Source organism: Plectropomus leopardus, chromosome 13, assembly GCF_008729295.1.
Source record: "Plectropomus leopardus isolate mb chromosome 13, YSFRI_Pleo_2.0, whole genome shotgun sequence".
Taxonomy (NCBI): Eukaryota; Metazoa; Chordata; class Actinopteri; order Perciformes; family Serranidae; genus Plectropomus; species Plectropomus leopardus.
In genome coordinates this window covers 27,287,925-27,398,140 of record NC_056475.1, presented here as the reverse complement: position 1 = coordinate 27,398,140, position 110,216 = coordinate 27,287,925, and the positions used below count along the sequence as shown (strand labels likewise).

The following is a 110,216-nucleotide window of genomic DNA, read 5'->3' as shown; positions in this document are numbered from 1 at the left end:
CATTTTAATGTTTCATATATATCATTTCTGAGTTTCTAAAATCATGTAGTATATAGGTTAAAGGGTTACCGGATGGTGTGAAACTTAGACGAGACGTCTGCTACTGCAGACCCCCTGTTTGAGACAAACAAGCAACAAAATTGGTAATTCTCTAGTGAGTCATCCCTGCATTACCAGTGGCTTTTTGATTACAAAATCACTGTGTTTCTACTGGAAATAGTGCCACACAAAGTGAGTATATTTTATCAAATCATTGTCGCATTTCATGTTGCAATAAGGCAACAGAAAGCATTTGTTTTACTGTAGAGCGTTGTTTTTTTGTTGTTGTTTCTTTTTTACCAAGACATATGCATTTTCATCTGGGATAGTGGCATGAAAAGTGTTGTTTTTTACCATGACAGCGCTATGTTTCCAGAGAGTTTTGCACCACCAAAAGCAGGTGTTTTAAGCAAAGACATGATCTTTTCCAAACCATAATTAAGTGGTTTAAATCTGCAGTTCTCTGTTCTATGCACTTTTTTACATTTTTTTTCACACTACGTTTGTAATTTCATGTTGCAGCCTTTATGTCCAAAATCAGTTTTCCAGGAGACAAATAAAGGGGATAAACACTAAATCTTGAATGTAACCGCAGTGTTGCTGAAACATCAAGAAACATTTTAACATATCTGCCAGAGACTAATACAGTACAAATACAACTTACCTGTGGTCTTGTGATATGTACAATACAACATTTATTCTTGTAATTAGACTGAATTGGTCAAAGGAGACAAATAAACAGGCAGAAACATTTATGCCATTGATAGTAAGGGCAGCTTTAAATGAAAGTAAGTGAAACAAATGAATGAGGTAATATCTGTTGCATATAAGTAATTAAAAATGTATACCTAAATATTTCAATCCAAAGTAGTTACTAGCAAAGAGATGCAGAAATTAAATCCTTTCACACTATATTTCCATCAAAAACAAATGGCCTGTAGTGCATAAAAATGTACTTATCCATTGTTTGACTTTAGGCTGCGCTCTTGATTGGAGAGATCAGCAGTGAAACAGCCCCACCAAACTGTCCCACGGTGAGCTCTGTCACATTGAATTCTTCCTCTGCACTTTAACAGCAAACAAAAGTAGGGTCTGAAAATAACATTCAGGACTAATTAACGCAACGTCAGTGAAAGTCGTGTCAAACTTAAAGATCAAAAGCCTTATTTTTTACCCTCTTATTTTGAAATCCCCCACAAAGCCTCTGAATGACAGCTATACGTGGCAGTTTGTGGATTTATTGAATCCACTTATGCATCAGCATTATCGCCTATGTTTGAGTTTAATTAGAGTAACCTTTCTGCTGCAGATTAAAGGGACTATTTAAAGTCTGTTCAGAATGGAAATCTGGCTGTTAAAGAGAAATTTACAAGTACATAGAGAAGGGCATAGACAAAAGTTTCACTTTATAGACCCATTTAAAGTAGTTACTGTCAGTTATATCAGCCCTTGTTCACCTTTTATTGGGGGATGTTCGGACTACATCACTTCGCTACTGATTATTTCACTGAAACACTCGCATTACCTTTTTTTTTTAATTTTAAAATTACGTCTCCTATTTTTTAGCTGCAGACAGTAACCAGACTGCAGGGAGATCTGGTTTATTGCAGACTAATGGACAATCTAAATGTTTATAGCATTTCCACATCATTTGTTATAAGAGCAGAGCTTCTCAAATAGCAAGTATTTTACAAAATGTGACAGTGGTTATCAGTAATTAATAAAATGTACTGTATCTGCGTCGGGTTCCTGAGTGTGCTGAGTTAAGTCGATTGCACTCATATTCCATCACTGCAGCCCTGGGGAACACCAGGCTGACTTTGTGAATAGGAAATTTGTTCTACAGCCTCGAGGTGATTGCACAATATTGTATCAGTGAAATGTCTACTGTGCGTGATAACAAGGCACAGCAGTCTTACTGTCACTGTAAGAGTTTTTTTTTTTTTTTTTGCATTTATTCATCCTAATAGTTTGTTCTTCTGAAGAGAAGTGTATAAATATTAGTCATCTTCTTTGTCTGACCCATGTCCATGAGGACTGGTGATATGTACTGTAGTAACAGTCGTGTTATACAGGCTGATCATGAGTGGATTTAGTCCAGGTGAGGCTAAGAACACCAGATCATTACAGGTGAATTAAAGGCCACCAGGAAATTGTTGCAGTTTTAATTAACCACGAACAAAAGAACACTTTGCACACCTATCAGATGAGACAGGCGCGTAGGAGAGGACAGATTGACCCCGAAAAGCTTCAAAAGGACTCCTGCATACTGTCTAACTTGCAATATCACTTTATTTGCAAACTTTTCGGTGCTAGAAGGCTAAGACTAGACCTTCATTTTGCCTGATGAAGGTCTATTACCACAATGTTGCAGAGAATTTAATAATCAACCAAAAGGACTATAATAATAATAATAATAATAATAATAATAATAATAATTATTAATTATTATTATTATTATTATTATTATTATTATTAGTAGTAGTAGTAGTAGTAGTAGTAGTAGTAGTAGTAGTAGTAATATTATACAAAATAATAAAAATAATTAATAATAATTTAAGCCTTAAAATTCTGAAAATTAATGAGGACTCAACACAAGTGCTTACACAAGCGACACAAGTGTGTATGTGTAAGCAGGCCCTAAGGGTTAAATATGCTCCATGTTAAATCTCTTAACTACAATGACTTTTGTCAAAGCGTAATGTTTGCAAGATAACATCTGGTTTACAAGACATAATCACACAAGACCTGCTTGTGGTAAATGTCCCCACAACAGCAAGTGAGACATTTAGCATGACGGAATTTACTGAAAAGGACATTTTTACATGAATTCAGACAGTTTCACTGTTTTAGCAGTTTACATGTTTGCAGTGTTGCTGGTGCAATGAAAAAAACATGCTAGAAATGTCCCAAAGCATTTCATACAACTATAATATGGGATGTAAGAGTGTAACGACCCCTGGGGTGAAATCTCTGTCCTGTGGATTCACCTGTCTGTGTTCTCTTGCAGGCAGGTGCTCGTTAGTTCAACTGGGAACACCTGAGGGTGCTCAGGTTATGTAAGTCCATGTGCAGCTGGTAATTCAGTCTCACGCTGAACCTCCTCTCTGATGCTGCATCTCTCCGCTCTTCTTTGGTTTTGTTATGTTTGTTAGTGTTTTATTTTGCTTTTTGACCGTTAAGCATATCCTGCACATATTTTCTACTCATGCATCACACTATCCTACACTCCAAACTGCAAATGTTTAGTTAATTTCAAATTTAGTCTAATTTGGTCAGATTTGGTTTAATACTTTGAAACCTGCAGGGACATCTGCTTTCACGAGGGTATTTTCACAAGTATTTAAAAACACGAGGGGAAAAGACAATGAGCATCTTAGTAAGAAATGTTTCAAAAATTGCAAGAAATTAGAAGAGTTAGAAAATTATTTTTAAAAAGTCTAGGGGAAAACTATATTTATAGCTTATTGTTATAATTCAATATTTAAAATTGTCACAGAATTATAATTTTAAGCACCTTTTCCAGTACATTTCTTTAAAAAAAAAAAAAATTAAAATTAAAATCAAATTTAAAATCGAAATCAGACCAAATTAAAGATGAACCAAATTTCAAATAACTGGAGCAATCTTTCAATCTGTCTGCAAGAGAACACACAGACAGGCGAAACAACAGCACAGAGGTGACACTCTATAGGGGTCGTCACAAATAACTTTATTAAATGTAACGGATTCTCCATTAATTTAAAGCTGCATTTTAAATATACTACCACTAGAGGGCATATGAACCTCAAACAGATAGCAAACAAAGCCTTGGGTTGTATAGTTGTATATTTGCAATGTGTTTATTTGATGCACTTTTTTATTCATGCATTTGATTTTCATAACTTGCCACAAAAAATGTTGTATTAGCCTATGAAAGAAAGCATAAATGGTGAAGAAAGTAAAGAACAAAATAATGCTGATGATAAACGTTTTCTGTGCCAGAGTCATTGGAATCCACGTGCAATAACAATAAAAACTGTGAATTTGTGACTTTGCTTCATGCAAACTTAGAAACTTAGAAGAAAATATTTTTTTTTCTGCGTAATATTCAGTGTATTACTGTCAACCATTATTATTTCTTCACGCACACACACACACACACACACACACACACACACAAAAGAATGTTATAGAATCTGAACAATGTGGGTCAGTTGCAGTCTCAGCTGCCACCACTAGGTGTCAGTGTTGCTGGAGAGATGGACCCTTTGAGCAGACAGAAATGTGTGAATGAATAGTTTCTTTAGTCTACAGACAGATGGAGCTTGTGGCACAGACGCCAACAGAGCCCTTCTTCCTAGACAACATTAGAGAATGAGAACTCTTTGTTCCAATGGGGGAAAAGATTAAGTTCCTATGTTAGCCAGTGCCCTTGAATCCCTGCCAGCTGTAAATGTGCTGGCATGTTGTTGACCCCGTCACACTGCGCTCAGCAGAGAATTCCGAGCATAAAATGTTTCATGAGCCAGATTTTTGTTTCGTTTATCTACTCCATTGATTTACTCAGTCATAGGTCAGCTGCTTGGAAGATGATCCCTTTCCCTGCATGTGTTTTCCATCAAGTTTATCTCACTGTTTTTCATTTAGTAATTGAACAGATTTGTAAATGTGTCTCAAGAGTGTTTGGTCCTGCCAATAAACACAAATTTTTATGACTTGGCTGGGCTGAAGCGGTTACGAGGGGTGATTGAGTAACACTGTCAGTGTGACTGAGTTGTTTTTCAAATTGCTCAACAGTAGAAGGACAAAATGTTTCAGCTCATGGCCAGAGAGTTCCAGGAACACATTTATAAATGTATTATTGTCTGATGGGAAAGATTCAAAAACTGAACAGCTACCAGAGTTATTACAATGCACATTCTCATCTCATCAAATACCGATGCATTCTCATGATTGTGATACCAACAGCAAATGCACCCTTTGTAAAAAAGTTTGGCTGAGAAGTGCTACTTCATGTAGGTTTCAAAAACAGGTGCTCTTTGGATTCAAGGACAAAAATGACAAAAAAAAGAGGAAGAGTCTAGACTTATTTCTTTATCAAACTGACATTTTTTGGATCTCAGACCAACTGTTTTTTTGCCTAAACCTAACAAGTAGTAGACTGTAACTAAGTGTATTTACTCAAGTACTGTACTAAAGTATGAATTTGAAGTACACGTCTCTTTATACTTATACACCTGTACATTTTAGAAGAAAATATTGTACTCTTAATTTCGCTACATTTATCTGAAAGCTTAAGGTTCTAGTTACTTTAAAAATAAAGGTTTTTTTGCATAAAAAGTTATTATTATAAACTTAAAAAAATATGTTTTGTAGTAAATCAAACTACCTGACAGTTTATACAAGAACAACTAAAAAAACAATTAGCCATTAACAGAAAATTAATCATTTTTAACACATTTAAGTAATTTTTATGACTTATTTTGAACTATTTGTTTTACAGTTTTTATTGGTTTGTTTTTGTTTTTAGATTTGTCTGCACTGGAATCTTTTACTTTTAAAACTTTAAGTACTTGTTCCCTATTATACTTACTCACAAGTAACATTGTCAGTGCAGGACTTTTATATTATATTTTCACAGTGTGGTATTAGTACTTTTATTTAAGTATATATTAACTTTACCTTTCAACATTGTTGGAGTTTTGATGTATCCACTACATGTACTGCTCAAATGTAATGTATCAGTGGTTTGCAGAAATGTACAATGCTAACATCTTTTCCTGCAATTGGGTTATCGCATCAGTTTTAACACCAGTGAGTTGAAATCAAGTCCAAACACAGCTTAGGTATTAAGATATTTAAGAAAAACTTTATTTGTGACTTATTAACAAAACACATTACCAGATTGATGAAATCATAAGAATCACTATTATCACCTTTACAATGATAAGCAGGTGTACAAAAAAAGTTATTAACAGATCTGCACTGTCACAGTCGACTGGTGCGCACCACTCACTGCCACACCCAGTGACTGAGGAACATTCACTATACACAAGCAGAGAATACATCGACTTGATTTTTTTGAATAGCATTTTCTGTATTTTGATTTTTTTTCTTCTTTTTCTGCATTTTTTTCAAGGGATACATATGGAGGGTGAGTAAATGATTCGATTTCACAATAGTGTTTGTTTGATCATCGTTTCAAAGCTTAACACAACTTTTTAAGGATCTTTAAGGTTTTCTTATCTATGAAAAATCATATGGGTAAAAACAGAAAAAAAAGCATTTCATAGCATAACACAATAGCATTATGTATATCTAGAAGATTAAATTTTTCAACAGGATAAAAAATGTGATTCTTTTAGGTTTTTCCACAAATTACTGTTTGCAATAGCGTATATGTATGTATGTATATGAGCGTGTGGATGAGTGTGGGTCTTTCCATATGTGTGTATTGTCTTTGAGAATGTGTATCAGAGGTATATGTATTCCAATACGCATTTCCCAGTGGAAAAACATATCTATGTATATATAGTATCTATATAGTATCTGTTTCCTTTGCTTATAACATGCAAACAGCCACTTGGTGATCTGACAGCACAGAAGTACACCTGAAGGACGGGGCAGGGGGTAAAGACACATGTGCATGGGAGGGATTCAGCCTGATAGCAGCACCTATATACCCCTACTGTGACTGGTAAGACGATGTTCTAGAAAAAAAAGGAACACTGAGGTGAGATTTTATGACACTTTTCATCATGTTGATGCTGTTCCGATATCTACTGCACTTTTTCTACCATGCTACACCCGGGTTTCGAATCAAGCTGATCACATAAATCACACTTGGGTCACTGCAACTTGAACCTTTTTTTTATGTACAACAAGATTATTTCCTAAGTTTGTGCAGCCCTTAAGCCAAAAATGAAATTTTAAAGGTCCCATATTATACTCATTTTCAGGTTCATACTTGTATTTGGGTCTCAACTAGAACACGTTTACATGGTTTAAAGATGAAAAAACACATTATTTTTCTCATACTGTCTGCCTGCATATACCTGTTTTCACACTCTGTCTGAAACGCTCCGTTTTCAGCCTCTTTAAGCCCACCTCCTGAGAAAGCCCAGTCTGCTCTGATTGGTCAGTGTTTCTGGGTCATCCGCGTCTGAAACGTCTCTGCACTGTTATTGCAGTCACGGAAATTACTGTAGCGGCATTTTCTATCCTTATTGATTGAGCTAACTTTTTACTTGAACTGCATAGCTAGGCGACAGCTTGAGTCCATGTTTACAGCTGATTTCATTCATACACACTGCAAAACATTCCAACCAGAAATATAACGGGACCCATCTAAAATGTTTGTTACAAGTTTAGAACAGTCTATATTGTTAATTGTGACATAACAAATTCACAGAAGTCCTAATGGCTTGTTAAAGCCAGTTCAGACCAAAGATTTGCAATGAGACGAGACCAAACAAAAAGTTACAGCAGTGAAAAGTCTGAGCTCAACTCAAGCCGGATGATAGTGTCCGTGCAACTCAGCTTGCCAAATCACCGACGGCTAGTTTTAGAACGTAGAGGGCGTTACCTGTTTTAACAGCCAATTGGCTTGTAGTTGAGTCTACTGCTCAAGTCAAAATGACCCCAGACAGTGTGTTTGCTTGCTGAGGCAGGAGTCCTGTCCCCGCAAATATTGCGTTTCTGCCCACCCGTTGTGCTGGTGTTGGTTGGTGGGTTGCTGTTGCTGCCACAAACACAAAAGTTGTTATTTACTGATTAACTGATGTTGCATATTTATATTATTGTGGCATATTTATTACAAATACTGTCTATCTGATGCTCATTTTGTTTACTTTTTTCGCCGTTTCATCATTACTTCAAATGCAGCAGTAGCCAGTATCTCATGATCAACGTCCTCATTCATATTTCAAGAACCTACAAATTAGATTTAGTCACAAAGCCTGAAAAGCTTGTATTTGGAATGGAAGCACAGAGAGTCATTGCTATAGAGATGGTCCACTGTCTCATCTGTTTGCAATAGTGTGACCAGGCAGGTTTTTAGAACATTGCAGATCGACACATTGCAAGCATTTTTCAACTCATCTCATCGCAAATGTTAATTCTGAACTGGGCTTTAAAAGCATAGTTTCTGAATTCAGACTGTGTGCATTTATCTGTTAATCTATCCAGGTATAGATATAGCATCTATATCTGCCTTAAATTTTAAAAAGTAATGGATATGTGACTTTTTATAATATGGGACCTGTAAGATCTTTCCAGCTGTGAGGATTGACTTGTGTTGATCTTTGCTTGCTGGTATCATTGCCTCTCTCCAGCGCAACGTAAACACTGTCGACCATGTGCTTCCCCTCCATTAATCCTTAAGTGGATTTCCCCCACTTCCAAATCAACCACAAGTCAACCTCTTTCCACTGCTGCTGCTGCTGCTGCACTTATTGTGTAAGTGGCTTGAGTCGACCCGGGTTGATCAGCTGTCACTAATGGCGGACGCAGGAATAACTGCAGTACCTCTGCTCGTGCGAATAAGGAATGACCTGCCCAATTAACTCTGCTGTGGTTTCTTTCCCCTCTACACTGAGAGCTACTACGATGACTCTTCTTTTCCATCTTGTCTCATCGTATCCAATACAGCGTAATCTCCAATTCCGCTAACTTGTCAGAGGTCCTTACAATGCAATATGTGCGAGATGACAGAGCTGTCAACAACGAACAGTCCGAGCTCAGTTAACAAAGGATGTGTGTGTGTGTCGTATATATGTGTGTGTGTAAATATGCACAAATGTCACTGTGTCGTGGTTGCACAGTTCATTGAAGGAGAGTGACTTGAGAGATGTCATCCAACCATGTTGATTCGAAGAAACAGGAGTAGAGGAAGGAAACAGGCAGCGGGCAAGCAAATCCTACAAGCACTGAAGCAGTCGAGGCAGTGGTGCAGGGCTTGAAGAACAACTACTTAACATTCAAAGACAGAATCAGAGGGATCAGGCTAGAACAGAAATGAAGCAACAAGCAACGTTCCTGCTTCCCAGCCATATATTACACTCCCATATTAAGGATGCCGTCGGCCTTCAGTCTTAGAGTTTCCAGAAAGGGGTGTGTTTTTATTATTATATTAGTATATCTTTGTCACCTGTATGTACTGTATGTGTAAGAGAGCGTGTGTGTGTGTATGCTATGTGTGAGTAAGAGACAGAGAGAGTCAGTGTTTGTGTACAATAATGTGTGTGTCAGACTAGGTGTGCTGATACACAGTGGGAATAAGACCCCGTTGACCTGTGCCGTATCCCGAGAGGAGAGGAAAGGTCAGGGGCCGGTTGCATCAGCTGCACGTAGGTTCCCTAGTTATATCCGAAGTAGCCACAAAATCCCGATTCACGCATTGCTAAAACACAAGCGGTAGCGCCACAAAAATCTGTTACAACATAACCTTAAGTAACAACTAAATAGTTAAGCAAGCAGTAAAGCAGGTGCAAATGATACAAAGTCACACAATTGTACTCACTAACAGTAATGCAGGATTTTTTTTTCTTTTTTTTGCACACAGCTTTTTTTTTTTTCTTCGTTATTAATTCCATGCCATTTTGAAACTTGAAGGATGATAACAGTGATTTTGGTCATTTTTGCCCATTTTCTACAAATGAAACACTACTGCATTATTCATGGCTATTTTCCAATTTGTATTTTCCAGTTCCATTTTTTTGCCTTTCATCAGGCAGAATCTAGTTCTGATTCATTTCCATACAACATGAATATCAACATGCTTAGACTCACTTTACAAACATGATCCATCACGTATGTTTAATTTTCGCCCCATAATTGCGATAACATGGGGCAGTTTTCAAATGAATCTGCACTTGTGACCAAAATGCTGTCTGCACTTTGATGGATTTCTTAAAGCTGGGGTAGGCAGTTTTCTGGAAAAGCCAAAAAATGCCAGAATTTTAACAAGCATGGGCATATATACATGCCTCATACAGTAACCAGCACAAGTATGAGTCATTCATTTCAATCATCCTGATCCCTATGCCATTTTATAGGCCTAGTGGACATTCTATCAGAATCACCGTCCTTCTTTCTTTGCAAATCTGTGGCCTGTAAACCCTTTGAGACTACACTCAGTGATTCGATTAAGTGATTCCATTAAGCTAACATAAGCTACATAAACGTGAATTTGAAGCTGCAGCTGTAAGCCTTTGGCTCAAGTTATTAGAAAGCTAAACCAGCAACATTTTCTCTCCATATCTGAAACACTTTGCTGATATTGCCGAGTGTTTGGTTGAATTTATTGTTCAAGTCTGTCTAATTTTTGGGGGGGTGACTAGCCAAGGAATGTCTGCCACTGAATCAGGCTCCCACAATCTCCAGGGCTGGAGACCTGGATACAGCATTGAAGGCGGGACCCCATTCATTCCTATGAAAGTTGCTCAGTGGCACATGAAGCCAAAAAAGATCCATTTCTGCAGTATGAAATCACCTGGATGACTGGTGCTGCTACCACATCACTGGGCCCAAAGAGCAGGCGCACTAGAGAATTACGGCCGCCAAGCACAGCTGAACTCTCTTCCAGTATTTCCAAATGTTATCTGACCAAATATATCAAATACTTATAGGGAAACGAGTCATTTTGTGCTTTGTGATGTTCAGAAAATGTATGCTGATTTACAGACATCTACAGATGTGATTTAAAGAAGTCTTTTTGTGCCAAATGGCATCATGTATTGCAGTACCACTGTTCGGCCACTATGAAAATTGGCTTCAAAGCCTGCTGCACTTCTCAGGGCATGATGTACACATTTGAAGAACAGCCAATAGGAACGCCTTTCTCTGAAATGACCTGTGATTGGCTAAAGTCTCCTGTCAAAAGCTAGATTGTTTTAATTCCTGTTTACAAAGCAAAGAGGAGGTGCAGACGACTGGTCTAATTTAGTTCTAGTCTTCTTCTCTCAGTCCAATTGAATTACAATATGCTCAAAGGTTGGTATGAGATTTTTTCACAGTGAGCCCCTTCAAAAAACTCACCTACTGCAGCTTTGAAACAAAAAAATTGCACATCTCATCTGTTCGTTTTTTTGTTGGTTTTTTTTGCTTATGAATAAAAGCAATGGCTAGCTGAAAGATTGGAAAATACTTTTTCCCCAAATACAAAATATCAGCAGGATACAAGATTTGTAGAGAATGGACTAAAACATGCAAAAACTATTATTGTCCTTTAAGAGTCAAATTTGGTTTCTATTTACCAATCGTAATTTTTATGCCAATCTAGTCAACTGCAAGTCCGTGTGGCAGCGAGGTAATGCAAGCACTGATTGGCTACTCATCTGAGATCTTAATGTTATAACTAGTTAGAGCCATAGAGTCCCCCCCTTACTACCCATGGTACAATCGAATTGAGTAACTTGCTAATTGCAAATTAACCAGCAGTCATGAAGCCACTACTTGCCACCCTAACCTGGGAACAAACTTGCGCATAGTTGGTGCAACCCAGTCCAGGTCCTCAGCCTCAGCAATGTGCTATGTTACACTGAAACAGAGCTCGAGCGTGGTCCTGCTTGTCTCAGCCACCTCATTCTCTTCAAGGTGCTAATCTCATGGTACATATACTGTATGTTGTTACTTTTTCATTTTTCTTTTTTTTATACAAAAGACCACATTTTCTGAATTCCTACAAGGCCTCCATAATACTGAAGACAAAAGCCTCTGTTTCTTGTTTTTTTAGTTTGGCTTCCACTTCACCTCCAACTAGGTGAGCCAAAAAGGAAGGGGGCTGCATAAAGACAGAGTTGCCAACACGGGCAGCCTCAGCTGACAATGGTCAGATACAAATAGTACACCTTTTCAGGTGTTTTTGTTTTTATTATACAAACTGGGGGGCAGGGGCAGCAAATCACAGAAAGACTAATCCAATAGAAGTCTTTCTGCTTGAATTTGGTCCAACCTTTAGATGAAGTCTGTCTACTGAGAACATTTGTTTACCATAAACTTTAGACTTTTTTAGGCCAAAGTTATGGGGCTAAATGAGCCAAGAAAAGAGAGAAACATTTGTTTAGCGAGTTCACATGGTGTGGGGAGCCAGGCCTTGTCTAATGAGGGTCTGGCCACTGTACAATGTCTATGCAAATATGGTGCAAGGAGGCTCCCTCGGTTCTACAATATGCATTTGGCTTTTTTATTCTGGCTCTGTAATTGGGATTTGTTGGTAGCTCTGTTTTCAAGTCACCCCTTCTCCCCTAATCATCCCCCCCGTCATCCTTCCCTTTCTCCTTCTTGTCCTTCTTGTCCTTCTTCTTCTTTTTCTTCTTCTTGGCCTCCTCCTTCTTGCCAAAGCTTATGAAGTCACCTTTGTCATCCACAGGGCCGGCGTCATGGCGGATAGAAATGATGGCTGGGGATCCGGGGATGATGAAGGCCTCGGGAGGAATCTCTCCAGGCTTCAGGGGCTGAGGAGGGCCATAGCCCTGACCGGCACCATACCTGAAGTGCCAGCTGTTGCTGTTGACTCCAGCACCCACTGGGGGTGACAGTTCACCACCATCTCCATCTACAAGGGTATGACAAAAAAGAAATTGTGGTAAGTCTTTCTACTCATTAGCTTTATTCAATCATCACTGTAACCACACTGCTTCATTAAGGAATATTTAAGAAATAATTGGAATAGTGCTGGGCCTAGCACAGTTGGCACAAAACACTTAGGTAACAAACAATAATAATAAATAATAAACAATGAAATAATATGGTATGTGCAAATTAACCAATTTCTTCTTGTACTGCACCCCAGATAGCTTTTCCTTTTCCTTTTTTTTTTAACTTTCATGCTCTGCACATGCACTGTACGTCACCGTTTCAAATCCCTTGCAAAGGGAAGCTAAGCTAGCTCCAGCTACATATTTACCATACAGAGAGGATGGGTGGCGGATGGGTCCAACAAACCCTGGACTTCCACCCAGGAGCCCGGTGTTTGCTTCCTATGTTAAAGTTGAGCCAAACTATGAGGTTTCTTTCTAAACTTAACCACCCACTTTTATTTCCTAAGCCTAATCATGTCCGTTTGTTGCCTAAACCCAACCACAGGCTTGTTCTGCACAAGGAAATAAACATAAATACAGGGTGTTTTGAGTTTATTTTAAAAAAAGACTGTATGCATCTAATGAGCAAAACTGTATGTTAATTCATTTAGTGCATTTTGTCACACAGGAAGATACCTAGTGTAAATGGCACTGACCAAGTGCAGATACTTGACAAGTTTGGATGAGAAAGTGTTGGCTTAACATATGCTCATACAATGGTTTGCATGATATCTTATTAACTAGTGCCATACCAAGTTAAAATTAGTAATCGTGGTGAGGACATAAACCTATATGCTTAATGTAATGTGATAGTGTGAAGTTGTGATGATGTACCGTAAAACAACTCAAAGTTCACATGGTTTCACATGGGTCACAAACACCAGTCTCCTGGGGTAAAGTCATGTGTTTGTTTGACCAATTCACCACCCCAACCTTCCTCCTTAAGCATACTTTCACTCTCTACATTTCTTCTTTCCCTACACCCGTTAGAGAATTGGTCACATGATTGCGGTCTTCATATTTATGTGGTTTATATATGAATTCTGGTGCATTACTTCCTGTAGGTATATGCATAACAATGCATGAGAACAGCCTGTCCTGCTTGTCTTGCGTTGTTCCTTACTTGGATTTAACTATCTGGTCTTTCAGATGTTCATAAAATCTGACATGTGAGGAATTACCAAAATCAAGCAAAAAGCATGCAGAGCAATAGCCTGACAATGGAGCAATAGCCACGGGGAGGGGATATTTTCAGGACAGCGATTCAGCCGAGACCACAGGAGGGAACACTGGCGGGGGCTAACCTTTAAACCACAGGGATGTTTAGCCTGGCAGTGTGATTTGTATTTGTATTTGGATGATGGCAGCAGCTTAATCTTACTCTCATGGGAAGCCAGAGACAGGGATTCAACCTTTAGTGCTCAGGCATGGATGTGACAAAGATAGGAGCAAAGAGAGCCATTTGTTAAAACGATACTAAAAAAATGTCTATATATAGAACAATTATTATGTAAAGTCAAAAAAACGACATAGCTATTAAGGTCAAAAGGTTAAAGACGGCAGAATGGAAAGAAGAGAGGACGTGAGATGAGATAAGGAGAGAGAGGCAGAGAGAGAGAGAGACAGAGAGAGAGAGAGAGAGAGAGAGAGGCAGTAAGGAAGATGGGGGTGGGCGGGTTTTGCAGACACAGTGCTCTCAGGCCCACACCAGTTCCCTCTGCGCTGACCTACTTTCAGTCTGGATTTTATTTAGATCAAACACAGGCCCTTGCAAAAAAGATTCTATTTGATTTTTCTTTGTAGGCTATTTATGACATTGCTGGAGCGCTGAAATGGTCTCAAACTGCTGTCCCATTGGGAGGTACACTATTCTGAAAATGCACAGTCCGTACACACAGTACCAATGAGTACCTACAAATGAGCTCATCAAATATGAGAATGTATCCAGATTATGGTACAAGGAGATGTAATGGACATTATCACGCTGCTCGATATTTTAGCCCTGCATTACTGCCCTGTTTAACTACGATATGTTTTTGAGCCATGACTGACTGAAAATTGATCATATTAACTCTGACTGATGTTTGGAATACAGTATGTCAGCTTTTAGTAACAAAGCATTGTGCCAGATGTAGACACACATAAATAATTTGTTTTCTACTTGCAAAAATAGAAGTATTCATTTTTAAGTGACATTAAAAAATGAGTATGTGACAAATAAACCATGTCAAGCCATGACAGCTGAGGAAAGCACACATTTAACTTTCTTTTCGTAATCTTGTCACATGTTACACAATTTCTAAATACAGCCAACAGCTGCTAATTGACCTGTGTAATTGGGCTTGTTTAACGATGAGTCAGATGTTATCATCTTATCTTACCATTAGCAGAGTTAGTGCGTTAATACTGTTATGCCAGTCTGTTTCTGAGGATTATGACATTTGATGGTATGGTCTGTCTGTGTGTATTTAATCTGGGTATTAATCCCAGGATATATTTTAAATAAGTCCTGTTCAATTGCTCTCAGCGGTTAGGTAAGGAAAATGGCTTCCTGTGTGGAGGAGGACAACATGCTTAAAATAAACTGAAAAGGCAGCCATGAATTAGAGGAGATGTGCAAAAATACGGTTTTGCAAAATGTGGATGAGCTTATTGAGGCATTAATGCAGTGAATGTCATTACTGTACACAATAAACCTCCATTTCATCTTATTAACTGACTCACCATTTCCTGTTACCTGATGCTGCTATTTAAAGGAGGCTGAGTTTGGTAATACATTATGTAGACAGTCTTGTATTGACAGACAAATTAAAATCTACAAAAGCTCTGTCTTTGCAAATTATTCATATTTATTTATTATTCAATTTTATGAATTAATGAATCTTCATTTAGAACATGTAAAAACATAAAACACAAATAAAAGCAAACAGGCCTTGTGCAACTTGTCATAAAATCTGTAAATTACAGTGTTAGTGCACTGTCACCAAAACAACCACCATATCCTGCATGCAAATATGCATTTCCTTGGACTGCAAAGGTATGACCTACCTTACTCTACCTCTGATTGGCTAGTTCTCATTGCCTTTATTGGTTGGGTTGGTTGGTTTTAGGCAAGAGAAGTGGGATTAGTTAGGATTTGGGTAAGAATGTCAGCCAATTGGAGTAAGACGAGTGAGGTGGGTCATACCTTCCCTATCCTGGGAAACTTGTGTACACTTGTGATCAGATCTCCTAATATGCATATTAATTCCAGCTATAAACAGACTATCTGAGTCCAGCTGAAAGTAAATACATTAAGTAGCACCCTGGAAAATGTAACTCCATAAGGATCTATGATTTTGGTCAAATTTACTGTAATTTTCCCTTTCAATAAAAAGTGGATTTGCCCTTTGGAGTATTGATGTGTCCAGTTTATGTTTTGGGGAAAATAGGTTAATTAATGCCCAAAATTGAAAGGATTCATCCTCTGGGAACTAAGAATGTGCTCAGCAAATTTCATTTGATAAACACTGGTGAAGGTGCCAGAGGAGATGTTAAGGGTTCACTTCAACATCTGGATCCCTCCTCTGTGGCAAATTAATATGAATTTGAGATTTTAAAGCAAATTGGGCCAAACATTTTTGAGATCTCTTGATTTCATCATGTGTGCAGACAGTTTGTGTTAAACTGTAATGGGTCATCTAACATTTTTCGGCTGACTAAATTGTATCAGACAATTTATCATGTAAGAATAGAAAAACCTAAGATATAATTAAACGTGTGGAAGATTACTGGACTGGTTTAAACGCTTCAAACTGCACTGTAATTACTGTGTTCCTGCTGTGAAGAGAACTGCACTTTACCACAGCAGTGCAGTGTTTGACTTATGTACCCCTGATGGGGCTGGAGCAGTTCATGTCCCTACACATGACCAACTGAGCTAAAATGTCAAGTGTCTGTGTAGCGTCTAATCAAGTGAATATTGTCTCTGCAACTTGGGACATCCCAGAGCTCTCTGCACTGGCTGTGACAAATCCAAACGCCTGCCATTGTTAATAAGAATCTTAGCCCAGGTATTAATGTGCAATGTTCCTGTGTGCATGTGAAAAAATTAATTCAGAACGAGCATGTCACATCAGAGGAGTCTGAACAAGTACCAAGAGTTTTTTTCCTCCTTGTGCTACTGTTTCACTAACATGGAGGATTATTTGTAACTCTGCCATGGCTTCATATTAGCCTATATTTCACAGCAATGGATCGGATTATGGTGTAACTACTGGTAAGCAGGTCAGTACAGCTCCTTGTGAGGAGGTTGCCATGACACCTGATGGAGATGTGTGGGTGTTTAAAGCCTCATTTCGTCTAACCTGATGTCCTACATTTAAAATAGGCTATGTTATTTCCTGTCTAGTCCAAGATCCATCTAAAATGAATCCCTCTGGTGGTTTGCAGCACATGCACAAATCAGACAGTCGTGTAGTGCTCGTGCAAATATGTGTGGCACGTACTCTGCATCTACATAAACCATTCTTTTCTGCATTATTTTCCCTAAATGACTGCATGCCCTCTTTTTCCTCTTAATACCTGCCCTTGCAGAGTCCCCTTCCCTCTCCCATTCCCTACTCCTTCCCTTTTTTTCCTGTCTCTAAATCTTCCATTCAGAGATATGACCGGTTGCCATGGAAACTGCCTTCGCCCACTCCCTGCTGATGGAGGGTGCGGCTGCTGCAGCAATCTCTCAGTTAGACAGTGTTGCCAGGCAACAGGTCACATGGCGTTCCCTAGCAACAACACTACTGCAGGAACCTGCCAATCCTCTTAACCTTTCTCTTTCTCCATCCCCCCACACCTCGCTTTTTTTTTCTCCATCCCCCTGAACGTCTCCTCTGCTCTTCCTCTCCAAAATTGCTTTTAATGTTACCGGATTTCTCTTTTTTCATTATTACTGATAATAGCTCCTCTCCCCCTCTGGCAGTAGACAAATGTCTCCTCATCTGCGCCATGGGTCACTTACATAAACACAGTTTTGAGGGTGCTGCATTTGGATGCATCACAGCATATCAGACGACTTCATCATGATAACAATTCACTGCAGGAAAATAAATATCACTTGATGCATAGTAAAGAGGATCAACCTGCAATCCTCTGAATGCCTATGCCTTTGCACTGAGCCACTCCTGACAAATTATTTTTAATACACCCCTTATAGGTTTGCAGTATGCTGTGCACGCTGCTTAAGGACAATATTTGAGTCCTTTTGTGACCAGACAGACAGTTTTCAATATGCTCTTGCAAAAAGACACATTTCTTTGCAAGAAACTCAGAGATGCTGGGGACTGGTACAGCTTGCATTTTGAGCAATTGCTCTCTTTTAAAGCTGACAGAAGGTAAGACATATTCTGTCACTGACTCACCAAGTGATTGACTGTGATGTTACTCTTTACCCTCTACTCTCTACCAATGTTCTAATTCCTGCAGTTAGACAGGAAATCAATGAATAGCAGCTTCGGCTGAAGAAAGAAAGGAGCGGATCACAATGTTCCAAAAGCTGTTTAGTAATCTAAGTTTCAAAAGTTTTCCTGTCAACAGACAAAAGCTATTAGTTAGCTCTGAGGCAGTGTTTCTGGGAAGTGCAGGTCATTTTCGAGGCCAGTTCTATTTGCCACTATGTTGTGTTTGTACATATTGTCAGTGTTGCTGCCCACTCAGGACATCTCATTTTTTATTAAAAAGAAGTGGCCATTTTTTTCAGTCTGCAGCTCTTCATGCTGCCAGCTGCTTTGATGGGAGGATACAGTTGTTTATCTGTGGTTCTGCATAAGGTCCCCAGGCTTCTGGCACCTCAGCTAAACTCTGAACAAACAGCACACAGGAATTATAGATCATGTAGATATTCAAAGCACAGTTCTGTCAAATCCCCAGTTTTACCATGTTGTCTGAAACGCTGCACACTTCATATACCCCAGTGAAATTTCAGAAAGGCAAGCTATGAAATATTACAAACTGCCCAAGCCTACTAGTTGTATACCCCTTCTTTCAGTCCTAAATTTAGCAAACTGTCTTGACTCCAGCTTCATGAAGCATAAAGACATATGAGCTGAAAAAAAAAATTTCTCTTCATTCAAGGTTTAAGATTTGTCTCAAATAATCTTGTTGACAAAACATACATACTTAACTAACTCATTATTCCGATTGTTTAGTTATAGACTGTAAGTTGACTGAAATAATAGTTTTAAGTTTGCCATAGTGGTATACTGGGTTTTATTCTCAAGGTGTGTACAAAAGGCTTCCACAGCCGGGTGCCTGCCAGCAGTTAGCTTCATCAGGAGGGAGTACATAAGTCACAAGTGCAGAGACAAGGACAAGAACACTTGCTGGCTTCCCACCCGTTTTTTGGCAGAAATAATCAAGGTTACCAGAGGTTCATATCCCTGGTGTCTGCTTTAACAAGCCTTTCAACAAATAGCTTGGAGTTGTACACATTACTCAAAGACATTTCAGTACACCATTCATACAGTTCTACTTTTTAGACATTTTTAATCAAGATCAATGTAATTTTGCTCAGTTTCCTTTTTTTTCAAATGACCTTTTTTTTTACTCTATCCTGATTGCCAGACTTGTGCTCACCTGCAGCGCTGGACACAGTGGGCCAGTTCTGGACCAGCATCCCCTGGGCTCCCTGCATCACAGAGGACTCCTCCATGTGGACAGAACTGAAATGCATAAGACATTGAGCAAACTCAGTGAGAAACAGCAAAACAAATGTTAATTTGACCTTTAATTTAATTTTGGCCTAGTATTTCTTGTGGTCTTGTTTCATATTTTAGTAAAAGAAGTATCTTAACCTTAATTTAGAATCCTTTGCCTTAAAAGAATTCTACAGAAGTCCTTTAAACCTTACACCTAAATAGAAATTAGCCAACATTTAATTTATTTACACCTGTGCTTTTCCAACACTTTCTCATCACAACTCTTCACATGATGGTGCTCTGTCAGTGACCTTCTGCCTCTACTTGTGACGTTTTAGGTATCACTCTGCATCAGCTGTTTATGCTCAGGGATGCTGTTACTGTGATGTCAACAAATGTACATGGTGGGATGACGCTGCAGAGTCCTTATGTTTATACAACAGCCCATGGCAACGTGGACCGTCACGATGGTCAGGATTAGGTAACAACATCACGGATGGTTAGGTTTAGGCAAAGAGGCACATGGCAAGGTGCAGAAAAAAACTCTCATCATGACATCTCAAAATGTCTTACATGAAAAACGCCCATGTAGAACTTCCCAATAAAGTTGCATGACATCTGCAAGTCATTTCTAAACAGGTAACTACAAAAGACAAATATGACAAGTTTTGTGAACTGTCAATCAAATGCTGAAGACTGGTTGCCTGGCAACAATCAGTAACAGGCCTAAGTTTCTGTCAATCCTTTTGAAAAAAAAAACAAACAAAAAAAAAACAACTAATAAAGCATAAGAAAATTTAGCTTAAATGAGAGACCCAGTAACATAACAGAAATATGCACATTGACTGAGGCAAGAGTTCATGCAGTCCTCTTCAAACTTCCAGTTATGTCATAGCTTCCAAGGAACATAGGACTCGGTGTTGTTTAGAGTTTTCTGTCCCGTCTTTATCCCAGACAAAGCAATTAATAGTACCAAATACCTGTCTGTGTTGTGCAGTTACAAGTGTTGTTCTTTGAATTCTGACTGCAGTTGCTTCACAGTAAAAGCCTTCTACAAACACTGTTTTTATATAAACATAGACATATATTTTATGTCAACATACTTTCCATGACATTTATTTACATATTCAATAAGGATACATAACATATTTAATGTATTTAAGTACTTCCAGCAGATCTTGTTACATATTCATATTTTAATAATTTTGTGTATTAAAAAGTAGGACACTCCTACCACACTCAAATGAAAAATATTAAATATTCACACTACAAGCACAACATAGAGTCACAGGATGGCCCCAAAGTGGTGTTCTCAAAAATTTCAGATGTTTTTCAGAAGTTTTTTCATTAGTTTAAAAACCCAGAGGGTGTACTTTTCTGAGCTCTATGTTTCATTTGACTAAGCAGGTAGGCAAACAGCTCACACAACTCCTGCTTCCACTGTTAACATTCTCTGTGACAATGTATTGAATCTTACAAAATACATATATATATATATTTATTGAAATATGGCCTGTCTTTATTTTCCCTTTGTCTGATTATTAAGATGATTGTGTTTTATGGTTTTTGGATTTCAGTTTACTGTGTTTTCCTCTCCTGTGTTGCAGTGCTGCATTTCCCTCATTTATCATCTACACACCTGTCCTGCATCTGCTACATTAGTCCTTCCTGCTCCTCAGTTTATCCCAGCCAATCAGCTCCCTGCATGTTCTCCTGTCTCATCACCATATTCCCCTTAACTGAGCTTCTCCACCCTTTTTCTCCACCTGCACTTCATCCTCTCATTAGTCTAGTTTCTATTTAAGTCCTGGTTTTCAGTTCAGTCTTTGTTGGATCCTTGATTTAATTGTGTAATGTTCTGTTGCTGTATCCCTGGAAAAAAAGAGTGATCTTTTGTGTTCCTGCTGCCTGCATTCTTCTACATTTGGGTCCACCTGCTCCATTTTTTCCTGTCATTTAGGCCCTGTTTATATCTGGTATTACCATGAGTTTTTGGTGATCCTATCAGAAGGAACAGCACTTATTACAAGTGAAAACATCCACAAGGCACATTGTGATGCGATCATTTAAACCACACGGTGAGGTCCTTTGGAATGCATGACCACATTTCTTTGTAAACTAGAGTAAATGTCCTGATGCATCCTTAAAGGGATACTTAAATGATTTTCAACCAGCTTTGTATTAAAACAGTGTTATTAGTATGTGTAGATGGACTGTGGTAAACTTTCTTTCATCCAACCAGAGCCTGGATATCCCTCCTTAACTCCTGGTAAAACACCACCAAATGGCATAATTTACATTATTTGGTGGAGTTTCGCTGGCTCTTAAAGCTCAATTACATTTTTGTATTGCCTGCCAACCACCGCAAACCCTGCCACGGCCACTCAAAGTGTATATAACTGATCAAGAGACACATCCGCCCCTCTCTCTGTCTCTAAAACTCTGACAAAAACACTAAAACAAGGCAGTGCTGATCGAATATAAACCAAGATTATGTTACTGCACTGCCTATTTCTCGGCTAAAATATTTTCAGAAATGTAATTTAATGCCCCATTCGCTGTACTCGCTGTAGAGTTTGTGAACAGGAAGTGGGTGCCACTGCTCAGTGAAAACAGTGGCCAAAAAAACAGAGATCAAACCGTAAAACTAAGCACTGACGATCAAAAATAAACCCAGATTCTGCCACTGAGTTGCATATTTCTCAGCTAAAATGTTTTCAGAAACATGTTTTAGCTTATTGTTTAACTTTAATATAAGATCTGTCCGGCCCCTATTGTTTCACATGGACCATTCTACAATATGTCAGGCGCACTGCATCCTGGTAGCTGTAGGTTTTCTACCTATTAAGTAAAAGCATCTTTTTTTTGTTTTCTCTGGTCACATAGCACCAATTTCAAAAGTATTGGTGTCTTTCCACTGCATAGTTGGCCTACTTTTATGTGAGGGCCTTCTTTGTATCTGTATCATATTGTAATGCTCAATAATTTGCCAATTTTTCAATAAGTTTGACAAAGTGTCAAACCGTCCATTGTTTTGCTGTATGAAAGGAGTTGTTGAATTCTGCTGATAGTGATATCTCCAGCTGTAACGACACAACCTCCTACATGATTAGCGAACAGTTAGCAAGGTTGTGGATGTAACAAATTTACATTAGAGTACGTGACATCGTCAGTAACTAAATCTGAATTACAGGTGATCAGCTGGAGATGCATGACAGGCGCAGGTGTGAACGGCGATGTGTCTCAGCTGTCCACTAGTGTTCACATCTTCAAAACACATGTCAATACCAGGTGTAACCAAGCGCTTAGTAACCAGCAATGGGCCTTTTTCACAACAGACATTTTCGACTTGTCATAGCAGGAAAAGCACAGGTGCTGAAAATAACACTAAAGATGGCTGCACTCTATTCAAGTGCTCCAGTGAGAGTGACAGTGAGAAATCAAAGTAACTAAATGGAATTCAGTCATCATTAGTTTTATTATTTAACCCCTTAAAACCTAGCTCGACATTATTTTTGTTGCACTGCATTCAGACACCTTTCACAAGTATTAAAACCTTTGAAATGGGGTTTCTTTGAAAAACATGGAATAAAGGCAATCAGCAATATTGTATGAAATGTCCTGCAAATTGCAAATAAATAAAATATATAACATAAAATAAAAGTGAAAAAAATACCTAAAACTTAGTTTAAAACAATAGAACATTATCAAATGACAAGGGATAAAAATATCACTTAAATCAAAATTTATAATTATCATAAGTATACATTTGATATTAGAATAAATTTTGTGCACCTTTTTACAAATTTCTTAATAATTTTGGGGTCATTTTTTACATTTCTCATTGCCTTCATAATAATAATAATGAAAAAATGACCACACAGAATCACTAAAATTTAACTTTAAATTTAGAAACTATTCTAATGCTGTAATAACCATACAAAGCCAAGCGCATGCAATATTTAACCTGAGATATTTCCTCCTATACATTTATAATGACTATAGATCTCAGTGTATGGGAGGACCTACCCTGACTGCGGCCTCTGCAATGCAGCACCTCCAGCTTCATTCTCAAACTGCAGCTGGCTTATGTGTTACGGGATTTGTCATTGATTTAAAATGACCGTGTACATTCTCATTTTCAAGCTTTTTCCACAATCAAAGGTGCTGATTAAATGTGTAAGACTTTGACACAGTTAACTGGTGTTCTCTACACCAACTGCCTTATACCAGGAATGTGGGTCAGTGATGTGGGTGCTACACGCCGTGTGTGGTGTGATGCGCTACAGCACGCATGTGTCGGGGTTAAGTGTTATTATGAGTCTCTCGGTGTCTGTGCGCGTTACAGGCACTGCCATTTTCGAGATGGCAGCGGCAAATTGCAATGATGATTTATGTTAATGCATGTCATGTTACAGTGACTTGATGACATGATGCACATTATGATAGCCTCCACGCCGTAGAAATTAACACTAATATCCAATTAAATCAAACTTAGACGGAGCAGAAGAGTGCACAAGTGAGCACGGCACATTGTTGGCACGGAATTATGAAAACAGAGTACAAATTAGACATGTGGAGGTAAAACTCATTAGTCCATGACGTTCCAGCTGTCTTCGTATCAAATTAACAACTTTTGTGACCTGATTATTACAGAATTAAAGTGACAAATGAAGATCCAAAAAATGTTGTTCCTAATTGTTGTCGGATCCTCTTAATATCAGTCTTCTTTCATTTGCAGTACGTAGCTAATGATATCTTTAGATCAATCTATAATATCATATCTGAGTGCGTGCCACTGAATTAACAAGTATGACCAGAGTCCAAAATGTCCTCTGCCGTCTGTGTTCACAACTTCTCCTTTCATCTCTGGACAAAAAATGTATAAAAACACACAGAAACTCACACATGTGCGTTGTACATGCAGACAATGATGCATGTGTGCATCTGATGATCTGAGAAAGGTCATAGTCGGCTCATTTGTCCTTCATGCTTCCTGCTTAAAGACTGTAACTGCGGGGGGAGCGATGCTCAGAATGTAGATGACCTATATAGTATTACACTGCAGAGGAGGAGTGCTATTCATTCACTGATGGGAGCTGCAGATGGCTTTTCCCAATGGAGGAGGACAGAGTTGGGGTTCAGACTGATGCTGAGGGGCCACTAAAGGCTATTTCTGATACTGATCTACACCATTGTGTTGCAGTGTCGTATTCAAAATCGTTTTTATAGAAGTGATTTCAATGTGCAGGTGTCTAAATGTTGAATTCAGAGATATTATGCACTGTAGCTGTGGTAAAGTTGAGAGCATTATTAAGGGTCACTTTATAGACGATGTGAGGAAGATGAACAACTTTTATCTAGATGATCAAAAGTTGCAAAAGAGTTAAAGATGGAAAGTGCTTACCTCTGCACCCCTGCCCTCAAAGATGCAGAATATCGCCAGTCAGCATTCGGGGCTTTCGGCTGAGCGAGCAATAGGTAGAGAGAGAGAAAAAAGAGAGAGAGAGAGGAGAGGTGAAAAAAAGAGAAGAGAGAGAGAGAGAGAGAGAGAGTTTAGTTTGATCTCATACAGTGCAAAGCCAGGCTGGGCCATGGTCTCATCAATTAATCATGATACATGTCCCAGCTCTGGACGTGAGAGGAACACTGCAGTCGTGTCCCCCTTTGCAAGCGCTCACACACACACACACACACACACACACACACACACACATGCATACATATTGATATCCTCACATAGACACAGAAGGACTCTAAAAAGGGCAGTGACTGAGAGCCATATTGATGAGTTTTTGGACAGTCTCTCACTCCCTGGCTCTATAAATGTGAGAGCTGGGGGAGTTATGGCCTTCCCTGAGTGCCGGGGTGTTTGCACAGACTGATGTGTACATGTTTGTGTGTAAGTGGAGTATGCGTCTGCTCTTCATGAACCTAGCCTGAGTGCTTGCAACTCCCAGCAGTCCTCTGGTGAATTATTGCCTTTAAAAACCAATAAGTTGTCATCGCGAAGGCAACCACATCCTACATCGCTGGTCTGTATTAACCCAGTGTGAAATAACCATGACCTCCTAGCAACACATTTTGTGGTGGCGGCACACACTTTGTTGAAATTATGTGTGTGCATGGTTGGATTTAGCTGCCAAAACTACTTGGTTAAGGTGTAGATTACGACTGCATTTTCAGGTAAAATAAGTACCTCAGTCACATGTGAAACATAAGTACAATGTAAAGTGATGTACTGTAAGTAAGTAAATGACATGTTAGGTTAAAAAAAGTCCATGTTGATTTTTTGTACACGAACCGCAGCCCTCCAGGTAAAAGTCTGGTGTTTTAACCCATCCAGCACTCCCACCTTCTCCCCATGAAGGCTGTCTTTTTACAATATATTACCTATGGGGTCGTTAAATTAACAACTGCTCATTAATTAAGGTTGTTGAACCAGGGAATTTATGTGTAGCATACTTTTTTTGCCACCACCAAATGCAGTCTTAAGAGGTCTGGATCATTTCACATATTTCTGTACGGTAGGTTTGGAGGGTAATCAAATACAAATATGGTATCACAAATGTGTAGGATTTTAGTGTGTGGGACAAATCATCAAAAATATTTTACAAATTATAACTTTTATTATGTACTGACTGATTTCATCTTCTTCCATTTTTCTTGCTTCGGAGATTTACTTGATTGTGATGATTTCAATCTCTATGATAACTCTACTGTCGTTGCATTGGAACTATTGTATAGACAGCTTTGTGGTACTATATGTTTGCACTGAGATAAAGATAAACAAAATGTTATCTAGATGTGTCTCAGTTTATTGAACAATTTAAGAGGTATTAATAAAATTTAAATACTAAAGCTTTTTGGGCTTAATACTTACATGTTAAATGCTAAATAACTGAAATAGTTTCAATTTTGTTGATGTTTTGGACTGTTGGAGTCCCCATGTTAAAGGGGAAAACCAACAAGTCCTCCATTCCAAACAACCACATAATTCACATGTTCATATAGGCAATATATAGGCTATGCAATATGGTGAACATCAAATTTCACACAACACAACATCCACAAAATTTTTGATCAAACACCTAGATAGCATCAGTGTAATGATATTTTAAGGTTGACTGATGGTGCTTTGCAGAACAGTTGCATAATGAAATTTTTTGATAAATAAGCTAGAAAAGTCTTACTCCAGAAAATTACATCACTTTACTGTAAAGCAGTCTTTGGTGCCAAAAGACTATTGTCTATCCCTATATTCACACCTCTGAATATGACCCATTGGAGCATTTCCTGAGTTTGCACCCCTACTGGTGGACAATGGACGAGCTTATATAACTGTGATTGGTCACAATTTTAAATGTGTGTGGAATATAATGAAATGGTCACAATTGCACCAAAACTGCATGCAAGAAAACTTGACTAGGTTTAGAAAAAACATTATAAAATAAAATAAAATAAGAATGTTTGTTACAAAGGTAACTTCAAGTATCTTATGGGACATACGTCAGAATACCCATGTTTTGTTGTCAGATTAACTATATGATTTTTGATTTCACACGGGACAAAAACACCTGTCTCCTTGATAAAAGTCCTCCTCTTGTTTGATCCTACCACCCTAAATGGACTTACTCCATCTTTTGACTTTGCTTCAATAATAACTACTTCAGCCATTAGAGGTCACCACCTGACAAAAAAATGTAGTACTGGTCGTAATTTTTGCTTCTAAAAATGCCCTATTTGGTACTATATCACTGATTTGACATTTCACACTCTAGCTTTTGGATTTGAGAAAGAGTTTTAATGTTTACTAATATTTTTGGACTGTCTTAGACCATAGGAATAGCATGTATGAGTTTTAAAAATGGGAATAGGTACCCTTTAAGGTTGCCAGGACTCCTGTTCAATTCCTTTTGATGATAGCCAAATTTTGGTGATGATTATGTCTTTAAATTTGAAAAAACATATGAATCTCATAGGAGGGAGAAGTCATATTTTAATGAGCTAATCTCTTATGGCCATTAATTATGCCTGATTATGCTTACTCATTACTTTCCTCATGAGTAGGCACTGTGCACATGCACTGTATGAAATGACTGTGAACATCTGCATTACAGCTAATGCTAAAATCAGTCAGCATCATGTGGCTCATAGTCTCGGACCTCAAGAACACTGAATAAGAAACACTGCGTTTTAAGACACAAACCTGCTCAGGCAGTAGCAAGTGTCCCAGATAAAGATGGCACATTATGTTCTTTAGTTCAATTCAGAGGGGAGTATTTTCTGCTGGTAGACCCAGCCTCTTTGAGTAAATCTAATTTGCAGGGCTGAGGAACAGAGGCTGGGGGATAATTTAATTTACACTGCTACACTTGTCTTGGTCAGAGATTTTCTCATAACTAATGTACCAGTGGCTGGCACCTGATAATTAGGATGATGCAACCCAGAGAGAACATCTTAACCTTTGGAAACTTTGCAGCAACAATCTGACAATAAATATTATATTAATCCAATAATTTATCCAAGAATCTCATCAGCTCAAAGGTAAACAAATCTACCCAGAAATCGTTTGATTCTACAACTAATACACATAAAGATTTAGACAAATGGTGCATGTATGGCTAGACAGTACAAGATTTCTTGATAAAGATCCTTTCAGTTAGCATGTGAAGGCATTAACAGTATCACTCAATTAGAAAAGTTCGCAATCAATGAAGTGTAAAATAGTCTTTAAGCTCAGAAAATAAAATAACAGTAGGCAAATATAAATCTTTTCCACAGTCAGAGGCAACAGCAACTAGTCTGCAGGGCCTTTGATCACGTCAATTAACCCCAACTGCTCCAGTGTAACAGTTTTTCCTTCGCTCGCACTTACAGGTCAAACCCAGTTGCACAGAGTATGAGCCAGTAGTGCAGACTGCATGACCTGTTCTAAGCGTAGATGTGATGACAACCTCAAACCGAAACACAAATCTCTGAATCATCAGAAATAACACGGGACCCTGAAAAGCATCAGGCCTGACACTAATGCAGTGTGAGTGCTGAGCTGGGCTGGGCTGAGCGACAGCACAGTACAAGTGGGAACTGAACAAAAGAGAATAAGGAATGCAAGGACTCAATTCATTGTAGTGGGGGATCAAATCTGACATACTAGAATATCATCACCCTGCAGGAACAAGATAACACACAAAAATGATGCATACTGTACCACTAACCTCAATGAAGAGGGTCCTACATTGTTTGGAGCTAACTAAAATTTAATTGCAGACACTAACATGAAAACACAATGATTCATGACTTTCAGTTATGCATGCAAAGGTAAAACATTAAAAGAGAATGACACACCTCTGGGCAGAGTTGCAGCGAGGCATCAGGCATACTCAGTCTTCGTACAAATCCACTATTACTCGTGAAGAAGCGGTCGGCACCGCTGCCCCAGGTGCCACTGATGGGGCGTCCTGTGTTGTAGAACATGAAAGTGTCACTGCCAGAGGTGGCTGTCAGACAGGTCTTGTAGCAGTAAGTCTTTGTTAGGGAGCCATTTCCACGCACTTCGATGTAGTGAGGCTCCACTTTAAGGTCTCTCCGAAGCACCACGTTATTATTAGGCTGTGCACCGGCTGCACCGCCAGCTGCCCCGCCAGCACTTACACTGCCACTCCCGCCATCTGGAGGGGGCTTCTGTGACACACAGCAAGGGGAACAGGACCCAGGCTGGGTGCAGTAGGCATGGCAGCGGACAATGGCCAGCACCACCACAGTGACCAGGAACACAAAGGTGGTGGCACTCAAAGCCACGATCAAGTAGAGGGTCACATTGGAGAGGAGCAGTGGGCTGTGAGGTCGGATGATCCTCTTAGGGTCAGGGGCCACTTTGGGGGGCACCTCCATGACTGCCACGTTGATGGTGGCAGTGGAGGAGAGGGCAGGCTGCCCATGGTCCTTCACTAAAACGGTTAGAGCAAAGGAGGTGGAGTTGTCCTCTAGGATCCTCCGAGTGGTCCTGATCTCACCGGTGTGTTCATGCACCTTGAACAAGTCCAGGTCAGTGGCTGTCTCCAGTACATACACCAGCCAGGCGTTTGGACCAGCGTCTGCATCGTACGCTACCACTTTGGTCACCAAGGCACCAGGCTCTGCATTCTTTTGTACTGTTTCCAATGAGCGCGTGCCGTTGCCGGGAGGGTTGACTATCAGTGGTGCGTGGTCATTCTGATCCATTATGTAGATGTAGACAGTGGCAACGCGGCTCAGCGGAGGAATGCCCCCATCTTGGGCTTTGACCTGGAAGTGAAACTCTCTTAGTGACTCATAGTCAAAGGCTCGCAGGGCATAAGCCTCCCCAGTATCGGCCTTCACAGACACATACGAGGTGACGGGGATGCCATGGTTGTTGTCATTGAGCACTGTGTAGGTAATGCGTGCGTTCTCTTTGATGTCTGCGTCTTGAGCTTTCACAGTACACAAAGACGCCCCAGGGGCATTGTTCTCAGCCACATAGACGGTATATGAAGTCTGTTCAAATCGCGGTGGGTTGTCATTAACATCGGCCACATCCACCTGTATGGTCTTCTGGGAGGAAAGCGGAGGGTTTCCTCCATCCGTGGCACTCAGAGTGACATTGTAGGCATCGGTGGTCTCGCGGTCCAAGAAGGCTGAGGTAACCAGAGTGTAGTAATTTCTGAATGACTTGATTTTGAAAGGAAGGCCTGCTGGGATCTCCAAGCTCACCTGCTTGTTGGCGCCGGAGTCTCTATCGGTAACGCTAATGAGGGCCACGACCGTGTCTGCACGAGCGTCCTCCCTCACAGGGCTTGACAGAGATGACAGCACTATCTGAGGGACGTTGTCATTCACGTCAACCACCTCCACCACCACCTTACAGTGTGCTGCCACGGCCCCAGGGCCTTTGTCCATCGCCTGGATGTACATCTCATAGGAGTTGGTCTCTTCATAGTCAACGTTGCTCCTCACTCTTATGTCTCCTGTATGAGTGTCCATGCTGAACATCTGCCTCACTCTCTCAGGAGTGTAGCTGCTGAAAGAGTAATAAACCTCTCCATTTGTGCCCTCATCCAGATCAGTAGCATTCAGTTTAATAACCAGGGTGTCTTTGGGCGAATTTTCCAGCAGTTTCACCTTGTACACTGAGCTGTCGAACATGGGGACATTGTCATTTGAGTCCAGGACCCTGACATTGATTGTAGCCGTGCCTGTCTTCTCAGGCGTCCCACCATCCACAGCACTTAAAATTAATTGGTGATAAGGCGTTTGTTCGCGATCAACGGGCTTTTTGAGCACAAGCTCGATGTGCTTTGTGTTTAGGGAGGGTTTGTTAGATACCAGCGCGAAATGGTCGTTTGTGCTGAGCTGATACATGCGGACTGAATTGGACCCAATGTCTGGATCTTGAGCGTTTTCAATCGGGTAACGAGACCCCGGCAGAGCAGATTCTGTGATTTCCAGTTGATACTCGTCTCTGGGGAACTGCGGCGCATTGTCATTGGCATCCACAATCACCACCTCGACGTGGTGCACCTCAGTGGGGTTTTCGACCAGCACCTCCAGATTAATAAGACAGGTGTTGGATAAATCGCACAGTGCCTCCCTGTCGATCCTCTCGTTGACGAGTAATTTCCCGTTTTTGGGGTTGACAATCACGTAGCGTTTCCCGCTGTTGGAGGTTACCTTAATTTTTCGGGTGGCGAGCTTTCGAATATCCAGCCCCAAGTCATGCGCCAGATCACCGACCAGTGCCCCATTTTCCAGTTCTTCTGTAATCGAATATTGTAATTGTCCAAACGAAAGGCCACAAAATAAGGAAAATATCACAAAATAAAAAGGCACATTATTCCCTATCCGGTTGCATATCCCCGCCACAGCCATTGCAAGCTCACAGGATCCGCAGACGGATTAAACGCAGCCTTCCGCCTTTTTAGCTTGCAGTATCTTGCATCCCAGCACCTCATTAAGGTGGGCTAATTGGTCTCCCGGTAAATGAAACACAAGCGGCTCATCCATTGTGTTACCCGGCTGAGGTGGATCCTCTCCAGCGCACCCATGTTTCCTTTGTCCGTGATGCGCTTTTTTGTCTCCAGTGCGCGCTGCTGACGGGTGTGTTTCCCTGCTGCTGGAGCTGTGACATCTGTCAAGCTCGTCGAAATAAGTCGCAATTAAACCGGAAACGAGATTTTTTTGCTTTCAAAATAAAATAAGTGTCACCTTTTCTCCACTAAATTAAGGTAGCTCTACTGGAGGAGATCAAGTAATACACGCACACAGGAAGCCTCATATTATCAGTTAAGTGCTAAAATAAAGAAAAAGAGCTGGGAGTCGTTGTTTTAGAGGGTTGTCATCAGTTCCTGACTCATAATTTCCAGCTTTTAACTACAATTATACAATATTAATAAATGGTTTCTCTTTCTATATAAATTCCTCTATTTAGTTTAGTTTATATTCCCATTAAAAATGTGTCACGATGTATTGTGGTTGCGTTTTATTGGAAATGTAGCCACACAGTATTTATGTTTATTCACAAAATATTTATTTTGAAAACAATAACCGGAAATTATGTCATTTAGTGTCGCTGCCTTGACCTTGGATGGACGTGCATCCCACCCTAGCGCGCTCTCAGACTCAAGCTCTCTCCTCTCCACTGTGGCGCAACTCCCCTCCTCCTTCCCCACCCATTTCTCTCCTCTCATCCCTCCATTGCGATGTCGGTGTAGGGTCGGGGAGCTCAGAGACGACCAACACATTAAAGCACCTCCAGAATTAAGAATGGCGGCCACACAAAACAGCCACAGAAATGCATGCGCATTCAGCGACACCGGGCATTTATCGCGTAAATCTGAATTTCTGTGCAGCACGTGGCTGAAAAATCTATGGAAATGGAAAACATAACCCGAAAATGTGGTTGTCGCATTTAATTTGCCGGTGTTAAATTGATCTGGACTCACTTTTGCTCATAATAGCAAGAATCTGATAGATAGAGATAGCAACAATCTGCAGAATAATCAATTAAACCACCTCCTCCAAAATGAGAGATTTTAGCAAAAATTGTGGCTTCATACTGTACATGCACTCGTTTGGGGACTGGCTCATGTCTTCCTTTGTCTGTACGCTGGAGTCGTAAGGATGGTTAATTTGCCGGTAGCGATTCTGCGGCGCAGCCTCCCGCATGGCGAGCGTTTGGGCAAGGCGCAGAAGAAAGAAAGCATCGCAATGACAATCACAACCTTCCCTCCACATGGATCACTGTCAGTGGTAGACCTCAGACTGTCAGGTCACATAATCGTATTTAAGATGCCCGTGGTGGACCCCATAAAGCACAAGTCTCATTTCCTCTCTATAGAGTGTATCCTGAGGAGAAACATGATACAGTATATGGTTATATATGGGCATGGACACCAGGAGGCTGAGAGTGGGCTGAATGCAGCCACATATAAAATAAATGTATACTGAGGTTGTGTTAATTAACACACAAGATATTGGACTGGGCTATTTTTTCACAAGAAGACCCAGTCAACAAATTACAAGTGTCACTCTTCAAGAAATGCAAAAATTCCACATTTTCAAATTCGGCTGAATTTCTAGGAACTCCAAACCTACAGCTGTTGGTTAAGGAAATATATGACTAGACGAAAGACACAAGCATTGTTGTGTAATTTGTTCCTTTTGTCCTTGCAGTTCAAGAAGCTTGTGTGTGTATATTTACCATCTACCCTGTGTCTGCTCAAGCAGGGGCTTAGTTTGATTAGATTAGTGCCTAAATAGATTTTTCCCTATTTAATCTGTTATGATCTTTTAGTCTTTAGTATAAAAGCTGTATCAATGTGTAAACTATTTCATATCAGCATATATTGGTGTTGACGCATGGTGAATTAAACCTCAGTGGGGAGCGATAGAGATAGATGAAACAGACATGCAACATTCTGATGACTCTAGTAGTCCAGGGTAGCATTTTATTGCATGGTTAATGTCCAGTTAACCCCGCAGAGAGGAAGTAAAAAAAACACTCAATACAAAGCAGTTCTGAGGCATTATTGGCTGTATCTTTTGCTAATGGGAGTGGAGTTCTCAAAGATGTTGTCTAAGTGCACTAACTGGTTCGATGGACATAAAAATCTAAAGCATACACCCGTGCTGTCCACCCACCCCAACCTCAATTAGGGCAGACCAATAAATAGTTTCTGCGTTTTGGCTTTGTTGTTTCGATGGCAACTGTCTATGCTTATGTCTATGCTTATGAAACTGAGCTGCCATAAAGTGAATTGAAATGATCTGTTTCACAATATTTGTCAACTGTTAAGTACTGATACTTAAACAAAGCTGGGGTGTTTGGCAAAGCAGAAGAAGCATTAAGTAAAGAATGATTTCAGCACCACGGACAGCTCATCAGGCCCAGGCTGGCTAAGGTGACAGAATGAAGGTATTATAAGCCTGGATAAAACACTTTGCTTCTGGATAGAAGTGAGCACAGTTGTATAATATGTATGCATTTATGCAATATATATGCATCTGACCTGGTTTAGATCTTTGGGTGTAAAATAATAATCCAGTTTAACTCATGTTCTAATTAACATAGATCTAATGAAGATGTAAGGCTTACTCCAATATGAATTATGATAATCTGTTATTTACTTATATTAAAGCCAGAAGCTGTGGTAATTTGGATTACAATCCTATTTACTTAAATTAAAATGTAATAGGTAGATGAAGAACATTTTATTTTGGTGGAGTAACGCATGCACCACCCAGTCCTGGAGAAGAAAATGTTGGCATTGTACATTTATACAAACCCAGAATGCTTTACATGTCCATGTTTCATATGAATCATTTCAAAGTTTCTAAGTTGATGTAATATATGGGCTGACAGGTGGTGGAGGGGGATGGTGGATGTTGTTTTAAATAACCATAGGTCACTGCAGAACACCGAGACAAATAAACAACAAAATTGGTTGTTTTTTTAGTGAGTCAATACTGCATTCCCAACGTTTTTTTTCCTGTCACTATTTGGTCCCAAATGTGGTTGTTTTCAGTGATCCATGGCTGTTTTCCCAGCAAACCTTAAGCACTAAACACAGGCATTTGTAGGAACCTGTCACTGTTAAATTAGCAGATTTTCAGCGCCCCACACATGGTTGTTTCTTTACCAACCCATCACTGTGTTTCATGTGCCTTTTCAGCCCCCAAATGTGGGTGTTTTCTTTTGGGTTTTTTGTCATCTCTGTTGCTGTTTTTCCATGGGTGTTTTTTAGTAACCCATTGCTGTATTTCCAGTGGGGATAGTAGCATGAAAAGCAACTGCTTTTGCAGAGACATGGCAGCTTTTCCTGCAGGGATGCTGCCCAGAAGCGGGTATTTTAAGCCGAAACATGATCTTGTCATAGTCATATCAAGTGTTTTTCAACCACAAATTAACCAGTGTTAATTAGACAACCAGTGTTGTCTAAATGGAAAGTTTCAATTTATCTGCTACATAATAATTTGCACACGTAATATAACAAAACAGCTTTTTTTATGTGGTGACTGAGTTGGTTCACACATAGCAAATAATATGACGGGACCACCCACAATTAGGTGTAAAGGAAATCTACATAGAATTAGTCTGGCTTTTACTTTATGTTATTTTATTTTATTTTTTATGTGTCTGTATATACCACGTTAGAGTTGTTCTATACTGTCTTTCTAATCCTGCCTCTGGTGTGACTGTAAATCATTTTTGATAGCGTTTTCTCAGTTCCTGTTTTTATTTTTTATTGACAGCTTCAAGTCATTTATTGCTTTGTCTGTGGATAGGGGAGGAGGTGCTGCAATGTCTGAAGCATGATGTGTTACTTTTTACTTTTATAAAAAGTGCTACACAAATACAGTTTGGTTGATTGCTTGAAAGATGTGTGAATGCACTAGAATAACCTTGTTTAATTTGAAGTTTTTACCATTTAATATACATTGGTTTTGATAATATCTGTTTATTATATGTAATCTCTTAAATAAGGATTGTTATGGAAACACATTGAAGGAGTAAGTGAGTCATAAAAAAGGAGACTAAACAGGGATTGCTAGGTCAGTAATCATGGCTCTCTTGTGTAAAATTTGGGGTAGAGCGATAAAGAGAGCGATAGAGAGATAACAACAATCACACAAAAGCTGAATTAGCAGCCTTTGCTTCACGCACTAAAAAAAAGCTAAATGGAAGAATACCACTGAACATGGAACACACAGCATTTTAGTTGACTAACAAGGAACAGTAGCTGTGAACTGTGCCACTGTGTATAAGCAACAAAACTACTTAAGACAAAAAAATATTTCCACCATTTTGCTTTGAGAATGAAGCCACGTTATTTTTGGCCGACGCTAAGGGAGTCTGGGAAATCCGTCCAACACAGACAAGCAAAGTCGGTCACAACAGCTGGCAGGGCAAGGCTGTCCTGATAGCCTTGAGCAGAATAGATCACTGGGCGAACACATCTAATGGAGGAGAGCCATCACAGCTTCTTAAAATAATCTATGCAGAGTGGGCTGGACCACATTAAAGATGGTGTTAATCATGAAAATAATTAGTTTTATAAAATCTTTTCATTGAAAACACACTTTAATACATACGTAAAAAAGCCCAGCAAGCATCTATAATATCAGCAAAACAAGAAGATTTTAATGTGGGCTAAAATATAGAAAAGCATATATAAGTAGTTTGAAGAGAAACATGCAGTCTTAATGTTTACTACCACTCACACAGTCACCCCCACACTGACGGCACAACAGAGATGCAAAGATGATCTGTTACATTCAAAGAATTTAAATTGACTGAATCTGCATTCCCATTCAAACATGTACTGCTGATTGTTCACCTGCCTGCTTATAGGAACCATTTTGGATTTGTTGCATAAGACTCAGAAAATTGTGTTTCCATAGCAACAGCAATTTGATGAGTGTTTCTGTGCCAGCTGTGATCATCATTTTAAATTGAACGTATTGTCACCACACAAAACCACGCTTATTTACATGCCAACATAAAGAAACGTCTGTGGAAGCCATGATTGGCATTCCAAAAAAACAGAACATGTTGCTATACAATTTACATTATTTTCTAAAATGTGGATTTTAATAAGAGTTATTGGGAAGCAAGATGGAGCAAACTGTTTGTCCATCTGTCCATCACATGTGATACTGATTGTCTAAAAGATAAAAGTTTACAAATTGCTCTTGCAGTTTTGAAAATTATTATTATTACAGACTTTTTTTTAAATAAAATATAAAGTATCTGTGCTGTATTCCAGCTGACACACAGTCAGTTAAAACTACCAACACATAATGGCCAATAAAAACTAGTGCAGCAGTGACCCTTTGGCAAGGGCAGCCACACATAAAAAATAATAAAATAAAAAAAACCTGCCACAGGCATCACTCAAGATGGAGCCTAAATTTCACTGCACTTAACTCCATCATAGTACTCCATCAGCCTGGCCACTAGATCAGCAGAGACTACAACAGTCACTGGTTCCCCCGTGAGCCTGTTCCTTATTCATGTATACACTTCCATATATAAATATTACAATAATGTAAGACATAAATTCTCTGTAATCTTACAGCAGCATCTGCCTCATCAAAACAAAATCTCATATGGTGTAACATAAAAGCAACAAGGCAGATGTTGTCTGTGGAGATCTGGTGCATAAAATCACAAACTTTGCAGATGCAGTAATAGATTTGTATTCCTGTCTCGTCTGGCGTGCGTTTTTAAATCAGAGCGACAACCTGTTCATATCCATTTCGCCAGCAATGCAATAACTGCTTTATCTTTTCACACAGCCCAGTCACAAAACAAAACATGTGACACATCAGTCCTCCCTCTGACTTCCGCTCCAGCAGCACAGTGTTGGACACTTGCTTAAGTCCTCTTCACTTTATCCTTCCAGCTGTGGGGGAGACCAAGGCTCTAGGTGTTATAAGACTCATGACCCCATTGTGCATGGGCCCCAGCCAGGGTATCTTGTCTGCTTAGCTGACTCACTCATACAAATGGGTCAAGCACCCACTGCCTGTCTCACACTTTTTTCTGACATAGTCATAACTCTACTTTCAACTTGGATTTACAAACAACAGTCATTGGTTGGTTGGTGTGAAGATGTATTGATTCAGTAGCACAGGCTCTTTTTATCCTAAAAATGTAAATATATATATATGACAAGCTAAAATATTATGAGTATATAGTGTAGTGAAAACCATACATTTGTCATTGCCAAATTTAAGAGAAACCAACACTAATAAACAACTTAGCAAACAAACAGCAGTAGTAAATAGCAATGAAAGAATACTGTATGTGCAAATTTGTATATTTTGTTCCCTTCTGTTTCTTTTTTTCGTATGGTTTCGATGGTAGTGATGCTCGGGGTCAGGTTTTTTTTAAAAAACGCACCAAACTGGCCCAATATGAGAGCCAGTCTGCCCCAACCCGCAAACATATGTGTTTATCAATAACCTGCACCTGACCAGTAAACCCGCAAACCGGAGCAGTTTATTGTAATGACCTACCCATTGTTGGCAATATTATATTATTAGTCATTTCTAATAAATATCACAATATAAAATGTGTTTTCTGTTTTAAAAAGTAAATGTAGAAATGTAGAAATAGAGCAGGTAGTTAGCCATCTTTAAAGTGTACGTCTGAAGCATATGATCTTCGCACAGCTGATACATGGTGACACAGCAGCTTTCTGTGTGAGAGAAACAGAGAGGAAAAGAGAAGGTGGAAGGTGGACTATTGCACAATGTTTCTAAAAATAAAAAAAAAAAATCATTAAAAGTTATTTGTAACATACTCAGAATGCTGCTTTGTCACTTTATGACCCACCTGCCAGTGATATTTTCTTATAATCTTACCCAAATGGCAAGACTTGCAGGCTGTGGCTGAACCCACACATCACTACTGGATGGTTTTTGCCTCTTCCATTTTCTCACATTCATCTGCTTTCCACATACACATCACTCCAACCTACCCATTCATGTTCTAGAATGTTCTGACTGTGATGATCACTCTCTGATGAGCACCTCAAGTTGAACTGCATTGCCAGGACTACAAAGACCAATCGTTAGCATTAAATCTTTGTGTTTGTTTATTTTGTTACACTGGTGGGTATAGGGGTTTATAGTGAGCTGCCCCAGTTTGTGTATAGGAAGATCTGCCACTGCTCATTTTATTCTGTAACTGCAGAAGTTTTGAGAGTTAAATGACGTGCATTTGTACTGCATTTCACTGTTAAACTCCTCTAGTTGGCAAAGTTGCTCTGACATGTTCTAATTAGGTCAGAGCTTTAGAATCTATCACATTAAAAATGGTCAGTGTAGTAATAGCTATATTTAGTTTGCACTGATTATGATTGTATCCAAATCCTTTTTTCAAATCTCTTTCCTCACATCCTCCACATCCTCCAGGCCTGAAAACACAGACAGAGGGCACCAGAGAACACTGTCTGCCTGAATGCCACTTCATGCCAAAGCTAGAATTGACTGTTGCCATCTGCGGACTTAAGCAGGGAATTGGCCTCAAAATACTACTACTATTAAGGACTGAGCCCAAATTACATAAATCTATATAAAAGGAGACATTTAAGATTTGCTAAAGTCTGTTAATGCAAATACACACACTGAAACTGAAAATTGGCTTTTATAGTGACTGGATCTAGACAGGATTGAGTAAATCAACAGAATCTGGTTCAATGTGCTTAAGCAGCTTTCAGCCATCTCCGAAAATCTCCATTTTTAATATTCTAATCCAGTACTCAATATTGAAACAGATAGAACTCGATAGTGAACACGCTTACTGGATCGATACACTGCTCTCGGCTGATCTGGCTCTACACAAACAAAAGCAGTTCTCTGATTATGAAGGAGGCAGATTTTAAAGTGATTTATGATGAAGCCTAAGACTAGAAATAAGAGCACTGCACAAAGAAATCCTAATGATGTTTAATGGGTTTGCGTAATTGCATAACTTTGCAAGACCACAAGTCATCTTCTGATAAAGCTTGTACTACTACTTTGCTGTGGAGAGGGGAAAGTTTTCCAGCGCGGTTGCTTTTTAGTGATTGATATACAGTGTCGTATAAGTGCACAGTGGAAACACTGAAAGGCTACATTAGCTGCTGCTCCCACTCTACAAAAAAAAGAGTCAGTGGTTGGTAAACTCCAAATCCCTCGCCCTCTAAAATGTAAGACAATATTACTAATGTGAACAATCTTTTCATTGATTTTCTAGATTGGCCTGTTCAGGGTCATGTCAGGACTAGATTCTAGCCTTTGATAGGTCACCATCAAATCACAAGGCCATCACATGAATTTTTCAGCATCTGACCTTATCTGTAATCAAACTGAATTGCCATTTAATATTGTACACTATTATTACTTGAATTTATGAACAAATCAGAGATGTGGATGGCTTTTGATTTCACCTTCTATTTATTTTTATGGCATATTATGGTTATTTCTCATGGACGTTTATGCTTTTACTGTTTTGACTCTTGCTGTTTTAAATTTCCCTGATATTGATATTTCTTTTATTTGTTTTCCACCTCTGGCCTGGCTGCAACTTGTTTCCAGAGTTATGGTATCCAGTGCTGTATTTTATTTTATTTTATTTTATTTTATTGATTGTAAAGCACTTTAAGCTGCATTTTCTGGATGAAAGGTGCTATATAAATAAATATTGTTACGATTATTATTATTATTATTATTAATGTTATTTATTGACAGCTATATACTGTTCTTTTTTAAGATATTGTGTAGAGAGATGACTATGTATAATAATGCGTTGTGTTGACAAATATTGCAGGGCCACCCACAGTCAGTTGTTTAACAGAAACATTGTCCAATTTTACCTTCAAGTAAACAGTGTAATAAAAAGAAGCCTTTTGCTCCTCAGTGTCCTGGTTTATAGCAGCTGTGTTGCACAACAGTTTCAGCACCACGGACAGCACCAGCTCTGAAAATGCAGCCCAATGGGAGGAGGACTGATGGTAAGTATTACAGCGATACTCAGCACACATGAATGTAGCCACAGGTGCACCGCTTTATTTCTTCTGACCTACTTCCAATTCTTTTAAAACACAAATAACCAGTAGACCTTAAGGCCTTTGACATAGTTGTGCCAGTGTTGCAAGTGCTGCTGAGATGAGTGGTATTCAGCCACCCAACCCATGATATTACTATTTTGAATTTAATTTTCCAAATGTAACTGATTACCACTTTTTTTCTGGAATGTTGTGGTGTGCAGAATGCAGAATGCACAAAGTCTGATGCACATTTACTGGACCTTGTAGCCCTAGAGGACATACTGCATTTATCAAAATATCTTGCATGTGTGCAACTGCACTTGCAGGGTGTCTACAGGTATCAAACACTGAAGTTCATTGTTTTTTAAGACTTTTTCAACATATTCTCCAACCAAGTTGAAGATATTGAAAGCATTAGAAGATGCATTGCAAGAGAGGAGGGTTTTAGGAATATGGTTATTAGAGTGAGTTAAGTTAATCTTCAATGGCTTAAAGAACTGTAACATCAGAAAGGCAGACTTTCATGCAGAATTGAGCTTAACTCATTTTGACAAAAAAATAAATAAAAGCTGGATAAATTACTTAAGATGTTTGTGGCAATGGGAATCACTTCAGATCAGGACAAATTCATGGGGCCCTCACACATCAGTCTCCTGCAGGACTGCAGACTGAAAGCCCTGTGTGGTCACAGTGTGGACCAGACTGTGCAATTTGGCTCCAGGCTTTTACTAATCCTGACAAAGCTATTATTTGTCTGCTTCTGCGATTTGAACTGCAGGCACATCTCCTTTATTTAGTTTTCAATTTCCAAGAATTAGTACAGAGCGTTATACAGAGAAAGTGGGTCAAAATGTGTGTATGCAAGGGAATTTGAGAGGGAGAGAGAGAGTGTGTGAGAGCGAGAGAGCAAGTGTGTCACACTCCAGCAGTCACTTCCGATAACTGTGTTTCATTTTTCATCACAAACACAACAGAAAGACAGATTAAAAAGCTTTATTCAAACTAGCATGATCAGGCAGAACACTGAAGCCAAATAAGCAACATCAAAATTCTTTGACAATTAACTAGACTTGAAAAAAATAAATAAATCATAGACCATTCTCTCCCATACTGTCTTTGATCCACTAAGTGGGATGGGACCAGATTAGGTTTGATGCCACTCTCGAAGCATACTGTACAATCTGACTGGCAAAGTTAGCAAAGAGGAAAAAACGGCGTACACAAATGAGAAAGAACACACTTTTACTATACCGAGCACAAGCGCCTCCTGTGCCATTTGATCACAGTGAAGACAGAAGATATCAAAAAAGTCTACTGTATAAAAAACACAAAGTATAAAGCAATTTGATTTACAGTAAATGCATTTACCAGTTCTTTAGAGAACGCCTGCTCTGAAACCAAAAGGCTTAGCCCCTGTCCAACAATGCCTTAGCAATTCATGGTAGTTTGTCATTGGGGTACTGTGACTGTAATTTGGAATACTGTATGATTTTATTCATCGACTATATCTTTTACAATGCAGAAGGCACGCAAGGAGCTCATCATATGTGCAATTCAACAATTCTTTAAATACTGTTGGAATCAACTGCTTCAGACACTGTGCACATAACATGTTCTCCACAGCAAGAGATGTCTCATTAAGTGACATCTTCAGGCTGACAGATAACTGTGTTGATGTCTAGGAGGCCCCGGTGCACCACCCAAAGCAGGCAACAGTGGGAGAGGATGAGAGAGGTTAGATTTCACTGACTCAGGATATTCAGCTCGATACATCTCAAAATATTCTGTCCCAGCTGCATTAGTGAGTGAGTGCTGCGATCACATTTAGATCTGCTGCACATTTCAAAGCAGCTGCTTAATATTTCTTATGCACCGTCTATGTGTTCAGCTATTTTTTTGTCTTGCCGAGTCAGCACCAGAATACTGCAACTATAATTAACACCATGTCCTCCCGTCTCTTTACCTCACCCAATTATATTTGATCGTTTAGCACCCTAATAAGCTGTCCTAATGAGCTCCTTGTTTCTGAGTAATGAAAGTCCTGGGCTTCACAGCAGTGCTACGGCACTGTTTCTGAGGTCAAGAAAAGTACTCTAGTTTCCGTAACTTATGTACACTATCAAAACAACATCATATGCACTAAACTACAAATATGCAACACAAAATGCCCTTGAAGAAGCTCACAAAAGCAGCATTAAAAGTTAATACATAAAATATCTATAAAAACAGGAATATTCATAAAACAAGACCTTGCCTGGACCTTATATTCCCTTTTACCTATGGCAGAGATTAATACATTTTAATATCCTCACTTTTATCAATAAACAGAGTATTTATCATTATAAAATATTTTTTTAATTGCACTGTGATTGTATTTTTTTTTATATTTATTACTATGACTTGCAATCTGCAATTAATAAATGCATGTAATATTTGAATTTCCAGCTTTGTCAGTGAGAATTAGGAATGATATTTGGTTGTTATACACAAAATCTTGTTACAAAGATATTTGAATTGATATTTGACTCTGTTCTGAAAAATGTGGTTCCTGTTTTGCATGCTGCCAATTCTAGCTCCGCCCAAATCTGCAATGTCAGAGTGCCTCTGATTGAAAATTTGATGTGAGAACACCTCCCCTCATGCACCCAATAGCTCACTCACCTCAACAAGAGGAGACAGGTTGAACCAGCTAGAGTCTGAACATGATCATAGTTGAGAAAATTCAATATTGCAGTGAAATACACAACCCAATCACCAGAAAAAAAAATGATGGCATTGTATGGATCTGCTGAGTGGCAACCTCAACTGAAATACAAGTGTCAAGTGCCAAAAACTGCAGGTCCTTTAATGGCTACAAAACATCCTCATAGACTCTACTGTAAAAATGCCCAACTTTAAAGGCAGAAGAACATGATTACAGCCTGCTACAAAAATAATTTTGGTCTCTAGAGCTATTTTTCCTGTTCTTGCCAACAGGTAATTAAATTTTATATAACTCACCTGTTCACATTTTTTTATGGGCTTAAAGTTATGAATACTTATAGGTGGGCTGCTTAGAGTGACAGGCTGTCTGCCGATAGTGTTCTCAGCTTCTCAGTCAGATCCACCAATCACTTTTTCACAGCACCAGCCTCTCGTCCAAATATGGTCACTTCTGACTCCAACAAACCAAGATAGCAGCAGCCGTAATGCTGAACTTGCGACTTCAAAACAGTCCACACTCATGGCTACTGTGACGTCCCAATGGTTGAAGCTACGTCCTTTATTTTCACGTCTACGGTTTCTTCAGACCTTGGATCTGTAACATAATACATTACATTATTTTGTAGTAGTTATGTTGAAACTTTATGTTTCAACAGCACTGTGGTTAACATGTGGTTAGGTTTAGGCACAAAAACTACTTGGTTATGGTAAGGAAAAGATCATATCCTGGCTTAAAATACCAAGTTTGGGGGCACAATCCCTGCTAGAAAAGCAGCAATGTTTCAGTGTTAAACAACGGCTTTCCGTGGCGCTATTTTTATGTAAAAACAGTAACAAGTCATTAAAAAACAACAGGTTTTGTTGTTGCAGCTTGGCAGGCGTCTTGCCTAGGTATCCCACCATCATCCTCCACCCCCTCCATCTCAGGATGATAAAGTTAGCTTATATACCACTTCACTTTAGAAGCGCTGTTTTTATACTTACGACATGTACAAATGTTACATACTCATGGTGTGCAGAAAGGTACAATGCCAACATTTTCACCTGGTGACTGGGCTGGTAATACAGAAAGATAACTGTATGCCCCATCAGATACTTTATAACAGCACAGATGTCTGTAAGGTATGCATTGTACACCTGATGTTAGTGAGGGTCATTTTGCTTCTCTGACCTCATTATAATTTCTATAGCACTACAGTATCTACAATCAAATAAAAAAAAGGAACATTGTATCTCCTATGTGGATTTTTTTGTTTTGTTTTACAGTCTTCTTTCATTCTTTTTTTTTGTCATTTTCACACATTCATCACTGTTGAGTACAACAAACATTGTAAAAAAAAATCTAAAATCAGATCATTATTTTATCATTAAGTTGCTAGTTGACAGAGTGACCCTTGCTGAACAGCAAGACTCATTATACAGTAAAAATTATTATTCCAAAAACATAAACATCAAGTGCAAAGCCTGAATCAATGATGTAACCAGCTACAGTTCAGTATTACTTACGGAAGAATCATAATCACCCTGATTCGTATGCGTATTTGTGAATAGGCGTGTTTGGAACTCTTGCTTAAAAAAGGTCAATGGCAGCTTACATATATGGTGATGGTTTGTAGAACTACAGCACACGGCGTAAACCCTGGAGAGAAGGCAAATATGTCCACTGAGGAGTTTCAAAGCGTTAAGAATGGGGGATGATTTCACTACATGAGGCAACTCTAGAGATGTCCAAATATCCTGCAATAAATGATTTCAAATCTAAGTCCAAATATTTTGAACATGTTGTAGAACCATGCAGATCCATGCTTTAAGAGAGAAAAGTAGGTATAAAGCTGAGGTGGTCAGTGGTCGATGATTGTACGCAGGACTGGAGGAGCTAGAGAGAAAGAAGGAGTTGGAGCAGAGGGACTGAGGGAGAACAGATGTTTTGCATCTTCTTTGTGAGTCACAGGGAAGAATTCCAGCCAGAGACTGCCATGAGGAGATGATTATATCATGGCAGTTCTCTTCTGGGTTCCTGCTAAGAGACAGAACACAGAATTAGCCGACGCAGGAAGTCAAACCCGATATAAACCTGTAGAAAGTCCTCACTCATGCAACAGTGGATCGTGACTGGTTACTGCCACCATCATTGACATGGCGCTGGATTTCAGGGACATTTGAATTCAAGGTAAAGGTGACTCATATATATATACATACTATATTTTGTTTCAGATAAGAGTTGTTGAGAATTCAGAATTTTCACCAAATCATCCATAGAAATCAGACAGCTAAAAGAAAATATGACAGGGTCATTGACTATAGTAGGGAAGCAAAGCGTGGAATTAAAGCATGCACAAGCAGGCATCACAGGGTGCTATTTGGTATTTCATGGGTCGATATTACATCTATAGAGGGATAAAATACTGAACAAAAATCTAAACACAACACTTTGGTTTAAACCCCCATTTTCACAAGTTTAAGCTAAAGATGTAAGACATTTTTATGCACTCAATAGATTTATTTCTCTCAAATTTTGGTAGGAAATTTGTTTCCATCTGAATTAGTGAGCACTTCTCTATTTCCAAGATTATTAATCTACCTGAAATATCAGCATATCGGGATGATGGTTAAATAGCATCATTACTACACAGGTTTGGCTTGAGATAGTCACAATAAAAGGCCGCTCTAAAACGTGCAGTTTGATAACACAACACAATGCCACAGATGTTACTAGTTTAGAGGGAGCGTACCGTTGACATGCTGACTGCAGGAATGTCAACCAGAGCTGTTGCACAAGAAGTGACGGGGCGTTTACATGGCAACATTCACTTAAAACTTATGTAGAATTTTATTGTTTTGTTTTTTTTAACCAGCATCTTGATATGTGGATGGATTATCTTGAGAAAGTGCAAGTACTAAATAATGCAGATTTTTAAAAATGTGTGATCAAAATCTGCAGGAAATATATCTACTGAGTGCATTAAAAAAGTCTTAGATCATTAACCTGTTAAAAAAATGGGAGCATTCCCAAGTGTCACATTAATATAGAATAGGGTCCATATGATTATAGGGCATTGCCAATAAATGTGAAACATGCTCTAGGATGTGGAGATACTTTGATACAGTCTGTGCTCTCAGGTAAGTTACACTCTGAGAACCAATTTGGGACAATTCATAACCTGATTCCCCCTTTTTTTTCTATCTGTGCCATCACAAATTTGCCCTGAATCTCCGCCAAGCGAGCCAGATGTGCACAACGCAGGTCTGACCGGCAGCCAATTTTATTCTAATCTCAGCTCTCAGTAAGCTGATAGGTTTTCGCACTTGAGAGACCGGCCAATTTAAATTGCTCTGCTCACAGTGGCATAGCAGTGGAACAGAGTGCCGTATTTGTAGAGGGTCATAGCCTGACCGGGGACAAATGGAAAATATTCGATTCTGCTCTATTTAATCAGGACAGTATGTCGACCGAGGGATTACACCAAATATTGGGAGCTATGACAGTTTATCAAACCAGGACTTTTGAGCCAAACCAAGAATATATACCAAATAGGAAAAAGGAGAGAAAATGTCTACACAATTCTAGTGGCTCTACAGAATGTAGTTAGCAACCAGCATACCTCCAGTTGTAGAATGGACTTCCTTTCATTTTGAGTACTTAAGAACAGAAAAAAGAGACAAGTTCAGTGAATCTCAGACACTCACACTTACAATGCAAACACATCACACACAAATCTCTCTCTCTCTCTCTCTCTGCATGCACCTGTGCATATTCATGTTGTTTAATCTTTCATTGCATCACTTGTTTCAGTTTAGTCTGCAGGTCCAGCTGTACAAAAGCAAACAACATCTGGATGGGTTTCTGCCGTTCTACTCTAATTTACAGTCTACTGTCTGTGTGCAGGAGCGCCGCTGGTGACTCCGCAGACCCCCTGCATGATGCATCTGAGTACAGCCACATCTCTTGTCCTTGAAGAGAACCCCTGCATGTCTGGGCTTCTTTGAAGTGCTTCCCCCACGCTCACACCCACTACTTATGCTCCGATTGTGTGTTATGCATCTGCAATAAATGACCTACATACTACATAAGACATCCAACAGTGGCACATTTTGAGTTTTGTGGGGGTATTTGTTTGGCCTAATTATGCAGTGATAGTTTGTGGTAGAAATACACTGATAATGAATATCAGCATGACTATATACTTAGTTGTTATTTATAATTTCTCAGATTTTTTTTTCTGTTGCATTTTGGAATAACAGCCACATTATATATATATATATATATATAAATTATTTATTTTTTATTATCTTTATGTTTGTGTTTATAGATTTATATATCAGTATATCGGTGTAAGTTGAATAGAATGTCAAGGACAAATTCTGGACTTAATGAATGCAGTATTTCTACTTTCTACTTTCATTGAGCTTAGAGTAATATCAGCTAGCACAGTGGTTCTCAATCTTTTCATGTCAAGGACCCCTAGGGATTTTCCTTCAGTTTCCATCTGAAAAAATCTTAGTTGGTAAATATCATTAAGATCAGAATTCTATAGTTGTCGACTAAAGTTGAGGAGATAAGCGTGGAAAAAGTGAAGCTTGTGATCAGAGTCGTCACTGTTACAAACTTTTGGCTCACTTTTAAAGACAATTCAAATGTTGAGTTAAGCTGACTCTTTTTTGTATTACTTTATTACATTATTACTGTTATGGGTGAAAGGTGGGTGTGTTCTTTTTTGTGCCTGTTTCCTGTTTGTTTTTGTGTGCGTGACTGAAGAAGCCAGATGTTGAGGCCAGAGGGTCAGCATGGCAGCGTGGGTGCAATGTGTCAGATTGCAGACACCAAGTGCAACAGAATCGTTGATCTTTACTCCCTGGATGTTAACATTTTGGTTGAGTTGTTCATATTTAAATTTAGTTTTAAAAAGATTTTTTGAAGACTGTTTGTTTATACACTCTATTGCCTTTTTTTGTCTCTATTTTTTTTTAATAATTACAACTTTTCTAAATGAACATATTTCTGCTTGCCTTTTTTCCTGTTTCCTCAGTTTCATTTTTATTGTTATTCCCTTTATCCACTGTGCATGACTGGGGAACGTAACATTTCCTATATTTACTATCATATACATGTAGTATTATATATTGCTTGTATAATTATTTATATTACTTTTTTTTCTCCTTATAGTTATTTGTTCTGCCCCTCTTCTCTCTCCTCTTATCAGCTATAAATATGCACTCATACACATGCAAAAACATGCCATTATTAACATCCTATAATACTGTAAAACAACTGGTCTGCATGTCTGTAATAGCAAGAATATTAATTATCTTTTGCATGTTTCTTGTTTGTCTTTTTTGTTGTTTTTGTTGTTGTTGGGTTTTGTTTTTTTTTTTTTTTTTTAATTAGTTTTGTTTATATTTCCGTCTCCATTTAACCCCATGCATGCATTGTTTGTCTTTACCTTGATTTTCTTCACTTTTTTGGCACTATCTTCTCCAGGAATTAATGAAAAATAAATAAATGAATAGTAAATTAAATTGAGAAACTAAACTATTCCCCTATTTTCTGGGGATCCCCTGGAACTCCCCCAACCACCAGGACTCCTGGTTGGGAACCACTGAGCTAATTGATATCCCATACTAATAATAATAATGATAACTGTTGTTGTTGTTATTGTTATTATTATCATTATTATTATTATTACTAATAAGTAAAACCCTACATCCAAAACCCTACTTTAGAAAAATATACAATCTTTTGTAGCAAAAACCATACTTTGAAATATAAAAATAAAGTTCTTGCTCCAAAGAAAAAACTGCCCACAGTTACTGATACATGAGACTACTACATAGTCTTCTTCATATAACAGACTGAGTATAAAGAGCTTTATACAGTTGGGTGGTTTAGTCCTGTGAGTTCCAATTTTGGATCCTTTAAATAATAAATCATAAGATGATTTACCTCTTCAAGCCTCTAACAATTATTTGAACAAGTGTCTGGGGGAAAATGTTGCAACTCATACACATCTGAAACATGACAGGAGGCCCCAAATGCACACTGTTGTTTTGCAAAGGGTCACAAGCCAAAAAATTTGGGAAGCACTTGTGTAACATTGCATTGCATTTAGAAATCAGATTGGACCCTTGTGTTTTTGTGTAGAATTTACCACTAGTGAGCTTAAACTCTGAACAATGTGATATCTGAAGACCTTCAATTTGAAGAAAATCTCTTTTCAAGTGGTGGCCCCAAAGTGTCTCTGAAACAGCTAAAATAACCAGAAACTAAGATTGATACCTGACACTTAGAAAATTGGCTTTGCAATTTTGCAAATTTTCAGATGTGTTCAGTCCTACAAGGTGATGCTATTGTAAGAATCACACAGTTGTAGAGGCACTACTTTGAATCTGCAGACATTATCACCAACTTACATCTACAGTTAATAGAACATGACATTATTTGGCCTTCCAGGAAATTTAGCATGACACTTAAGAACTTTTCAGACCGCAGTAATACCCTGAACACCACCACTTAACCGTCTCGCCAGTATGTTCTGGTTGCCCCCGTGTTGTCTGTAAGCACCCATCTACTGTTTAATTCATACATACCTCCAGTGTAGATGCTCTGGAGTCTGTGGTCTCACTCGGCCCTATGCTCCTGGGTATACTGGAAACAAAATACCCAGCTCCTTTGGGGATTATCGGCTGTCTCACGACTACTTTGCCCTTCCTGGTCTCTGCGAGGAACAAACTGTACCAGTAGGCATCGCTGGAGATCAGGGTGGAATCTGCAATGGTGGAGCTCCTCTGGCTGATCACGCTGTTCCTGCTGATCACGCTGTTTCGGTTAGCCGGGGGGATCTTGATGGCCTTCGGCTTTGGTTTTTGACACTTCAGCACAATAATAACCAAGATGGTTATCAGGAGCAGAAAGGACACGGCCCCTAAACCGATGACTAAGTACAGGTTCAGGTCTGTGAAGACGTCATACTCTAGTGGCAGGTCTGTGGTCTCTGAAAAGGACATGACGTGCTCCACCGTTGATATCTTGATGGTGACAGTAGCAGACAGAGCTGGCTCGCCGTTGTCTTTTGCGACAATTACCAGCCGCTGTTGTCTTGGGTCTCTGTAACTGAACATCCTCGTCGTCCGGATTTCCCCGTTGTACTGATCCAGACTGAAGAGGCTTGCATCGCTGATCTGCAGGAGCTGATACGTGACCCGGGCGTTCTGCTCTGAATCTGCATCAATGGCGATCACTTTGGCGATCAAGTGCCCCTTATCCGTGGACCTCGGTATCACCTCCTCTACGACAGAGCCTTGCGCCCTCCAAGGTGACACTATTAGAGGAGTGTTGTCATTTTGGTCCAGGATGATGATGTGAACTGTCACGTTGCTGCTCAGCGGGGGAACGCCAGAGTCTCTCGCCTCGATGTGGAAGAGGAAATCCCTCTCTCGCTCATAGTCAAAGGTCTTCAGGGCATAAAGATCGCCATTCTCAGGGTTGATGGAGAACAACATTGACATTGATGTGTTAACAATCTCCTTCTCCATTATGAAATAAACTAAATACTGGTTCTCGTTGAGATCTGGATCAAATGCACTAAGAGAAGTCAATAATGCCCCTGGTAGATTATTCTCCACAACGTGGATTGTGTAGAAGGACTGGGGGAACGTGGGTGCATTGTCATTGACATCCAGAATCTCTAAGGTGATGGTTTCATTCTCAGATAATGGCGGCGAACCTTTGTCTGTCACTCTAAGTGTGATGTCATATTTGCTTATGATCTCTCTGTCTAGTGGCTTTGACACCAGGAGCTCAAAGTAACCCTCTGAGGATTTGTTCAGGAGGAATGGTAAAGACTCTTGGCGATTCAAAGTGAGTTCTACTTGCCCGTTAACCCCAGAGTCTCTGTCACTGACGCTGACCACCGCAATCAGTGTCCCTACAGCAACGTCCTCAGTGAGTGAACTTTTCACAGACTTGATGGTCACCTCAGGGTAGTTATCATTCAGATCTGTGACGAATACTGTCACTTTACAGTGTCCAGACTTTGGATTCGCACCTCTGTCCTGAGCCTGTATGTGCATCTCAAAGCTCTGGCTCTCCTCATAGTCGATCACCCCCTTCACCTTGATCTCACCTGAGTTTGGATCAAGCGAGAAGAGCTCTTGAGTCTTCTCTGAGGTGTACAGAGTGTATGAATATATCAGCTCGGCATTCGTGCCTTCATCCAAGTCTGTTGCGTTTAAGGTCATGACCACTGTCCCTGCAGCTGAGTTCTCTGATACATTGACTGCATACACAGGCTGACTGAACAGGGGGGCGTTGTCATTGATATCCAAGACATTAATAACGATGCTGGCTGTGCCGGAGCGGGGAGGCACCCCTCCATCCACAGCTGTTAAAATCAAATTATGAATTGAATGCTCCTCCCGGTTCAACTGGCCGTTCAGCACTAAATCGACATATTTGGAGCCATCGCTGCCAGTTTGTATATCAATGTTGAAGTATTTGCTTTCGCTAAGATAGTAGGTCTTGATTGAGTTCGCCCCCACATCCGCATCCACAGCATTTGTCAATGAAAATCTCTCACCGGGAGGGGTTGCCTCGGATATGTCCAATTGCATTGTCTTTCTGCGGAACACGGGCGCGTTATCGTTGATGTCCATGATTTCTAACTCGATGTTAAATATACGAATGGGGTTTTCAAGTATGACATCCATTTTCAGAAAGCACGAGGTTGTTTTAGTCATGCATATACTCTCCCGGTCTATCTTCTCGCGGATTACGAGCTCCCCCGTTTCTTTGTTGATGTCAAGGTAATTTTTGCTGTGAATGACATCGAGCTTGGCTCTGCGCTCCACCAAACTGCGAACATCCAGACCCAAATCTGTAGCCAGATTGGCAACAAAGGAGCCCTCTTCCATCTCCTCCGGTATAGAGTACCGAGTGATGGAGAGCGCACATCCCCATAGTGCAATGAATGTGAATGCAGCCGCGACAAAGCGTGTCCGTAAAGGTGCAATGATAAGCGCCATCATTGTGGTATTTCTGAATCTAGAAATGAAATAAATCCTTACGATCAGGTTGTCTTCATGCAGGGGAGCGCCGGTGTCATTCTTGCCTCCACCAGTTAAAGCTGGAGCTGCAGTAGGCCATGCACGGTGCAGTACCGCTGGAGGAGCGGGGCTCTCACAGCTATGCTCCGCAGGGGCGTACAAAGCATCTGTGTGGGCTGCACGGGGGGGGCTCACTGAGATTAAGGGGTGCCCAAAACCTGATACTCAAAAAAATGAATGCAGATTGTTTTATGTTGTTGTTTTATCTTGCATGTTAATTAAGCAGCTCAAGCTCAAATTTTATATTTTTAAGGAAATTTCTAACTATACAACTCATGATTACAAAGTTGTAAATATAGTTTCAGATGCAGTTTTAATTTTTCTCACCTCTGAAATGACAAATATATTGATGCGGTTCAAAAACATGTATTTGTTAATCATAAATAAATGACATTCTATGAACAGTCTCAAGATGTTTTATAGACCAATGCTGAAATTAACTTTTTTTTTGTTTGTTTTTTTAATGTAGTACATTTTACATGACTGTATTTACTGTTATTTTGCTTAATTGCTTGCTTCACACGTGACCTGTACTGTTTAAAGAAAATTTATTTTGGGGGAAATTGACTCTAGCTGTTTATAACATTGATCTAAAGCAAGCACATCTGCCATGAAATTAAAGGACTGAACAAACGATGAACAAATTTTGTGGTTTCTTCTCACAAGGAGCCCTCTTTTGGAAAATATGAATTATGATAGATTTGTGGAAACATTTCTCATACAAAAACTAGATAAAAACAGATATTTCTAGAAATTACAATGGAAATATCACCAAATAGGGAATATAATAAGGAAACATTAGCGTGATATCATGTTTCTTTTTTTTTTTTTTTTGTGCTTTTTTTATGTTCTGTCATTCATATCATTTCCTTGCTCTTCAATCACTGCTAATATTTTTATGTAGTATATCATACTGCAAGATGCTCTTGTTATTTGACTGATGGTGAGAATACTTTCTGAAATAATATCACTCTATTTAAAATATGGTCTTTGTCAAAATGTTTAAGTATGAAGTTGTGTTGTGGCTAATCCTCACTCAGTCTGACCTCACCAAACAAACAGATAATATGCTTCAAAGCTGTGTCCACAGTAATGATGAGAAACGTATTCCTACTTTAAAAAACAACAACAAAAACTTAACAATGGGAATAGTGACCACTGTCCGTTGTCCTCAGATGTATTTGTATGAATAAGGGGATTGCATAGTGATATAATGGGCAGTGAGATGGGGTGGTCCTCAACATTCCTCTCCTATAGCGCCATCCTGTGTCAGTTTATAGAATTACAGGAGAATCTTGACTTGACCTACGCACACTCTCACACACACACACACACACACACACACACACACAAACACCTACACACACACACACATACACACACAGATGCACTCACTATATCATCTGTTACTTTAATGCATTAAATAGTTAATTTTATTTAATTATCTTACCTGTTCACACAGTATTCACTCGCCATCTGTTTCATGTCTGTAATCAAAAGGAAATATCTGTGTCACACTAACTGTACATATGTCAGTGGTATGTTGTCTTTACAGTATAAGGTGTCAGAACATTGACATTGTCTGCTCTATCAATATTTTGTTTTTACTACATATACAAATGTGTTGACATGATGTCAGGCATCATCAGTTTACTTGTGCTGTATTCAGACACCTTTTACAAGCATTAAAACCTCTGCAACCTGAAAAAAATACTGGTGTCTTTAAAAGAAAAACTTGAAAATGACCTGAAAGTCTGTTGTTTGTTTGTTTGTTTTTCAAAGGAGAGATTGATTTATTAGAGGTGTATTTAAAAGTGTGTGTGTGTGGGGGGGGGGGGGGGGCTCATTGCCTTCTCCCCCCTTTTTTATACCAATTTGCTAAGGTTTTAAGGATTAATTCTAATATGGAAATCAAAGGGTGAATTTCAGGTTAATTTCCTTCAAATAGCTATCTGTGAGGTAAAGGCACCCCCTAGTGGAGAAAAAGGGGAGAAACCAGAGTTGCTGAAACTGTGGATTGCTGGGAGAGATAAAAGGGATCTGCAGAGAAATAAAGCAACACAGACTGGGCTCTAAACAGATTCTACATGGCACAGAAGCAAGACATACGCTATGTGTCTCTACTTATTGCACATGGGACATATTGTGACTGCTAGGCCTGGCTGTTTTTGGTATCGGTTGTGATACAGTCAGTCATAAGTCTTGGCTTGATTATCTGTAATTATTGGCAGGATATGGTCCTATCTGGATTTGTATCTTAAATTCCTAGTCTCAACATGACGGGGATATACAGTATATCCATTATTTGCCTCAGAGGTTTTATCCTGCTGGCTTGATCTTCAGGGTTCAGAATGAATGTGAAACTGGCCCTTAGCCCTTGGATTTTTGAACATGAAGCAGTTCAATGCAGCAGCCAGGCCCCAGATTAACCCTTTGCTCTGCTACAGCTCAGTTAGAGGTGACGGATCTTGCAGATTATCTCCAGAATGGTAGGTGAACTGCTGGGTTTTCTGACCAGAGTGTCAAGAGGAAATGACACAGAGTCACCCAAGTCACAACAGCTTCTTCTTCTTTAGGCATCATGTGAGCAGAAGTTCATGTCGTAAAGAGAGAATCCTCCTGACTCAGCTTAAGGCTTTCACCTTATCATTGAGCTTTAGCAGGGCTGGCTGAAATAACTAGGTCTGATTGCATTTCAGCAGGGGAGTAAAGGGTTCAAATTGTGCAGTGGCGTTGATAGTGGGTGTCCCAAAAAATGGGACTCCATTGTTCATATGTCTGACCCCTCTGGAGACAAATCTCAATGTCAGCTTCTTGGCACAAAATGAGTGAATTTGTAAAGAGCTCTTTTATAGTGAGGTCAGAGCAGGCCAGATGAGCAGCAGCTTTGCCAGCTTTGCCCCCAGCTTGTTTGAGGGTGGCACTTTTGAAGCCAGCTCGCTAATCATGCTCCTGACACATTTTTATTCCATGCTCTCAATGCCAAGGGACTGCATTTGATCTTATCAATCTGCACAGAATGGCTAAAACTGCACTTAGTATTGTAATTGACACTGTTTGTGTTCTGATATGAAAAGAAAACCTCAATGTCAGCTTTTGATGGTGTTAAAAAAACCTTCACATTCACAAGTTTAGGTTTACTGCTTTCCTGCCTTTGTTGTTGTTGTATTTATTCATCAGCCTGGTCACCTGAGGAAAATCTTGTAGGTTTATAAGTATTGTAGGCTTCTGAAAACAACTAGTAAGTTACATATGCATACACTCATACTATCAACATTTCTAAAGTGAGTGACCATCAGTGCTGAGACCAACAAGTAACAAAACGAACTGTGTTTACACACACACACACACACACACACACACACACACACACACATATATATAACTTCATAAGACGTAATAATGATAAACTACCCAAACTATTAATATATGCAGATTGTATAGCTTTGTTATTGAACTAATCTAATTAGGTAAATTCCTGTGCATGTTCATACTTATCTCTATTTTAATTTAATTTTATTTTATTTTATTTATTTTTGTCCTTCTGGTTTTCACCTACTTCTGCCATTGTTTTCATATGTTTGGATTGACCACTGAACGTATTGATTTCATAACTGTTAATAACTGATTTTATAAACCAGAAAAACCTCTCTCCGTTGTTTAAGATCTCCACTTCCTGCCCTTAAGTGTTTCCTGCTTCTGTGATTGTCTGCCCCACTCTAATGTGTTTCACCTGTGCCTTACCATCCCCACCTCCCCTGTGTGTTTAGTGTGTGTGCTGCCTGTGCCTGTTTGTCTTCGTACCTCATGTCTGGCATTCCAACATTCCTCTTTGTGTAAGTTTTTCTAATTGTTGAAATCCCTGCTTATGTTTTTTTTACCTCACCTTTTGTCTAACCTCTTTTGCATTGTTTGCCTGTCTGACCGCTTGTGTGCCAAACATTTTGGAGCAAATGCAACATAGCCATGGTATGCAGAAACACACAATGCCAACATTTCTCTGATGATTTGGTTGTTATTTATTCATGGTGAAATGATTGCTTTATTATCCTAGAAATAATTTCAGGGCCACATAATCACATTGGTCCAGCATATCATCCACCAACAAAAAAAATAAAAGCATGTCTGTTTTGTCAAAAAGCAGCAACTACATAGTTTAAGACAGATTTATTGATTTTAATATATACTGTACGTCGCCTATATACAGAGTGTTCAGTCTTACTAAGCAACTGAGTAAACATCTGTACATACACAAAACACACTCGATGATAAAAACAACTCTATAACCAGAATTCTGTCAGCAGTCAAACAATATGAGTGATCTGAGATGTGTGTGTGTTATTTGCAGTGACATTACACCTGTGGTGCTGCTCCTTCTCTGTGCCAAATGTTCGATGTGATGTGTCAGTGTAATGGTCTGCTGCACAGGCCAAATGAGTAAATCCACAGCTGTGATGCTGTTTCTTGTTAAACCTTGTAACCTCAATAAACTCCTGGTTTATAGACACATTGGAGGTTACACTCATCATTTCAATGTCATATCTCTGAAATCAGATGTACTTGCCATTGGGACCTTTTTCTATTGCATTACCTCTGTCAACTGTTTGCATTGCTTGTGCATTGCACTTGGACTGTACTCAGATAAACAACAAATGAACAAATGACATGTCATTAAATACTATTTAGTCAGCTGTTATTGTAGTAAATCCTGTACATAAATCTGTGTCGGGTAAAATCATATTCACAGAGGTTGTTGTTGAGTATAGCACTTATGCTTTTTTAAAAATCCGTATCTTAAATATGTGAACTTTAGGTAGAAACCTCTACTTTGAAGGCTATAAAGCATAAAGTTTCCTGCTAGTACAGTGAATCGGTTCACAACTTTGACACACAGCATGAGTCTCTATATAACAGAAAGGTGTTACTTACATAAAAGTAACTTGGACAACTCTTGTGCAATAGACTGTAAGCTGCTGAAATCGTGAACCTTTTTTTGAAGTTAGACATTCGCCATGACCTCAGTGAGAACCAGCAGCTTCCAAAAAGATCAAATCGCATTTACCTGAGCTCACTGCTGCTGGAAAAGCAAAGTCTTCTCTCTAGTGGTTTACTCCCCTTAAACTACAACTTCATGGTGGGAAAGTCAGCCCTTCATCCCACCGTGACTCGAAATAGACTTTATCTATATTTTATTTCAGTATTTACAAAAAATAAATAAAAAATACTTGTGGGGTGGAGTGTTTTAAATTCCACTGGAAAAAAAAGAAAAAACCTTAGCCTGTTTTGTGGTTATAAATGGAACTAGATAATGCTCTATGTGCATGTCATACACAGAATATACAGAACAGTTGGAGTATCATTTGAAAATCTCATTACTTATGAGACTGTCATCGTTGTCATAAGCTTGTTCATAGTTTGAGATGAATTTTTTCTTCTTTCCAAAAGTAGAGAAGGTGTTGTACATATCCAGCTCTCCTCTGGGTGCCAGCTTCAGAGTGCTGTAGTCAGACGTGGTGCCAGGTATGTACACATTGTGCTGGTAGTCTGGGGCTTCAGAGCTCGGCTGCGTGTACTTTGGAGTCCACGAGTAGTGAGGAACTGCTCCCTCTTGGAGAGCCATCTTGCAGTCTGCAAAAAATGTGCATAAATTACAGTTTGTATCGGAAGATTATTTCTGCAAAGAGCTTGTATTTACATACAGTATACTTGATCTGAATAAGGTGGCTTTAAAGGCATCTTCTTAATTTCAGCTTAAAAAAAAAAAGCCAAACACATCTTGCAGGGACTTAAGTAATCCTCATATTGATGCATTCAAATCCTCCCCCCACCCCCAGTTTTGGGGCCTGGTATTATCTGCTTTTCAGTTTACCATTTTATATTTCAGAATAAATCCGTAGGCACAGACACAGAGAAACCCCCCCCCCCAACCCCAACCCACCACTCACTTTCATGTGAACAATTATGGGCCCAAATTGCACAGTTGCCACCTACCATTCATATGGTTTCCCCAGGTCCAGTACTGTGGAGCCACAGAGCAGGAAAACCCATGGGCGTCATTTTTTTGTTGACGAGTGAGAGTGCCCTCCATATTAGCTGCACTATACCTGAGGAGATAAAGTATTTAAGTTTAGGCTTGTGCTTTTATGTGTGTTTGTGTGTTTGTGTGTGTGTGTGTGTGTGTGTGTGTGTGTGTGTGTTTGTGTGTGTGTATGTGTGTGTGTGTGTGTGTATTGTAACTGGCTCAACTAAAGTATTCCTACCTCTTGTATGCTGAGTTTCGTTGGTTCTTGGTCCAAGTCCAGTCCTTGTTTGAATACCTCAGCTGAACACATAAAACATAAAAAAAACACTTACACAATTTCACTGCATTTATGTCTGGATGCAGTCATGTGTAATGGCAAGTCCAAGGGCATCATGGGTGACACTGTCAGTGTTGGGGAGTAGTGAACAACATGTAATAAAACTAGGAGTATAACTACATTTTGCAGTAACTTGCTGATAGCACAACATTCATATTTTCATAATGGCTCAAGTAAATAAATTAATTTGTGCATTATTTTGTGTGATTAATGACTGAAAGTTCAAAAAAATGTGGGCCATAAAGGAAAGGAATGATTGTTTTTTTATTATTATTATTGTTATTTCATTTTTTCTCTTCAGTAATTGACCTCCTTTAGACCAGCTGTCCATAGGTATTTTTTTCTCAACAAATGTTCAGAGAAGTTGTAGCATTTTAGTTTAGAAGTTGCAGTCACTGTCATAACAAATTAAATACTGGGTTGGAAAATAAGTAATTGCATGAATAATAAAGCAGTTCAGTATGTAATCAACATAGTAAAATCCTAAAATCTTAACAACCAATAAATGTTTATCAAAGTGCCTTGTAGAAAATTAAATACAGAATGTGACATATAATTAAGATAGTCTGCATAAATAACAATAAAAGTTCCTTTTATAAAGCAGCAGCAGTTTTGATTTAAAAAAAAAAGGCAATTGTATGCAAAACTTAAGCTGACATTCTTCTACTTCCCCATGAATAGTGAGAATTTTTATTTATTTATTTGTTTTTTTAGGTTTATGACCTGTGAACAAGTGAACACTTTTTGCAATAAACTCACTTGCGAAGCATTTTTTGCTGGCATGTGACTTTTTGTATTCTATGTTGGCATTATTTTGTATCACATGTGCATTGCCAATTTGATCGTTTTTTACAAAGTAGTTTGTATTCCTTTTTCAAAGTACATTAAATAACCAAACTAGATTTCTTTCTCTGGGTAGGTTTGCTGTAGTTCAGCTTCCTTCACACTTCCACAGTGAGGTTATTGGTAGCTTCTGAAGCTGTGCTTTCAAATCAGCCTCCCCAGCACTGAATACTGTATAGTCAAAGTCAATGTGACTGACATGCGTTCATGTCAGATGTTCATGCTGAAAGCCAGCAGTCAAGTTCTACAGACATTAAGTCCTATACAGCTCTAATACTTTTCTCACATTGAGAAATTTACAAAAAAAAGGCTCCCTAATGCAACATCACAGTGATGGAGAGAAGATGTCACTTCTCTTAAAAATTGCAGAGTTACTAACAAATCTGCTTATGTGACTATTGTGCAGCTTAATATTGATGGTTATACAAATGATGCTGTTGACTATAGAGCACAAATACAGCAGCAGTGTAAAGAGCTTTCTGTGATTAAGATGTGGGTTTTTTTTTGTATCCCTGTCGTACTTTTTATGCCTGCCATTATCCTTAACAAACTGTAGTAATTTGCCATATTACATATTATCAAGGGTGTCATAGTTGAAGAAGTGGGGCTGATTACCGAGGGGATGAGTAGTGCTCAAAAAGCCTGAAATTGAAAGTTTGGTGTATTTTCAATATTTTATTGCCCAATGGCAAGTTATATTTTATATTAATTAGTAAGTGACATAATTAGATTAAAATTGGCTGAAAAAATCAAATGAATGACTGAGATTGTAGAAAAAATAGTGGAAATTCTTAAAGGCTTCTTTTGCCCTTTAAAGATGGAAAATGGTTTAAAGGGTTTTGTTTGCCCATGCACAAGGATTTGTCTCTGAACATAGCTAAAGCAAAAATGAGTAAACAGCCATGTGAAAAACATGGTTCCAAAAAAAGAAAAGGAAAGAAAAGAAAGAAAGAAAGAAAGAAAGAAAGAAAGAAAGAAAGACAAAGAAAGAAAAATAAATAAATAAAAAAATAAAAACGTTTGTGAGACAGGCATAGATCAAGACGGGAAGGATGGGGGGCCACAGACTACTTCAGCATAGGGCCCATAGTTTTGTGCTATGCCCCTGCAGTTATTAATGTCAAAATATGTGGGATGGTTGAGGCTATGTTTTCCAATGTCGCATACATTATATTAATGGGATAATTTTCCACATATTAAATGATGATAGTATTAAAATAAATAAATAAGAGTAGCCTACATGGATCGCGTTAGAGCGTCCCCTAGTGCGTAAAAACGCATGGAGACTTCTGCCCCTGAGCCAAACTGTCTCATATTAATTGAAGTGGAACAGCGGGACGACAGAGACATGGCTGGGTTGAGATAGTTTTGGGAAAGGTGAGGAATTATAACAGAAATAACCCCATCTATTATTTTTATTTGTATGCTTCATTTTATTACCTCGTTCGGGGTCGCAGCTCTGTTGTTGGCCAGGTCATTCCGGTCCAGCGCGCTCCAACCAGAGGTGAGGTAATCTGTACTCTTAGCGTTATTCTGCTGCACTGACATTACCGGGCTGCAGGGCTTCAGGAACATAAAGTCACTTTTGGACGACTCCGGCGTCAGACACATTTTGTAGCAATACACCTGAGGAAGCGCCCCGTTGCTGCTGGTCTCCGCGCAGCCGGACGCACCGGAGGACATCCGGACGTTTAAGTTGGACTTTTTGAACACCTCTGTGGTGGTGGATGTGTCTGAGCGCGAGCAGCAGCAGCAACACCCGCCTATGGAGGGGAAGTTGGACTCTCTGCTGGACGCTCTGCCCTTCAGCCTCCGCACTGCAACCAGGACGATAATAGCCACCAGGAATGTGAAGGAGATTGCGCCCAGAGACACGATTAAGTACAGGGTGAAGTTGGAGCTGTGATGTGGGCTTAGTGACAGGTCACCCAAATCGGGCTTCGAATCTGGCAGGCTGTCAACCACTGACAGGATGATGGAAACAGTGGCCGAGAGGGGCGGCTGACCATTGTCCTTCACAAGAATGACCAATCTGTGCCTCGTGGGGTCTTTCTCCACCAGCTGGCGTATCGTCCTGATCTCGCCTGTGTACAGAGCGATGCTGAACAAGCTCGGGTCTGTTGCTTGGAGCAGCTGGTAAAAAAGACGCGAGTTTTGACCAGCGTCTGCGTCCACGGCGCTGATTTTGGCGACGAGGTAGCCCGCATCAACTGATTTAGGCACTGCTTCGCTGGGTGCGGTGCCGTTTTGCGCAACCGGGGACACAATGACAGGTGCATTGTCATTCTGGTCCAAAATAAATATAGTCACTGAGACGTTGCTGATAAGTGGTGGGAACCCTGCGTCTTGAGCTTGAACTGTGATCTGAAAGTTTTTAAGTTGCTCGTGGTCGAAGGATCGCAGTGCGTAAATGTTGCCGTTGTCAGAGTTTATGGAAACATATGTGGACACAGGCATTCCCTGTATGTCTCCGTCCAGGATAGAATATGAAAGGTATGCGTTTTGGCCAGAATCTGGATCCTGAGCTGTCACGGAGCAAATGGATGCTCCCGGCGCATTGTTCTCAGTCAAATACACAGTATATGAAGGCTGTTTAAAGCGAGGCGCGTTATCATTCACGTCAGACACTTGAACTAAAATAGTTTTCCTTGTGAATAAAGGTGGGGAGCCCATATCTCGCGCGGTAAGGGTGATATTATACTCTGCCACTGCCTCTCTGTCCAGAAAATCACAAGTTACTAATGTGTAATAGTTCTTAAAAGATGAATGGAGCTGAAATGGGACATGGTGGGGGATCTCACAGTCCACATTTCCATTTTCACCCGAGTCTTTGTCCATTACGCTGATTACAGCTATCACAGTTCCTGGGGGCGCGTCCTCCTGCACAGGTGTGGACACTGATGTCAAAATCACCTCTGGGAGGTTGTCATTTTTATCCAAAACGTTCACAAGAACTTTGCAGTGAACTGCCACAGCAGAGGGACCTTTATCTTTAGCCTGGACATAAATTTCATGCATCCTGGACTTTTCATAATCGATCACACCTTTGACTTTGATTTCCCCCGTGCGCGAGTCCACGCTGAAAAGCTGGCGCACTTTGATGGGCGCGTGGCCACTGAACGAATAGGTGATGTCAGCGTTGGGACCTTCATCTAAATCGGACGCGTTGAGTTTTATGACAACTGTGCCTTTGGGTGCGTTTTCTGCCAGCCTCACTCTGTAAAAGGACTGATCAAACACAGGCGCGTTATCGTTCGCATCCAAAACGGTGATATCAATTTGCGCAGTGCCGGATCTCTCTGGCGCGCCTCCATCCACCGCTGTTAGGACCATTTGATGCGCGCTCTGCTGCTCTCTGTCCAGTGGATTTTGGAGGACCAGCTCTGCAAATTTACTGCCATCACTGCGCGTCTGTATATCCAAAAGGAAGTGTTCATTTACACTCAGCAAATATGTGCGCAGGGAGTTGGATCCGACGTCCAAGTCCTGTGCGCTCTCAAGTGGGAAACGTGAACCTGGCGCAGCTGACTCCGATATATCCAGATTAAACTCGGTCCATGGGAAACTCGGGGAGTTATCATTCACGTCCAAAATTTCCATCTCCACCCTGTACAGCTCCAGAGGGTTTTCTATAACAACTTGCAAGTGAAAAGAACAAGACAAACTCTGTTCGCATAGTTCTTCCCGATCGATTCTTTCATTGACAAACAAAACTCCGTTCTCTAAATTTACCTCCACATATTGCTTCTTGGCACCGGAGACTATCCGGAACCTGCGCGCAGAGAGCTTTCCCAAATCCAAGCCCAGGTCCTCTGCAATATTGCCAACAAAAGCTCCATGCTCCAGTTCCTCGGGGATGGAGTAGCGAATCTGTCCCCGGACTGCGTCCAAGAAACAAATGAACAACGCAAAACGGCAAACTATGTGCCATTTCCCACAGAATAGTCTTTTCTTCTCCCCTTGTGTGTCCATCTGGAGGCTGAAGCAGTGCCGTAACTCACACCCAGGACCCTGGTGCGCTCATAGAATTTAAGGCAGAATTGTGCAAAATACAGTCTGTAAAAAAACTTGACATTGGTGGAACAGCGACTGTCGGCTGACGGAGAGAAAAGAGAGGAGAGAGAAAGGGATGTGCAAGGGCTACTAGGCTGTCTCAGATTAGCGTGTGCTCTGTGTGTCTGTGTGTGTGCGTGTGTTTATTATTGGCCCTACTGTTCCAATAGGAGTGAAACGACATCTGCTCTGATAATCTTTCCTGCCTACTAGCCCGATCAAATTCATGTCATAGTCTCGAGGCTTTGCCCGCAGGTCAGACGCACTTGATTCAATTTCTTATGGTAGTGTTTTTTCATCATTTTGAACGGATAGAGTTCAGCATAATCGGATAGAAACAAACCCTCCTGCAGCATATTTACTCTAATTCACTAAACCAATCAAAAGTTTCGGTTTAGACTTTTCTTAATTAAGCTATTTTTATTTATTTATTTCAAAATACTTTGCTTAATGAGGGATTATTTTTGATAGCACAGGGGAGTAAAAAATGTCATTCTAGAGTTTTGGAATGACATTGTTCTCTTAAAAGCGTTTCAATAAATTAATCTTCATACCAAACTGGGAGGAAATCATTGTGAAAATATCTGAATTTTTGTTTTTGTTATTAGCCAAGGTGAAAATTTCACTTGCACCTTTATGAAAAAAAGACAAAGAGAGGAGAGGAAGCTCAAATATAAAACTAGCTTTAAAGACATTAACAAATGAAAAAAAAAAACAATGATAGCAATAATTTATTATGAATAATGAAATACATAATAGAAATAGTTGTTTTAAAGGAGCAGTGTGTAAGATTTAGGGCTATTTAGTGGCATCTAGCGGTGAGGATTACAGATTACAACCATCTGAAACTTTTCCTGCTTAGAATACCTTCAGTGTTGGTCGTTCAGAAGGTTTTAACCAGAAGCTGAATTATCTGCAGAGGTCTCTTCCTCTCCAAAACAAACTGAACAAGTGACTAAAAGTGGGGAAAAACACAGAATAAAGCAGTTTAATGTTAACACACATCAGTGTTTCTCCAATGCCGTTTCTTGTCACAGAGGGGCTGTGAACTATGGTGGCCGACATGAAAACATGAAAACGTGACTGGCCCTATCTGGTGCCAGTGTCTGGTTTGTCTGTTCTAGGCTATTGTAGAAATATGGTAGTGAACCATTGCGATATTTGCACACGAAGACCTGCTCCCTATGCAGACATTTACAACTAGTTTTAACCCCTTAGGGCCTGCTCTAATATCACATACACTTGTATTGCTCTGCACACAAAATTTCAAAATCAAGCTTTAAAAAATCTCATACATTAGTATTATTTCTACTTGAGTTAAAATTTAACCAACATTCGTCCCAATCATAGATATCAAAGATCAATTAATTTTAGGAATTTTAACTCTTTAAATGCCAGGTTTTTGTCATGATGCCACAATGTTTTTAGATGAAAAAAAAACAACTCAAAAACGAATTGTTTTCAATATACAACATGCAAAGTAGATTTTTTGTTATTATCACAGGCCGGGATATTTCAATGTTTTGCAGCAACATTTATTGTGACAGTGCATTTAGTGTAAATAGCATGTGTGTTTTCCCAATGCCAAATATGAAAGGAAATATGAAGGAAAATAGTAAAAATGACAAATTCCAAGGCAATGACACTTAGAAATAAAACAATGCATTTTTATACTTTGATGGATGTGGGATCAAAAATTGCAGCAAGAATGGGTTTCAAGGGCATATTTAACAGTATGAATGTAGCAATTTTGTTTCCACGGTGTATTTTAGACTTATTGCTGGAAATTCCAAGATTAAACAAAAGTACGCAATCTTGCCAAAATTTCTGCCATATGCATGACCAAAAGCCACAATTATCAAAAATGAAGAATGAAAAGTGCATAAAATGTGCCAGTCCCGAATGGTTAAGGTAACAATTACACGATTCTTATTTTCAGGTGATTATACATTAAAGAAAACATACTTATTATAATATATTCCATATCTGCCAATATATCCTCCTATAGATCCTGCACACTGGACCTTCTAAGTCTCTTAAGCAGAATGTAAAGTGACTCTATGAACAGTATGCAACATCTGTAAGTTGTGAAATTGTCCTCAGGAAGCAACGCCAATTCCCAGCCATCATTACAGTATACTCTGCCAAGGGTTGCTCTTGTTTAATAAAACAGAGTTTTCAGCATATAGTTGAGCATATTAATACTCAAACAGAGCAGTTGTATCTGTTTACCATCCACCTCGGTTTATGCTCCACCCGTTTGCTCTGAAAAACCCAGTTCCCCTGGTTAAAAGCTGAAAACACAATCTGTCTGCAGGAATGAAACTGCAGCAGATGGTGAGGTTTTCCATGGGCTCATGCTCTTTTTAATTAATGGAATGGAGATTAGAGGGCATTTTCCCTGGATCATTAGTGAACAGAGGAATTAAGACATTTTGTGAGGAATAATCCCAAGGCTATCCATGTGATGCACATGTGGTTTTCTCTCAGTGGTCATACTGACCTGCTTTTCACAGCCTAAGTGCATGGCATCACTTACGCACTGCAGAGACTAAGTGGCCGGGATAAGGGGACACAACCACCACATTTAGGGATCAAAATACAAAAGAGATTATCTCTCTGTCACTCCCTCTCTCTCTTGCACACACACACACACATAGGCAATCTCTCCCACTCACCCTCCCTCTCTCTCCCTCCCTCTTTCTCTCACTCAAGGGCAAAAGTAGAATATCAATCCCTTTGTCTTTAACTACTTTCCAGTTTTAAAATTGCAGGATTAGAACAGGTTAGCCTATATTCTGCAGCTTTTAACACTTAAGCGGTTTGGGTTGGAAATAGTGTAGTGCATTCTGTTCTAATGGTCGATTGTCTGTCACGAAACATGTTTCTAAGTGTACCTAATTATTTTTTTTGGTTTTATTTAACCTCTTGTGAGACATTACAGATGCTCTGCACCACCTGGTATGAAGAGCCAGCAGCAAAACTGACAGCAATGACTTCTCACATGATTGACTGCTGTGGTAATGAGGGAAATTATTACAGATATTCTCCTGTTTGTCCTGCCGCCTGGTAGACACATACAACTCTTATATTCCTGTTATATAGATGATTGACATGCAATGGGAACACGGTGCTGAATAGAAATATAAAATATCATAGAAGTTGTTAATCTGATTATGCAATTTGGATAAGCAATTCAAACACCAGAAAAAACGTGGACATTGTATGTTTTGGCAAACCAGATATGTTACATTTTTATAGCAGACACATTGAAAATTTAAGTTACATGCTGTGGTTAATGTATGGTTAGGTTAAGACACAAAAAAACACTTGGTTATGGTTAAGAAAAGATTGTGTTTTGCCTTAAGATATCTGGTTTTTGGGGGCACTATCCTCGTTGGCAATGCAGCAATTTCTCATAAAAAAAAAAAGAAACTTTTCATGGCGCTATTTCAACAGGAAATGTTGCCAAATGTTGCCAAATAACAACTTTTGATGGCACTATCTTGTCAGGACAACCATTATATGTGGCACTATCTCTACAGGAAATGAGGCAATATCTCGGCAAAGAACAGCCGGTTTTTGTGGCACTATCTTGACAGGAAACACAGTAATGTCTCGGCAAAAAACAACCTCTTTTTGTGGCACTATATCGACAGTAAATGCTGCAATGTCTCAATGAAAATCAAATACTTTTTGTGGCACTATCTGGTCAGGAAACACAGCAATGAAACAGCAAAAAACAATCATTATACGTGGTACTATCTCTACAGGAAATGTAGCAATGTCTTTGCAAAAATCAGTCACTTTTTGCGCCAGTATTGACAGGAAATGCAGCAGTTTCCTGTTGAGATAGTAACACAAAAAACAATTGTTTTTTTGTGTTACTATCTCAACAGGAAACACAGTAATGTCTTGGCAAAATAAAACCTTTGGTGGCACTATCATGGCAGAATATGCAGTGATGTCTTGACGGAAAAAAATAGCTTTTTGTGGCACTCGCATCAGAAAACACAGCAAAGTTGCAGCAAAAAAAAACCCCAAAAACATGACTGGAAATGCCCCAATGTTGCGGGAAAAAAACCCCATTATATATGATACTATCATAGCAAGAAATGCAGCAATGTATTGGTGACAAACAACAACTACATGTGGCGTTATCTTGACAGGAAATGCATCAATGTCTCGATAAAAAACAACCTCTTTTGATGACACTACCACAGCAGGAAACACAGTGATGTCTTGGTAGAAAGAAAGAATTTATTGATCATGGCACATTTCCCGCTTGAATAACAGGAATTGGTCACTAAAAAACACCCATGTTTGTTGCCTAAAAAGCTGCTAGAAAGCGATGATGCTTAAAGACAAGCAGTTTTGTTGTTTGTAGGTTTTGATCAGTGGTCTACAGCTTGGCAGGGGTCTCACCAACCACTATTCCTTCCACCTTGTGAGGATAGTCAGCTCAAATGTGACATCACTCTAGAAACACTGACGTGATATGTATAAAATGTGCAGATGTAACATATTATTGGTTTGCAGAAATAGGCCATGCCAACATTTTCCTCTGGCTGCTTGGCTGAAATAAGATCCTGTCCTAGAGTAAGGCATATGCAAACATTCACATGGGAGTTGTTAAAAAGAAAATGCTGGTTTTAGTTTATCACATGCAGTCAATTAGAACAAATAATAATAGCAGAAGAAAAGCATTTTGGCTCCAATTTGGGTATTCCATCTGTAAACATAGATTTTCATTAATAAATTAAGCAATTCAATAGTCTGCAAAAAATCAATTTGGATATTACCTCATGCGTATGGCTGATTGTGTTTATTATTGCAATCTTTGTTGCACCACAAAAATGTTGTTTTCTTTTCCCTCAGAGTGCAGAAAAAAAGGAAAGTGGTTGAAAGGAATTAGAGGAGGTGAGATGTAAAATCTTTTGTCCTCATTTGATTTTTACAGAAATTGTTATGGAGCCAGTATTTTGATATTAATTATAATATCAGTATCATGTTTACAAGTATTATCACCATCATTAACTGTCTGAAACCTGGACTGACATCAGTTTCCTCGTACTTCGTTCAGATGCTTTTCACAAGAATTTAAGACCTGTGACAGCTGAACAAATTGGCTTGATTTCTTTTCTTTTTAAAAAGAGAGATTATTACAAGAAAATAAACCCAAAAATAAACAACAATAAAAATGTCCAGAAAACATTTATTTATTTATATATTCATTCATTCATTCATTTTTTTCCAGGTCATTGCTTTTGTGTTGTTTTAAATCATTTATTTTTTTAATTTTAATCAATTAATTTTATTTATTTATTTATTTATTTTACATTTTATGTGCTAATTTCAAGAAAAGTCCTTACAACCTTTACTAATTTCATGCTATTTTTTTGGTCAGGGGGCTTTTCTTATAAAGCTGCTCAATCCCTTTTTTATGTTTTTGAAATAAATCAGGCCAATTTGAAAAGGTTTCAAAGGGTTAAGCTGTGTCTATACTGTTTGAAAAGGAAACCTGGGAGGCTCAGTTTTGTGTGAACCTCTCCTTCTCTGTGCCCCTTATAAATGTATCAGAAGAGGGTCATCACCTGGGTTATTAAACTAGGGTCAGTGTGTTTGTTGAAACTTGACATGGATGTCAGAGGAACAGAGGGACAGCTGAGAGCACAGTTGTTATTGCAGTCGCCACATGGGAACCTCTTGACACTGATAGTTGCTCGGAAAGCCTTAGGATTCATCACTGAAGTCTTGTCTGGGCCACAGCCACAGAGAAGTGAAAGGCAGACCATAAAGCAACCTGCTCCTCTCTCTCTGTTTTCACTTACAAATTGGATGTGTGCATGAGACAACCACCCCAGCAAACAGTGACAATATGACACACTAATGCCATGGCATTAACTGTAAACAGACACGTCTGCAGAGGCTGGCAGTAACATATGGAATATAATGTTGTATCTTAGCATTTCAGGGAGCCCAGATCCAAAACTGAAAGAGTAGGCCCTCTAAAAGTCATCCTTTACCACTTAATTAATATTTTAAACTACGCAATAGATGATTCCTTAGGGGTTTCTCACTTTCTAAAAGTCATGTTTGCAGTCCCGCACTGCTTTCTCCCATTCTGACCTTATCTGTTCAAAATTCTAGAAATTTCTCCAGTGTTCCTCTATATTAACCCTTTGAAACCTGAGCAAATTGCCCTCATTTCTTAAAAAAAAAAAAAAAACATGGGGAGAAGGTGATGAGCTACCTAACAAGAAATGGCCCAAAAATTAGCGAAACAGTTACAAGAAAATTGCCTGACAATGAGAAGAAAAAAAAAGAAAAAGAAAAAAAGAGAGAAACTGACCCAGGAAGGGCTTGATTTTTTTTCTCTAGCATAATATCAAATTTATAATTCTTAGAATAATGAATGTAGTTTTCTGGACATTTCCCCATTTTGTTATACCTAATAATCTCTCCACAGCTAATTTTTAATTCATTTTCTTGTCACCTTTTACAGATTTAATATAATATACTATATTGCTAAAGACGGTTATTGTTTCCCTACAATAAAACAAATTCAAAACTACTTTTTGTACATTCCCTACCTTCTTAGACTGCATAAGTGATATATCTGCTAAAAATATGTTTACATCTTCGCAGTACCTTTAGAAATAATAATAATAATAATAGACCTCTACTCTGGTAAAGAAAACAATTATGAAAGGTGTGTTGTTAAAAAAAACCAGTAGATTCCTCTGACTAAATGCAGTCTTTCTGCACTGTGAAGAGGGAAAACCTTGATATTCACAATATTTGTAATGAATGACAGGTCACGTCTTTATGCAAAATAGATTTGGGGTTTAAAATTCAATCAAGCTTCTTTATTTTAGGGGTTTAGTGAAGGCGGGTCACTTTTGACCTGCAGGAAGTTAAGACAACACAAGGGCTAACTGCAAATTAACATTTAATAATATGGTTCCCTCTAAGTGCTTACACAGGTCTTATAATTTAAAAGAAACATGCATATGATGCTATTATATACATAATAATAATAATTATCCCCTAAGAACTTATAAGGCTCTTATCACCGATGAATTAACACCTATTACATTATTGTTTATCCTCATAGACTGTCAAAGAAATGCCTACATTTACACATAAACAGCAGGACAGTTTTGCATATGAGGAAGAAAGTGGCTCTTAAAATGCAGACTCAGAGATTACAGAGCAATTCAGGTCATCGGCGGATATGGAAAGACTAAACAATTACCCCACCAACAAGCAGATGTCTCTGCGCTGCTACACAGCAACACCACGCATCAATGGAGAGACTGTTCAGTCTGTGTAGCATGGTCTTCTTTCCCCAAGAGGACAGACTGTTAGACAGCCAATTTGAGAAGCTTCTCCTCTGTTGCTATGATCATTACTTCTCCGAGAAGGGAGAGGCGGACTGCAGACAGCAGCGGCTTTTTTCGTCTGAGTTTGACCTGCCGTGCTGACCCATCATAAAGGCTTGGTATTTATATTTTAAGGCTTTCAGATATCATTTTCGCTGGTCTAATCAACAAAATGTCATTTTTTATCATTTTCCATTTTTTTTGACATTATAAGACATGGGAGTTTTCAAAAAATAAAATGACACAAAGTCTGTGATAAAAAAAAGAGAAGAGAGAGCATAAAATGGCTAGATTAGTAAATAGAACAAGTCAGTCTTGTGTCCAAATTCTGTATTACCATGTGCTCACTTCTGGGATGTAATAGTCGAGCCTTTAAATCTGAGCTGATGACATAAATCTCTTTGTATGCTACCTATTCAGGCCTCCAAATGAAACTTTAATTTAATCTTTGGACAGCTTGCAAAGAGCATCGGACACTTTAGTCATTTGGATTAAGCTTGGGCTGCAAGTACTAATTATTTTCATAATGGCTTGATATGTTAATTTTTTTTTTGATTACTTGATTAGTCATTCAGCATATTAAATGTCAAAAAGTAGTGAAAATAACATTTTCTCATAGACCAAGGTGACATTTTATACCTGTGTTGTTCAACTGCCAGTCCAAAACCCAAGGATGTTGACTTTTTAATAACATAAAACAGTTCATTGTCTCATTTTCAAAGTTGAAACTAACTAAGTTTGGGACTTTTTGCTTGACAAATGACTTACTCGCTTTTTGAAATCGTTTGGCATTAATTTTCTGTCACTCGACTAATTGTTTCAGACCTAGATTCACTAATGGTCCAGGAAGTATCCTGACTCTTTACTTAAAGGCTCTGCACACCCATCGCAAACCCACGCAGGGGATTTTAATTGTTTGGGCTGATTAGACAATTTATCAGGACTGTGCTTGTACAGACAGTGCTTGATTCATGTCCCCCTCACTTGTTAGTAATGCTGCATCTGTTTGTGCGGGACAAATTACACCTTCACTACTCTTAATAAGCCTACACAAACGTCTCCTTTGACCTCAAGTAATTCCACCCACATTCAGTCAGAGCAGAGTTATTAAAAATACTTGTGTTAAAGTAAAAGTAGCAATAGACCATTTTAACAGAATACATTTCGACATGTTGGGAAAGAAAAATATAATTAATAATGGCTGAATTCCACTTCACATTGACTGCCTCAGTTTCAGGTTTGTGTTTTTATGTGCATTATGGCTCTCTGTCACCTGTCTGCTTTCCAGAGGGCCTATACAACAATGTAGCAGAACTCCATTGAAAAATTTAAGTCCTGCATTCACAAATATGTAAGTATTTATATAAAAATGAACTTAACCCCTTTGAAAGCGACATCACTTTTCTTCTGCTGCTGTCCGATTCCTTTCACAAATATTTAAATCTTTGAGCCCTGAACAAATTGTTGCATTTTTTTAATACATAGAGAAAAAGGCAAAGAGCAACTTAAAATTATGTTACGCAGTTATTATAATTTTTAAGCACTTTTTCTGGGTCTTGTTTGCCTTGTTTTTTCTTTTTTTCTTTATTTTCTTGTTCTTTTTGCTAATTTCTTGCGCATTTCTGGTCATTTCTTTGTTTGTTGCCCATTCCCTTCTTCCCATGCTTTTAAAAGAAATCTAACTGCTTGGGTTTCAAAGGGTTAAAATGTCAAATGCAAAGGACTGATTGTGCAGAAAATATAAACACTATATTATCAAATATATCATATCAAATTCCAAGTGTTGGGGAGTAGTGAACTAATTAAACTAGTAGTTAAACTTAATTTTGCAGTACCTTGCTGGTAGCTCAGCTGCATTCATATTTACATAGCGATTCAAGAAAGCAAGCAAAAATGTATTTATTTTGGGGGTCCCTGGTAGCTCAGTGGATAGAGTGGTGCCCCATATACAGAGGTTGCATCCTTGCTGCAGCGGCCACAGGTTCAATTCCAGCCTCAGCCCTTTGCTGCATATTGCCCCCCCCTCTCTCTCCCCCTTTCATGCTTAAAACTGCCCTGTCCATTAAAGGCAATAAAAGCCCAAAAAGAAGTAATCCTTAAAAAACTTTATTTATTTTGCACATTTCATTGCAGGTGGAAGTGTGAAGTAGAAGTTGCAGGCACAAAACAAAGCCAGCAACTGACAATTAAAGTGAATCAAATCCAATAAAACTAAGAATAAAATCCCCTCAAATAATGATTAAGATGAAGAATAACCCAATAAAAGATGAAAGGACATGTGAGTCAGAACTGATAAAAAAATATTAACATTTAAAACTAAAAATATCTTAAAAGAAGAGAGAGCATAATACATGAATTAAATCAAGTCAATTAACTCAAAACAGAAAGGAAAGTAGGCTTCAGTTAAATTGCTTTTTGTGTTGACAACTGCTTAAACTACAAACAGTTCTTAGCCATAAAAAAATATGACTTATTTTAAAGAAAAAAAAAGTTACCATTGCTTTTCTACTGTAATTTAACCCCCCTTTTCCCTCCCTTTTTCTTTCATCCAGGCTGCTCTGAAGGCATGACCGGGCAATGCATTCATCAGGCAGGATTTATAAAACCAAACTTGAATAGAACCATATCACACGTCAGTTATTCATAAGTATTGATTGTTGCTTTTAGTTTTTCACAAATGTTCAGAGAAGTTGTTACATGCTGTTTTAGAAGTGACCGTGCTCACTGAGTAATCCGGCTTGGTACAATACCCCCACCTGGACTCTCATTTCTGAAAGGCATGTGTCTGACTGATGCACATCATATACAAAACCAAAGCTGACCTTTCTTGCACCTTTCTGTGAATTGTATGTTTGTTTTTTCCTTCCTTTTTTCCACTTGGTTTATGTAGGCCTATGACCTAACGTGGCCGCTTTTTGCAAGAAACTCAGGTAAGTGACTTGAAGGTTATACATGCTTTTATCTCAACCCGTCTGGATGACTGCAAAGCTCTTTATTTTGGTGTTAGCCAGGCCTCCCTCTCACTCTTGCAGTTGGTCCACAATGCTTCAGCTCTTCTTTTAACAGGAACACACAGGAGGGAGAATATTTCCCCCATATTGGCCTCCCTTCACTGGCTCCCTGTGGATTTTAGGATTGATTTTAGGATTTTATTGTTTACTTACAAAGCATTAAACAGGCTAACCTATCTCTCCAGCCTTTTAAAATTGTATGTTCCCCCCCAAAGTTATTGAGGTTGGCTGACCAGTTGCTCCTTGTCGTCCCAAGATCAAGGTTAACACAGAGGAGACTGTGCTTTTTCGGAATAGCTCTCAGACTGTGGAAAGAGTTGCCTGATTTTAAATCCTTAAAGTCTGAAGTTCTCTGGATTTTAACTCACTGAGTGTTGCCTTTATATATTATTGTCCTTTTGCCTTTTAAACTGGTCTTTGTGTTTCTACAGCGTGTGGTTTCTTCTGAATCGTTTTTATGGTCTCTATTTTTTCCCCAGTGATTGATGATTATTATCATTCTTCTATCACCTGTGGTCTCCTGTATTGTTTTTATAGTTTTTGTTATTTTTTGGATTGTACAGCACTTTGGTCAGCCGTTGTTGCTTCATAAATACATTTGGATGGGACGGGATTTTATGTTGCCATGTGCCTTTTTATTCTATATTTTGTAATAATTTACATTTCACATGTCCATCCTTTTTTTCTTTTAGTTTTAACTACATTTTATAACTAGCTCAGCTTTAGTTATCCAAAGTAGGGTTTTTCAGTGTGAAGTTAGTTTTTGCTGGAAAAGTTATGCTTTCAAAGTAGCTCCTCCAACACTTTATATTTACTGTTGCATGTATGTGTGTTATTTCATCGGCTAACTGGCCAAGGAGGCTAAAATTAATCTAAACCACTTCATGCATACATACATGACAAAATATTACTACATCTACTACATTAGACAACCAGGCGCTGCCATCTGAAATAATAATTTTCATATGTAATCATAATCATTCATAAATTAAACAAACTTACATTATTATCACTTTTGTTTCTAGTATGATAGTAAAAGCAGCGCTGTGCGTGGTTTGTCCTGGTGTTGTTGCCGTACCCCTGCAGAAGCTTTGGATAAAAGCGTCTGCTAAAAATGAAATTGTAGAAGCTGTTGCTCGATTGCTGTTAGTAAGGTAGGTACCCCTAGCGCCCCAGTGCTGACTCCATAGCTATGGCCATGCAATGATAATCCAGATAAACTGAAATTACATTAAAAATGCAATTTTGTAGAAGTATTAAGTTTCACAAATTGATTCAGAAAAATTAGTACAAATCAAGTGGCCTACAGTGTTTCTGTAAATCTATTAGTCTGTAATGCTGTAGACTTGCCCTGTGTTCCAATACCCATACTACCATACTATTTAGTATGAAAGAAAAAGATTTAGTATGTCACAATACAAAGTATGTTAAATGCAGTATGCCAAAAATACCAGGATGTCCTACTACATGTGCCAGTTCATTGAGAGATGACAGCTGGTTTGACGGAATAACAGACACCACAATGACAGATGACAGCACATTCAAGTGTACATACTAATAATGTTTTGCGACTTGTGTGTACAATTAATATCTTAAAATACTAGCGCTGCACGAAGCGAAAAGGATAAATGAGTGAAAAAAATGTCAACCAATATTTGAATGAATGTTACCTTAGAATGGCTTGGTATGTCCCAATTGTATGCATACTGCATGCAACAGTATGTACTTTGTAAGTGCGTGCAGTACCTACTAAAAGTAAAAATAAAAAGTATGCGATTGGGAACGCAGCACTGATGTGTTATTTCGCTCTGGCTGCGCACTGCACCGCACGTGCACCCTGTGTTTAGGTGACTCGTTGAAACCACGCCTCTTTCTGCGCGTGCGTGTCAGAGACGCCCCAGTAATGCGTCACCGCACAGCGCGTAAAACTTACTTTGCAAATATCACATTATTTGAACAAATAGTTTATTTTTGGACAGAAGTTTATAGCAGCCTCACGGAGACGAGATGCAGCAGCGTCTGAGGAAGTCGGGACGGAGGCAAAGGTGAGTAAAACCAGCCGAGTTTAGAGTTTAACAATGTCGGCAGAGTTAACACCCCTAAGCCTGGGCTAGCATTAACCAGTCAGGCTACATCGGTTAACCCCTCTGCTACGCCCCCACAGGCTGCTTCTGCTGCTCTGTCCTGCTGCAACCGACGACCCTGACTTATTATAGAGTTGATAAACCAAGCCATGTATTATACAGTGCTGACACGAATGTAATTTTTTGACCGGAGGACGGAAAATGTCTAAGGTAGGTCCTGCACAGCTGTCCCTGTCACTATTTTAACGTTGCTCTGACAGCAGCAGCTGTAGTAGCAGATAGCCTTCACGTCTAGTTTTACTTTAAATCATGTTTGAATCTCTATTTTCGACTCTGTGGATAAACTGAACTGAACTGAACTGAAGTTTATTTTTTCATACTTTCCTCCATGTTTTTACTAAACATAGGTGAGTCATACTGCATGAGAGGTCCATTTTGTGCTGCAGAGCCTTACCCCAGGTGCACCAAAGACTGGAGGGACAATGAAATGTTATCCTGAGACTGTCCACAGCCACACTTCAGTTATTTAAATGGTGAGTTAAGTGTTTTTTTCTTAATATTATGGCTTGTTGCTCTTCTTCTGATTTTCAGCCCTCAACATTGTCCATGGTGTTGAAACAGGCATGTAATAAGTCAGCCAAAGACTTTTTTCATGTAGACATTTCATCATAGTCAGAAAAGCACAGGTGTATATATATTAAGATGAATGATGGCTGCATTCTACCATTAGTCTAATATGATAGGAAATAAAGCATATGCCATATCATACTATACTAGTCTAAACTATACTATACTATACTATACTATGCTTTGCTGTGCTGTGCTGTGCTGTGCACTACTATACTATACTGTACTATACTATACTATACTGTACTATTCAACACAGAGAGGTATTTAATTTAAAGGGGTTGGCCAGATAATTGAAAACACTTCACAGTATAACACAATACCATTCGACAGCATCATGAATAGTTTGAGCAAGAACTGAATGTTATAACGTATGAAGTTCAGACTTATTTCTGGGTCATTGTATTGTGGACTCATCATAATATCCATGTCCACATGTATGTCTGTGTCTCCTTGAGTCCTTGTGATGTAAATATTGTCATCCACTAATGTCCGCGAGAATCCTATGCGGACGTCTGGTTGTGGCCCATTTTTTTGGCTGCGCAGACTGTTGTGAAGAGAAGCGAGGATATCTGCCTCTATCCAAATTTGCACAACCCCTGTTTAAAAGAATACGGACAGTCAGATGGCTTTAACTCCTGGCAAGAATAAGCAAGAACTCTCGCAAGAGATGATGTTGTGTGCCACCAAAAGTGGAGATATCTGTGAGATAGATGTGTAAAGACCAAGTGAAAGGCAGCAGTGGCGATGTGGGTGGGAGTGCCCACATACTGTTGGTTATTTCAACAATGGATTGCATTAGTTTAAAGGTGCAACTAATAAACTCGCCAATAAGTGGAAATCTGCTGCCTGTCCATCTCACATTTGGTTTGGCTCAGACTGTGTGAAAGGCACTACTAACTGGTTGTAGTATCTTTAATCCTTAGGCCCATTATATTTGAAATATGTATATTCTCTCTGCGTTTTTATGACTTTTAATATAATAATGTCTGTATTTTATCCCATTAGTGCAGCTTTTCATATGGGCTCTGCTTTGCTGCATTAGTCTCCTGGTTCTTCTTACATGCAGATTTGTTCTCAGCATGTACAAATTTTACTTGCATTTAAAGTTTTCACTCAGATTCCAATAGAGCAGCTTGCTTTTTTTTTCATTGTCGGCTCCCTAAATCTCTCCTCTTGTTCTCCATCAACCCAAACCTATTATTATGTCAGCCCTCGGCAGAGTGCACTCCTCTTACGTCAGACAATCAATAACTGGCAATTATTAACCAAGTATACCGAAGTAAAGTCTTTTTTTTTCACCCCATGGTGTTGAGCGCTATCATCCCCTCAGTGACATAGCTTTCATGTCTCTGAAGTGCGACTTGCCACTTTGACTCGTTCGTGTCAGTGCTTCAAAGTAAACAAACTAAGACCTTGATACTCGACACAGCGCAAGGTTAGCTCTGACTGCTAACACACACAGACGTCTGTGTGCACCTTTATGACACAAATCATTTTCCTGGGCACTGAACAAGTACTGTAACAGCTTTCATGAAGTGTATGTAATTGGCACAAGGATTACTTTCCAGCTGTTGGTTATAGATACTAACAGTGCTTTTTGTCTGGATTTAATTCAGGCATTCAACAATTAATACATTTTTCTCACTAAATAACTTAAGCTGTACTAGTGAATACACAACCGTTCCGCTATTATTTGAGTGGCAGCACTATACTCTTATGTCTCAGCTAGATCTTCACAATATACATTATGCTGCTATCATGTATCAAGGGAACTTTGAGGACCTAATGCACTCTGCCTAAAACTAATAAACTGTATGGAACAAACATACAGATAAATCCCTGTGTTTTCTTCTGTGCTGGTCTTGTATAGTAAGCAAGGTCTTAGAAAACAATCTACAATACATAACAGAACAATGTACTTTTGACCCTTGCTTTCATCAATGAATCACTCAGCACTTGTGATAAGAAAAAAAAAAGAAAGCACACATATCTGTAGGCTCTGCAGAAAATTGCATTCTGTAAGATGCCTTGGCCGTGATAAAAATGCTATATTCATATACGACACAACAGCAAGCTGATAAAGCCTGATACAGTCTTAAAACATTACAAGAACAACAGGTTATGTTCAAGTTTGCAGACAAGCTTTCTTTTAAAAGTGCACAATGCACTTTAAATACTGTGCACAGTAAAAACAGAAACATAGTGAATCATATGAACAAAAAAAATTAATTTATAACACAGCAACACAAATGAACAAATTAGAAATATAGTTATAATATATAGACCAATATAAGTACCCCCCCATAATAGCTTTTTATTATACTGATCCCCAATCTCCTGCCTGCATTCTCTCTTTTTCCCTAAATCTTAACTTTGGCAGAGTGTGTAGCCAACTTTAATGCTAGGCTTGTTAGAATGGTGCATATACTGCAAAAACTGTCAAAACATTGAACAAGCCTTTTTTTAGGTGGCCAAAATGTTAAAATTAACTTTCATGAACTGAAAACACTGAACTAGCCTTGGCAACACATATACTCAGTGAATCTGTGGTTATGCCAAAGTCACATTTCCTGACCAACATTGTCGTTTCGGTGGCTACTTGTCAACGGAGTGCCTTAATCAGCTGTAGCCTTTATTATGCATAACTTTTTTTTTTTTGAGGGGGGGGGGGGGTTAATGGATAGGACACAGAGTACGTGTGAAAGGGGGAGAGGGGATGACATGCAGCAAAGGGCCAAGGCCGCAATCGAACCCGCGACCGCTGCGGTGAGGACCCAGCCTCTGTACATGGGGCGCCTGCTCTATCCACTGAGCCACTGACGTCCCACATTATGCATAACTTTGAGCCATAAAATGCCATTAAATGGGTGTCATATACAATTTACTCCCTGTACAGTTGTCATGAATGTTGAAAGGATAGAGATTTATCTGGATGTATATGTTTATTTCTGCTGTGAAGTTGGGAATTTTATTATGGGGGGATTTACTCGCTTTTGGAGCCAGCCACAAGTGTCCATTTGAGGAACTCCAGTTTTTGGCACTTTTCTCATAGACATGACTCATTGACTTCATTTTCAGCCCCGGAATATGTCGCTTGTGCATATCTCACTGTGTGGAATTAATTGGTGTAAATAAGGTATCATGAGGCCAGAGCTGCATTGGCTCTAAAAACTATGGGCTCTATTTTCATGGCAGTGTCATGAACCTCGAAAGCAGTGCTCTGATCATTTGGTATTTTGCTGATCTTGAATCTTTTTGTGTGGTATTTTGTTGCCAAGCTCAAAGTGCAAAGTGCATAGTTTGAGATGAGGTGCAGAAAGGTGGAGGCCCAAGCAGCACAAAGAGAGTTGTTAGTAATTTGGGTCTTAGACTTTGTGCTCTATTTAAACATTCTTAAGTTCATTAAATAGCTGCAGCCACCTGAAGGCAGCAGGACACATATGTCGATAAACCTGCAGCCCCGTATTCGAGAAGTGCTGTGCCAGAGTTTAGTGACATTTTGCATGGCCATCCACTGCGTTTACCTTAAATTAGATGCAAATGAAAATGGGCTTCTACAAAGTAACCACACACACACACACACACACCTCTATAAACATCAGATGAGTCTGTTATAACTCAGTATCCAGCCTGTTTATGTGGGAGACATTGGATTAGTGAGGCACATTAATCCTGTGTATCACAGCCTCCTTTTTAATTTTAGATACAGAACAAAAAAAAACAGTTGTAGTATGAAACAAATGCTGCTCTGTTACATTTTGAGATATGATGTAACCATTTACAGCAAGAATCATGACTGGAATAGTGCTAGATTAATGCAATCATATGAATAGCTTTGCTAAACAATTTTGTTACATAATTGTGCAAATTAAATAAAACCCACTTTATCTGCCTTTGGGCGCAGAGGTGGTGTATGTGTTCACAGTGTCCAGACAACAGTATGATTTCCTGAAAAGGTACTCTTACATTTGTTGAGCAGTTATTGTCATGTGCCACTGACTGGCACAACTGTTGAAACCAGTGATGTGACTGGCTGAGAGCATGTTTATTAATCACCACAGCCTCCAGTCTACATTCTGCTTCACTTAGTCCTTTTGCACTTTGCGCTGTTGCAAAACAGCAGGTTTGCTTGGAGACGCCCACACAGTCTGGGTGTTCAGTACCTACCACCCTAAGCTTGTTGTCACCCTTGTATGATTAAAAGGGAAGGAAAGTAGCTGATGAACACTGAATTTCATAACAGTGTTGAAGAAAATCTGTAATTAATTATGGATCAGTCACGTCTGGTCGACACCCGATATGGTTCAGTGGATCAAATCAGTGCATTCCTTCTTATTTTGCCTTTGCCTTGTGCATAAATACATTATATTTTAATGCTGCTAAGGATTACATTAGAACAATACATTTCTCTGTTATCAAAAATGTCACCCAAAGTAGTGTTGTTTTACTGAAGTTTCACTTTCTGTTCAATGCACTCTCATTTCTTAAATTATGAGCATATAATGTATTAATAAATAATGTGTCTCTAGAACATCAGAGATATATTAATGATGGTTATAGTGAATTTACCATCACTGCTGCTTTTGATCATGTTTTTGAAAATATAATAACCTAAAAGTGATTGTCCGTGCATTTTAGCAGTCTTTCAGTGTAGCAGTCGTCTCATTATCTCTTCATAACTCATTCATATTGTATCAGACATCGTTCATGTCGGTGAATTTTGAGAAGGATCATAGATGAGAGATGTGATATATGTGCGTCTTGGGATGTCGGGGATATTACAGCACATATTTTTATAATGGGCGATCCTCTGATGCCACCTTTGGATGTCCCCTCGATTTATTGTCTTATTTCACATCGTGCTGGGAAATGTGTGACCATTTTTTTTTATAAAGGCCGGTGTGACAGGTCGGTCATTTCTGTGAACTGGCCTGGGACCCATCTGTCCTCCGATATGAGGTCTCACATTCTTAAGTTGCTCTCCTTTAAAATTAAACTTGGTGAGTGGTAGTGCAAAGGCTAAAGCTCTAATACACATCATGTCAGAAAGTTTCACTTTCAGTACATTTTGATTTGGGTTATGTAAGCAGAGGAAACTGGAGATGCTGGGGAAACTTTTTGAAATGGCTTATTTTGGTCTCTTCACTTTTTAAAAACATATAATGGGATGGGTGACTGTGGTTCAGAGGTAGAGCAGGTGGTCCACTAATTATAAGGAAGGTGGTGTGATCCCCAGCTCCTCCAGGCAACATGTCAAAGCATCCTGGGGCAAAATACTAAAACCCAAATTGCTCCTGATGGCTTTTCCATCAGTGTGTGAGTGTTTCAATACTGAGTAGCACTTGTGTAAGAATGTGTGTGCGAATGGATGAATGAGACTTGCAGCGTGAAAGCACTTTGAGTGGTCAAAGGAGTAGAAAAGTGCTATAGAAATGCAGTCCATTTTAAATTCGCCATCCATAATTTGTTAAAAAATCCTGTGAAAAGTAGCTTGCACTAAGAAATGTTAACTAAGACATGAAAACACTTTGAGAAAAAGGTTTATTTGCACAAAAGAGAACATACAATTTAATGCTAATCAAGAAAAAACAAATGTGAATTGTCCAAAAATGTAACGGAAGCTAAAAAAAAGAAAAAGAAAAAAAAGATTTTTCTTGTCCAAGTTTTCTATTCACTCTCTGTGAACATGACAGCACATATGAGCTGATAAAGTCCAGCGAATGAATGTGTCAATGATGTGAATAGGTGCCACATTTAAAGAAGTTACATCCCGAAACGAAAGAGGACAGAAAATCAAATCATACATGTGTGTTGAATCAGCAGGGGTTACATTAAGTAAGAAAAGCTGATATACAGGAGAATACATATTTGGGAGTGAGATAGAATGCCTGAGAGCCTTACTGCAATATTTCATTTTGTTATTTGGAATTGCAACCTGTTGCTTGAATTCTGTGTTCTCCTTTATATAACAAATGACATTTTCACCATAAATTGGTGCATAAAGATTTGTCAGAATGAAAGAAAATTTGATGCTGAAAATTTTGCGGGGCAGGATGCCCAGACCCTGCACTTAAGATGCCCACTCTCCCATGGTGAAATGAAAATTACAGCTCTAGTAGTTGCAAAGCTATGCCCTTTTTATGTGGTGCTTTTTCCCAACCTGCTGTAATTATCTACCCTTGCGTAAATTCACATATGTTAATGACAGCTTAAAAATGTGTTTTCATCTGATTCCTTATGTCTTCACCACTTTCCAACGTGCAGTAATGCCCCTCTACATAAACACTGTTTTATGTTAATTCTTGTAGTACTGGTAGTACTGCAAGAATGGTCACAGCCAGTTTTGCCCTGCAAGATTCCATCGACTTAGAGTAGACTACAGATAAAACCCAAACTGCTCCTGTGGACCCTATTTGTAGAGTGGTGGCTCGGCAGTAGTGCAAAAGTACAAGAAAACTTTATCTGCTTTCCCCGAATAAATAAGGTTTAGAAATCAGTGCAGTGAAACATCATTATCTACTCCTCAGTTGACCAGTGAGCAGCAAGTTGCAGGCTGAGAGGACCTTGTGAATGAGACCCCTGTGTCTGCCTTTAGCTCATGTGCCAGTCACCATTAATGCTTGTTGCACCAGCATGGCTTTTCCCTCTGCCTGACACTCACTTGTACTCAGTCTACCCTCAATTGCTGTCACTTGTGTCCTAAAGGCTGTCATCTCCACTTTGTGCTCCATTGCCACCATGTCTTCTCCACTGCTCTATTTTTCCCAGTTCAGTCAGGCTTGTGGCTGTTTGTCAGTAGAGGCTGATAGCCCAGTTATTTGGTTTAGCTGTCTGCCCCCCTGTTGGTCTGCCACTATATTTTGGCTCCAGTGAGACATTTCATTATCTATCAGCGCCTCAGCAAGACTGCATACAGTGCCACATGCTCATCGTTTTGCTCAATTTAATAAACTAATGTCATCCAATTTTGAAACAGCTATACAGAACTTACAGGCATGCATGCCTACAAACATTGCTTGGTAAGATGAACTTGTTTGTGAGTTGGAAATGATGGCAGTTTATTTCAGTTGTCCGTTTTGATAAAAGCCCCTTAATGTGCTCAGTAATTTGAAGTGATATCTGTCAAGAATGCAAGGCAGAATCATACCTGTAGAGGTCAGCATCTGTCTAATCTTTTTCTAATGGAATATGGATATTATGAGCAGAGTTTTTATCAGCCTTCCTCTTCAATAGCTGGAACAGTATTTTCGCTGGAACATTTCTTGCACATCACCATAAATATGGCACATACAGAAATAACAAATTGTCTAAAATAACTGATGATTCCCTCTTATGTGGTTACTAGATTGCAACATATTGTTCATTTCTCTCATAGCTATATAGTTGATTCCACTTGCAGTGTATGATTTTTTTAAATGATTGGGTGAGATGATATAGATTTCAACTAAACTATCCATTAAGGTTGTTATACTCTACTGCTTTCTCAGAGGAACTAGATATATAATACTCAGTTCAGGAAACAATGCTGTTGCAGCATATCAAACAGTTTTGCTTAGGATTCAGCAGTCTTGTTTTGAGTTTTTTTTAGAGCAAATGATAATTGTTTTTTGGCACAAAAATGACAGTGTTGACCTATGAGTATTTTTATTTCATTAACATACTTTGCAGGATCATAAACAAATAGATCACACAGCAAATGATGGATTTCTTAACATAGGTAATTTAAACACCAATTGGACAGGTCGACAGCATGAGAAAACATAAATCTTCAAAATAAGTGAGAATACAGGTTTTTTTTTGCAGCTGTGTGCCAAAATATTTAATATTTATGTGTCACTTCTTGTTAGTGGCCATGTCATACCGTTGCCATTTTCCAACACAGTGATTCAAAGGCTTGACAATTATGTGGCAGAACTCGTCAAATCTAAAATGCCCCCTGGCAATTGGCATTTCTCAGTATAACGTTCCTGATTAGTCATTAAAATGTGTGTCATTCATATATTTGGAATAGTGTGTATGTACAAGGTGTACCATTCCATGGAACTTGCTTCTCCCAAAGCTTCCCCTTTTCTTTTCCGTATTTGGAGCAGTTATAGGAGTACTTCATCTAGCCAATTATAATTAGCTGAATATATCAATGTCATAACATGCCAAACTGGATTAATATCTAAATTTGTAAATGTTCAATGCTTCAGGTAAAGCCTGTAACATATAAATTAATTACCACTCTTTGCAATTTAATTGGCAAATTAATTTGCACTAAAGAAGTGGCAAATTTTCATGGCTGATTGCCAAACCAGTATATTTTTCAGTTTGTAGGCCCAGATGAACATTACATCGGCTAATCTACCCTGAGTAATCGGAACATCCCTTGTAGATACATACACAAATAGCCCCTTTGACACGTGTTTAATTGGAAAGTCAGAGAGCATGGTTGCCTCCACTGCTGAGCTGCTCGAGCAGTTTGGGCTTGCCATGTTCAAAGGGGCTCCATAGTGGTTCTGTGTAATGTAGATGCAATATCAATCACTTTCCACTCTCCAGCACGCTGTACACCTACAGGTTGCTGCTACCAGAAATCAAAACAGCAACCTTTCAGTCATCAGACAGCACCCCTACCCTAACCTACTGCCCCAGGAGAGTTTCCATTGCCAGTTGTCAGCAGGACATGGGTTTTTGAAGTGTTGGCGAATAAAATGATAAACTCCTCTACCACTGTGTTATAAAGTGCATAGGTACCGCATGAACTTCCAGTGAAAGCTGACACATGGGTTTTTTTTTTTATGAATAATATAGCCTGGTGCAAACAACTACATGAGACTCTCACATACTCTGCTGAGCTAGAATGTTCATTTTTATGAAAGGGCTGATTCACATTGATGTATAGTATTTACACTGAGGAGGCACGAGTTAAACAACAGTGTCTCACTATAGGAGACTATGGAGCTTCCCTCCATATTTCCTGTCCACAACCCCACTGCTCACTATTGTATTTAGGTTTCACTATTATGAGGATTTAAAAAAATAAGTGAATAATTTGGTAAATTACAGCAACATTGACATTATTCCTCTTGCCCACTTAGCATCTTCATAGAGCATATCAGTATGTATTTTCCCAGATACCAATGATTAGCTGACTATTGATGACATGTCTTCCACTAATGTTAGTTAACAAACAACTAGAAATCCCCCTTTAAAGAGGAATTAATAGATGGATCAATACCAGCACCACACGCTGCAAGCTGCTGTTGAGAGAAAATCCAAGTTGCTAGCAAGCAGAGAAGTCTAAATAGACAGCTAAAATTTACAGATAGGCCTAAATAGTTGAAGCGTCTTGCTTCTGACTCTGTTAGTGCAGCACTTCAAATTACTGAACCTTCTGAAAACAGACAATTCCAGGATTACTATGTCCTGGATTTTTTGAATTGGGGTTGTATGGGGTACCTGTCCATAGTCAGTGTATTACCTACATTTGATGTCGATGAGCACGCCCCCAGTTTGGAGAAGCTGCAGGAGTACTGACACAGAAGCTTAGTAATGCACTGCTGCAGAAAAGAGGCCGCAGCAACAACATATTTTAGCCACCTAAAAAAAGTACCACCAAAAAAAAGCAAATAATCCAAGTATGCACTATAATAAGAGTAATTTCACTGCTTTACCTTTCCATCTAACAGCCCATTCCGACAGGGAGTACATTAACCGTGTTAGTTCCCCCATCTCTTCAAAGCAAACTCTCCACTGACAAAAACAGTAACTTTGGCTCTCTGAACACATCAGCTGCTGGTGTACCACTGTTTTGAACAGTTTGTTAGTTTATTATTGACTGACTATGGTGAATCCAAACTAACTTTTTTAAATGTCAGAGTCACACAATAACACAAATAAAATAAGTGATTGTGGCGGTGGTAGACCAGTAGCTCTGTGCTCAGCTGTGTTAAATTTGTGTTTTTCTCAACAGAGTTCAGCTTTAAAGAGAGCGATATAACCGCTTCAGTTTGTTGTCAGAAATTGCTGTCTGATGGTAAGGTAAAGCTCTGAAGAAATTCTAACCATAGTGCGCACTTAAAGTGGTATATATTTTTAGATGGGAGTTTTTTTAGGTGGCTAAATTACATATTGTCTCTGAGCCCTCCACTGCTTTACATTGCTTAGCTTCTGTGCCCCCTTCTTGAAACTGGGGGCTGAAATCTGCACTATGTAACACACTGACAATGGATAAGTACCTCATATAACCCCACTTTAAAAGATACAAGATACCAGACTATCCCTTTAATGGTGTTAAATAACATCCAGTTTTAAATAGATTCAGATGAACACATTAGGACATAATGGGTGGTGTCAGTGAAGGGGCACTTGAGCTCAACTGACAGGGCTGTGGGAGTATCAGACAAAAAAGGTTTGGATCCACTGGAATGGATGACACAGGACCACAAAAAAATAAATGTGTGAGACAGACAGTCTTAAGACTTCTGACTTTAGATAAGAATAATTAAATGGAGTAAAGTAGATTGGATCCTTAATCTCACTGAAGTTGTAAACCACCGGCAGAGAAGCTTTTCTTTCTGGAAAGGTGACAGTCCTGTAAAGCAAAACGTGGCAATACAGCTAGTTCAGGTGGGTAAACAGAAAAGATCATTCAGCATATAGGGTTTATACTGAGGCAGTCAGTTGAGGGATGTAGTTCAGGTTGGAGGGTGAGCTGAGTAGGCGGACAGGTATTGGGAAGAGGCTGCAGTAGCGGCAGGCAGAGCCAGTGGAGATGGACTAATTCCACCTCCCACAAATCCTCCAACAGTTGATTGCCTGGGTGGGCAGTGTCGGAGGCAATCCTCCCTGCCCTCCTCTTTGCTCTGGCATTAGGCGACTGCTCAGTGGAGAGCAACTGGCAAGCAATGACCCTCTCAGCTGGATGATACACTGCTGTTTTTTCCCCTGGAGCCAGAAGAAATGGAGCTGTGGCAGACCACAGAGGATATCAGGACAGTCTTGATTGTCGATCTTTATCCCCAGACAGGATATGTCCTGATATGTTTATCCTCCTTATTTGTCACAGAGAAAAACATATGTGCCACTCTTTTTTTTTAAGAGGGTTGAAAAGCTTTTTTATTCGAGCAAGCTGGAGATGATGTCAGAGGGAAGCATTTAAGGCTTTTCACTGAAGATAATATGGCTTCATGTGGGCAAAAGTCAGGCATTGTTTCTGCTGTTTGATGTGCTGACCGTAAATGTGTTTTTATTACACAATGATGCCAGTTAGTGTTACTAATGCTAATTAGTATTCAGAATATAAGCTTTGTCCCGTCATGAGGGATTTTAGGTGAGGTTGCATGTTTTAATATTGTATCCTGCTTACTGATTGCAATCTTGCATAAAATGCCAGAATATGAACATCAGTATCTCCATATTAGAAAGGTCATGTTTTTCACATTAAGGATTTGGGCTCATTACAGTTACTGAAAACCCAATATGTTATTTACAATACCTTTTACAGACCTTTTATGTGCATGTACAGACACTGGCTGTGCCATCTGTTGTTGCATATATATCCAGATACAGTATATGTGCTTCTATTGATAAATTTAAGTAGGGCTTGGCAATATGGAGAAAATCATATATCACAGCATTTTGGATGACACGTCTAGATATGGATATTGATATTTGGATGATATTGTAGGGCTTACTATTGGTGCTTTCACAAAATATTTACACAAGAGGATATTTTTATAAACAGCCATTACTAATGTGGATATCATGGGTAAAGGGAAATTATAGAACAGCTAGAACAGTCTAGTAATATCACTTTACTGTAATGCAGCCTTAAAAACCAGGAAAAGAAAACACTTAGATATTATGATATCTTAAGTTTCTACATGCATGCAATGCACAATGACTCTCGTTGCAGACAGCAGCACTGACAGTTACTGAATAATGTCAGAGCTGCCGCAACCTGTTATCAAAAGTTGTAATTCATCCCCATGAATGCTGCACATGGTTGGACAGCTACTGTGTTAAGCTAAGTGCTAGCCAATCTATATTAATCACAGAGTTGTTAAGTAGCTCAAAAGTGTAGCACAGCAAAGCTAGTACCAACCATTACATGTAAGCAGAAGGAAGATGCTACTGGGGTAGTTAACAGTAAGCTCAAAAGTTTCATATAGAAACGCTAATGCTAATCATTCCATATTAGTGAATGGAAGATGCTAAAACAACTGGAAATTATCAGTGGAGTTTGGTGTTCTTACCTGGTTTGCTATTCAGTCTAGTTAGCTTTCTTACCAGGTAGGGTCCATTTGATAGATTTGGTTGTTTAATCCATGGCTGCAAAATGTTTTAATGCTAGTGCTTAAAAGCAAAATGAAATGATACCGTTACTTGAGCTGAAAGGGCGCTGTCAGTTAAGCGCAATCTGATCATGGCCCAACAATCCTAAGAAGTGGTTCAAGCAGCCAAATGAACACTTTTAAACTAGATTTTCAAACAGTTCTGAACTTTTATTTTCACTCTGATGTTTGTGGATGCTTAATGAGACACTCGTCTTTGATTTTATATATGCATTATTAATATTTCAATTCAGGTTTCCAGTAGCTTTAGAGAAAATGTTACAGATATGTTTGCTTATGCTGTCAATGATAGCTCATAGAAAGAAAAGAAATCAGTATCCTCAGGTCAGACTTTTATATTATATCTATCTATTATCAATAAATTGCCCAACCCTACATTTTAGTAATATATTATTTTATATGGCATGACAATATGTTTGCAGACATGAAGCTACTATTCTGCTACTCTGAAGTTTGCACTAAAACCTTTATTAAACTTTTTTCAGTATAATGACAAAAAATGAGCTACTGTGATTTGACAGAAGCTCAAAAATCCAGGGCCTTCGATTTTTCATGAACTGACGTATAGAGGATTATCTACAGGCTCTTGATGTGATTATAATTCAACTTCTTCGTAACCGTCCTTATTCAGAATTACTCACTCTTATTTCCTTTCGTTTTTTACATGTAGGGACTTAATACTAAATATCAGAGACGGATGAGTACAACTCATAAATCTCATACATCAAGCGCACATCGAAATGCCACGGTTTGAGAGACTAAGGCAATCTCTAGTGCTTTTTCTCGCACACAGACACACAGTCTCACACACACACACACACACACACACACACACACACACACACACACACACACACACACACACACACATGAACATAAACACAATCTGATCCAGGAGCAACCTGTATCAACAAGCAAAAAACAAATGGTAGTTATCAAGATGAAGCATACTGATAATAGGTTCACCTTCTCTGTTGACCTAATGGAGGAAATCAAAAGCAGGGCTGAAACGGACTGCTGAATCGATATAAAGCACTTACCCTGATTGGGCACCACTATAGGGACAACAGTGTTAAAGCTGGTGAGGTGGTCAGCTCACTTTCATACGCCGCCTCTGTTGTCTCTTCAAACAAAGAGTGATCCCTGTTAAAGAAATGCATGCATGCACTCTCAAACAATGTTACGCACACTAAAGCTAATTTTTTAAAAGGGTCTTGAACATGCATTAGTATGTGATTCTGCAGTATTCATCATATAATACAACACAACACACATCACTCAGTAATGAACAACATGTGCTAACTCTAAATTAGCATTGGTGCAGCTGTCAGGTATGATTCAGTACATGCACTACTATCCCTCAGCTCTGTAAATGGAACATGGCCCCTAGCCGCGAACATGTTATCAAGTACAAGTGTCCATCTGCCGAATGCTGAGCATTTGACAGTTCATCAATAGTGATGCTATTAATAACTAGGTCCTAACACAACAGCCCAGGGACTGGGTTAGATAAGAAAACATTCGTCTCCTCAACAAGTCAATCCGTCGTGTAGCACAGAAAGGCACAATTGCAATTAACAGACAAGGTACTCAATCAGCCGCCATCTCAGCAGCCATACCGCAGTTATCACATAAAACAAAGTGCACTTAATGAGGTAATGCCCAAGTATAGACTATCATTAGATTTAATTATCTGTGTGCTACTTCTTGTAAGATACATTAAAAAGTGAGATTTCCATTCAGTCATGACTGAAGGAATGATTAGTTACTTGAGCTTTTAGTTTTAGTCTGAACACATCTGAACTTGCACTCTGATAACTGTAGTCCTGGCATCCCCTCCCACATTTTTGTTAAGGGTTGTTAGTTATATATATTGTATGTATGTAGGGTTTCTGCACATCCCTAAAAAGTCCTAAAATCTTACATTCAATTTCATAAATGTAAGTACTCTAGTTTTTTCTTTAATTAATTAAAAAGTCTTGAATTTAGATGTGTCATAATTGCCACAAACATTGTATCTAATTTATTTCATCAATTTTTTAATTTCCTTTTGTGAAAATGAGTCAAGCTCTTTTCTGAAATTAGATATCTTTTCACCTACCACTGTACCAAGTGCCTTCTTTTATGATTTTTTTTAAAAAAAGTTTTATCTTGGAAGGGTCTTAAACAGTATTAAATTTAAGTTTCTAAGACCTGCAGACAGCCACAATAATGCTATAATAAGCTATTAGCCAGCAATATGTCCATGTCAGGTACAGGTTTGCATCTTTGCTTTGCCAGTCTGAAAGACCAACAGCTTGATAAATCCCAATGCTTTTAATTTGACATCCACTAACAACAATCTAAAGCTCACTCAGTGAATTTTTGGCAAGTGGAAGCCTTCCTTTTAACAGCTAATGTATGCTTGATGTGACACAAAGGTGCTGTCCCATAAAATCAATGAGCATTTTAATGGATACAGGTCAGTTTGTCCAATTATGTTATATAACTCTCTTACTGTAATTCAAAGCTAATTAAGCTAGGTAATTTGACTCACTCCCATATTCCACACTCATTGGTCCAGATATACACGAAACAAACCATACAGAACCAAGCATCACTTATAAATTGCTGGGCTGAAAAACAACAAAAATTATATTTCTTTAAATCAATAAATGTGCTGAGTACCAAAAGACTAAATCAACACCAAGTTTCAAGCTGCCTGCACAACAGTGGATAAATTCTTTATTAAATTATTTAATGGTAGGAAAAGATGCACTGTATTTGACCCGGTTCATTACACTTGTTTGGGAGACGGCTGAGATGAAACCGCAGCAGCAAAATTACTGGCATTTTTAACGGTCACATGAATTCATTTCATTCTCAGGTAAACTTGATGTTGGATGCTTTGTTAACAAGCATCTTACCAGTAGAGAAAAAAGGGGAAAAAAATGAAGTCAATAGTTAATAATTGTGCACATTTTGACATTCCGCAAGGGATTGGACCATGTTAAATCACAGCCCATTCCTTCAGCGTTTACCAGAGAGACCACTGCTATCTTTAAGCTCTTGGATAACGTGTAAACTGCTATGTTTCTCATCTTTTTAAAAACTAACACTATACATTAATCATACTGTGGGTAAGTCCTGAGGGGAAAATATGCGGCACACATGTCTATCTCTGTTTTCTATCAAACAAACCTGACCTGTTGTGTTCAGCTAGCAAATTTTATCTTTAGCAGGTTTTATAGTTCTAAATGTATACGGGCACCTGATGTAAAAAAAAAAAAAAAATGCATGGAGAATCCCCACTACCTATGTGCTGATGACATGTCTCAGTAATACAAGCTACCTTCATCCCTACTGTTTTAATAGTGCCTCTCCATGCCAACTTATCTGATGACATCACCGGGTAATGCAATTCTCTCCCTTGTTTTGCCTGGGTGTAAGAATTGAATTCTCATGTGATGCAATTCATAGCAATGAGTTTTATTCTATTGAAAAATAAAATAATTACAAGAATCCAAAAATTATGTCAGCAGTACATTACTTTGTAGTATAAATCTGGATTTATATTCACTTTGAAAGCAAATCAAAGCCATTTGGTATATTTTTTCCCTGTCACTTTATACTTTCAGTGAGAAGTTCATAAACTGCACAGTACATTATGAGTGACTTCAAGGCAAGAATCATACCGGTATTTTTTATAATCATAATTAAAGCAATATTCAAACTCTTATCACTTTCACGCAATATCTTTTCCTTAACAAATACATATTTGTGAAGCCATTTGTACATTAGAATTTGAAGTCACATCCTCATGTATGCACCAAAAAATGTTTTATTTTAGTTGACACCAAGCGCTCTTTTCTGAGTGTTGGAATTTAGAGTAGAACTGATATTTCATGAAAAATGTTCTACAAAAAAAAAAAAGAAGATCACTGGCAGTACACAGTCCTTAGGCAAAATCAAAAATAGATTGAGGTTTCCATTTATCCTATCATGCATAATATAACTTGCCTATCCTATATTATATCTTATAATATCCTATATTATTTTGGACCATCCACCCGTTGCCTTGGCTTCCCTTGATATTAAATCTGCTGCTCATTGCATTTTTTCCATTCCAGTGCGTTTTGTTTGCGCCTGTGTTTATGTGTGTAGTGATGTATGCCTTGAAACACTAATGGGTGACATTTGGTTTCAAGTCCTGAGGTGTCACAAATATATAACCATCACCCTCCAGACACTGTATGTAAGAATACAGACAGTGCTCTCAGGGCTGTACTGTCAACCACATCAGCGCCATCAGTGGTGGAAGAAAGCGCTAAGCTCTTTAACTCAAGCAAAAGTAGAAATACCACAGTGCAGAAATACTCTGTTGCAAGTAAAAGTCCTGCATTCAAATCTTTAAAAGTATTAGCATCAAAATATATGTCAAGTACCAAAAGTAGGAGTACTACTTATGTAGAATTTGGCCCATTTCTGAATAATACATCTTAAATCAGTGGATTATAAGTATTGATGAATTAATGTTTTCATCACTTTAGTGTTGCAGCTGGTAAATGTGGAGCTCATTTTAATGACTTAATATACTTCTGGGTAGCTTAATCAATATTAATACACCATATTTTTTAGTTGATGATACTCTGTGTTTATAATTGGAACCTGTAAAGTAACTAGAAACTAAAGCTGTTGAATAAATGTAGTAGAGTAAAAGTACAAGGCTTATTCAAATACATTTTTCTGGGCTCTGGAGCTTCAACATTGCTCAACAGTGAATAATCAGAACTTCAGTTGGTGGGGCGAGGGAGGAGGGTGCTGACAGACATCGTGCCGACACCTTGCTGCTCACACTGACACAGAAATGGCTCAACTCAGTCAATAAGCCCGTTAATAACCGTTGAGTAAAATGATCATTCCTGTCACTGTGTGTGTGACAGGAACAGCAGCAGGATCACAAAAACTGAAATGACAATTGTCCTCTGCAAAAAATCTGAATGCCTAAATTGAAAACCAAATACCTACTCAATTAATACATACTCAAACAGCCAGATATTTGGGCCCAGCCCTACACGTGACGCTACTGCAATGAGATCATCACCGTCATAACTACTTTTTTTTCCCCTTAAGTTGATACTACCAAAATACTTTGGTTCTTGAGTGGTTAACTGCCAAACTGCGGTTAGTCAGTTAGGTAATAAAAAAATCCACACTGTCACAACCCTAAATACACGTCCACGTCACTCTCTCTCAGTGTAAACCACAACATGTATGTCGTCCTTATGCATGACCATATAGTATGTGTGTCACAAACTGAACATGTTAAAGTAAGGGTTGAGTAATTATTCTGTTAAGATCATAACTGGAAATGACTAATAAAGGCTCAGCACCAGGGAATGGAGTAGGGTTGTTCAATCTTAAATTTGGCTTTGGGCATGAAGTGAACCAGCTAAATGTACCTGACTTCCATGGTGAAATTGCACCAAAGAGCCCATTTATAGTGACAGAAGGGTGATGATTTATGTTGTCCTTCGGAGCCCTCAGGAAATGGACTCTAATGTCATTTATATACAGGTGAATCACCTTTTCTTCGCTGTGCCGGAGCATTCAGAAACGGTAAATGTAAAATGCCAGCACGATGTGAAGGATACCTGATGTTAGATTTGTTACCGAGAGAGACAAAGTTGGGACAATTATGCAAGGATAATATTGTTGACAATCAGTAATTACAACATAGACTATTAAACTCTTTGGGAGTGTTTGCCAGTGAGGCAATTTGGCCCCATGAAACAAGAAAATGGATGGTTTAATTAACAGCTTTTTAAATTTACAACTTGACAGGAATTTCTGAGACCATTTTCCCATAGAGTCTTTCATGCAGCTGTTTAATATGTTTTTTTTTTCCATGACAGACAAAATATGCACGCTGACAAGTGGGGCAAATGTGTTTTCCAGTCTTATCATTATAGATTAGATAGATAAAATTTACCACCCTCTTACAGACTTCATTGGTTTTAACATAATTGTGCCTTCCTGCTTTGTGATATAAGTGTTTGCAAGTTGACAACCGTGACGACAGTATATTAATGCATTTCCCATAAGAGCAAACTGGGTCATAGATTTATCCATAATCAAAATATAGCTGTAAAAATGTTTTCACAGGACACAAATGGCAAGGATGATCAGAGAATGAACAAACAGAGACATGTTTACTGTAGAGGAACCGTGTGGTAACAGCTAATGAAATTTCATTGAGCTGAATTGCGAAATGGGATTTGATATGTGGTTACTCTATATTGCTTTAGTGTTACACAGTGCAGCTTTTAGAGCTTATTAAGATAATTGACTGATATTGTCCTCCTGTCAATATGTATACTGTGATGTTCAATAATACGTATACCTTTATTAAATAAAGGTCACTGGAATTAATCATCCGGGTATTAGTTATTGAAAAATAGCCCAGTAAGTGATGAAAAGAAAGCCATTCATTGTACTTGAAAGCAGGACGGATTCAGTGATTGGGTTGATTAATTTACTTCTTAAAGTGTCAAAGCAGAGACTCAGTGATGGGGAGAACCATTTCAAATATTCAAAGGGGCGAATGTTCTCGTGAAACACCTATTAATCATGGAGAATTTGTCCGAGCAGATGAATTGTGGTGTCGCTTTTCTATGCACGCTGCCACAGAATCATTAGCTACAACAGTCGCTCAAGCCAGAACAGACATGGAGGCTAATCAGCGGCTGTAATGGACACACTTCATAATTGTCAGTCTTTTGCGGGTATGGTAAAGAGACCTAAGCCGGGGAGGCTGCGAGCATACTATGAAATGCGGGCAGCTTTGATCGCATGAGCTGAGAAAGTGATGTGCCTATATACTCATTATTTTACCTCAAGACTTGTGTCTAAAGAATACAAAGGATTTTCAACATTTAATACCACAGTATTTTCAAAGTACAAATGTCGTCCTTTTCTTATAGTTACTGAAGCGAAGTGAGTTTCCTATAATTAAGGCAACTTTATAGGCACTGTTCCCAGGCGAGTGTATGTACGAGTACCTGTGTTAGATGTTTCATCTTTATTAGCCAGAGCATGGTAAGCCTAGCTCTTCATGCACTAATCCCCAGCTAAAGAAACAGCTTTCAAGGAATTAACATCAAAAGTAAAGCTTTGCGTGCCGGCGGGGGAGCTTTCAACAGAGCCTGCCTCAACTATCTCCTAAGTATTTTCAGAGCCTCGGGGATGAAGTGGAAGTTAAGTTTAACTTGCTCTGTGTTCTTCTGCAAGTCTTTGACCTTGTTCTCAGGTCTCTTAATAATCCCTGATATGTTTGAATCCGAACAGCGTTTGGGGCATTTCCGTGGGGCGCTGCCAGAGGGTGAGGATTTTTTCATAGGGGCCCATTGCCCATTCTTTCCTTTTACCAGTTTTCCTGTGATCAGCAGGTAGGGGTACATGCCATTTAGGTTTTGGATCAGCAGCCAACAGACATGCATTACTTACAGTATCAGCTACTGTGTGTGGCAAATCTGTGAATTTCCATATATGTCCATGCAGTGCGTATTCTTAGAATTAGTTCAATTAATTTATTGAGGGGATATTTTGCAGATTTTAAACCAGTTTTGTATCATAACAGTGTGGGTAGTATGTGTAAAAGAACTATATTAAACTTCTTCCCATCTTGCCTGAGCCTAGATGTCCCTGCTCATTTGCCAGCATTTTTTACTGGCTCTGGGGCTGTGGTTTCAACAGCAGATTGCACTTCCTTATTTTTGTATTTTGCCCCCAACACTGACACAGAAAGTATAGAGGCAGAATGAAAAAAGAGTCCCCTTCTCTCTCTCATTAAACTCAGACCAAACTAAAACAAGGCAGCACTAATCAAATGAACCAAAATTTTGTTACTGCATTATCTATTTCTCACTTTCGCCGATTTCAGAAGCATATTTTAATACACTCTAGAGTTTGTCAACAGGAACTTGGTGCCATGCTGTTTCCTGTATTGTGTAAATGGAAGCTGAGAAAACTCAGATCAAACAGTAAAACTAAGCTGCTAATCAAATATGAAACAAAATTCCATTACTGCCTTGCCTATCCTCACCTTAAAATGTTTTAGAAACATATTTTAGTACAATGTCTAGCTGTAATATGAGAGTTTGTGAACAGGAAGTTGTTGCCATATTGGTTCCTGTATAATGAAAACAGAAGCTAAATTGTATCAAGTACTGTTGATTTAATATGTACCAAAATTCTGTGACTGTTTTGCCTATTTCTCTCCTCAGATGTTTTCATATACATATTTTAGTACACCGTTTAACTGTCATGAGATCATCTTTTGTCAGTTGCTCAACATATTGTTTACCAAAGGGCAACTCACATTATGTCACCCACCAGCTTAAGCATTTGTTGGTCTGGTGCATCGCAGTGGTAGCTTTTAGCAGTGGTATGCTTTATAAATTTTGAAAGCAAATGCAGCTCTTTTTCTCTTGTCATGTAGCACCAGTTTCAGAAGTATTTGTGTTGTCTACAGACTAGCTGTCTGAAAATAGCAGTGGAATGCTTCTTTAAGTGAAAGTTTCCACACTGTTTTTTCACTGTTAGCTGTAAAACATGCATATAACCAATGGATCATAAATAACAAATAAGCTTACGCTGTAATTTTATGTTATTATTTTTCTATTGATGTTGCAACAGATATGCAGAGAAATATTGATTGAATAATTTTATGGTACCATATCCAGTCCATTTAAATAGCACCCTATTGCCATCTTGCTTCTTCCATTAATCCCCTCAGATTTGCAGATGAAGTGAACCAACAAGTGTATGTAGCTTCTACGTTTATTTTTAATTTTTCTACATTTGAGCCTGTCCAGCAACACATCACTGCATCTCAAAACTCCTTTCAGGAAATGGCTCTTTGGCCAGTGATGATTGCTTTCACAATACTTGCTCTTGCTTATGTTCCCATAACTCATTTACTCTTTCATAGACTGTGACAGCTTGGATTGAGCTAAGGGACAGTGATGACTGATTCATTGTGTCTTTCCAAAGTACAGTTGGAGAAAACGACATTGGCAGCTTTGCTTTGTAGCTGAAAGCAAAAACAAACCGTATATCTCCTATCTTGTGAGGTCCACAATGAATTCTCCATGGTACAATAAATCGCTTGTCTACCTGATGTTAACATCCCATCAGGCAATCATCAGGCAATCTTCTTTCTCCTCTCTAAATCTGTTTATATGGCTTTCTTGAAAGAAACGCGCCGGGATTTATTTTGTCACATGTCACACAAGCTGTGGGACTCTGAAACAGGCTGAACCTCAGGTCGCATCACAATGTCTCCATTATACTCTTGTGACAAGGTGAGGTAGCTTGACTGGGACATTGCATTATGAATATCTTTGATAACATTTGAAAGTCCCAGACTAAAAAATGGTGTGCCAGAGCGAGAACTAGAAACATTTTCACAGTGGCAACATTGTGTGTATTTTTACAACTGCCATATCCCCTACAAGTGGTATTACATTACCATAATATGTTGTGTGGGGAAATGTAATGCCACCCAATTTATGTATTCATTTCTATTGTTTTTTAGTAGCCCTCAATATCTTCACATGCTAAATTATGTTTGCTTAAAAGAATTCACATACCTAACTGGGCACATGTTCTAATGTACAAACAGAAATGAAATTGCAAGATCTGAAGTAAACTCCTGCATTTCTGGCCTTGAGAAAAAACTGCCCTGAGGGTTTCTATCGAATAGGTCTTCAGCTGGTGGAGCCGTCTGAGTCTGTCTCTCACCCAGCCCCGGCTTGTTTTGGGAATTATTTCAGTAACCTGAACTTGAGGTCAGTTTGGCTCCTTGTGACCTGCATATTTGAAGTTTGGTGCTATTGGATGGTTAGGAGTTCTGAGATCAAACTGCATATTCATATTTGGTGCAGTCTTTGAGCACGTGCTTTGTGTGACCGATATACAGCGCAGGCAACCGCAGTCAGCTTCTGGTATGCTAAAAAACTGTTGTGTTGCAATTAGCGAAGTTGTGATTTTGTGTGCTGTCACTAGTCAATCAAAATCAAAATGGCCAAATAAGCTAACCACTGGTTTGGGGGAAACAAGGATAGCTAATTTCCAGTCTCCTTCTTATTTCTGGAGCCTTTATGAAACAACTTTGATACTGAGAATAATAACAATATTTCCTCTTGTTATGTTCTGATGTCATACACTCAAGTTCTGTGTAATGAAAAAAACATTGTGTCGGGGTTGGATTATGGGGACTTGTTTTTATTTTAAGATTGATTTTCGAATTTTGAAGTTTATCTAATGATTCTATTTTATAGCCCATTAGTTAAAACTGATCGATCATCTATTGGTTGGATATACAGAACAAGTCCTCTGTTTATATCTAAAAGCCTTCATGACCAAAAGGACTATTCGAATAACCTCTGTAATTAAAAGCAGTGTTTATTGTAGATGCTGTAGATTTGTGCAGATGTCCATGATGATTGACGTAGATTTTAAGACCCATCAAATTAAAAGCTGACTTGATATTTGAATTGTCTTTGGTGAGGTACTGATGGAAATCAATAAGATTTTATTTGAACTTTTAAAAGAATGGAGTATGCTCATACATTATTTACTGTAGACACAGCCTCCTTCCATTTATCCCAGGGTGTTGGGTTGAGGTGGGGACAATTTTAAGTCAAAATGTTTTTCTTATTTTTTAGGGTTGATGTTGATGTGTCCCTCCAATGGTATTGTTTAAAAATGAGTATATCAGTACCCTGAAATTGATACTAAAACCAATAGAGTACTTTTTTTGATAACTTTTTTCCTACTTCATTCAATACCTCCCATGTGAATTGAAGCACACAGTTGCATAAAAGGCCACCAAATGCCAAAGATTTGTAGTGTGGCCAAACTTCCAGGTGTTTTGGTGGCATCTCTTCATGCTGAGCTAATTACTCCGTCAAACTCGCCTTGATTTCACAATATAGCAGGCTGTATAGCAGCTGCTGTAAAGGGTCAATCATAATGCATTAAATCGTAGAACCCTTGTGGAGACTGGCTGCAGGAAAACCATAGAAATAGTCTTGCTGCTACTCAAGCTCTTGCTACTACTATATTTATTTTTATTTTTTTCAGTCTCGATGACCATGGTCACTTAGAAAAAAAACAAGTAGAAAACATCTTTTAGATTTCATATGAAAATCTGTGCATTTGACTGCGGGTTTAGTGATCATCCTACTAATTGGGACACTAATAATGGGTCCGCCTCGGTTTTTGTTTAAGTCTTAGAAAGCAGAAAAGAAGAAGCTATTGTGGCATGAAAAAAACAAACAAATTCTTTCCCCATGAACCATTTATTAAGCAGAGCAGAGACAGATATTTTTCTTAAGTTCAGTTTTGATAAGTTGAAATATTTTACCAGAAAGATGGGCATAGACTTGCCTATTATTGAGTTGTCTGTGGGTTTCATCAATACATTGTTTTCTACTCCAGATAACAGGAGCACCCCCATTGTGAGATGTCCTCATTGTAAGATCGTCATTATTTTGTAACCACTGTTTGCCTTCCCGCTCCCCTGGGGACACCAGGGAGACAGCCTTTTCCCTTCCTTTCTGGAACAGTTTGTCAATATCATACAGTATACAATGTATTATTTTCTTAGTGAAAGTATTATGTGAGACATGGCTGTTCATAGGAAAATAGCTGGATTTAGGACTTAATTCACTACTGCGCTGTCTCTTTCTCTTCAGTTGAGGGTCTTGGCACTGTGTTAAGAGGGTTATTATAAAATTTAAATGTGTATAGGTCAACCTTAGTATGAATCATTTTATGGTAAGTGGGTGAAAAGAAAAAGTGCTTATACAAAGAAGACACACAGTCCTAGAGCAGGGGGCTATCTGCACTCTCTCAGCACTTTAATCTTAGTCTGCCTCATTGTTATGTTCTCTTTTAGTACAAAATACAAACGGAAAATCAAGAGACACAATTCTGACAATTAATCAATTTATTTTAATAATTTAAACCAGCCCTTTACCAATGGAGCCCTCCTTCAGTATCAGTCATAAACATTGTTAGTCTCCTTCAGTTTTCACTACACATTTATCTTATAGCAGAGGTTAATATTGCAGAACAGCACTGACATGAAAAGAAGACAGTAATAAGTTAATATCAGAAAAAGAGGGAAAAACAATTTAAAATGGTGCTGTTGAATATTTTTTACTTTTTCCCTTTCTCTCTTTATAGAGCAACATTAAGTACTTTTCCACTGGTGTCCATGTTTCACCGTGTTCTGTATTCTTATTTTGCCGCCTGAAAGCTATCTTTTTTCACCTTTATCATTTCTATTGCTTCAGCAATCCATTCTTTGTGAGTTGGCGTATTTAAGGCAATCCAGTTTGTCATGATTACTGTCTTTGTGATCATACATAACAAGAAAAAGATCCTTTTACTCCTTGAGAATATGCTGAAGTTATGCAAATCTCCCAGTATACAGTGCATTCAGATTTTTTTCAGACCCCTTCACTTTTTTACCTTTTGTTATGTTTGAGACTGGTGCCAAAATTATTTATGTTCATTTTCCCTTATCAATCTATGCTCAATGCCCTATAAGGAAACAATTAAATTGGGACTTTAGAACTTGTAAAGAAATATATAGTAACATAGAAAAACTGAAATATCACATTTATAGAAGTATTCAGACCCTTTACTCAGTACTTAGTTGAAGAACCTTTTGCCGCCATTGTGCCCTCAAGTCTGCTTGGGCATGATGGGACAAGCTCTGCAAACCTGGATTTGGGGATTTTCTGCCATTCTCCTCTGCAGATCCTCTCAGGCTCCACCAGGCTGGATGGGGACTGGCGGTGCACAGCCATTTTCAGATCTCTTCAGAAATGTTATGTTGGGTTCAAGTCAGTGCTGTGCCTGGGCCACTCTAGGACATTTCCAGAATTCTCCTTAAGTCACTCCTGTGTTGTCTTGCCTATGTGCTGAGGGTCATTGTCCTATTGAAAGGTGAACCTTTGGCGCAGTCTGAGGTCCTGAGTGCTCGGGGCCAGGTTTTCATTAAGGACATCGCTGTCTGTGCTTTGCTCTCCCTGCTTTAGCTTTCCCACAACCCTGATGAGACCCCTAGTCCCTGCCGCTGAAATATACCTCTACAGAATAATGCTGCCCCACGTTTCACCATTGGGACTGTATTGGATAGGTGATGAGCAGTCCTAGTTTCCTCCAGACTTGACACTTAAAATTGAGGCCAAACAGTTCAATCTTGGTTTCATCGGACCAGAGAATCCTTTTTCTCACTGTCTGAGAGTCCTTCAGGTGCTCTCTTTGCAAAGTCCAAGTGGACACTTCCTGTGTCTTTTACTGAGAGGCTTCCATCCAGCCTCTCTGCTACAAAGACCAAATTGGAGGAGTGTGTTTGTGCCTTGACACAATCCTGTCTCTGAGCTTTGCAGGCAGTTCCTTCGACTTACGCGCTTGGGTTTTGCTCCGATATACGTCGTCAGCAATGAGACCTTTATGAGACAGGTGTGTGACTTTCAAATTCATGTCCAATCAATTGAACTTATCGCAGATGGACTCCAATCAAGGTGTAGCAACATCTAAAAGACGATAAAGAGAAAATGAAGGCACGAGAGCTAAATTCCAAGTGTCATAGTGAAGACTGTCTTACAGTGCTCTAAATATTTATGTTAATTAGATATATATTATCATTTTAATATTATTATAGATATCTTAGATAGTCTTTTTGATAAACTCACAAAAACTTCTAAAATCCTGTTGTTGTGTTTTCATTTTTGGGTATTAAATATAGATTGATAAGGAAAAATTCTTACAATTTTTAAACAATGATAGTGCAAGGCTGCAACAAAACTAATGTGAAGGGGTCTGAATACTTTCTGAATGCACTGTGGTGTGAGCAGAATGATTATTTTAGTGTGGATCATCGCATCCTTAGTCATGCCAAACCAAAGATCTTTAATTTTATTGCAGTCCCACAACAGATGGGGCAGTGTTCCTTCAGCAGCACCACATTGTATACATTTACTGTCGTCCCTTATGTCCATTTTATATAACTGATGGGGTGTGATAAAATCTGTTTAGTAAATTGCATTAGTTTGCTTTCTGTTTAACGGAAGGGCTGCCTTAAATCGTTCCTTATATCACTTCAGGAAATATCATCCAAATTTTTTTGTGGTTCCCTGATCCATTTCACCGCATAAATTTTAATTTAGTCATTGGCGCTTTCATTAAATGTTATACAACACATCCTAACTATATTTTTTTCCGAAAACAAACAGTGCTTAGAAAGTATGTGCTCAATTTTGTCTCTGGTAATGCATAATTTTCCTAAGGGAATACTTTTTTTAATAGAATGCTGAAGAGGAATGTGATTTAGGTATGCACTTTTTGGATATTATGTTGGGTGATTAATTCAGTAAATGCTTTAAAACAATTATTAGAAAATACTGCATGGAATAGATCTTAATTATTCCTTTGACTTTCCAGTTATTCCATTTATGATCTTTTTTAGACAGTTACATCTGGGTTCTGCCATAGAGGTTGATTTATTGAGGCGGCTTTGTCAATAATTCCAAGGGTTTTTGTACATGATTTCAACATGTTAAATGACCCTTCAGTTGGTGTTTGCATGACTTTTGAAAGCTTTTCCTAAAATGTAAACATTTTGTGTCCATGTTTAAGCTAAGTATTTTCTTCAGTGTGCTTCCAATCCTTGCTTACAGAGGGGTCAAAGACTTTCTGACAACCAAAGGATAGGTAATAGTGAAAAAAGTATGGTAGCTGAAGCCAGCCACTGTTGTGTGAACTACCTTGCCTTTTTTTTAATGCCATAAAGGTTAAAATTGTTTTATGCAAATATTAAGGTATCATTCTTAGAATGCATTCATATATTATCTTACTTTGTTCAATCGACCCCACAGAGAGATGGAAAGATTTGACCATTGATCTTTATTTTACTTAATTGTATGAAATCTTCATGTGCGACTTATATCTCGTTTTTGAAAGCTAGCTGTTGTCATTTTTAAACCTAAATCCCTTGTCTTCTCTGATGTTTACGTGTGATTTCCCTGTGCTCATTGCATTGTGAGAAGCTGCTCTGAAAACAGATGGAGGTGTATTTTCACATTTACTGGTCGTAGTGCTCCTGGGAATGCTAAAGGAGACAGAGCATGCACATGCACAGAGCATGCATTTTGTCAGAAAAAGTGTAACACTGACAGCTTCTATGAGAGGGACACAAACCATTTCAGTTTTGAAGACAAATGATTAAAAATCCAATCACAATCTACCCTGACCACGACCCCCACCCCCTTACTTTTTACTGCACTATACTGTGTGAATATTCCATTATCTCCCTTCATACTGAGTCCTGCCATTAAAAGTAAACTGCTAATGCAGCATAGTTCCAGATGAATGTAATACAAAGACGACTTACAACATTTTTACAGAATGATTGTCTCAAAAGATTTATATTCAAACAGTTTATTGTTCATCAGATTTATGTTGCTTGCATACATTTCACCTTATTCTTATGTTTATACCTTCTTTATGTTTTTTTCTATTATTGTTTTTCAGTTTAAATTTTCAGTCACATCTGAGTGTCATTGACCTAAAGCCACTGTCTTTTAAAACAGCAGTTATCAGTGCTTTGAACAACAGCCTGCTAAGAGAACTGCAGATTTAAAGACCTCCCTATGTGAGTAAAGCAATAATACTGAGAAACTCCCTTGGTACTGTTGCACATTAAAGCCGCAGAGTCACTGGTTTAAGATTGTGTGGAAAATGGTTGGAGCTCCTTATCTGTCTGTTCTCTTCATATCACACATAAGGAGCCCAGTCTTCGTACCTTCTTTGAAATTACCACTATGGTAATGGTTCTCTTCACTGGCATGCGCAAACTGTCCATTTGTTAGTGTACTCTGGTATAACACTGCATGTCTTTGCCACACTTTGACGTAATAAGAGGTCATTTAAATGCCAGAACACCAAACTCTCTTGGGACCAATATTCTTAGGTCCTCATCTAAACGGGGAATTAACACTTTCACTTCCATACTGATCAAGTTTACATACGATATGCTTTGATTAAGCAGATTCTGTGGGACTATTGGGTCTGCTGATACAATAATGGGCAGGGTTACATACTAATGTAGGGACTCTGATGCTATATTTTAAAACATACAGACTACAGCTGATCTCAGTTAACTATAACTGTATCATACAAAGTGATCTAGAAATCTAGATGAATGCAATAATATTTAAAGCAACCTAACTAAATAATTTCACTCTTGGCTCAGAATGAAAAATTAGAATTACTAATTCTTATTCATTTAAAGAATGTATGACTTTCCAATAATGATAAAAAGCTTGATAAAATCTGTAGGTCATTTCATTGTACAGGATGTTATCAGAATCCCTTCTGTTAAGATATTAGTAAAAACCCCTCTGTGTAAAGTTTACTTTTTCAGAACTATTCACAAATCATAAATCACCTTGAATTTGACATTTTAAATGATATGTTCTCAGGTCATACACAACTATCAGACTTGTGCAGCACTGACTTAAAAGACCAACCACCTAAAGTAAAACAGAAATAGTATTGCCTTACAGTAGTATTTCATAAATGAAGTCAGAGAAGACTGATCCACTGAACAGCAGTTGTAAAGAATCCCTTAACACAACACAAAAACAAAAACATATTGCCATCCAATGTATTGCTGGTGTTTTTGTCTAGCACCAGAGAGATTATGCAAAGCAAAATATTGTTATATTTTTCAAACTTGGCAACAGAGTAACTCTTAGTTTACCCGAAGGACCTTGTGCTTAAACATCCATGCAGTAATATTCACCAGGGAAACACATTGTACCCAGAATTCATGCTACCCTAGGTGGATTCTGAACAGGTGGCTTCCATCATATCCTCTTCCTCCAGGGTGTCCTCAATCACGTCCTCATTCACAAGGGGTGTGCCATTTCCGGTGGCAAAGAGTAATATCCTGAACTTACAACTATAGTACAGAAACATTTAAATCTGGCATTACATTACTACGTAACACAATATATTTTTTCTACAATATAGTTTGCAGCCAAAAGTGGCAGTGCTGTGTTTCTGAGCAGAACTCCAGCACACTACGTTTTTTTTTTTTTTTTTTTTTTAAAGAAGCAATATTTGGATTTTGGACTTTTGGGGTGATTATCAACCCTCCAGTCAAGATGGGATTTTTATTATTTTCCTGCCAAACTGCAGTTTGCTAAACTGAGATTGGTTGGGACTTTGGAATAAAGTTGCAAAGTAAATATCAAATCATAACAACATAATTCAGATAAAAAATCGAGAAAACTTAACGTAAGAATACTTAAAGTAAAAAGAATCAAAAGAGCTATAAAATGTGGAGTTTGGTTAAATGCATTAGTGTAGTATTACTAATGACTAACAATAGAATCTGTGGGAACCAGTGTTGTGCAGGTTACTAAAAATTAGTAATTAGTTACAGTTACCACTTACTTCTTTCAGAAGTAACTGAACTTAAAAATGAATGCATACACAAGGAATTAAGGGCAGTAAGTAAGTAAGTAAGTAATACTGGGCAGTAAGTAAGTAAGTAAGTAAGTAAGTAAGTAAGTAACTTTTGTGTTACTTTTTTGTCTTTTAGGATTGCAAATCATTAGCAATTTCTTTAATAGATTATTGTAATTAACAATATATTAATTAATTACTTTGACAGCATTGCATAGCCTATCAGTTAATCGGTTGCAATTCTTGATGACGATCAATCGATCATTGATTAATTATCACCCCTATTATTTATATAAAATTTAAAATAAAAATAAAAATTTATTTTATCTACTTCAATTGTCTTTCTAAAGCACACTATTGCTGTGGCACAGTGTGAGGTCAGGTGACTAATGATGCACCATTAGATAAAAAAAGTATTTAGCTGTTAATAACCTACAGAAACATTGTATGCAATAGTCCCCCTTCCACCTTCTCTTCCCCTACCTGTTTTTCTGTCTGTCTTTAAACACAAACACACACATGTGCACACACACACCGCCTGATCCACTCATCACGGGTGCATTTAACAAGCTTATTTATATATCAGTAATTATAATTGCAATGTTTATTTGACAAAGTAATTAATTACATGTCTAGTTACCACCAAACACTGGTAGGCGGTAGCTATCATACTGAAACATCCTGGAAAGCAACAAAACGTTTAATAATTGCCATGCTAGTTATAACTGATAATTGACACATACATGCATTAATTAATGAAGAAATGCATTAAACTTAAAGGTCCAGTACGTACAATTTAGGGGCATCTATTGACAGAAATGGTAAATCATTTTCATAACAGTTTTATTTATGTATAATCGCCTGAAACCAAGCATTGTTGTGTTTTTTGTCTCTTTGAAATTAGCTGTTTATTTCAACATACACACTGGGTCCCCTTCAACAGAGTGTGCCATGCTGTCTACAGTGTGCCAAAATGGATAAATTAAACACTGGGGCCATTTGTATTTTTGTGTCAGCCACCGTAGTTCTACATCTCGGCGCAAGATAGAAGTTTCAATTCTGCAACTTTACTGCTAGATGCCACTAAATCCTACATACTGGACTTTTAATACAAGAATAAATCATAATACTATAAAAACAACTCCTGTCCATGGATGCATAGACTAGTTTGTTGTTCTTATCAGCAGTCCAGAGATGTTTGGGTGATTTTAAAGCATGCTTACATCAAAATGTTTTATCCATCAAAGTCCCTTGCTGAATATACTCTTGGAACAAAGCCTGGTAATCCATAACAGATGCTCCACTGGAGTCTTATCCCATTCAGTGCATGAGTCATTGGGCTTTATTAAACCCAATCTGGGCTGCACACCATGCTGTGTGATTGACAGACATATTGCTGTGACCCTCTGGCCTTTGTTGTTGTCCAGAGGCACAGCGAGACCCTTTATTTATGCTGTGGTTTGTGTTGTGTGTCTATTATTGTAGTGGCTAAGGGTAGATGCTGGCTGTGTTTGGATTTAAGTCCTTTGATTTGGATTTTGATTTCAATAATCAAATGAGTTCTCACCAGAGGGCTTTTTCCCCTCATCCTAGATGAACCTTCATGCATAAGGCAGGCTGACAATATGTTTTGGCATAAAAAATACATTTCAGAAACTGGAACCAGCAAATGTTTTACATCATTGCCTGACTTTAATGATAGTGGATTTTTGAAAATGTTGATAATTCCTCTATCAGTCCACAAACTGATTAAGTTACTAATTTTACAAATTTAAACACTTTTACAAGTGAAGCAGATAAACATATTTAGATTCTCTAATATACATCCATGATCTCAATGCATAAAGTGTTTTAGGGAGAGTGTGGTGAACAGTATGTGATGTGTATTTTGGTATGGCATGTCTAACACAGTAACAACCATTATATAAATCCATGGAACATAAGCCATTACGGCATTTGCAATGCAGTTAGAACTTACATTTTATCAGTACATTCTGCACTGTGGTAGAAGAGCAACAGTTCAAAAGCATGTGTAGTAACGTTTTTTTTCACACATGACTTCATCACACAACTAATTATCAATTTTTATTGACGGCTCTTTTCCCTTTTCCATAACAGTGCACTGCCTCTTCATTACCACTTCTAAGAAGAATGAGACACAAATACATAGAATGGTTTTTCTTCTTCACATCTGTCAGCTGAGGGTGTTTGACATGACTGCACTTGCAATGATTATGGCTTTATAGAGTCATGGTACAAAAACTATGCTGCACATGCAGTTTAAAATGATGATGAAAAGCTAGTTAAGGTAGTAATGTGGCGTATGAGTCTGCATCACTGTTTTTCTTTGGGGGAAAAGAACGTTTGTTTAGAAATAGGACACATATAGGATATATTATTGGCTTTTCATTTGTCCTTGAAAGAAGCACAAACCTGACATAGACCAAACACTGCTTTTCTGTACACATATGTTGCTACAGTAAGGTTTGTGGATGATGAAGTCATACACCTGAAAAAATATCCTTTGAAGCCTAGGTGGTACTACTATGAGTAGTTTTCACATGGTAGTAGTCAGTGTTCATTGATTTTACTTCTCTAGAAGGATATAGTAGACTTAAACATGGATGGCAGGAATGCATAAAAACCAAACAAGATAGAATAAAGCTCTTTTTCAGTCAGTGCAAAGTTGACTTCAATGTCAGTCAGTGGTTTGGATGCATAACTAATTGCCATCTTGCAGTAAGCCTGCATCTAAGCTGTTTTGATGTACCATCTTGAAGCCTTGGCTCCTTCCTGGGGTTGATTATAACGGAGCTGTTATAGAGTCCAGGCTCTTTAGTTACAAGGTCTTTCATTTTCCTGCATACGTTGTGCTGTGTATCCCAGGTGAACTTAGTTTTTCTCTTCAAAAAGTGAAGCAGTGGTGAATCACATCAGAAAGGCAAAGGGCAATCTTTGATGGTTAGCAACCATTCCCAGGATGGTTTCAAGCTCACCCCTGTCTTTAGGGGGTTCTTTATGTCTTTTATATTTGCAGTCTTTGCTGTGTGTTATCAGCTTGTGGTGATGTCTAAGTAGCAGACTTTGAGGGTGATAATGTACTTTTCTAGAACCTAGAATTTGAATTCTTGCTGTCAGGAACGTAGCATAGTACAAATTTCATTTATTTATATATATACATGTATGTTATACTCTATATTGACATAGATTAGGTTTGGGTGGTATCACAATATTAAGCTATCAGATATCCTGACAATATGATTTTTTAATACAATCAAATCTCATGTTGAATGGAGAGGCTGTACTAAGGATGCATTGTATGTAGTGCACAGCAGGCACCATAAGAGATCAGTCTGGTAGAACAGGTATATGACTTACAAATGTGGTGACTTCCAGTGGTGGGGATAATGTCACAGGACTGTCAACTGTAGGCTGGCCTGCAACAAAAGAGAGAGACTGCGGGGGAAAACAGCAAATTTTCACATGTAACTCAGCGGTTATTTCGACCAAGGTTGGTGATTGTTGTAACGGTGGACTAACTAACTAAATGACTAAAATGACTTACCAAGATGGTTTTGGTAAGTTTTATTTTGTTTCCATCAAGTTTGAATGTTGGGTGTTTTATCATTTTTTTGTTGTGCTGTGCTGAAATTAGGGCACGTTGCCATAGGAATCTATAGCCTCCAAATAAGCTGTTAAATGTTGCCAGTTTTGGTGGTTCTTCCTTTAACCTAATTGTCCATTGGTCAGATATTATCCATAAAAGGAGAGATTGCACACTTCCACTAGCTTTGTCATGCTGTCATAGTTGGTTGGTAAAGGGTAATGTGGCCGTTAGATGCCCTTTTCA

The 110,216-nt window shown here is 38.7% G+C and overlaps 3 protein-coding genes and 1 long non-coding RNA gene across 7 annotated transcripts; 1 reads left to right on the top strand and 3 right to left on the bottom strand.

Annotated features, from left to right (window-relative positions):
- Positions 1-7,823: 7,823 nt before the first annotated feature.
- On the bottom strand, positions 7,824-31,391 carry LOC121952153 (protocadherin alpha-C2-like). The gene is made up of 4 exons (XM_042498668.1): positions 28,619-31,391; positions 24,678-24,736; positions 19,209-19,294; positions 7,824-12,577 (listed from the first exon to the last, which is right to left on the bottom strand). Exons 1-4 carry the CDS (start codon positions 31,157-31,159, stop codon positions 12,267-12,269), a joined length of 2,997 nt encoding a protein of 998 aa, XP_042354602.1. The 5' UTR covers positions 31,160-31,391; the 3' UTR covers positions 7,824-12,266.
- A 12,990-nt stretch (positions 31,392-44,381) lies between these two features.
- Positions 44,382-52,184, bottom strand: LOC121952997 (protocadherin alpha-C2-like). 4 transcript variants are annotated; one of them, XM_042499903.1, is made up of 3 exons: positions 49,615-52,184; positions 46,632-46,668; positions 44,382-45,049 (listed from the first exon to the last, which is right to left on the bottom strand). In XM_042499903.1, exons 1-2 carry the CDS (start codon positions 52,048-52,050, stop codon positions 46,657-46,659), a joined length of 2,448 nt encoding a protein of 815 aa, XP_042355837.1. In that variant the 5' UTR covers positions 52,051-52,184; the 3' UTR covers positions 44,382-45,049; positions 46,632-46,656. The 4 variants fall into 4 exon arrangements, with proteins under 4 accessions (XP_042355837.1, XP_042355838.1, XP_042355835.1 ...); XM_042499904.1 differs by having other exon boundaries at positions 44,382-45,046; XM_042499901.1 differs by lacking the exon at positions 46,632-46,668.
- On the top strand, positions 45,061-47,122 carry LOC121952998. The gene is made up of 2 exons (XR_006106472.1): positions 45,061-45,199; positions 46,916-47,122. It is a non-coding gene; the product is annotated as an uncharacterized LOC121952998 (long non-coding RNA).
- A 5,182-nt stretch (positions 52,185-57,366) lies between the features above and the next one.
- LOC121952373 (protocadherin beta-15-like) lies at positions 57,367-63,302 on the bottom strand. The gene is made up of 5 exons (XM_042499005.1): positions 60,771-63,302; positions 58,621-58,623; positions 58,389-58,450; positions 58,120-58,232; positions 57,367-57,756 (listed from the first exon to the last, which is right to left on the bottom strand). Exons 1-5 carry the CDS (start codon positions 63,300-63,302, stop codon positions 57,485-57,487), a joined length of 2,982 nt encoding a protein of 993 aa, XP_042354939.1. The 3' UTR covers positions 57,367-57,484.
- Positions 63,303-110,216: the final 46,914 nt, after the last annotated feature.

What these genes read in the sequence shown, in the direction of transcription:
- LOC121952153 (XM_042498668.1), bottom strand. Translation starts at nt 31,159, where the DNA reads ATGGCTGTGGCGGGGATATGCAACCGGATAGGGAATAATGTGCCTTTT. An exon ending in TTGAGGGCAGGGGTGCAGAG is followed by an intron (nt 19,295 to 24,677) that starts GTAAGCACTTTC and finishes TATGCATTTCAG; the next exon opens with TTCTGTCCACATGGAGGAGT. An exon ending in CACTGTGTCCAGCGCTGCAG is followed by an intron (nt 12,578 to 19,208) that starts GTGAGCACAAGT and finishes ATACCCTTGTAG; the next exon opens with ATGGAGATGGTGGTGAACTG.
- LOC121952997 (XM_042499901.1), bottom strand. Translation starts at nt 52,050, where the DNA reads ATGATGGCGCTTATCATTGCACCTTTACGGACACGCTTTGTCGCGGCT. An exon ending in CCAGAGCATCTACACTGGAG is followed by an intron (nt 45,050 to 49,614) that starts GTATGTATGAAT and finishes TCTGTCTCTTAG; the next exon opens with CAGGAACCCAGAAGAGAACT.
- LOC121952373 (XM_042499005.1), bottom strand. Translation starts at nt 63,302, where the DNA reads ATGGACACACAAGGGGAGAAGAAAAGACTATTCTGTGGGAAATGGCAC. An exon ending in CGAAACTCAGCATACAAGAG is followed by an intron (nt 58,233 to 58,388) that starts GTAGGAATACTT and finishes TTATCTCCTCAG; the next exon opens with GTATAGTGCAGCTAATATGG. An exon ending in CTGGGGAAACCATATGAATG is followed by an intron (nt 57,757 to 58,119) that starts GTAGGTGGCAAC and finishes CATTTTTTGCAG; the next exon opens with ACTGCAAGATGGCTCTCCAA.